Below are 144,179 nucleotides of genomic sequence, written 5' to 3'. Positions count from 1 at the left end.
TTCATGGCTGAATTATTTCATAGGCTTATATATCCTTTTTTTCAGGGGGGAGAGAGAGTATGTCTATGCTAAATTAGCTCTATATAGTCTTCTAGGGTAAAGTTATTCTGGTTGAAGAGAAGCAATCATACTGACTGATTCCAGATTTTGACTTCTTATAATGAGCTGATGAGATTTCAAATAATTACTTATTTAATGTATATAATAACACAAATATAACAACACAAAAAGGACTAGTTGGCTCTTGACTATTGCACACATATCCACATTTAGTCAGGCAAAAAGAACTTCCTTTGCCAACTAATAAGTCCAGCTACACAATCATCCTGTTTCTCTAAAGAGAATGAAACCCTTAGATATGTCTGAAAAACTACTATACACTCTCTAAATATTTTTTAGAGATGTATAAATATATGCAGTGATGCATCTAGTATTTGCAGGGACAAGGGAGGGCCAGCAGCTCCCCAGGGGCCACAGAGCCAGGAACCAAAGAGGGTACCAAGGTGGCAGGGCAAGCCCAGGGATGGCAGCTGCGGCCAGCTGGCAGTCCCATCACCAGACCAGCTCGTAATGGGGAGGCAGGTCTGAGGTGACGCCAGGAACTCAATTTGCAGATCAGGGTCAGGTCCAGCGGCAGTAAACAGAGCGAGATGCAGCCTGGTGATTGCCAGGGAAGGGAAGTCGCTGGTGGCAAGGCAGGGCTGAGATGAAGCCAGGAAGACCGGGCTCAGATCAAGGAGGTCCGTGGCCAGGCATAGCCGTGGCTGTACCACAGCTGAACGGGGAGCTGGAGACCAGCACCCCCACAGCATCACTCAGGTGCCCAGGGCTGAGATGGGCCCACGGGCAGAGCTGCGGGTGGAAGCACCAGGAAATGCTGGTCAAAGCAATTAAAGCCTATTAGTACACTCATGGCCCTGACATTATTAAATGCGCTTTGTGACTCTGCTGTGTCTTTAAGATTTAATGTATTTTTAAGTGAGTTACTCCATTGATTTTTCGCTGATGATACAGATGACTTCATTAGCCAGACAGGTTTTCTAAGTGTGCGATGAAGTTTATAAATTACGTGAAATCGGTTATTCAGAATGTTCTGTGGAATAAAAAGCTAGAGCTGCCATGGTATGAAGGAGGGCAGAAGTCTTTAGGACTCAATTAAGGCAAAGGGTTGAAGCAGCAGATTGGTGTCAGGTGAAAATGGGAGGATAACAACCTGCAGGAGGCTGTACACCATGAGGTCATATCTGACATAACCAATGGCCAGGGTACTGGACTGAGAGGTGGTAAGGAAATGTCTCAATAAAGTATTCTCTAAAGTATGTTCCTTGACATAAAAAAAACCACCCAAAACTATTTTTGCTGTTCTTATTTTTAGAACAACCTATGGAATAACCTGCTGGCTCCCAGCTGCTCAGTATACATTAGTATTTTGCGCTATATCCATCTTCAAGCTGTCATTTCCTTTTATCACACCGGTAATTGTGCCATTGAGCCAATTGTTACGCCTGCTTAGCTGACTGCAGTGTTAAAAATTACACTAATATTTGATGGTCTGTATGACACTTCAAAGAACTATATAGTGCACAATGGAGCGGTCCTCGCTGTAATACCACAGACACATAAAAAAAAGATTGAAGAATAACCTATATAACCTGAAGCGTAAAGTAGCTCAGGCACTATGCCATGATAATGACAGTAGATGTTTATGTGTACACAGTCTTGATGGAGTTCTGGTATCCCTCTAAAATGCGATATTCAACTAAAGGGTCAGATTTTGTAGTGCTGCCGATTCTATTTTTGCGCAGTGCCCTAAGGTTAAAGCCTGACAATGTAAAGCCAAGGTCAAGAGGTACCCTGGGTTGTACCAGGGAATGCACTGAAGCGCACTAAAGTATATTATCAGCTGTCTGATCCTCGGGCATCTGTTGCAGTCAATCTGTAGCCCTGGGTGCTTGCTTGCTTGTTTTCAAATGCTTTTCTCACTTCTCCCACTGATTTACACAAATGATTCCAAAATTTAAGTTTTGCTGACTAGGAACCTGTGATGGAAGATCTCTGTGTAGTGTTTTATTCTGAATACAACTAAAAATATTCATTATTAATTTAACATATATGAGCCTGAGTCTTCCGTGATGTATATAACGGTTGAATGCCCGTGGAATTCTGTTGACTTCAACAGGGTGCCTCCTCAGCTGTGGTTCCAGAGGAGTATCGGATCCAATAGCCGAAACTTTCCTTTGCTGGGCAGTCATACCGAGCTGTGTAGAATGGATTATGAAGTCTACATTTGAGGTCCATAATCAGCCCATCTTGTATCAGCGTATGGTTGCTGTCGAGCGACTGTAACTGGACACCAGAGATTTTACCTTGTCCAGAGGGCATCCCCGCAGGGATATTCCAGTTAATGCCGGGGAAGAAAGAGATTCTTAGGAAAAAAATAATATGTCAAGAGTGCAGCGGCAACCCAGAGATATCCAGATGCTAAACCAGCTTTTTAAAGTTTTCAAGAGGGAACTGTATGCAGAGAAAATAGACTGTTCTAACTTGACTTGACTGCAAGACAGCTAGAGCCCAGACGAGAAGTACAAAAGCAAAGCTGCTTTGTCCTTTCACACTCCCACCTCTCCCCAGTGTCAGGTTCCTGACCTAGTTTGGATGCAGCAATACTCAGCTCGGATCCAAAAATGAAACGAGCTCTTCATCTGTACTTGACTGGGCTCCAAGTGATTTCAGTAAGAAGAGGCTGAGTAAGGACTTGGCTGTAGGTGGATCAGAGACTTTGCAGTGTTTATTTATTGAATATATCCAATTTGGTGTCCTGTTTGCAGCCTGCCAAAGCAAAAGGGATTAAAACTTCTCCCCCCCCCATCTTATTACTGAAATAATGAGTATATTTTTTTTTCCTCTACATTATTACTGGAATAATCTGTCAAGCAAGCAATCGAGTTGTTTCACCTTATCACAATCTTTGCCAAGAAAGATTTATCAGCGTGATAAATTTAATGGAAAATATTATAGACACATTCCTTTCAGACATAAATTCTATGTAGAAAGATATACATCTAATGGGAAAAAAGTTTGTGTTAGTATTATGGAGATTTATCTGCTTTATTGTTTTTTTTTTTTCCAGTGTGGTGATTTACCTGAAATAGTGCAGAGCATATATGAGAGCGAACTAAGTGAAGTTATCCCACCTCGTATCGAAATGTGGATAGAAGAATGACAGCATCCTTTCAGCTTCAGTAAACATTAAGCAGAAGTACAAACATAGTTATCACAAATACTTTTTTGATCACCAGAAGACAATTAAAGAAGATGTTCAGTTAAAGCTGTGCAAAGCAAGCTTAGGGGACATGCCTGTCAGGAAGGAGCAGCGTGAATAACTCGCAGTCAAGGCAGAAATTATCTAAAAAATGTAAACATTATCAACAACAAAAAGATAACTGAATGCCATGGTAATTTCAACCAACTAACAAATGAAAACAATCAGGGTCTACCAGCAGAGATGACAAACAGTTCTGTAGTTCCTAGAATATTTTTAAGTGCTAAAAATAGGCATGTCTCACTTTAATTGCATGAGAAACTACAAGCTGAGGCTGAGTAAAAGGTCATGAAAAGGTACTTGGCTTGAAGGCAGAAAAAAGAATCAAAGCAGACACATCAGAATTAAAAGTTATGATAAAGATGTGTATGTTAGATATTCTGCAGGACTGAGTTAACAAAGCTGCTTTAACGATCTCATAGCTAGAAGTTAGAGCAATAATACATGTGAGGCAATGTTAAAGGTTAAAAAAAGCCCAGATATGGGGGGGATTCACCAGCAGTGCAAACGTATTGTGTTTGAAATTGTAAAGGCGAAGATTTACATGTAAAAACTCTTATAAATCATCCTGACTTCCACTCTTTTCATGTCAATTCCATATGAATTAGATAGAAATGAACAATATTCTCCTTATAATTGTCTAATAATATAATCTTCCAGCCGTTAGTAACAACGAAGCTAAATTCACAGATCTAATTGTTTGCTTCAACCAAACAGAAAAAATCATCAGCTTCAATGCAAGCTTTTAGTGACATCATCCTAAAAGCATGACGCATCTTTTTCTTCTTCTCAACGCATACGGCCAGGTTTCGCTCTTGCCCTGTTGGGATATTCTCAGGTTGTTTTAAGGATTTCAGTCCTGACAATGCAACTGGACGTTGCAAAACACTGGGAGGCCCTGGGTTTTGCTGGCTGTTGGAAGGCAGGCAAACGGCGCTGCGGCCCTCAGCTGGGAGCGCGATGCTGACTTTGAGCCGGGCCCGCTGGAAGGCTCAGCTCAGCACTGCTCCGGCACTGGGGCCAGGGCTGTCTTCGCTTCCTGCGAGCGCACTATACTGTTTTAAGCAAGACTGTTACTTCGGAAGGAACTATCTTCATTTCCTAGGCTGCTTCTCATTAATGTGTAGAATTTAACTTAGTAGATAGCTCCCTAATTCTGGAGTTTCAGAGAAGGATTTACTCGTGAGCACGTACGGTCTGCTATATAAATTCATAGTTCATAATTTACAGTAGGTGTGATCTGCTCTGTGTAAGTAAACAATTTTCTTCTGTTTTCCAGCTGTTTGAATTGATTATTCATAAAATCTTGTGGTGCAGTAGTCTTAGGGAACCTAGGAATAGCTCTCTCTGGAATACGCAGTTTACCTTAACACTTCTACGTAAACTCATCTCTGGTATGAATGCAGAGAGGGCTTCCATTTAACATCTGACCTCTCCAAATATGTTTGCCAGTGCACCTACAATGTAATATTTAAGACAGCTGTCAGCAAAGCTTCTTTTTCAGTGTCAGATACAGATGGGTGGAACAAAGTGTTTATTTATACCCAAAAGGGGGTTCCCAATCAACTACCTGAGTGATTTAAGCATCACTGGCCTATTTGGCAAATTATATCAAATTGTGCATATGGCTTTCAGAACTGCAGTTTTCAAGATGTCTCTAATTCCAAGTTGATGGTACAACATATACTATATATGACGACTCTTTTGTAATTTATATAAACGCTATAAAAGTAGAGTCACCCAAGAAAATGATGCAGAATTAGTATTTGTTTACAGCATTCGTTATTCAATAAAATGGAGTAAAAAGCCTCTCTGCTCAAAAGTACAGTTTGTTTTTCCTCACTGGTGTCCTACTTGATAATATCATATTATAGTAATTAAATATGCAAGAACTCAGCCTCAGATTATTTGTATTATCACCACCTTTAATAGGTCCACTTCCTATTAAAGTCTTCTTTAAAAAAAAATCGTCCTTTAAGATTCAGGCAACTGAAAGTCTAGGCATAATGGTATCATAAACATCCATCTCCAAGGTTGGCCATACTAACAAAACGAGTCCTCTAGAAGGATGTTTTATCCATGTGAGCCTGAAAATGGCACAATACTGGTATTTAGCAAAAGATAGGGAAAAGGAGGTTGTATGTGAAATTAAGAGAAAAATCAGATACCCCTGAAAACCGAAGAATAAATAGAGTTAGCTGATTTCTGCCTTTGAAGAAAGGAGACATTGTTTTTCAAAAGTTATCATGTTTTTCTCTATTGCGTGTACCGGGATGAAACAAATTATCTGCTTGGGTCACGATCATTTTCCTGGAAGCAGCTCTCAGTCAGCTTCAAAGTGGGAAAAGTGATAAAAGTGATAGCAAATGGAAAGTACATCAAGAATGTATTTTCATATTTTGAGTTGGGAATGACCTTGGGTGTTGCCTGATCCTTCTATTGTTACAAACATTCATACGGTGACTAACGTTGACACTGGAACATTCGGAAACACATACTTTAATTAGTCAACTTGATGAACAGGTTTGTGGTCATGAAACTCCTGCCAGCCTACATGAGTAATTAAAAGCTCCGTGCACTGGGTTTCAAATAAAGAGACCTGAAACGCAGGACCTCCATTGTATCACTGACTGTAACTTACTCTTTGTACATCTGCAAGTTGTGCTGTAGATGGTCCTGATGACTGAAATATCTTAGCAATACCACGACTGATAGCCAGACCGCTTCTGCATGGAATCTGTGAGAATCTGTGCTCCCTAAAGGCGATGGTTCCAGCAAGTCTGGGCAGGTTTTCAATTTGAAGGAAGAGCAGGGAGGCATATTAATCAAACAGCTCATCATTCCTCGTCTGGTGGACACAGAAATCTCTTCCCCTTGTACATATAAAAAGGGAACGTCCAAGTGGGCTCTTCTGTTAAATTTTCATTTAATAAAATGAAACCTCCCTCTACTAAGACAGGAAAGTGCCTTTGGCCAGCCCATCAGTATTGGTGAATATAATTGTTAATTCTTCAGGCCCACATATCTGAGCACTAAGACTGCTAGAAACAGTACTGCAGAAATGGTGCGTGTGAATTTCTAGACAAAATTCATCCAGCGAACAAACCCAGTTACTAGAATAAATGCAAAAGGTTGCAGACCAGGCACTCCAAAATTGGGACATGCTAGAGTTAAGTTCGCTTATACAACCTTAGTTTAGGAATCTTGTGGACAGAATTACAATAGCCTTTAGTGAAATAATTCAATGCCATTGTTTCCCAGCCTCCTTGGAGTGCATCAGGGTTGCATGCTAACAGAACGTTTACCTCGTTGGTAAAGGTGGGAGATGCACAATGAGATAGGAGACTACAGGAACAGGAAAGGACAACCTCATGGGTCAGAGAACTGAGCATTGATCTGGGTAACTGGATTCTATCCATGTTTGTGTCACAGATCACCTGTGTGATACCAGACAGATCACATAAACTAAACTTTTCACTGGTGGTGGCTAAGTGTATACGCTTCATGTTCAAATGTTCTGTATTTGAGACACTCAGAAGTGAGGAATGACTACAGTTGTAGGCAAGTCCTCACCCTGAGCATTGGAGTTCTCAGAAAAGAGGTCACAGGAACTTCTTCTAAGCCAAGGGTCATCCTTGGAAATTGTTGAATCAGTTTTATTAAGTTGTCCCAATGTAAACTGTGTGTCAAACCAGGTGGGGAAAGACAGTCGGTTTGAAAAATGTAGGAAAATGATTAAAATTTGGTACAGTCACAAGCAACCTGCCATAGAGTCTTCCAAAAGAAAACACTGGTAAATAATACATGGTACTCTGTCCCTCCTTGGACTACCTCTAGATAAGACAGGGGAGCCACTGGGAGAGATGACAAATTGAGGAAGACAGGGAAATTTCTGCCTCAACAATTTAAAAAAGTGTATCATTGACACAGCACAGGCTAAACACCAAGTTCCTCCAGATCCTCAAAAACATTTAGATGTATTGCCTGCATCTAAAGGCAACGTTAAGCTTTGTATCTGCTTCACATACTTCCCATCCTACCGTTATATCTAAGCGTACTGACTCTTTAATGCTGAAAACTCCTTTCTGAAATTTACCCCACCCCATAACTGAGAGAGGAGTTGTGCAAACCAATCAGCACATACTCAGCTCCAAGGTTATGACTTAATCCATCGGAGTCAGCCTTTCTGAGTCTTGGGTGTGATGCTGACCTCAGCAAGATCCCGGTGCCTTGTTATTGCCTGACGTACTTGTTGATATTATTCTTACTCCTCCCCACCTCCACCTCTCTAAAAAATTCTAGGACTTAGTACAGTGTTAGCTGACATCAGCAGCTACTTTCAGTTGCATTGGTAAGGCGATACAGGTGAGGAAACTCACCTGAAACTATATAATAGAGATCGGTGTTCACCGAGCCATGATTCCTCTATAATCTTGTAATTGTCCACTGTGCTGTGTAGATCTGATGCGGAGCTCACGGGTTTTGGTGACGGCTTGCAAGACTCCTCTAAGTTTTGCTTTGTTTCACTTCCTTTTTGGAGGATAACTTGGTAGAAAAATGACTCCCAGGTAATTATTCTAGAGTACTTGGAGACTGATTGAATGTAATGCAAGTCGATGATTTTCTGTCTGTTTATTGCAGTACAAGTGGAAACACAGACTCCTGGGCAAAACTAAACCGAAACTCCTTTTTTTTTTTCTATTTGATGCCTCTCTTTCTGGGCTTTATGCTGAAACTCAGGAAAATCATACTTGTGGAAAATGGGGGAGTGAAAAGTGCTAGAAGTGGCTGAGCAGAGCCAGGGGAATCCCTCTGCACGAACCAGCCTACCTCCCTTTATGTCTCTGAGAACAAGGTCACTGTTCATATGTCATGCCCTTACTTTTGTGCTGCCCCTGAAAATAAGCAATCTACTTCTGAAAAACTAGAAATGAGAATACTGAGAGAAAGCCTGTCTCTAGCTAGTCACTGGCTTCCCCATCTAGAGTAAGTTTAAACAAACAAACTAAAATCACATCCAGTTAAAGAAGTAACTTTAAAGTCTTCTAAAATACAATCCAACTTATTTTTATTACTCTATCCTAGAAAGCTACTAGTTTAACCAGGTCAACATTTCGCACTTGCACTTGGGAGTGTGACTGGATCGGGGAAGTAATTCTATATTTGCGTAACGACGAGGCAGAAGCCACCCAGTACGTGATGTGATGGTGGTCCGTGCGGGATGAAATTCAGAAAGCGCAAGGGCCTTTTCACCCTGTTCATACCACGCAGAACTGGATGTGTGAATTCCAACAGATCTCATTTCAAGTTAACTCCGTATTTATACTCCTGGCGCTCATCTGTTGCACCAAGAAAAGATCATCTGAAAAATGTGATCCCTGTTAATAGTAGCTAAAAACCTCATTCAGCTCATCAAGTAAAGCAAGCAAAATGCTTACTGGCAGGAACAACAGCTGTATGCTTGACCTTTACCCATTCTCTCTTTTCTCGCTTCATAGTCAGGACCAGGCTCAATGCATTCTTAGGAGGCATGTATTCGGAAAGAGAGGGCTATTTTTATTCACTGTGTGGTTTCTCAGCATAGTGGGTCTTTAGGAATATTTCCTTTCACGTCAATCCCTTTAAGCATTTTACAGAGCATAGTCTGTTCTGGAAAGTCGGTAAATTTGAATTCATGTTTTGAAGTTTTATCATGATTCAGAATATAATGTGCAGAAGGCAGAGAGCACAGTTGATGCATAAGGCAAATGCAGACTATGTAGTCCTGCTAAAGCTATTACCAGAATATTTTACATTTTCCATGCACTCAAATTAAACCCTTTATACAAGCAAAGTAATCCAAAACCATCTGGCACCAGAATTTGGGATTTCATAATGCTTTAATGCAAACCATGTGAGCAGGCTGTCCAAAATGTCTGTGTCAGTGAGTTGAATTAATACATGTAAAAAAGATGAACTTTGCAGTAGTTTTGTCTGGTTTTCATTATCTCCAGTCAATGAATACCTTATACCACTGCTGTTCAGCACAGATAACTTCTGCGCTGTCACCTTTCCTTGCCTGACACTTTTCACTTCAAGTTTCTGAACACAGAGGAATAGCCAAGATCAGAGAGGAGGAGCCTGAACATGAAGCCAGATGTACAACTCCAGCATGAAGCTAAAGAGCCACATGATTTTTTTCCATCTTGTTACTGAATGACAGTACTATTTGTTACCGTGGGTCATCAAAGACCTATTTGGCCTTCGGTATGGAAGAGATACTTCATTCTTTGCCTAGCTGTTCCCTTGAAGTCCTTTCCCACCCTACTTTCCATTTAATAAGCAATGGCAATAACTGTGACAAAGGGGACTCAGGATCACTTTGAATTCAGTGTGTCTCTCTCCTCCTCTCAGGGCTGAATCCTACAATGAGTCACCACTGGGTGACCAGGCAAATAGTGGTTCTGCCTAACAGAAGCCCAGTGTTTTCAGAAACCTGAGCAGATTGCAGCCAAACTGTCTCCTTAAATATTTAACAAGCATAAACTCTCTCCCTCCTGACCACGGCTCTCCAAAATGTGCTATGAAAAGTTTTGCCAATACACACTTTCTTTCCAGCCAGTTATCTCTGCCGTGTCGATGCTTTATTCTTCTCTACGCATTTTCTTTGAGGGTATTGCCAGAAGTCACCTACACTCTTCACACTGGGTCTTGGGGTCCTGAGGACATTAATAGGCTTTACTGGCTTTGACCAGCCTCGCCTGGTGCCTCCACCCGCACTCCTTGCACATGAGCCCAGGAGCTTTACTTAAGTACAGCCCTGGGCCTTCGGTCCCAGCCCAAGCTATGCTGCAGGAGTACTGCTCAGCCACAACGGTACCTGGCCGTGGACCCCATTGATCCTGACCTTTGGAATGACCTCCCAGCTTGACCTTGGATCTGTCTCTTAGCTGTGGACCTGCCCAGCTGTCCTGGTTTGAGAGACACAGGACTAATTTCGCTTTTGATACTTGGGAAAACTTCACTTTTAGAAGACTCCAGTGTCTGAATTTGTGAAAATATTTACTTTACAGCCAGCTATGGTGTGTGGGTCTCAAGGTCTCAGTGTTTTCGAGCTCGCCAGGTGCAGGGATGAGGAGGAGTGAGACCCAAGCACTTGACCCAAGCTGGCCAACAGGATTATTTCACACCATCAATGTCACACTCATTACAAATTAGAACGTTTGCTGCGAAGTTTGCTCTCTCCCTTGATGGCTGCCATCCTGAGAACTTCGTGCCCTGGTGCTGGAGCCCCAAGGCCTTCCCGTCCTCCTGAAGCCGTAGCGCTCGTAGTATCCCACATTTGCTGTCCACTGCTGGGAGTGCACAGCTTCCTACTGATAGAATTGGCTGAGTATAATCTTTGCATATTCTGTATTGGTGTTGGGATCAATATCAGTTCTTTAGTGCTGTTAATGTTAATTATCTAATCTTATTCTATTAAATCTTTTTATACTTCAGCTCACGGGTTTCCTTGTTTTTCCCAATTCCCCTTTCACAGGTGGGGAGGGGTCATCGGGTGATAGAATGATTGTCTAAATGACAACAAATTGTTATGGGTCTCTCAAACCATAACACCAGCAATCACTGGACTATGCTCCCAGGAAACCTGATCCTGGCCCTGACTTGTGGACACTGATCCTGTTGGCCCCGCCTCATCATTGTGAATTTGTGGGATGATCTGGACTCATGGTTGAACCTAGCTACTGCCTTTGGGTCTTGCCAGCTCACCATGGTTGGTTACCATGGGGCTGGACCTTGGGTGTGTTACTGTGCTCGGCTTCCGGCTCCCTGCCCCTTCAGGAGCCAAACTGGTGCTTCCTGCTCCCTGACAATGGGCACAGCCTTCTTAGACTGAAGTTATTTACAGAACCCCCAAAGTTCAGAAAATCCAAAATTTGGTGACAACATAACTGAAAATAGACTTGGAAAAAAATCTTGAGTAATAATGATTTCAGAATTCTGATTATCCCAGTAATCCTGCTGCAAAACAGAACCGCTTTCTTCCGTGTTGATTATTTTGCATTAACCCATGCAATGCTCAGCTTGATTGGTGCAGTGAATTCTGTTGACTGTTGGAAGATGATTCTGCTCTATTTCTGACCTCTGCGGTATACTGTTCAACCTGATCGGGTAATGTTTCTAAAAAGCATCAGTGACCTCCGAAGTCTTAATATTGGCCAGAGTTGGTCAGCGTTGTGAGAACCAAGCAATTCCCTTCTGCTCTGTTCTCCTGAGACCGCACCTGGAGTCCTGCATCTAATTCTGGGGCCCCCAACATAAGAAGGACCATGGACCTGTCGGAGCGGGTCCCGAGGAGGACCACGAAGATGATTAGAGGGCTGGAGCACCTCTGCTATGAGGACAGGCTGAGAGAGTTGGGGTTGCCCAGCCTGGAGAAGAGAAGGCTCCAGGGAGACCTCATAGCCCCTTCCAGTCCCTAAAGGGGCTCCAGGAAAGCTGGGGAGGGACTCTTGGTCACGGAGGGGAGCCATAGGAAGAGGGGTAACGGTTTTAAACTGAAAGAGGGGAGATTTAGATTAGCTATTAGGAAGTAATTCTTTTCTGTGAGGGTGGTGAGACACTGGCCCAGGCTGCCCAGAGAAGCAAGCTGTAGCTGCCCCATCCCTGGAGGTGTTCAAGGCCAGGTTGGACTGGGCTTGGAGCAACCTGGGCTGGTGGGAGGTGTCCCTGCCCAGCGCAGGGGGGTTGGAATTGGATGATCTTTAGGGTCCCTTCCAACCTAAACCATTTTATGATTCTAACTGTTGCATCTCTAACGAGAAGAAATTGAGAGATGCCAGCTTTCAGCTTGCCCTTTGAAATGCACACAATAAATATGCAATAGGCAAATGCTGTGCCTGAACGTAAGAGACAGCTTTACGCTGGCAGGGTGATGCAAGAGAATAGAGGACTCATCTGGCACCAAGCCTTTTTAGGCAAAATTTCAAATGAGAAAACCTTACAATAGTGTCAGTAAAGTAATCACAACAATTACAATAATCTGGGAATGCAGGACTGAGATCCTTATGGCAACTTCAAGCCTCCCCTAAGCATGTTTGCAATCACCTAATGGTTGCTCAGCTATGTCAGGTAATCAATCAGGCAAGGAACAAATAAAGGCAGGAATCTGTTTTGTATAATTTAGCTATGCTTCTATTGAAGGCCTAGGCAGCTATTTCTCATTTGTGAGACGCACAGCTCAGCCCACCCACCAGTCACACTGGTTTGTATTTCCACCTGTAGTACTCGAATGGGCAGAGCGGGTTAGGGAGGCCAGCGTGGCCCGCTGCTCCGAAGGGATGCCACACCACCGCAGTGGGGCGAAGACGCAGATGCTCAGTATCTCCTTTGCATCCAGCTTCTCAGCCACTTGTCTACCCCCAGAGGATGCAAAGGGGGTCTTAGTTTAGAATAGTAGTTTCTGGACCATCTCTCATACCTTCAAGCCTTATTCCTCTGGGCTGTCATCCAGAGCTCCTCGCCTTGTCCCCACCTCGAACAAGCCACCCCCAATTCCTGATTATTCCATCCCTGCCAACTTTCCTTTTCTAGTGCTCTCCCACAGCACAACCTATTCTAGCATTAGTAGTATACTAATAGTAATATACTATATTAGTATGCTGTACTACTAGTATAATATATTACTAATAGTAGAGCAATTTTAACAGAAATGTTTACTGATAATTAAGTAGTTACTTTATTCCAAAATAATTATAAATTCTGTTTTTCAAATTAACAACTTCAAGTATTTTGTTATGCTCTTTTTATGAAGCCGTGTTTCTATATCTTTGAATACCAAAATAACTGCCAGTTTACTGTCCCTGTTGCTAGTTCCTGGCTAAGGGCAGCCTAATCCATTTTAGGGTTTTAACGTGTGTTCCCCAACACTGCGAATCTTCATGTCAGCCACAAGAGGGAGGACGTGACATGCAGTACACTGAAGATTCCAGTTTACCAAAGTTTCCAGTTTACAGCAAAGTTACACTAGTTTACATTAAGATTCTATTTTAAATCAGTTTAGTCAAAATCGGTGCAAGAAGTTGGCTGACATTTGTAGTCAAGTTTAAGAATAGCTTATTTTGGGTTGCCATAAACAGATTCCAAATTGACATAAACTAAACTAAGAGTCTTTACAGAAGTGTTTATACCAGTTTAACTGCACTGGTTGAAACCTCCATGGAGGATTAACCAGTGGGACTTCTGTGTTTAGAAACACACTAATTTAGCTTAGAATAGGAATGAAAAAGTCTGGTTTAACTTCAAAAGTAAACTGTGTACTATATTCATCAGCTTCACAGAAAGTCCCTCTTGAAGAAGAGACTACTTATCTGTATTTGATTGTTTCTATTTGCATATTTTTATTCATTTTTGTTATTGATTCTGCTTCATACAAACAATCTCTTAACACTGGGGCATTCTGTGAATACAGCGACACAACTGAAGACAAGGGAGAAAAGATGTTCTAGCACTTGGATATTTGTAGCAGACTTTCTGGTGGCTCTCTAGAAAAAAATTACTCAGAATTTATTTTAATGATGGTGCTGAGGTGTTGCTAGTTTGTTTGTTTGCTAGGAGAGAGGGGAAAATCAATGTTCGGAGTGATTAAATTTTGAAAGCTCTGGATCTGTAGAATACCTTCTGGATATTTTTTCTATCACTTGCTTCTCTCTGTTAAGATTGCCTTGTTCCTCCCTTTCATACACTTCCTCCTAGGCTTTGTAATCTACATTGCCCCAAGGAAATGCAGCTGTCATGACAGTTCACAGATCAAAATTCACCCTTTAATGTAGCTAAGGCTTGATCCATTAACTACTTTGAAGATTATGACCAAAGCCTTAAACTGGCATCTGAAATATGAAACTTCAGCATGAGTTAATGAGGCCCAGGAAAGCTGCAGAGGCGGCAGCTATTGTATCCAATACGATGTGATTATAAAAGCGAGACAAAAGCAACCAGCGCTGCAGCAGAAGTAAGTAGCAGGGCAAAGTAAAGCTTGAGACAGTCTGAAGCAAGATGGATAATTTTAAAAGTAAGAAGGGAAGTTTCGACTACAACATTAAACAGACATAGAAGCTAGCAAAGTCTGAAGACAAGAGTGACATGACCTCGCTCGGATTCACAAGTCAGGCAGCAGTGTTCGTGTTTAGGAGTTACTCTGAGCAACGCAAAATACAGAGAGAGGTTGCCCTGGAAGCTAAAGGATGGATACTGGCATTCCTAGAATGCACAGGAGTCGCTGGACAGTGGGAAACTAGCGATATAAATCATGATAATCCAATTTATACACCGTGGTTCATGTCAGCTGACAATAAATGGAGGAAAATAATCTATACCGAGAAGGGATATAGCAGACAAACACATGTTCATATCTGTAAGTTTCTTTTGAGTACTCGAAACTGGTGTTAAAAAAAAGTTGTACCTACATGTTTACCAGCACAGCACTAGAGTGCCAAAGATGCACCTGCAGTTTTACTGGGTCTAAGCTGAAGGAGAAAATGAACAAGAAGGAGTCATCCACAGTATCAATTAAGCAGGATACATTTCAACATCAGCATAAAGAGAGATGCTAAGATTAAGGATCGACCAGAAATAGCCCAATAAGTTTCCACTGAATCGACATTTTCTGATGGAAAACTGTCCTGGCTGGAAAAGTTTCAGCAAGCTTAAATCGTTGCATTGAAAGTACTAGTTATCACTTCTCCATTCTATAAATACCAAGTGCTCATGATCTCTGGCTTTTCAAGTTTAATATAATTCTAAATATGATTATGCCGTGTGACTCATTGGAACAGACCAAATTACAGAAAATGTAAATGGAGAGAACCTAGAGATTTAGGTATTAGAATTATTCCGTTCAGCACATACATCATGGAGGATCTCAGTACAAAAATACATTAAAATTTTGTTTACAAATACTTACCACTACTTGTGTTATTCAAGGCAGTCACCACAACTTGGTTGTATTCTGCATATTCATTATCTTCTGTTTTACACATCATCAGCTGAATGAGCATATTTCCATCAGAATGTTAAAGGGGAGAGCCTAAAAAGCAAAAAACCGAATTAGTCAAATTTTGTATTTTCAACTGGGCTATATTCATGAACAAACAAATCTTTTATCCACTGACACAGAGAAAATGGTGATAGATTTGTTCATCTAACTAGTTCTAGGTTATGCTTCAGGCTTCCCCACCGAGTCAGGCAGCATTCAAAAGCAAATGAATTTGAGATGGCAGGTCATCCCCCAGTTGATAACGAGCAATGTTTTTGTGATAGGAGGAGGACTGGACCTGAGGTCGAAGGAATTTCTTTCTAGTTCTGTGCCCCAATTTGGACAACACTATAGATTAACTCAGTAACTCAGTTATTGTGAATTAAATAATCCCAGCAGAGTTAATTCACAGCAGGTTGTTAGTGCCAGAACAATTACATCATATACAGGCACACTGTAACCTTCTGTTGAGGGGACAGTTCACAGATGGCTTCCAAGAAATGAAGCTCTAATTTACAATCAGATGTTAACTGCTTACTGGTACTACTTTTGTTTTGACCAGGTATTTATTTTGCCCAGTTGTTTGGCAGCCAGCTGTTCCATCAGGCTTGACTCCCTGCAGTTGAGAGGCAAAATATGATATGCAGCTCAATTTTTCATAGGGACTTTCTTTTTTTCTACTTCTTTACACTGTCTGAGGAATAGGTATAAAGGCATAAATCTTTGTGCTTGTTTCCCAGTCCTCATCTCACAGTTCGTTACAAATATACATACTTTGGGTCATGGACTCTACAGCTCAATAAGCACAACTATGACTATGTCTTTGAACAGCATCTATGTCCCTCAAAACAGCTCAGCCGGTTGTACCATGGCAATGGCTCACGCATGATACAGTCACACAGACTCCAAAACCATCTTAAAATATAGAGTCCTCTATCTACACGTGCAGCTGTGCTCACTAATGAATTGCAGTGCTTCTCATCTGCACAAGCTCAGATACAGTTTGTGGTTTATGGATTGCAAGCACTTGGCTGCAGAAGATTCCACATGTTCTTTATATCCTTGTAGCTGGAATTTTTTAGTCTAGCGCCATAGCATGCCAGCTCCAGCACTTCCAGTGAACATAGCACTGAGACACTAGTATTAGTTTGCTTTTATTTCACATGTTCTGAGAAAGACTCAAGCGTTAATGAACCTTTGTGATCCAGGATTTGAATAAAATAATCTGAAAGAGTGGCTTCAGATATTCAACCCCTTAACCCCTTTCCTCCATCTGACACTGCCACAACCATTATTAACTTTACATACAGCTACCAGAAGAGATTACTTGTTACTGCTTGTCTGCTAGCTGCAGAAGGGGTTTTCAGATGCCCCCATGCTCCTATATCTCGGTAGGTATTTGTTTCTAGCTACCTGCAGATATTTTGCAGGAGAATTTGCTGTAGGGCAGCAGGGAAATTATTGTTAACCCTTTCCGGGCCAGTCTGTCATCTAAAAGTGAGCCAGAAATGTTGGATTAATACAAGAATGTCAGTGTTTTGTTTCGGAGCTCCCGACAACCAAAGTCACATTGTAGGCCTACAGCATCAAACAAGGTTCCTGGCATTCTGAATGTTCGATAGAAGAATACATGGGAATTTGCCACTTGCTTTGAGTCACGAGGAGAGAGAGCAGGATTTAGCCTTGCTGGTCCTCTTGTTGAGCTCAAGTCTGAAACTATGCCACTGAGAAAAAATCTAAGTCCATGCAGAATGCACGTTGTAAGTCAGACAATGAATACAATCTCCAAAATGATAAAGCACATGCTGAGGATAGCATGTAGTCCCTCTTTGTTTGATCATCAGCCTCTGCTGCATCCCAGATCTGATGCGCTGGGATGGGGTTCATCAGATCCCACTGCTCCTATAGCAGACTGCCTTAAGGGATCCAAGTCCAGTCAAACTCCTACAAGTCTGGACGTGCAGTGCAGCTTTCCCCATACACACTGTGGACACTTAAACTAGTATCTTTGGATTGGTACTGATGTGCATAAGAAAGGAAATACGGCAACAATGAGAATATGATGCAAGATCCCAGACCGACTTGTTCTGTCTTCGACAGAAATTAAAGCCCTGTTCAGATTTCCCAAGGGAGAAAAACTTTAAGAGTCTGTTCACTAGGGAGTCAGAGAAACACCTATAAAAATAATCTTGGAAGAAAAGTGAGTGTATTGGGTGGTACTGACATATCAGTACAGCATCTTATATCTTTTGTTAGACAAGAAAATAGGAACATTTGTATTTTAGCTATGCAATAGCTTTGCAATTAGCAGAAGGCAATCTATTATTAGCTGTACAGCCTCATTAAACTCATCTGTGCGGATGTATGTTTCTCTTTCTCGGCAATGACTCTAAAAAAATCTCAAGTTTATCCATATTGGATCCTTGTGATTGGAAGCTCTTTTTCAGTTACTATTTCTGATTTCTAATGCTTATTCTGAGTATTAAAAGTACCCACTCACTGCTAAGCGCTTTGCTTAGGCTTCAAACCTTTATTAAACAGCAAAGAATAACACAAAGCTGTTCCCCCCAATTCTATATAAATGCAAGTAGGCCAGTGTCCTCAAATGCATAATTTGTCTGTTAAAGACATCTGATTGTTTTATTATGGCCAACAGGCAAAGTAAGAAGGAAACTGAAGAGAATGTGTGTAGCTACCCATATTACTGTCATTGACTGTCTGCCCCACAACCTATTTCAGAGCGGCTCCTTCCATTTTCTTGGGATACCCCACAAGCCACATCTGGCTGTGCAGTATTCTCATGCCCCATATGCTGTCTTTGAAGGCTCACGTCGCTCATCCTGTTTCATTAGGGAAAGTACGTTCAACAGAACTGCCACCATATGCCCAGAGTCACTTGGTGGTGGTTAGGAAACGCACTGACTGTTGCCCAGCAGCGGGAGTTTTGCAAGGGGGTAAGGGGAGGTAAGCGTGATGGGCTCAGCAGGTTTGTTTCGTCAGTGCTCTGGCCTCGCCACAAGCAATCATCTCCTCCATGATCTTCCTTGCAAAACTTTGGAAGAGAAGTGTTTTCAATGTTTTTCATTTTACTGCTTTGTCACAGCGATATATACACAGAATGATTCTTTGACTTAAAACTTAAGAAGCTGCATATTTGGGGCTCTGAGTTTGGCCATAGGTAAGGCTTCACAAGTTCTTTCAAGACCAGACACAAAGTCCTTAGTCAAAAAATATTTCCACTGAAACTCTAAGGGTAAACTAGTACAGCCTGAAAAGTCAGACAGTTTAATTTTATCTCATTCTGTGCAGCAGTGTACTGCACTTGGTGACTGTTTATGACGTTCTACATAACTGTTAGGAATAAGGGGGACAGCAGACTCAATTTGGAGAATGGAGACACCAACTTCAGGGAGTCTGTTTTTTCAGGGAGTCTGTTACTGATTTTTCTGGCTCTCTGTACATTCAGGCAGCATGGGTGAAGGACATAAATCCCACTAGACCAGCCAATCAATAGAAAATGGACTCATACCAAGACACCAGTTTCACATGGGACTGTAAAACCGAGCAACACAAAACCTCTCTGAACCTGATTCCTGCCGAGTACAGTATGGTGTACTGCTGCTCCGCATTCTGGGCAGGACGACGGCAATGGCTGTGATGGTAGCATTGAAACTTTGACACGTTGTGCCAGACTGCTTCCAGCTGGTGGAGATACTGCCTTTATGTACCATACCAGGAAAAGAACCTGAGTTCCTTGGCCAGCTGGTGCAGACTGGCTCAAGTCTGCATTGCATAGCTCTGGGCCCTATGCGGTTGTCCCAAGATGACTGTGATTGTTGTTTCATTTTTTTCCTCAGCTGGAAATGCATGAAATAATAGTTGGCTGTGTTGCAGCCTACCGCAGTCGTGTCTTTATAGGATGACGCAAGAGGTATAGATCTCCTGCCTTTAGGCATCTGAAGATGTAAGAACTACTAAAGTAGTATTTGAACAAAGTTGGTACAGTTCATGTCCATCTCTCAAGGTTGAAAATGTCCCCTGGTTTCCTTTCAATTCTAAAAGGAAACCCAGAAGTAAACTAACCTGACTGGGGCCCTAGGATGAAACAGCAGTCGAGCCACATTGAATTTGTACATTCACATCACTGAATCTTCAGCGGACTTTAATGATGTAGGAATGATGATCTGTGCATTTGTATCTCAAACCGTTCCCTTGAAGCTTTTCAGCATCTCCTTCCCTGTCTTCTGGAAAAGAGTTCAAAGGCAACTAACGCAATGCAGGGGCCGGAAGCGTCCTCGGTTTCAGACCTTGGCTGCCTGTGTCCTAGGACACGTTTTCGCCAGCTACAGAACTCCCACTGGCAAGGGCAGCAACGGGGCTCAAAAGCTGTTAATAAATGAAAACATTTAGAATACCTAACTCTTGATTTTGGGAAGAACTGCACAGAAGAATAGCTCAAATAAATACAAAATTGTATACTTTATCTGTAAGTTGAAGCTTTATACACAACCTTAGCAAACTCAGGCAGTAGCCTTTAAAAATGCAGTGTTGGTAGTCAGTTTAACACCCTTGCTTCTATTGTTTTTAGCTTTAATAAATACATTCCTCTAGGGTCAAAGCTCTCCATGCTTAGTTCTAGATCAAAGGGCAACTTTCATGTTTGAAAGACCAAGTGAAATGAATTTTCAGCTGTGAATTATTCAAAAGTGGGAGTAGGAAGGAAAGAGACTTTAATGTCGTGATAAAAAATGCTGTCCTCTGGTTACTAAAAATTTCTAATCAACTTCAGCCATCTTTTCAAAAGTCTGTTTGGACTGAGGAGAATCAGCTCTCAGTGACTCTCGATTCACCCTGACTGGTTAAGGTTGCTTTTGGAGACATTCTCTTCAGAGATGCTCGTAGTTTTATTGGGGTCGGTGCAAATGTGCCACAAAGAACTGGGGATCAGATTTTGCACAGTCAGCACTCCTGCCCTAAGCTTATCTGCACAGAAGAGAATCTGTATATATAAACCAAATAGCTCTTTCCTCAAGATGGTGCAAACGCTCTCCCATCTGAATATCTCTACAGTTCTGTGAAGAAGGTATGGGAGAAATATGAATGCCCCCTAAACCAAAGAGACTGAGCATGCAAAAATTGGTGAATTTCTAAAGGTCACGTTGCTCTCATGCTAACTTGGCTCTGGCTATGCATTTCCCTCTGCAAGGTAAACATCAACTGTTACTGTTATTTGCTCTTTGCGTATACCATAAAGTATACAGGATATTAAACACAGAAGATTCAGAGATGGAGGAACACCTTTAAGTTAAAGAGTTTTCTGATTTAATACTGAACTAAAGTTAAAATTTCACTGCTGGTTTGGCAGTTGCCCTCAGTGCTTTGCAGTGCCTCTTTCACCAATGAATTGTGTCTCTTCTGGATACTTGGCTGAAGACCCAAAACTCCTACAAAGAGATGCTGGGCCTGAGTCAGCAGCATGCCTTTGGCCTTGTTACACCGACTGGCTGAAGCGCAGAAAAATATGCAAAGCAGATCAGCATGTTTTACCATATATATGCAAGAGCCCAGTTACCTTTATATAAAAAGCCTTAGGGGTAAGGTGTCATTTGGAATTTAGACCCAGTCTGAAATAGCCAAAACCATTTAGGCAATATAATGAGTCATGGATAATGACTTTGAAAAAGACCTCATGTAACCACATATGAAGGGCAGACTCAATCTTCAGTGCTCCAGGTACCTGTGCCTTTAAAGGAGCTGACATTCACTTAACCTCCCTGGTATGCAGTGTCAGATAACCACGGCTCTGCTGAACAATAGATAGAAAGCTGACAGACTTTCAGAGAAGCAAGCTAGGTTTACATTAGGCTTTTTCCATAAGGTCTTTTGAAAAGGTACACCCAGATCTGAGCAAGAGAGCAAGCAATAATAACTGCACTTAGTAATGTGTACAGTAAACAGACTTGAGAGCAGGTGACAGGCTCAGCTAGAGTGTGTTTCTAATCTTAAAAGTGACTCTGAAAGTGACATTGTGGAGGAGACTGCTTCAATCTCTCTGTCTTTTGTTCATTTTATAAACAAGTTTTTCCTTGAACTGCCAAGTCTGCCTGTTCCCCAGGGAGCCTAAAGTCAAGCTGGGTTCCTCCTGACTCATGCTTCATAGACAGCAATTGAAGATGTGTAAGTGAAATTCGTTTAACCCTACCCGTGACGGAAACTATTAGCTCAGTGGTACTTTTCTTACTAGCAAGTAGCTAGCATGGCCGAACACACGTGCAGCCGTTTCCCAGGTACCCTTCAGCTATCTGAAGAACTTCAGGAATGGTTTGAGGTGACTTAACTGAAATCCTGCAGAGACATTCAAAGCATCAAATATTAGACCAGAAGACATGTTTTGCATTTACAGCCACCGTTAGAAATAACGAGCTGTCACTAGCATGAAATAATCTAAACATTAAAAACGATCAGAGGCTTTTCATATCACAAGTTGGTTTTCTGCTCGGTTCTTCTTCGAGCTTAGAGAAAGCTCACTCTAATTAGTATTTCTTACACTATTTTCCAGCATCTTCTACTTTTTGTATGGCAAGGACCGACCAGAGGAAGTTCAGGCTGTTGTTCATCTGAACTTGAAAGCTGCAAAATGTTCCTTTTCTTGTCTGTATACTGCTCTCGCAGTGGCTGTACAACCTACCCTCCCCATGATTTTTCATCACTGATGGGCCTCACTTCCCACCTTCTGGTGTCTTTAAGGAAAGTACTGGGCAAGACACAGAACATCGTTAACGTCACAAAAGGTTCTGTGGCTTTGTATCAAATTCTCTGGCTATGAATCTGTGCATGTCAGTGGTGGCCCTGATTGTCTCATTTGATGATTCCAAAAAATAAGGTTCTTATTGTTACTAAGAAGTTAAATGATTAGAACTGAAATTTAACTGCTATTTTAATTTGGACTAGAGTTTCTATAATCTCACTTTCTTTCTATAGAGGGAAACTAGATTGATTAACAGAGCTCGCATCTACCGAGTTTCACTTACTAATACCTTTGCTCAGTTCGGTTTGGTTTGCAAATAATGTAGGAACTGTATATATATGTTTGGTTATATGCAGGTGTATGTATATATGTGTGTATATACATAAAAACAACTAAAAAGCTGTTTTAATTGACTTGATTTTTATTGTTGTTTTTCCTTCTTCCTAAAATTAGGGCACTGAATTAAAAGTACTTCACAAGGCAAACTTACTCAAGAAGCTGTTTCAGTTCTCTGTGCAAATTAGAGAGAGCCCCATCAGGAGTCAGTCTCCACTAGGAGAGAAACTCAAGCACTTGCTCCCAGCTGATAACAGGATAACATGGAACTCCTCCCACCCCACCACATAAAACAGGGCACTGAACATCAAGGAACCAGTTTCAACCACAAAGCAGTCGTTATCAGCACCAAGGAGTGTCTTTGTTCTCATCCTGGCTCTTGACCTGTCTCATGAAGGTAAATATGCTTTATGGTTGCTTTTCCTATGTGTGTCTACTGCATGGGATAAGCAAGAATGATCAGCCATCGAAGTTTAAAGCCCTTCTCCCAACAATTACAGTTTTAATCCTGGCCTGATCTAAGCATGTTTGCCACTCTTTATGCAACATTGTCTTTAATGAAACTTACGCTTACTTAAAAGGACCTATAATGGTAATATTTTACATCTATCGTACATACACAGCAAGTACACTTTTTCAAAATCCTAATTATCTGTGTACCTTCACTGCTGCTCCATACACTTTGGACGGTATGTTGACCCTGTTGATAGTATAACATCCAATATTGTTTGATTATGTTATTAATGGCATCACAGAGAATTCATCCACGGTTACGTGGTGGTGGAGTTCTAAGACTAAACCCCAGAATTCTCTCCCACAAGTCCTTATTGTAACTCATACGTAAGTACTGACTTGGAGGACTCTGGCATCCTCTCCCTGGTTTTGCCTCTGCTGAGATGCTGAATTGCTATTAGGGCAGTTTATGAAGCCAAATAATTTAGTACTTCCTTCTGCGCTCATGAATGAACTCATGACACCCTAGCTCACCCAGAATCATCAGAATCCTGGTCATCAGTTTTATGAGGTAAACAAAATAAGAGTTCTTTTTCTCCAAAATGGTATTACTTCTGCATTGTCTTAGGCTATCATTTTTTAGACTCAGCCCTGTCCCAGATGTACAAAAAATCTAGTTTGCTATTTAGTAATATGGTGTGACTGTTCTCTTCTAAGAAAGAAAGAGGTTGGTGATACTTCTGAATGATGTAATAGTCATATGGGAGTTCACTCCTCTGCTCAGATTTGGTTCCTGGTTTTCAGTGTCTCCATCTATAAAGCAATATGTATTACATGGAGATTTCAAAGGTGTTGAGAGCCTGTGTAAGAAAGGCAAACAAATGTTAACTATTATATCATCTTAGAATATGGAAGTGGCCAGGTACAGAAATTTCTCAAAGAAATCCAGGATTTTGTTAATGTTATTTTGGTTTTAATTTTTTGAGTATTAACCCACAAGAGTGAGGGCATAAGGCGTATTTTAGTCAATAGGGAGAATTCCTGTTAAGTTTGTCAGGAGTTAAAAGTGATGTAAAAAGAGACCAGATAGGGTAGCCTACTTTGATTCTGAAAAAGGAAAATAACCTTTAAGCACTGTAATAAATTATATCATCTAAAAATTAAGTTATTTGGAATAATGTATTTGCTGATTTTAGTAGATATGTATTTAACTGTAGCCAGGATTTTTATTTGCTACGGACATGCAGGCATCTGCTTGCCTGCCCTGCCCAAGTCTGTATACCTGCAATTTTGAAAGCACCTGCCTCCTGTGGGCTTGGTTTTCTGATATGGATAAGCAACCATAAATCATACCCAGAAATAGCGAGAAATAAACCAAGTAAAAATACTGTAACAACCCTCAAGAAGCAAGTCCAAGTCAAGAACAGAATGGTATTGTTAGGAAACTCAGCTCCTTGAAAATATTCCTTGCATATATAATGTTTCTGAACATCATTATAACACTGAATCTGTTACAGCTAATTCAAACAATTTCCCTGTGCGTGAACAATTAGGTCAAAGGAAGTACAAAGTGTATGTTATAAATGAATATTCAGTCTATTGATAAGTTCATATCATGATACGTAAGAAATGAGAGATATACTTATTTCCCTATATGAAGGAAATACTTACGAAAGTATTTATTTAAGCTTTTTGGCTGATGGCATAAACAATAGGCACAGCCAGCTATGATTTGGAATCACATTTAAAAAAATGTGTCAATGAAAACCACATATTGAGCAAAACAGCACTCTGGCTCAGAGACCTGAATCTGGTTAACATTTGACGCGTAATTTTTCACTCCCTGTGAAATGAGAGAGAGGAGATCACATCCTTCTCAGTCTATAGCAAAACCCTCACATTGAAGGTATGAATGTAAAATGGTTTGGGTCTGCTAATCCTGGCACACTCTGTACTCAGAGTAACTCAAATGAAAAATGAGAGTCCACTTCTTTCCACAGAGACCCCAGATTTCAATACTGCAAGTTAGACTGCATGGATACTCTCATCCTCTCTCAAAACCATAATTAAGGGTGCTCTCTTTAAAGTTACAGGACTGAATAAAAACCTTCGGATTTGAAGTTTAATTATCTATGCCTTCCACAATTATCTCTGTATCATTGGTTTTAAAATCTGCCTTCTCCACAATTCAGATTCCTAGATTAATGGTTTTTACCATGTCCAAAAAAAAGAAAGAATAAGTCAATGCGTTAAAAGAGAAACGTGCCTACAAGTAACATGTCAGGGTAGGTAGGAAGCAATCTTTCTTTAGAGATTAGTTGAAAAGAAACTGTTTATTAGTGGCAGCTCCAGAGCACACAGATTAGGGTTGCAATAAAATACACTCGCATTTGAGAATAAAACAGAAGAATTTATGTTTACCCTAATGCATAGGACTCACTGTCTGCTTTACAAATATTTACATGCTAAGAGCTTAAGGCTTCTTGTGTGTCCTGCTCTCATGGACTCGCTCCTCTATATCTCTTGGTGACAGAAACGCAAAAAGTTGATGAATCATGACCAGTAGTGATAACTCAGTCCCTACTGTTAAGTCATCTAAGCAGCACCCCATTTTCTTCTTATAAGTGCCTCAAGCTACCATGTAGGCTTCCTAGAATATCTGGCTACATTTCCTGCCCAGCAGAAACATTTCTGCACCATTCATCATGGAAAAAGCACTGCCATGCACATTCAAAGCTGTATACAAACACATACCACACTTAAAATCACTTTTAGTAAGGTAACTCGTTCAACAGGATGTAGTATATAGCCCAAAATTATACTTTGGGTCTGAACATTATAAGGGCTTGTATTGCGGCCATCCATGCTTTCTGATGGAGGTTTCTTCCCAAGCAGGGAAGAGCCCCACTGGCAGAGCCCACTGTGGTGTCACACATTTTCTGTCCTGGTGGTCACACCTGCTTTTCAATGCTAATTACATCTTGGGTTGTGCTAACCTCAAGAGGCTCCTTGGTGGTAGATAGTCCATAGCTGCTCCCAGTTTCCCGGAGACCAGCCCACTCTCAGCATTCACTGGACTTTCTGCCTTGAGCGCCTCCTCCAAGCCCTGTGGACGAAGCAGAGAGCTTTCTGAGACAGTCTTAATACTTCTGAGCTCCCTGACAACTGCTGTGTCAGCTCACACTGCCTGACATAATCTGTGTATGTCCTGAATATTAGAAAACAGAAAAAAATAAATAGCAGATCAGAAACTCCATTAAGAAATCGACATTACCGGTTTACCAATTAAAAAAAAAAAAAAGAGTAAGTCAATGGGCAAATTGCCAAGGGGCAAATTGCACGAATTTTCGTCTCATCATTAAGCCATGATCTGAAGCACTTTCAAGTAGGTGTATCAAACTGCCAGCCAGCAGCAGGAAGAGAAAGCTAAGGCTCTGGGTCATTTAAGGAAAAATCTTGACGAGAAGAACAACTCTACGGAAAAGCTGCATCAACACGGGAGACTAGCAAGTTTTCCACTTGGGCTATGCTTGACGTGACAAGATACTGAAGCATCACGGTGGCAACAGAAGTTCCTAAACTGTGATATTCAGTGTCGGGGGTAAATACTACCAGTTTTCTTGTGCTTCCTTTTAAGACTTTGCCAATTGGGACAATGAGAATGAAGGGTTAACCAGGAACCAGGAGGATCAAGGAGAACCAAGAGGAACTGTGATACAAAGAGTAACTGAAAAATCAGAGGATGAGAACACAGCAGCAGATTACACAGGGCAAGTTTTTACCATCTCTTCCCAGTTCATGCCACAGCAGACCAGTGCAGGCAGAACACTTCCTGCGCGTATGTAAAGTGGCATCGCTTACAGCTGGCAGAACTACTTCAGACCGGCTGTCCAAGTTTCGAATCAGTTGAGCAAATACAAATACTGAATACCATTGATGCCAAGGAAACACACTAATGCTACATAACTTCTCCCAAACCAGTTTTAAACATGCCAGGAAAAAAAAAAAAAAGAGAGAACCTTCTTTATGCAATGGAGAAAACTGACCGAGAACGATAGTTGCTTTGGTCAAGACCTCTGCTCTACAGTTCTTTTACTCTGCATTTGTTACTTGTGAAAAGACAGAGAAGCTGCCTTGTAAAACCTTCATTTTCAAGCCATTTCAGTGTTACATACAATCTATGTATTCCCCGTATTGGCAGCCCAGTGTTCTTGTTCTCTCCAAGTGGAGTTTTGCTGTTGCAGTGTCCTTTGTTCCCTGGTAAAACCAAGGCTTTCTCCGTTTCTCTTGATTTGCGCTCTTTCTTGGCAACAAACAATTAAGCCTGCCAAAACTTAGATAAATAACAAGGTGAAGTGCAAGGGCAGGAGTTGAGCATTTACCACCTAGCTAAATGAACTTTATTCCCTGGAGGCTGCAGGAGGAGCAGTGGTTTCGTGAGCTGCACATGGGATGGGCGGTCTGAACACTGTATTCTAATCTGGGCTCCGCTGCTGACTCATCACGTCACCTTTGGGAAATAACTGCCTCGATACACTTGTTTTTTCTTCCATGAAGCGGTCACACTCCATTGTAGACACCAGTTACCATAGTTACAGATCCTAGAATAGTTAGGATGAACAACTTCTCAATCAGATAAACTGGCAATCCTTCATTTTGTTCTCTGCTACGGGAAGAGAGGGCCAGAAGTGATAGAAAATGAAAAAGTAAGCTCAAGCAAGGTAATTCAGCTCCTTAGTAGCAGAGACCAGACTCAGACCAGTTGCATACCATGAAAGAGTAAGGTAAAAACCTGACGCCTATTCACCAAAGGCTGGGTGGAAGATGGTGGCCCATACTAACCCTAAACAGAACCGGGAGTTGCAGTTCTGTGTGTATTAAATGAGCCATCATAACTTGGAAAATCTGACCTGTGAGATTATTGTCAGCAGTGACCTGCTGCCAAGCAGGCTATTCTTATTTATTCCACTAAAGTCAACCTTGCTGACACAAGCCCTTTTTAAAGGCAATCTGCTTTGTGAATGCCTATCCTGTTACTAGGTTACTAGAGAATGATTTTTTTTTTTTTTTTTTAAATCCCTGTTCTTGCTTTTGGAAGTCTGGTCACACAAATCTGTTGTAGAACAGACCTATTTGCATCTTTGATTTCTATTTACTTAGCCCTAACCTTTCCCAGCTATTCTTTACATTTTGATGAACTCCTCTTGCCTCCTCTCCCCAGCCCTGCCGTAAGATAAATAGAGGATTCAGACTATTTGGTTTTGACCAGTGCCAAGGTTTGCGCTCTCGGCAGCGTGCTGATCATGGCTGCAATTCCTGGCTTGCAGGGACTTGGGATCCAGTTACATTTGCTGGCGTCAAGCAGGCTCTACAGACCACTGTGAAATACTGAATCTAAAAATAAAAGGGTGAAAACGTACGAAACCAAAGAGAGTGGGATATTAAAAGTCCAGGAAAACTGTAGAAAAGTTTGGAAGAGGCACATAAGCAGTCTCAGGGGACAACACGAACATATTGGGGGAGTTTAAATTAAGCCGATGGGTTTGCCATTTTTAGCCCTGTCACCCATGTGACAGTTCAGCCTGTGGGTCCAGGTATTTCTGCTAACACAAAGAATGCATTGGAGCCTTTTGGAAAGGCAAATCATTCGGACTGTCTCAGCTTCTTGCCTTTTCTCTCCCTGAGAACTGTTAACCCCAGGTGCGCTTGGTGTCTGTCTGCACACATCCTCCCCGCCGGGGTCCCGGCTCAGCCTTTGGATTTCGCCTTCGGATCAGAAACGCTGCTGTGGGGAGAAGCTTCAGGCTCTGGTGAGTCTCAGGAGGGACAACGGGGGCGGGGGGGGAATATTATTTTTACAGCTTTTGCAGCACTTTTAATTGTACGGTGGCATAGGGAAGATGAGTGAATCTGTGAATCCAGGCTAAAGGGTCAGGATTAAATACTTGCTGGACCTGCTTCCCAAGGTTAAATCAATTAGTCTCAGATCAGAGCGAAAAGCCCAAGTGCTATTTCTAAGGGGCGTTTTATGAATCTCATCTAAAGAATTGGGTGGCAATTTCCTAATTTTCTGAGGAAAAACCTAATAATCTTTGAAATTGTCTTTTCCTATTTAAATATGAAACCAGCACAAGAATTAAATTTTAGCAAGTACAAAGTTGCATTTTTAAGTGAAACATTTGTTGTGACTGTCCTTCCCTGCCCAGCGTGGTTCCATTTTAGGGTTGCAGACTGCTTGTGTTTGAATGGTTTGTAAAAATTCTTTCTAGATTTAATCGAGGTCTATTTGCAGGAGACTTTATTTCTGCCTTCTGTTTGATGCTTTGAAATTAAAACCACGATGACTGTGAAACTGAGGTTTAAAAGTAGATGTGTGTTTGCATAACAATGTATAATATATACACAATACCAGAGCTCCATGGCTACCCGTAATTGAAGTGATAGTGTATCTGCAGTGGTAGCTCCTTGGGAGTTTGCTTGTAGGTCAGAAGTTTCCAAATGATGATTGAGATTATACATATTATGGATTGCATTTTCCAAGTATGCCACGGTTTAGTCATGGGGCTCATTAGCATTCGTGAGAGCTGTGAAGTTGTACTCCTTCATACTAAACTGAAAGTTCAGCTCTGTGTACCTAAACGAGCCCTGTTTCATGTTGCTGAGATATTACGCTGTCTTGTCTTACCTCTTACTTCAGTTTCTTAATGCATTGCTGTAATGGAGTCTGTTGCAGTGGATGAAGCAATAGGACTCAACACCTTACTTCTTTGGCCTTGTGTGTTATGCAATTTTTAGGTTTGCTTTGGTTCTTGGTCTTAAGTACAGTAACTCACGCTGTGCTTTCTAAAGAAACCTAGAAGTCATCTCCTGCCAGCATTAAGTGGCTGTTTAAAACTGCATAGGTATTTTTGTTGGGGCAGATTCCTTTATAGTTTTGCAGCACATCAGGTTTGCAGCATAATAGCTAATTAAGTGCACCTTACAGTGAGAGATTCTGAGAGTACAAAGGAACTAAGCACATGGCTTTATTATTCTATGCAACTCACTGAGTCGGTGCATCTGATTTAGCGTAACTCAAGGCAGAGTTTGTGTGAGGACTCACAGCCGTTATGAAATAGCCAGGAGGCAAAAGCAGGATCCAACGCCCCTTGAGCCAGGCACTGCACCCGTATAGCAGAGGTTCACCTTCTTGCTGTTCAGCCCTCATGGGCTCCTGTGATACCTCATCTAACTATTATTTCAGCGATAGAACAAATCCTCTGAAGCCTCTGTTTAATAAAGATGAGTGAATAGGTTGAATTTCTCATTAGAACAGAAAACTGTCAAACTCACCTCCCGAAGATTTAGGTTTTACATTTTTTTCCTAGATAGTCTGAGGTTTAATACATGTCAGCTATTTATTTGGAATTCATTTTAAGGAAATAATGGTCATTCATATCCTCTGATAGAAAAAAAAATCCCAAGCTTTTTGATGGCTGTCCACAGTTGGACAATATCTGGCAGCAGGTCAGAAGTCGCAAGAAAAGCAGTAATATCCTCCTTTATCAGAGCCTGTGTCAGCCAGGACATTCAGCACACAGGAAGGTCTGGAGTTTCTGCCCGACTCTTAAATTCTTCAGCCGCCTCAGAATCGTAACTTCTCTTAACTCCCTCAGTCTTGTGTGTGTCCAGGTTCTCTCCCTCTGTGTGTCCGCGTTCTTGTGAAATCCCTCCTCTCACCGCTCAGTAAAAATAATTTATTACACGTTGTATGAAACCCTACCCTACCTTTTCTTATAACTGAAACAGAGATTAAGACAAAAGGTAGGGGAATTGAAATACCAATTCCTCTTTTCCACAATGGGGAAGTGAGGCAGAGGCGAAGTTGCTCAAGGACACACAGTTTCAAGAACTGGTGAGGGAACCTAAACAGACTCGCTGAAGTTCACAGGAAGCTATGAGTAGCATGGAGGAAGAGACAAGCAGGCTTCTGTACCAAGAAGATCCAGTGTAACTGTAGGACAGAATGATGTCAAAATAAACTGGTGTTTAGGAGCAGCAGAAAGATAAAGTTCTGAAGGAAGGTCAAGACCAGCAAAAATAATTGTAGAAACCTGAAAGACGCTTAGCACAGTCCCAGATCTGTTTCACTGTAGTAAGGAAACCATGTGATAGGAATGTCATTTATCTTCTTTCTTCATCTTATCTGCTTTCTGATGCACCTTCTAAGTAAAGAGTAAATGTGTTAGAAGTCTCATGCAAAGTCTGGGCGTTGTGTTCTGCCTTTACCGCATGCCTCTGAAAGCACGAACAGCAATGATGGGGGATGCTCTGGGGAACATGCAAAAGTTTCTTGAGAGGTTTTACACAGATGTTTTGAGTATCAGGGCTTCAACCTTTAAACTCTCCACCATGAGAAAGGATAACGGGCACAGTCTTGGCCCCCTGCAGCCCACATAGAAGCCCATGCTGTTAATTATTTCAGTTTGCTAGGGACTGTAAATGAACAAGTAATTCAGCCCGTAAATAAAACCAGTGGATGTCCAGCAAGGGGAACCTTGATTATCAGTCTACAAGATATCAATAGACACATCCTTAACCAAAGCAACTCATTCACCAAATTTGAAGCGCATGCTTGAAAGGCTGGGCACACTACGGCTTCAAAAAAATGGCTGGAAAATGCTCAACAGAGTAAAGTTTACTATTTTTTCTTCTTGAGCAATTGATTGTTGCTATTTTATCCATATGGACGGACACACACAGAGACACAAAATCACCTTAGGGCAGAGACCCAACATGAACATTTACAGTCCAAACAACCTGTTGGCAAACTAATAAGCAACAGAAATCAGGATTTTATGTTTGGAAATGTTAAGTGAGCATGGTTATCTATACCACTTGGATGTATAGCTTATGTGTTATGTTCTCAGACAGCTTTAAAATCTAGCTTACTGTCTTTATATGCTTTATGTAACTCCATCTATTATTCTGTACTTTTTCTTTTGGTTGTATGTAGCCATAAATGTTTCACAGAAGTCAGCTAGGTTTTTGCTTAACAGAGTTGTCTAATATAACCCAGGTGTCTCCCCATGCATTTCCACTCTTGTTGGCAGCAGGTGCTAGCCAGACTGGCATTGAGAACAATTTAAACGTGTGCACAGACTGCAGTATGTTACCAAAACTATTTAGTTATTGGATGGTCATAGAAACATTAGTTATGCAAGATCTGCAGTGTTCAGCAGTGTTTACTGACCTCCATACTAGCCCTGAGCAGTGTTCATTGACCTCTGTACTAACCCTGCCACCTTTACCTGTTGCTATGTTTTAGGCTCACATAACCAGTGTAGCAGAGTTCGAACTAGCCCTCCAAAGATCCAGGTCAGAACTCACTTTTACTGGTTTCTGAAGTCAGTAACTAAGGCAGCAGCAGAGTTGATTTTGTATGGTGTTCTTTATTTTTTGCTTTTATTTTAAAGAATGATTGCTGGAGCGAGTTGAATGTGTTGCGTCTTGAGTGTTATTGAGGCTGGAACGCAGCCAGAACAATGAAGTAGCAAAACTTCTAGGCACTGTTCCATATCTACAATAAAACTCAAGTCTCTAGCAAAGTTATCTAAGGAATCCAGGCTGAGAACAACAAATGAAAAAGGAATGACACAGATAGCGCCATGCTATAAGGAAAAAAAAGTTAAACATTTTATGATTTTGGACAAAGTTTCCTGCACAGTTATATCACTACATTGCTTTTATTCCTCAGAAAAATCTGAGTCAACACACTGCCACTTCAGCAGCTATGTCCAGATTCCCCTTCTCTGCCAACCTGGGTAAATCAAAATGATCTTAGAGACACAGATCAAAAGTTATTACCTGCCCTTACCCATTCACATGTGAAATAAACTACGGTCCTCTAGCCAAGGACCAAAATGTCGTGTATACTTCCACCCAGCATTTTAATTATTTGGTGCCTCAGCTATGATACAATTTGTTGAGTATTGTTTCACGCTTCTTTAAGGACAAGAAGACTACGCTTACTGTGTTTTGAATGTTAGAGTACATTCCAAGAAAAAACCCCACAATGTTCCTCTATGAGCAGCACAACTAAAGCAGCTCCACTACAGATTTATATGGTCTCATCCGTAAAGCACCTTTGCTCCCCACTATAATAAATAAGGGTATCTTAACTGTGTTTCTCATTTCAGCATCACCCCCACAGGGCAAAACCCTCACCTGCTGTGGCTAATTCAGCTTTAGGTACATGGTGACTGGCCTGCCTGCTGTAGTAAACAGCACGATGTACAACGGTTGGCTTCCGAGTTCTTTCTTTCCTTCAGCTGGGGAATGAATACAGTTCCTTTTTCTGTCTTCAGTTGCTGACTTCCAAGAAACTTGTAGAAATTTAATTATTTTTGAGACCTTAGCTCACGTGTCAAATATGTTTGAAATTAGGAGCAAGAGATGGACTGAACCATTACATAAGCTTCCTCTCCTTAGGAAAGCAAGCTAATCAAGATTGTTCCATGGAAAGCCCCACACCCGAATGACTGGAAGTGCATTTTTTTTTTTACAAACATAGACCTATGCCAAACGATAGCCATCAGAACCCCTTTGCCCGGTGTCCTTTTTCTTGGCAGTGACACATGCTCGTGTTTGACAATGAAGCACATATTGTTTGTCATCCGCTTTGAAGAAGCAGTTTACAAGTTATGTCTAGTTATATTCCCAACTTCAATTCAGCTGAATCCAAATCATTACTAGATTACCATTAATCAGGCTGTAGGAGAAAGAATAACAAAATGGAAATGTAGTCAGATTTTTTTTTCCAGAATGTCAGGTTACCGTACTTTTTCCCTCTAAGCTCCAAAGCTACACTGTATTTCATTTCATTGGCAGATATCCCATACTTCTTCAAAACCTGAAGCAAAAAGATTGGGATGAGCATTCTGGGCATTCAGAGTATGTTAGATGAGTATTGTTGGCTATCTATTCTGCACACCACAATTCAGTCAGCACTCCCTCAGCTGCTAGCTAGTCTGGATTCTGCTGTTGTAGTTGATGTGGTTGCTGCTTGCTTCCTTTTTGAAGCCCGAATACTAATTTTTTTCTGTTTTTTTGCGTGTTCCTACGGTATGGATTTTGCCCTGTGCTGGGGTGCACTGTGCACCTTCCAGTACCTCTCTCTAGGTGGGGGAACATGAGAATATTGACTGTACTTTTCCTCCTAATCACAAAGATACTCTATCACTCCTACTGGGAAAGCCAAATGAGGGTGGTGGTGCCAAACAACAGCAGTAGCTGCATGCAAAGCCAAAGGACGGACCAGCATTTGCAAGAAAATGAACTGTATTCCCTTCGCCACTGAACTGATCCTCGCACAAACCCCTATTATATTTATGCATTTCGGTTTTATTTCATTTTTAATCATACTACACTGGAAGTTTAATTGAATACTTGTTCATTTTGATACTCAGAATAATATTACCTTTTACAATCAACTGAATAAAGGTAGATTCAGTTTGATACTCAGATTTAATACTTGCTCATTTTGATTCCAGAATGTATACAGAAGTCCCTGCTTAAAGAACCTCGTGTCTGAGGCTCCTTAGCTTGTTCCCTCCTTTGAATATTTCCAACCAGGGATCACTCTTTTCCCTTGCCTCAAATTTGGGAAGAATGCGCTTTTGTTACCCTGGAATGTGTCAGGTAGCAGTAAGTGTCGGGGCGTTAAGACAGAAACCTTCTTACTTTGGAGGCAACAGAGAAAGATTCCAGAATTTTGTCACAAGGTTTTATTCTACTCTATCTTGTCGCCTTACTCATTTGCAGTAAGTAGTTCCATAAAGAATAAGGACTTTTATTGAAATGGACGAACATATCTCTCTGGTGCCCAAACACTTTGGTACGTGAAATGACTGGGCGGGGGGGTGGTGGGGGTGGTGGAGAAGAATCAGTTTTGGCAAGCCCTGGTTTTGCATGCTCCAAACACTGAGTAGACACCTGCACAAATATTGTTTGCATACAAATACAACTGTGTACACACAAGTCTGGAAAACAAATCTTAAAATTGAACCACACTATAGAAGCCAAGCCCCAACTCTCCATCTTTTACAGTATGTCATTACTGAAATATGGGTATCTTAAAGTAATTGGATTAAAGGGAATAAATATTTTTGCTAAATGCTGACAGATTCACACCCTCTGACACTGGGACTTGACTAGCATTTTTAACTAGTTGACTGAATTTTATGCAGAGGTATTTTTAGCTGCACCTGTAGGTTGGTTTTGCTTTTGTAAAATGTCTACACACAGACTTACAATCTTTTAAACTTTCTCACTGTATCCACATGCCGATCAAAGCAGCACCATACATGTAAAGAATCATCTCATTGCAATCCCTGCCAACAAGCTATCTGAAACAGATGATTCTTCTTTATAATATCCACAAGATTCACAATGTCCTTTTCTCTTTCTAAAAACGGGGAACCTGCAGGTGGACAGTGCAGGACTTAAGCTGTTCCTAAGCAGAGGTCCCAAACATGTCAACCAGCGTTGAAAGCTCTTCCGAGCCTGGCATGTTACGTCAGAAACTGTCACTGAACCACAGCCTGCTTCCCACTGTTCACGCCCGGTGTAGCATTTATAATCCAAGCGTGAACTGAAATGGAGAAAAACTAAACTTGAACTAAACCCAGGAATTTATGGATACCAGGGCAATATTTTCTTAAGCTCAACTGGAATTAAGTCTTCCCAACCACCAGCTTATTTTTTTCTCAGTTTTACTTGAGTTACTTTACTTCTTATCACATACATGGGAATAATTTTACTATTTTTATTAGGAAACTAGAATTTAATCTGTTTCTCTGCCAATTCACTGGTACCTAAAAAAGCTGGCTAAAGCTGAATATCTTTCCCCAGCTCTCATATGGAAAATTATTCAACCTTTTTTGTTAGGAAACCTGTAGTGGATTTGAAATGAACCCTGTAATTACGATAACTAAATAACATGAAACAGTTTTAGATACAGAAGCTTGAAACTTCAGGCAGAGAAAGCAGTGCTGCTATGGAGAATAAAGGCTATCCTAAACTTTCTATTATAAATCCTCTACTTTCTGTGCCTTCCAAAAGCCAAACTTCAAGTACGTGGGGCTGATTATTTTTCTAGTAAGTGCCTAGCTCAGAGTTTTTTTTAAAAAAACGTACTTAAAGATGTAAGTAACAGTCATCGATCTCTTGATGAGAACCATAGTTAGGAAGATGAATGTTTTATCAGAAATATAAAAGAAAAATTTCATTAAGTTTACCTGTGTGCTGAAATGGCTTTGTGCTTCAGAGAAAGACAATGACATTGGCAGAGATTGTCTTAGCATGTTTTGCAACATTCATTCTGCATTGTCTAGATTGTGTGAGTGATTTCTGAATATAGTTTCTTCACTACAAGTTTTTGCATCCGGCTTAGATGCAGTGTGTTATTTTAAATATGAATCTGCGTGGATATACACCTGCAGTGGTAAGTGGAGACTTGCTAAGAGTACAAAAAAAAAAAAGATTGTCCAGAAGCAGAACAATGCTATACTGTGGCATACCCAGGGCCTACCTAATATCTAACTACAAATAAAAGGAAATGGTTTACTGGGGGAAGGCTGTGTATTTCTAGTGCAATATTGTCTTGCCCAGTAGACCAGATGGGAAACATTTCATCTCCCCACAAGAGAATTGACTTTCTACTCAGTGCTCATGCATATTGAGTGCAAAGCCTGGTTTGTCTTTGTCCTATATTATTCTTAGGATTCTAGTCTACTTTCCTTCATGTGGAACAAGGCACAGGCCACAATGAAAGAAAGGGCATGATAATAAAAAAAAGAAAGACAGCAACCTCTCTGCCTCTCCTCTGTGCTCCTGCAGAAAGGAGAAGTCCATGAAGTTGCTGCACTGCAGAACATAGATCTTCATCAGAGGAAACAGCTGAAGAAAAAAGTACTACACTAGTGACAGCGGTTCCACTCTTCGAGAAGCTGTCTATCTACCCTCTAAGTGAGGACTTTTGTCCACGGACAGACAAGTAGGTCACCCAGCAACCACTGTCTTAATCTGGAGAAAAGAGACAGCTGGTAAGGACAGTAAGTCTCTTATCTGCTCCTTGGGATGCCAGCAGGAGGAAGAGGCTACAGGAACAGCTGAGGGAAGAGAAGGTAGGGCAAATTCAGTGTTTCTCAAAATGAGAAAAGGGAAGAAGAGGCAGTATTTTAGTGTAAGCCCCCCCCATTTTTTTTGCTGCTGTAGACCCATTATCACTGCATGCTAATTTGCATTTAATTCTGCAGCCTCCTCCCCACTTTTACATACGCACTGACTATTAACAGCTAGACTTATCAAGAGCAGAAACTTTTCAAATTGTGACAGTGGAAGGTCCTTTATTGCAATGCATTTGCCTAAGTGCAAAGTGCCAAATTCAAAATAACAAGAATAACCCTGATATTGCAAAATGGGGAAGAAAAAGTGGGTCAAGCTTAAGCGTACTCACTGCTGATTTGCTGAATTGCTAAGCACCTGAATCTAGTGGGTAGCAGCAGCAATTGCAATTGCTCGTTGAGGTTCTTCTTGTCTTATTAAATCAAGTCAATACTTGCTCAATGATCAGAATCTCTCTTCAGCTTCAACCTTGTGTTGGAGCTCAGGGGAGGAGACTTGCATGCAGGCTTCACTGTTCTTCTTATAAGAACTAATAAACAGTATAAAAATGGAAGCATGAACGATCTGTCTTGCCTGGGGATATTATTGAAACCTGGTTACATGTAGATTCATTCTTATTCGGTGATGGCAACTCCCCATCTGAAGTCACTTGTAGCAGATGAGGAATTCCTTGGGTGTATCAGATACTTCATTTAGCTTTGGGCAGATACCAAGAAAAATTACAGGTTAGTTAGCTAGTTCAAAAGGGAAAAACCTGCATTGCAATTAGAAAGCCTGTTATAAGCAGGAGACTAATACCTGCTAAGCTGCATTCTGGGATGTTGGGAGCTGTTCCCAATGCCATCAGATGATATGCAGAAGGAACTGCAGTAAGTATGAGGCTTTGATTTTGAAATTATATACATAAGTATATATACACATATATTATTTTTTTTTATCTGAGGGAAGATTGTAATCACTATTTAATCAAAGATAATGTTTTCAAGGTGCAGAAGCAGCTCTGGTCTTCTTCAGGTTATATATCAAAGTTGGCTATACATCTATAACTTGTTTTGTCGTGAGCAAGGGTTTCAAATTGTAGATATAGTCTTAATTTGAACAGTATATCACATACTGCTCTCTAAGTACAAAAAGACATGGTTACTATCCTGAGAGAGTTAAGCACTTAACATGATAAATTGGTACTATGTTAGTTGTGAAAAGCATTTAAATACCATAACTAATTTTACACATGGACTGGAAACAGCTCTAATTGTTTGTTTTCTTAGATGCAAGGTATGTAAGAGACCCTTGTGACAGTTTTGTGCCCTGTTCGAATGTACTCAGCTCATACACTAAATAAATACTGTTTAGAAATATTTTACAAGTATGGAGGTCTTGAAGCCTATGTGGCAACACTGACTCCAGCAACCAAAACTCGGGAATTTACACAATCCCTGCAGTTAGTTTACAAACTAGTGGATGTGCAGCCCAACTGGAAGTTTTATCTTCCTCTGCTCAGATGAACTTTTTCCCATCGAAGTTTCCACCCCTATGCTGTGAATGGTAGGTGATGCTTTGGGAGTGTATGGGCATGTAAAGGAGGGGATTCTTGTAGTTATCTTATTCCTGAGAAAATACTACTAGGTTTCATTACAGAAGTCAATGATCCTACATACTAAGATTAAAAAAAACAACCAAACAAAAAAAAATGCCAAACATTCGAAGGTTTGATAATCATTCCTTTCTCCTAATGTAACTGAAGGAACCTGTATCTGAAAGACTAGTAAGAATGCTCTAAGTAATGATATGCTGCTGCATTATTAAATTATTACTATTCAGCTCTTTAAGAGGTGTTCAAATCCACCTAGAATACCCAAATGTATGGTTTTGTGTATGTGAGTGAATGCAAGGGAAATCGCTTCCCTACCACTTCTCTAGTCGAGCAATAAAAAAAAAAATCTTTCTCTGAGCGCATTCTAATACGCAGACCTCTGAGATCACATTAGGATAGTTAAAAGCATCCTGCTCTTATGTCGTTTTTTATATTGCTGCTACTTTCTACAGTACAGAAGGAAATAGTAGCCAAGGGATGTAGGAGTAACTGAACCAGATGCGACTTGAGCATCTGCTGTAGAAAGTGACTGCAATGTAAAGGAACCGTTTCCTCTGGCTACAAAAGTGAGGAATGATAATAGCTACCTTTTTACAGATAGGCAGCCCTCAATTTCAAAATCAAGTTTATAGTATCCTGTCTTGCTGATTAATGACACATCCATTTGCCAGAATGAAGTGTAAGAACTAGCTTAGTGTAGCACTGTGAAAAACAACCCAAAACCTGACTTAATTCCACCTAACCCACCCGCCTCAGTCGCCCTGCCAGCTTCCTGGATTTAATTGCTCTCTGCAATCTTGCGAGTGAATGCCTCCCACAAAGTGTTTTCCAGCACCTTTCTGAATCTGGTTTCTTTCACAGGCTTTGCATTTGGATTCCTTCACATATTGCCAAAAGCTCGCAGTCCTTTCCTCAAAGTCTCAAAACTCAAAATAAATGCTCTGCCTGCCTTTTTCTGGTTCTTTCTCTGACCCAGTTCTCCTTACTGACACAAAGCTGAAAGAAAGCCATGACAGCCTAATTTCCTTCAGCGTATGCAAGCAATTAATATTGTTTGAAGAGCTGATGAATCTGTGAATTTCGAACTCGCATAAGCATATGCTACTTCTAGTCGAAGCTGAGTTGCTAACAAGGCCTTGTGGAAAACTTATTTCACCAAAGAATTACTCAAATCCTGAGTGTGGGCTAATGAAGAAGACCTGTTGCATAAAACACAGCCAAGTTTTACACATTTCAGTCTTAATCAGAAACTCGTGCAATATTATTTATATAATTGTGCAGATTTAAATTTGGTTGTTATACCACTTCTCTTAAGTCTAAATAGATGCCATGGTACATAATAAGGACTCATATTCTGATCAGGATCACTGTAAATGAAAGAGATTACTGACTAAAGTATTCATTTATGGACAAAGGTACTAGAGATGAACCATGGAGTCAGTAGAACCATCATTCTTTGAAACAGAGCTTGGTGAAATTAATGCTTTGTGCTTGAAGTACCTGGGTGGCTTCACACTAATACTTCTTATCCAGCATTTGTCTCTTCTCCTATTTTCCCCACCCATGACACCTATATATTATTCACTATCAATTTATATGAAAAATGTCACTTATACTATTGCACCCTGTTCCTTTGATTATGACAAACTGCACCACGTCTCACCTTTCTGTATCCTCTATCTCCAAATGTGAGCCGAAGCATACTCAATAGAGACATTTTTGTCTTCAAAAGACATGGGTTTTTTATTCTCCTGGTTTCAATTACACACTAAATTCTGAGATTATAAAAAGATATATGATCTCATTGCTCAAGTGTCTCCAACCACCAGTGGATTAAAATTATTTTTCTTATTTACCAAGCAAAATGCAGTATTTCACAGATCTTTTCAACACAGTTGTGGAAATCTTAATGCAGTATCAGTAGCTTTTACATCCATGTTGTGCTGTTTTTAAAAAAGGCCAGATGGGAAACAAAAACATACTGGCCGTGTTCACAGAGCTTTGGTGGTCCTTCTTCTACACTGTAGTAACAAGAGAGAGAATATTCAAGTCAATCTTCCCACTAGGAGAAGGAAAAATTGAGAAACTGGGTATTTACAGTGACACTTGTCTTGTTTACGGTAACTCTTGTGCACATGGTGACTAGAGACTGAGGAGTATGTATTTCAGAAGTCTTAGTGCCAGTAACTGCCCAGAGGCTGAAATATCCAGTGAATTCTGTTAGCAGTAACCTCTTGAACAGTTCCTATATCATAAACCTCAAACCTCTTCAAAAGTTGCACTTGAGTTACCTCCAGAGGGTGCATCAACACTCCTGTGAAGGTTGTGTTAGAGGACTGGTAGGTGTATCTTTCTTTAATGTTGTTACGTGCCTAAAGGTCAGTAAAACTGACTGGAGTCACCTTAAGCATAAATCCTTATAGCAGCCCCAGGGAATATGTATGTATTAAAGTTGCTTTCTAGGTTGACATCCATAATAACTTATCTTCACTGTTATTTTCACTTGTTCTACCGATACTAAAACTGGCATGGATATATTGTGATCACATCTTCTCTTGCAACGTAGCATATATTCTAAGTACTTGAATGAAAAAAGACTTACGTAGCTGGTTTGAAGTAAGTACGAAGATAATTCGAAACATTCAGATTCTCTTGTGTTCATATAATTTAACTGCTTAGAGTCCCATAAATTATCACTTGATGGGCCTTAAGATTCTGTTTCAGTGGAATTTGTTGAGTACTATCAAAAGCAACTGCACAAGTTAAGAAAGAAATACAGCTTCCAATCTAACTGACAAATGCAATATTTCTTTCAAGAAAAAAAAAGACAATTGTCCACATAAATTATAATTGCTTTCTAACAGGAAGCAAAAGATGTTTAATCTGTTTCAGAAGAAGTAGAAATTAGTCATACACAGATCAAAATCTATTCATATGCAAAGATTACTCATCTATAAATTGCAGCTGCTTTCAGATGCAGTGTTAGATTACTTGCTATACCCTGAAAATAACTGCAAGCCAGTATAGATGCTTATGTATATTTCTTTCAATTACTTATGCAAAAATGCATTTGTTGGATGGCACTGATGAAGCTCATGATTTTCAAATATTTCCTTGTCCTCCACAGTGATTACTCAAAGCGTATCTGTTCAGAAAGAGAACTCATCAAGAATCTTTCAACAAAATGCTTTTTTTACTGGAAAATGAGATTCAAAGCCAAAAGCTTCACATGGAAATGAATTTATTTTGCTGAAGCTTTTGTCAGGAAAGGTTTCAGTGTTCCAAGACAAAGTTTCTGGTTTAGATGAGAGACATCCCTTCATTCCAAATTATCAAATAATGTAGGCCAACTCCTTGGAACAAAATAAGTTCCAGGATTTTGCTCCTATTCATGTGTATTTATACAAAGTAAACCAGTTCCATCAGGAGAGAATGAAAGACCTATTGAAAACCAGCCGCCAGAGCTGGGTTTGGGTATCCAATTTGGTTATGGCAGAACCTGGGGGTCTAGGATGTAGGTAGGAGACTTTACCCCTAATGTTTGTTCTGCTTTATTGAAAAGCTTCAAAAATGGTCTTGGCTTTACCCTCTAAAACTTCCTAGGGGGCTCTTCACAAAACAATTCCACCCTGTGATTAAGTAACCCCTAATCCAGAAAGAATTGTTTTGCAGTTTCCAAATACAGTTGCACTGTTGCAGGACTCAAGCTAGGAAATACGAGATGTGCAATCATTACGGCTTAAATAAGCTTGGATTCCTCCCTTCAGATGAAAGTAGTGAAAAAAGTAAAACCTGAAGAAAGCTAATATACATATATGTAGAACTTGCAGCTCGCTCTGTAAATAGGTTTATGCAGTTGAATTATTCAGTAAGCTTAAGTAGCAGAGAACTAACTTCCTTTAAAGCAGAAGCATCCTGCTTGAGCCTTTTGTATACAGCACCACAGCAATCCTCGTTCTCAAGGGTCTGCAACTAACTCTTTCTCCCCTAGCACCATCCCCTTTCAAACTAAGTAGAATCTAAAAGCCCTGCCTCCTCTCTCTCCAGTATGCTTTGTGATGGGAAAACGACCGAATCGTAACTCATTTTCATTTCCCCTCGTGGTCCAGTCTTGGAGACATCACTAAAAGGGAGAGATCAAACCTGACTTTTTCTTGGGGAGCGAGGGAAAGAAGAAGAACCAAACCAAACATGTATATTACGTTTCCTGAATTGTTTTCCTATAAATGACTGAGTTCTATGTCTCTGGCTCCATGCCTCCTCCTGTATTTCAGGGACTTAACCTTCGGCTAGCACTCTTTATACTACCTATGCATAGGCTCTCAGTGCTGAATGGCTGGAGAATATCTTCAACTATAAATTTGGTGCTGGTACTGCAGAATTAACCTCAGAAAGCACAGGCTGGATCCCAAAGTATCCCAAGGAAGAAAACTTCCACAACAGCAACAACAAAACCAAGAAAACCATATGAAGAGAGTGTGTGTGTATACTTATTTATTTGATTATGCCAAGAACTCTGAACTTGGGTCTGTAATGTTGCCAGTTCTCCTAAACATAGAGAATGCAGTTTGCCTTTGGGGTTCTGGAACTTTTGAAACTGCCTGATAATAAAGGCTTCCAGTAACACCTCACGCTCTGTTCTACCGTCCTATCTGCTTACATCAGTTAGTGATCCACTTGAGGACAACCTCCCTCATCAATACTTCAATACTTCTTGTAGCCAGCTTTCATTTAATCATGGGTTTGATGCCCTTATTTATGTTTCTGTTCCTTGTGGGTCGCAGTGTGCACCTGCTTTTACCACAGGCTTGAGATGGCTTCTAGACTGGAGTCCTCCAGCCAAATACAGGAAAGTCCAAGTGTTCTTCAGTCCCCCTCCACGCTGAGAGGGAGAGCAAAGCTCAACTGACCCACCGTTTGCAGGAACAGTAGGGAGAAGGGATGAGGGCTGGCCTGGACTTCTGCACACTTTCTGCTTTTCTTCCTATGAGTGCTGCAGTAATGATTCTGCTTCCTGTTTAACCTCAGCTGAAAAGAATCACGTTAGGTGCTGAAGGAGAGAAAGAAAGGTCCATCTGCCTTGTGAAGTGATGACCAAGATGCTTTACCCCAGGATTTGGGAGCAGCCGATAGCCAATTTCCACAGACAGGGCTGAAAATGATGTGAGAGCAGGAGCTGCTGCATTTCCAAGACTGGCTGAATTACAGGGCAGAATAATTTTACTCTTGGTGGCATCGTGAGAAGTAACAACACTGTACTGTCAAAATTCAAAGGACTCGGGGACTATAGTCTGTTCCTCAAGCCAGACCAAGATTATATCATGGGTGAGCAATAGTACTAACGATATGGGGAAGAATTTCCCTTTGCAGGGTTAAACACTGAGTTGTTGTTATATGACTAGATTTGGGAGATCAGAGCTTAATGCAAACAAAAACTTGTATGTGGCCAGAGAATTCAAGATAAGTTGTTGCCACATAACTTTTTATTTTAAACTACCCACTGGAAGTCTGCATACATTTTCAAAAAAGATTTGTAAGCAATACTACTTGCTGTTCTCCAGAACTGCTGGAATGTTTTATCTCAACAGTGTTTAATTGTCTTCCCCATTAAAGATTAGATGAGTCAAAGTAAGAGAAAACTGCGTGTCGCAGGACAGCTTGGAAACAAAGTGGTAATCAGCTTTATTCTTTAGGGAACTTGCTGGTTTGTGACAGCCTTTGCATTTCATACTTCTCAGACACTTAGAATTTTGGACCAAATAGCCTCTATAAAATAATGTCAGAGGGTCAACTGAGGACCTCTGCAACTACTGCAACATGAGCTGAGTGTTAATATTCTTCCTTCTTTTACAGGCCACAGGGAAAACAGGGTTGCTAGCCAGAAAAGTGTAATGTTCATAATATTATAATGTCACCTCAGTATGCTGAGAAGTGAGCAACTCTTCATTTTGATTCTGTTTATATTTTGGACAGCAAAAGCAGATTGTTTATACTGCAAGTGTGCTAGCAAAACTCTCCCTAGGTAGACAAATATCTATCTATCTATCTATCTATCTGAGATTTTACAGTTGTCTAGAACAAATGTACAAATGATATGAGTGGTAAGAATGCAAAAAAACCCCAAAACAACAACCAACTTAAATCAGAACCAGTTCTTCCCAGTGGAAAAGGTTATGCATGTATATGCTTTTGGAGACTGTGCCCTTCTATGATGAGTTTCTCTACTGGTTACTGAGAGTCTTTTTCCCCTCTTCGTTCCCTATGCCCCATAGCAAAGAAGGGAGGCAGATGCCTCAGATAAAGGAGCAGTATGTTATTTGCAGGTGGGACTTTCTCTTACATGTGTGAAGTTTACTGTGCATGGACACCTACATGTGCTTGGCCCAGGAACATCAGTGAGGCTTACCCCTGCCTGACTCCCACAGTACACTTTGCCTCTCATCCACCAGAAGTGGAATAACACTTATATAGCTGATTCATGGCTGAAGCGGGAATTTTATGCAGTTAATAGTTCTGTCTTCTATTCTAATATGTTCTTTACTCCTTCTTCCTGTTCAAAGAGTTAAATGGTTTTTTGTTGTCGTTTTCCAATGCCTCGCTCTTCATTAATACAATTTGTTGGTTTGGGCTGGGATTTTGTAGCTTTCCAGTGTTACAGGCATTAGAGATATTTTTTTCTTGTTGATACTCCAGTTATGTCCAATGCTAGCAGGAATTCCGGCTTATGAATAAGTATGTCCCTCATATAACCAATGTTGATGCCTCATAAACAGTTGAAAGAACAAGGGAAGCATGCCTGTTTCAATTTCAAGGACAGAAAATTGAGGCATCAGGAGGCCACAGACCCTTACTGAACAAAACGTTTTCCAAATATGTTCCAAATATTAGAAATGAGTCCTCATTACAGCAATACCCAGGAGTCTTGTGATGTTTAGCTTATCTGTGCTTCATCCTTCCTCATGGAGGTATGAAAGTGTAATGTAAGAACAAAGAGCAAGACTGCAAATTGGAAACTGAAACTGTCTCTCATGTCTCATAGAGACAACCTCTGAAATCTGCTTTGCAGCGTGACCTACCTTCCAGAGGCTCTGAACCTCTTGGTACTGCTTTGGGCATAGCTGGAGCGTGTTCTGGTAAACACGCAGTGGGTTAGCAGCCTGCAGAAGGGCAGTAGGTATGGATGCTGAGGTGGAGCCTGCTTAAAGCAGCTCTGGAGATGGCTCTTTCAGAGCCCTTTAGACATAGCCCAAGTACAGGAACACGGGCAAAACTCGCAGTGGAGCTGACGATTTCACCTTAGTTTTTCTAGTTCAGTGTCACCAAGTCCTGTGATTTCCTGGAATCACGTGAAACTGGTGAGGACTGGTATCAGTGATATTGTGAGGATATGAGAAGTTCCAGCTCCACTGTGGATTTCAGCCCTCCACAGGACAGAACTCTTCTGAAAAGCTGCTTTCCTTCTTTCTGTACCACTACAAGCCGCAGCAACAGTAAGGCTAGGGTGAGAAGCAGAACTAACCCCTGTTAGAGCGAAGAGTGACATGTGAGGGTGTGAAAGAGCTCTTGAATTCGAGGTCAAGTAAACTTGAGAACGGTGGTAATAATATGACATATGCTATTGCCTTATCTTTTGAGGATAGCTGAGGGAGTAGAAACAAAGAACCCTTCCCAAGGGACAGATATAATCCTTCAACGGGATATTTTTTTTTCTTTTGGTGTAATCTCACAGTTTTTATTCAATGATTTTGAAGCTACCCAGGTGCGGGTAACAATGGATATTCCCTGTTATTGCCTTGCTACTTCACAATTTTTCCCAACTGATGCATTTTTACTAACAAAGTAGTTTTGGCATTCTTGAAAATCTCTCTCTTGTCTTTAACTTAGTCTCGGAGCCAGTAAAGCATTTAACATCTGCTTAAGCATATTTCAATTACTCACCTAAGTGACTTGACCAAGTCGTTTCTGGTAGAGCCACAATTTGAGCCTTTCACTTCTTTAAATCCAATGCCTTTGTAGTTGTTGCTCATTATAATCTACAACTTGCTATAATATTGTATATATTTTTATTGTGCATTTTATCTTAAAACCACATTATTTCCTTACTAACACCTAGCTCTATGAAGAGAATTAAATGGCATAAAGCATCACACTTGAATATTCAAGTACTCTAGAAGAAAAGAAAACCAGAACTAATGGAGCTGGATAATAAGAGTAACTTCAAGAACCAGGTGCTGTGACAAGCTCCAAAGCCACACAAGTCTGTTGCTGAACTCATCAATGGTGTTATGATGTGGTAGAAAGAGAAGATAACACAGAATCTGTTTATGGGCTACTTTAAATTCAAGACCAGGTCTAAAAGATGGACCTGGCAAGTCATGTGCAGCTCATAATAGAGCCACTTCTTTGTTTTGTTTTTTCTTAAAGGAGATTCTAAAATTTTTTTTCTTCTCTGGCCATATTCCATGCTCCTCTCATGTGGTTTGAAATATCCAGCCGCTTGGCCAATGATCTCATCCATCAGGGCATATGGAATGACGCTCTTTGCTTGCGTTAGTGTATTAGCACACTGCACACAGCTATTAATTTTCTCTAATCATTCACAGCTCAGCACTGTAGTGTGTGTTTTCCAATATACTCTCATGGAAATCTTGAAAGTTGTTTTATTTTCTCTTTCTGGCTTCCTTAGAAATGTTTTAGGATTACATTTTTAATAAGATCTCTTCAAAATACTTCAGACTTAGGAAAACCTTTTCCTGGAGCATATTACTACAGGAGTGGGAGGGCAGGCTGCAAAACCGAAATGCAATCCACTGCCCTCTGCTGCATCTCAGATTTCCTGGGTACCTCTATAAGCATATATGGCAGAAAAGCAACAGACCAAAAATCCTTCATATTTGAGAAGTTATGAACCTACTTCATGAGGACAGAATTTCATAATGGGGTTGCTTAACACTCCCATACCTAGTTCTGTCCTTGAACAGAAGACATTAGGTGGCTATATGACGATGCATTTAATGCAGAGTAACTTTTCCAGAAATGAAGCTCTTATCCATTACTTCTGTGCAGTGCTTTGCACTGTTATACCAAAGTTAGTATAAGATTTTTCTACCATGGGATACTGATGTAAGCGTCAAATGCATCCAGATGAATGCTGCCCTTGACCCGATTCAGTGCACTAGGGCTAACCTTTTTGTTGGTTTGTGTTTTTCCTAGAGTTTCACTGAATATAAGCTTTTCAGTTTAAAAAAAGCAAGGATTTACTCCATGTTCACATTACATCACTTCATGTGACTACTTCTGTGGCTATTTTTGTAGCCTGTGGTCATATCGCTTAGTTCCTAGAATCAGGATGATAAATTTTAACACTGAACATTTATTTAGTTAGTAAGCTTCTGTATTTTTTTGACTGCAGAGTTCCTCATTTTACTTCTCTTTTGAGCCTGGCTTTTCTGTAAACTGTCTGTTTACTATGCTGGGTGGAGTCTGCTATACTTTCCAAAATACCTGCATGGGAAAATATTATTTCTTTTTCTTCTCTCCACCCCTTTTTTTTGGTGTTTTTGTTGGGGATTTTTTTTTTGTGGGCAGTCTGGGATGCTAATCCTGTGTGCTTTAAACTTGCTTTCTAAAAACATGCTGCACACTTTAATGCTGTTTTGTGGTGCCAAGAAAAGTGCTATGTATAAACAAAAACTCTGAGACCACCATCTTTTTATATACTCTATGTATCTTTATTCCAGAAGTTAACACCCTAGATGTTTCTTTAGGTAGACCTGTCAAAGATTTTCAGGTTATTTGCAAAATTTTTGTCAATACAGAACAGCTTTTTAACCCTTCAAATTAAACCTGGTGATATTTCTGCTTCACTGTAAATACTTTTTCTAAGTATTTTTATGTCACATTGCTATTTTTTTTTTCCTTCCAGTTTCTGTGTGTCAGAGAAATGACTGTTTATCCTACTTAATTAAACAAAGGTCAAGCAAGGGAAAACATGCACTCTCCAGAGTTTTGTGAGGATTTTGTGAAGGAACAAGAGCATCACTAAATCTGAGCCATAATTTTTCTAAAAAGCCTAGGCAGTCCTGGATAAGCAGAGCAAGATTCTGACAACTATGGAGCATTCAAAGAAAAGATCTGGAACTAAATCTTGTGCCCTGAATCCTTTTCAAATGAGATGTGCATGATTTAAACTATAAGTAATGTGTATCAATAGATTACTTATTCTTCTTGGTCAAACTGGGATTAGTCAGAACCCTATACTTTAGGCACATTTTGGACACAGAAAATCTGCCCATTTGGTACTTCAGTAATTGGACTAAGAGGAAAGTAATCGACTGGCCATTGAGGACGGAAAGCGAGCAAAATCAGATCAGCACAGACCAGAAATAGGAAAGGGATGAAAATGTCTTGAAATTACTTAACTGAGATGCTGTCACTTAAAACTGACAAACTCTGATACTATTTTTGTAATACTGGCTGCATTTTGTAAAAATAGAAATTAACTTCAAAACAACTGTATGTACCCCTTTGGTGAGGATTTGCTGTGTAATTCTGTCATACTTCATGTACTTGCTACATACAGTAAAACATTAGGATCTGTATTTTAATATTTCAGAGATGCATATAAGTTGAAATCTGTTAATTCAGTTTACAGATGTCATCTCTAAATGTGGTAGTCACATTGTGAGAAGTCCCATTACACAAATGGAAGGCACTGGCTTTGTTAAATTAGTTCTGGAACTGTCCAGTTGTACTCCGTCAATAGGGCATGTGTTCTGCTTTCACTGTGGTCTGTACCGAGATAATACAAAACCAAAATCTGACCTGTAAGAATACTTCAATATTGTTCAACTCTAGCATATCTCATGTAGCCATAAGTGTTTGGCAATATAGTGAAACTGCAGGACAATTGTTGCCAAGAAATGAAGATGATTTTTGTTATACAATAAGAATTATTGGGGGAAGTTGTATAGTTGGATACAGAAACAACTGGTTGCCACTGCCTCTCTATTTTGTTCCCAATCTCCCTTGTTAATTCACTGTTTGCCCTTACACAAAACAATCTCTCTCTTTTAATTTTGAAGTAACAGCTAAAAGCATAAAATACTTGCAGGTGGTTTAGAGTTTAAAGATGCCATTCTAGAGACTCTACATAATCTACTGATGTTAATTAAAAAAAAAAGAAAAGAGAGCTGAAAGGATCATTCCCTCCAAACCTAAGAAGGATAAACTGCAGTTCTTGTTTCTAAATGAGTATTTAAAAGCATTTGGCTCTGGTATTTTAAATACAAAATCCTAGTAAGGCGAACACAAAACCCAAAAGGCAAATTACAGAAAGCATAAAACTATAGAGGACTTTTGAATGCACAGATATACATTGATTGCTATGACATGGGAGGTCACAGTAGGGGAAAAGCGCTTTTTTGTTTGTTCCAGTACTATCACTGGATTCATTGTGGACTGTGAAGTGCTGTGAGAACCTAAGGTAGGAAATGCCTACAAATACATACCAGAGTACCTACCTCCTGAGTTTGCTTAATTCTTATTCAAATCTATCTTTTTAGTCCCTACAAGATTACTATATCCAGCATGTGAGAGGTACTTGTCTCATAAAAATAACGTTATTTTTCTCTGTCATCTTTTTTTTTTTTTTTCCCCAGCTGAAGAGTCCTAATCTAGTTAGTTGCTTATCATGTAGAAGCTGGTTTATAGCTCTCAAAAATCTCTGTGCCCTTTTCGGTTCCTCATTTAATTTTATTAAACATATATTCTGGCACAGGAACAGATCTGCATGCTGTATTCAGAATGTGGGTACATCCTTGATTTATACAATGCAATAAGCACTCTCTTCTCTTTTGTTCTCAGCTCTCATCCTGAATTCCTAACATTGTTTCTCGTCTTAACCATTGCTGAGCACTGAGCTGGCGTTTTTAGGGAGCTATTCACAGTAAATCCCACATCTCTCTATCTGGTTGACAAGAGCTAAACCAGAACCCCTTACTGTTTACATATGACGTAGGCTGTCTTCTCCTAGACTGTTGCTTTGCATTCTCTTGCATAAGATTTAATCTACTATTTCATAGTCTAATATTGTGCTTTTTCAATGTATAGTCTCTAGTCTCAACTATCTTGAACAACTGTGTTTATCAGCAAACTTTCTTGCCTTCTTACTCCTATTGTTCTTTTTTTATAATATTTTGAAGAAGTCAAAGAAGTTTTTTCAAACCAGACAATACTTCTTACACTACAAGTAAATTAATTATAACATATGTGGAATTTATGAACAATACACAAACCAATTTAGCAACTTCAGCTCTGATTGTATATAATAATATTGCAGCTTATGTCAGTGTGATAAACAAATGAGTGAGAAGGTTATAGCCTTTGAGATATACTTTGCATATGCAAAAAGATACTCTTTCTGGGATTACAGAGTTTCGAACTACTCAGGATGCAGTTTCACAAAACAAGTAATTGGATCTGTAGGCTTCTGCCAAATGGGGAGATTCCAGTCTCCGCACACCTCATCCACTCGCTGAGCCTTCCTGCATAGATCGAGAAGTGCTGGGACTGTGAGATTAGTCATGAAAACATAAAAATCTGATTCACCACGCAGTGCTGTGACTGCTAGATCCCGTGTGAGAGAAGGGGCAGAAACGTGCAGCTGAGGCTGGAAGGGGGAAAAGGGACTGTCCTTTTGGCAGCAGTGTATAATTCGACTGTGTTACATGTATTGTTAAATTGCACCTAAGCCCTAAAGCATAGCAGTGCTCCTACTCTTTCTTTATAGAGGAGAAACATGAGGTGCAGAGAACTTAACCAAATCCACACTTTTTCCTCCATCTGACAGTCAGGAATGTAGCCCAAATGGTCTGATGCAGTGTGAAGCTCTAACCCCAGACAAAAAAAATCACGAAAAGCTTGGCTGCATTGTCAGACCTGTGACTGGCTTTGAGCACGCCATTTGTGATTGTTATACAGGTTAGTATTCATGCTATTTATGCTGAAAGTGAAAGCTTGTGTTAGAAAATTAAGCCAAAGAATGAAAAGTTCTCCAATGAACTACAAAGACTGATTCAGTTAAATCTGTCTGGTAGTGTCTAATTTTAGTAAGAATAACTTGTAAAACTTCTGTTAGCCTAATTCTATAACGTCTATGAATTGCAAAGTCCTCTGCAACCTCTTAATTATAAATAGATAAATGCACTTGGCATTCTCAGTGGGAAAGCCTACTGGGTGGCATACATCTAATGCAGCACAGATGATGCAACAAGTTTGGAACTGATGGCAGCAGTGAAGTGGGGGAAGAGGGAAAGGTATGAAGGCAGATAGTGATTAAGGCTGCCTGATAACAGTGGCCTTTTTGCTGTTTGTTTACTTTTGTAATATCAATGGGAAATCAGAATAACAAGTTCAGGTTAAGCTTAAAAATAAAGCAGTTCAGACTGTTTGAAGGTAGATGCTAATGTAACTGAAAGCAGCCGTATAGCATATCAACAGCTGCTTCAGTATGACATACTGACATTCATAATGACATTCATTTATTCTGAAATGATAATGAAGATCAAGGGTGTTATGCCTTGTAGTAGATAGTTGTGGTAAGAATAGCATCTATATGGCTTATTGCTTTGAAACTTTTCTACTGCATTGTTATTGTGAAAGAATAATTCTATATTCTCTCCTTCTATGAAAAATGTTTCCTTGAAACTGTTATTCTTTCTTTTCCTTGAATGAGGAATGCACTATTCAATGTGAAAACTACCTATTCCATAAAAAATAGTTATTTTTCATAACCTACATAAATGATTATTTAAAATACTCTCAACTATGGCTACCTAGCATTTTATATCCTTGTCAAGTCTTTTTTTATAAAACACTATTTTCAGTATGTTCTTATTTTTTTGGAAAGACCGCTTAGGTTGCTGGCTCAGCAGAATAATTGAATTTACTCAGGATTATCAAATTCTACAGTACTAACTGCTTCCAAGTAGCACTTTCTTACCAGGAACTTGAACTGCAAAGCAAAGGTAATTAGAACATATTGGCTTTTTGCCAAATGCCAAGGTAGGCTTCCTTGGCAAACATCAACTCAAATGTTTCATATAAGTTGTTCTACAGCAGTTCCACTCTCCTCTAGGAAAAGCTATTTTATAGAAACGGAGTCCTAGCAATCCTTACTTCTTTGCTATTTTATTATCTATGGTTCCATATCACTATGCAGCGGTAGCATATTTGTTGTAAATTCTTTCCATTGCTCACGAAGCCACACAAGCATCTTTAAGAATTCTCTGAGGAAAGCTTCACTTCCTAGAAAAACAACCAACAAAAAGCTACCAGGAAAAGTAACCAGAAGATTTTTAATCACTTGACTCTATTTCCTACCCCTAAGAGCAACTAGTATTTTCCACATGTTTAAGTGAAATACTCAAGTGAATTACATGGCCTGTATTAAACTAAATAAGTCTGTGATCTGTTATTTTAGATTAACTATATTGTGTCAAATATGAGAACAGATCCTATTTCTTATCCATACTCAAAGACTTCCTAGGATTGCTACAGAAATGAAAATTCTTCTCAAATAGGCCTGTTGTATCTTCTGGTCACTTAGCTGTGAGATTTCATTGTGTTTTTCAAATGTATGAACTAGCTGCCATCTCTCACTCCTCCTGATAAATAAGTTTCTTAAATCCCATGTTTTAAATATAAAATAATAGCTAACACGTGCACAATAACTCAATGCCTTTAACTTGGTGTTTACTGTAGTAACACTCACTACTCTCCTCCAGAGACCAGAAAAATTGGGATATATTGAAACATCAGATTTCACCACTGCAAGGTCAAATTGTTACAGTTATGGTAGTGCGTGATGCTAAAGCTTTGCATTGATAATGTTTAAATACTCTAGACTGCTCTAAGGTGTGTTCAAATGAAAATATAATTGCACTAAGGCTTGGCACATATGGTTACATATTTGTGCATTTAAAAGTAATGGACCACCTTGGAGAGAATCCGGAAGCAAAGCAGAATGCCAGATGCATCTGGAGGAGATGAGTTTTCTTTCTTATAGTCAATTTACTAATAGAGAGTTTACTAAATTTAGTAAGTTCTGTCCTCTGTGTCCTCTGATACTGGTAGGTAATGTGTTTGGGTTTGGTTGTTTGGTTTGGTGTTTTGTTTTTTTTTTAATCCTTATGTGTTCTAAGGTTGTGTTTGGTTTGGTTTGGTTTTGTTGTGTGGTTTGGGTTTTTTTTTTTATCCCCTATCTCAAAATTCTATGCTAAATCTTGCCTTCCTACATCTCTCTGAGCTACATGAAGATGGGTAGGAAAGCACAACTGTAGATGTTAAAGGGTGAAGCGTAGTAATTATGCATAAAGTTATAAAACTAAACAAACTCAGTAATATGCTTTAGTATGATAGGTCTAAAAATCTGAGGTTAGACCTTTGTATCAATGGAAATATTCTGAACTCTCCCAGATATAAATAAACCAGGTATGAAATATATATATTATTATAAATTAACAAGGTAACCTATATTTCAAATATTCTAGAAACTTCCTTATAAAAATATGCAATATTTAAGAATAAGCGTAGTTGACTGTATGTTATCAAATGCTAAAGAAGCCTAGGAATAAAAAAGCCAGATCATTTTGCTTGTATTCTTGTCAGCTAAGAGCATGACTCTACTTGAAAACTTGATAAATCAAAATCCATTACTTGGGGAAATAACTTTATTGCTTTGTACTGAATGTTTCACCCAAATATTTAGTTAAAATAACTAATCTTGAAGTCTGTGATTCTGAAAGCTACAAAAAGTCAGATAATGTACCCAGAATGCCGGGTGAAAGCTTTTGAAGACTGCATGCACCAACACAAGGTATCTTTGGCCATACTGTTTCTTAGTCACTGTATGGCCCTCACAACAGGAGGAAAAAATCCACTCTGGTTTATTTTCAAAAGACAGTCTTAAAAGAGGTATATCTGTTAAGTATGTCCTGGGGAGATGTCTCAGCAATTGATCCTCTTCAGATAGCAATAATGCTTTTGAGTTCCACCCCACTTGCCTCGGGAAAGATTTAACTTTACTTCAATTACAGAACCATCATAAAGCACCACTGACCCTATAATACTGCAAGTAATATTCCGTTTAGAATTAAGGTAATAGCATGGCTCGTATATAAAAGAATTAAAATGGTGGTATGTTGAAGTCATCAACCCACAAGTTGAAATTGCAAGTAAATATATCTTATATACTGGCAACAAGAATTTGCTATTCCTTTCCCTCTGTCAAATCTATGTGTATCAGGGAAAAAAAATACCCTTTTTTTTTTTTTATTTCTTGTCTGAAAGTTAGTGTGTGAACATAGAATCAGGATACTCCAACTCACAAAAATGTCAGCAACACTTACTTTATGAAGAACAGGACTTGAGTCCCCCCAAAAGACTTTGCCTTTTTTTTTTTTTTTTATTTGGCCTTACTGCCAATTAACCTGTTGTCTCAGCAATGTTTTAGCAGCTACTTAAGTTGTTATGTCACTGTTCTGTTTAGATGAAATGCAGAAGAAAGGCTTACATAATTTGTTGCTAATAGCAAGCTTCTGTCTCCACCAGAAATAAGTTTGAACTTAAGGAATGTTTGAATAAATTAATCTGAATACATCTGAGTATTAGATATACATCTAGAAAGTATTAAAAATACTCAGGTACAACCAGACATGTTGATACTCATTTCTCTGCAATTGCTGAAAGATTTAACAAATCTACTAACACAGCATACTAGAGTTTTGCAGTGAGGCATAGCAATAGACTTGTATGTTTGCATTCCTTTGACCTGATGTCTTTGCTAATTACTGTTCAAGTAACCTAGTTGTTTTGCTCATAGCATTGTTTTGGGTTTTTATTCTCTTGCAAAAAGAAATTTTTTGAAAAAAGTTCTTACAAAAATCAGACTAAAATGAAGAGCATCTTGTATTAGAAGCTTTAAACATAATTAAATTGCCTTTTCCACTGGAGGAAAAGAATATCCTGATGCGTATAATCAATTCAATTACCACTGTGCAGTCTGAGAAACGAATTTGTAACAATAAAAAAACCTTAACATATTAAAAACATCTGACAAAAACATCCCCCACGTTTATAATCAGAGACTAAATTAGCCATATACATATGCAATTTTTTTAAATGGCATACCTACACTGGTGTACCATCCTACAGAGCTTCACATGGTGAAATCTACTGATGCGTTTTGCTGCTGACAAGAATAATGCTGATACCTGTAATAGAGACATGGTCCATTAGTACATACTGAAATTTTCACCAATGCACCTTAGTCTAGCTCTGAAATACTACGTACCAACATATTTTATACAGATCTGTTATGAACTTGTACGGCTACCAAGCTTAATCAGCTTAATAATAAAAATCTTTCACTGCTGTCATATTTTCATCAGCGTACTGTTTCTGAAGTTATGTGCTTACCACATAATTTTTAATTGTCATACCCTTCTAAGCACAATTTGCTATATACGACACTGAGGTACAAAGTATCAAAGGCTATCTAAAGCATGGGTATACTGCCAAACGTAATGAATGCCTTTGATCACCCATCTTTGTTTATCTGAATGTTTGAGATGAACTTGAAAGACAATGAATAAATAGGCTTGTGCTGAAAGCCAAATACTTTTTTTTGTTGTTGTTACTTTGCATAGCTTTTTATAACAGAATCCAGTAAATGAGAGCTCCATTTCTCTTAGTACATGAATGTATGCACATGGATAAAACGGACTTTTAATTTGTCTTCTTGCCAGATACATTGAACCTTTGAATGATGCCAGGTATTTATAACCTTATACCTATATTCTAATTAGTCCGGCTTTATCTGGGAATAGCAGTGCTGGAGAGCAGCTTGGATAGATACGCTGGCTAGACTGCTTTTGATTCCTTTGTCTCTTAGAATCTACCTTTGATAAAAGCAGAGTGTGATGTCAAAAAGAACGTGTTTCTGCACACAATACAAACATATGACAACAAGAATATGTGATTCTTTTTTATGAAGAATTCCAATAAGTTTTATGAAAAGATAAAGGGAAGTCTATTTTTTCTTTTGTTGCCTATCATCCCTCCATGTTTTGAAGATACATACACAGACTCAGGTATAGTCAGATACATATGTGTATGTACACACGTCTTCCTATTTTACCTTATTGCTACTGATTCAATACTCATGATTCTTCATAGAAAACTGAAATTTTGCTGTCTATTACAATTAATAACTTCTAGAGAAACTAAGTATTGAATGCAGTTCAGTTACCACAAACTAGAAACTGTCCATGCACAGGAAAAATAACACACAGCTTGAGGTTGTGCCAAATCAGATGATCAGTCTCTTCATGCAGTTCTCTATCAGGTGTAATTAAAAAAATCGTCTGCAGCTGAGCAATTATGTATTCAGGCTAGGTTCTAAAAATGTTTGTCAGGAAAAAGCTATTTATGCTTTGTTATTTTTAAACTGCAGTACCTAGCTCTGAATAGATTTTATTGTGGTTAGACTTTTTCAGAAAGTCAAAATAAACCAAATAAACCAGTTTGGTTAGGTTTCAAAAATAGAATACATGTATAAATCAAAGTGCTGTATTTATTGTCTATGAGGGAGGAATGACTGTTCAAATAGCAACAAATTAAAGCCTAGACTTTTTTTTTTCTCCCCTGTTGGAGCTCCAATAACGCTTATTCAGATTGAGTATTTATTCACTGGGCAGGTGGCACCCATCAGTTCAGCACCTCCACATTAGATTTTATAAAACATTATTCTACAATGATTTTCATGCTTTGATATTCTCAGTATACAGTGGTATACCAATTGACTTAGTACTATGCTCCTCTTTGAAGCTTCCTAAGTTCCGTCTGCAATGAAAGAAATGTTACCCAGATTCTTGATCTTTCTATTGGGAATCTAACTGCTATCCCTCCAACGCATTTCCAACTACAGGGGAAAAAAACACAGCTACAGTTACCTAATCAAATACAAGTATACCTGTCAGACACAGTTTAACAGGCACCACTTTGAAACCACGTGGCTTTAGGGATTTTTTTTTTTTTTTTAAGTCTGCTTGTACTGCATTTGCAAACAAACAGGTAGCCGAGGTCCGTAACAGCAAATGAGTCAATGGACGTGGGCTGAGTCATGCAGCGGGCTCAACTGTCTGTAAGCAGGACCTGCACTTTATGTCTCAGGTTTAAAAGTTATGACCAGCATTCTTATGTGTCACCATTTCTTTTCACACTAGAAGAAAGTGAAATCTTGGCAATAAGTACTGCAAATGAGTACCTAAAATTCAGGAAAGCAACTTAACTCCTCCTGTCTGGAGAAGAGTCTGAAAGAACTGGATGGGGTAGTGCAGTGCCTCTGAATTTTCCTAGAAGCAAATTGCATCGCACTGAAATTGGAGAAGCAGAAATTCTCTGCTGCACTGCATATAACGAGCCCAGAGACACTGGATATCTATAATACCATAAATTATAGTAGGAGCATATGGAGGACTGAAAACTGGTAGAGGGTTTTTTTGAAAATTTTAAGAATGTTTCATGTAAGATTATCAGTGAAGAAAGGCTAATACAACTTGGGTTTTTTTCAGTAAGAGATTATTGCTTACTGCTTATAGAAGTGGTCTCTCAGAATAACTTATTTATTATTGTAAGGCTTAATGAAAATGTTTCAAGTCACTCTAAAGTATTCCCACACAAACTTGTATTAAATATCTATTGTAATGGATGTTTTCATCAAATATTTTTTATTGTTAAGTTTATGTAAAGACAACCCAAGAACCATGTAAGTATGAATACCTAATAGATGTATTACAGTATTAGAGACGGAACTGATTCTGGGAGAATATGCAAATCTGTAGAGGATTATAGTCCTTTACATTACAAGGAATTGCATACGGTTTTTAGATAAACATGTTTCTTAAATGAAAGTGTTAAAGCAGTAAAAAAGAAGAAAGGAAAAAATAAAGAGAATAACTTAAAATTATATACAGAATGAAGTGGTCAACAGATAAAGCAAAACTTGTTTGCAGTACTGTGGAGGCAACCATGGCACAATTTATTTACCTCAGGCAGTGTGTCTCATGGGGTGTGCACGCCTGTGTGTATGTGTGTGTAAAACATAACAAAAGAAACTTTGCATGACAGCTCTTGGTAACTGTCTTTAAAGCACTTTACTTGCAGGGTCAAGCCAATTTAATAAATTAAAATGAATTTTAAAATAAATGCTGAAGCATGAAATAACAGCATATATGAGGTTTGTATGAGACAGTCTATTCCGTATCAAAAAGTACGTGACGACTTTACACTGAGACAAAGATTTACTGAAGAAAATCCTTGGGGGTTAGAACCTCCAGATACACAAGCCAACGCAACCCCATCTCATAGCCTGACAGCCTTCCCCTCAGTTCTCTGAGCGCAGGACTCGGTTAGATGGATCTGGTTCCAGAATCCAGCCTTTCCAGGGAAGTAATGAAGATACTACGTGCTTAATCTAAGACTGATTATAAAGACTGACGCTTTTGGAAGGAGGTGTGTTTTGAGTTGTGCCTATGAGTCAGGTGTTATTTTCACAAGGAAAAGAAAAACTCCCAAAATTTAGGTTTCATGATTTGGCTGAAGAGATGCGGAACAGAGTGGAGAAAGGTAGGCACTGTAGCCAGCTCAATATCCACCACATTTAGTTGGATATGGATAAAATAAAAAGAGTCTGTTCAGGATAAAACAACAAAAATAACTAATGTGAACAGACTGTGCTATGGTTTCCATTCCAGCAAAACAAGTTTACTGCTTTAACAGCTTCATATATGATGTCCTATTGTTCTAAAGGAATGTATGCAATTCAAATTCTACAATGCATGGAAAAATCCAAACAAACTATAAATTATGTTCCCACCCCTCTTCTTTGATAACTTCAGTGACATGGGGAAATAATAAAGTCTTTCAGCTGAAATATGAAATATAAATAGTTTATGCACCGTCATACAAATAAGATACTCCTTATTTGGAGTACTTTTCTTTTAGGTTGCTATTACTTGATTTGCTCAAGGCCACACTTTATGGCCTCTGTACATTTGACTTCCTTTGTATCTGACTTGATTTAAATTTTTCCTAAGCAATGTTCTTTCATTAAAAAAAAAAAAGTCTTGGGGGGAATAAGAGAATAATTTATAGCATATATAAAAATAACATGCAGAAGCACCATGCTTTGAATGTAGCTCAGGTTGAATAACTCTTGATAAAATGGCAAAGTTTGTCTGTAGTAATCCTTGGCTTGAGGAGTAAGGGAATAATATTAGATACCAAAAATTTCATAATAAAGTGTGTATATACATTTCTTTTTTTCCAAACAGCATTACACTCCTAATTCTTGCTGCTCATTCTTCTGAGGCTTATAGGTATTTAATGTACTAAAGATACAATTAAGGTTATGTGGTGCCACTTAAAACATTTTATACTTTTTGAGACTCCCCAAGTAATCACAGCTAAGTAGACTGGGAACACATGAATACTGCACATAGTAAACTGAACTACAGCAAGTAAAGAACAGGTTTAACTTTTGCATACTACTTTTCAGCAATCAATGTTAAAACTCTTCTCAAAGATGGTCACTCGGTATCATTCATCCCATTTTTAACTATGAGGAAACTGAATTCTGTGAAGCAGAGAGAACTTTGCCTGGGTGACATACCCACTGGATGAAAGGGAGTTCCCAAGTCTGTAACCACTAGACAGATTTGCCTAATATCTCGAGATAATAGTTACTGTCACAAACTCGGCCCGCTGTAAACCCTAGTGGCACCGGTTCTCATTCTCCTTCTAATCACTCCTCGGGCTGCTTTTTATAGAGGTAGAAAACACTTCAGATGGTCAAAATGTAAGACTTGATTATATGCCAGGACAAACGCAAGTCTAATACTGGGACATTCACCTGTTAAAGCCAACCACTAAACATAAACATAAACCAGATCAACCTCGGGAATAATGCAAATAACTTTCAGTTTATTTTGGAAAGTTTGTTCAATTTTTTTTCCCCTTCAACTTTAGAGCTGCAATGTTTGAGTTTCTTTGCTTCATTTCCTTGTTTGCTTTTCTTTTTCTTTCTTGTAATAATTGTATTTCTTTGCATGTGCTACATTGTTTAACTATCTGAAATTTGGCTTCCTTTCCTCTATATCTGTGTTCATTTGTTCCATGACTACAATCCTTGACCCTCCTACTCTTTTAAAAGAAGTTTAAAAGGTTACGAATGGTCTTCTGTCAAAACCACCTCTTCTGGAGGTGGTTATCCCTCTTTTCTTTCCCTTTTTCTCTTTAAGCTTCTCATAGCATGTTCTTATTCATATTTTACATTACAATATTTTAAGCCCCTTTTGCATATTTTGCCAAAATCTGTTCTACTGTTTACCATGCTACATGGATATGCTTAGTCTTAGGCGACCTGAATATCTGTTGTACACACTGCTTTGCGTTTGTTTCTCCTGAGCCAAGTCTCACAGTCAGATACATGGATATGATTCCTGTTAAAGTCACATAAACCGTGTATGTGCATCAGAAGACTCCTTCAGTTTAAATGTGACACTTAAAACTACGCTGTAAGAATCAGAAAAGAATGATTCACATTCATAATTTTTGTCCTTGGTAGAGACTGTCTTGGTCTGGATTTGTTTTTCTGGGTTTTTTTTTGGTAGGTCTGAGCCCACGGCAATGGGGAAGAGAAAAAGAGAATAAGTGCTTTTCCTAACAGACGGTTTGAAATCTCTGTGTGGTTTGTCTTGTAAGAATGCTACAGAAGTTTAGTTAAATCTTTCTTTTAGCAATAGCCTCTAAATTGAAGGCATTATTACACTGGAATAAGTGGATAACTTCTAGAACATATAGGAATAAAGTATTGACTCTCACAGTGTTCTAGAGACACGAAATTTCTGTTTCAGCCTTCTAGAACTGCTGGTTGCCATCCCCATTTCAATCTCCTATTACTTGGCAACCACACCTCTTCCTGGAGGGCACCAGTAGCTAAAGACTTCGTATGTTTTTTTCTTATTCGGTGCTTAGGAGAGGCAAGCCCAACAGTGCTGCTTTTTTTTTCCTTGCCCTCACTATGCCTCTATGAGGTTAATGCGACTTTAGCTGAACTCAAGCCTTGGTTTATATCAGAATAAACCTTCTTCTGTAGAGAAATCCCAAATAAGGCTGAGCGAATTTTGCTGGAGGCTCTTTTTAGAGAAGTGCTTATTTAATTAACAATTAATGTAACTTATATGACTGTGAATGCAAACGTCTATGCTCTTTAAAAACAGTTCTAGGAGAAATGTTTTACTTTGCAATGGCTATCCTCAGAAGTTTGTTTTGGAATGCTAAATTAACTCTTTACCATTTAAGGTGCAGTGCTGTACATTTTCAAAGCCTGACCTAAAATAGGTTAGTTTGTGGTGCACTGGCAGTACCTCTGCACAGACAGCAGAGTCCTTCAGTATCTTTACTCTTCTTACATGGAGGCTGTGCCGAGTTATACACGGGGGATCGCTGCCTGACAGCTGTTCCTTGTCTCCTCCAGGAAAAGAGGTTGCACGCTATTTTTTTTTTTTTCCCCCTTTCTCCCCAGATACCTTTCCCAGCAGCTCACACCCCACCCCTCTCAGCACGTACCGCCCCTTGGGAATTTCTGCCTCTTCCCTTCAGAAACAGGGTTTGCTTTCCAACAGGTAAGACTGACGGGCTCTGTTCTGCGGCTGAGGCGGGGGAGCGACCCGGAGAAGGGGAGGCCCGGTGCGCCCACAGCCCTCGGCCCACTCACTGCCGATGCGCCCCGCTTAATTAATTGTCAAACAACCAGAAAGATTTAGCCTAGGCAGCGCTGCAGGGAGGCGACTGTAACGCCAGGCTGGCGGCAGCGCTGTGGGCGCCTCGAGAGGCCTGAGGGGAGGCGGCTCGGCGGGCCCGCTACGGCTCCCCCGGCGCAGCGGCAGAGCTCATCTCCCCCCCCAACCCCCGCATCGGTTCACCGAGAAGGGGTGTGGGGGTGCGCCGAGAGGCGGTCGGGAGCGCCTCGCTTCGCCTCACCTCCCTCAGCGGCCGGGCGGGGGCAGCCCGGGGCGTCTCAGCCGCTGCTGCCGCTCCCAAATGGCGGCCGGCGGAGGGGAGGAGCGGGCTCTATCGATAGCTCGGCGGTCAGGCCGAGGGGCGGGGAGGAGGAGGAAGACGGGAAAAGAAGGAGAGACAGGCGAAAGGGAAGGAGCCGAGTGCCGACGGGTCGATGGGCGGAGGATAAATGTCTCGCTGAGTGTGAGGCCGCCATTTTAGATGAGGAACGAAACGAACGGCGCCGAGCGGGGTAAGAGCCCGGAGGGAGCCGCCGCCGGCGGGGAGTGACATAGGTAGGAGCGGCGTCGGGCTGGGGAGCGGCCGGGGACGAGGCAGGGAACAGGGGAGAGAAGGGCTCCCCCTCCTCCCCTTTCTCCTCGGCTCTCTCTGCCTCGGTGCTGGCGCCTGGAGCGGCGCCGGCTGCTCCCAGCGGCGGCTCAGCCCCGGGCGCGCTGACCCGGCCGCCGCCTCGGCCGTGAGGGAAACTAGCGCGGGGGAGGGCGGCCTGACAGGGCCCGGGGGGAGGAAAGAATGATGATGGTGGTGGTGGGGAATCGGCCGTCTCCCTACCTGCGGGTCGCGGCTCATCGCGGAGCCCTTCGCCTCCCCTCAGCCGCCGGGGCCGGCCGCCCTCCCGCCTCAGGAGGGGAGGTTACGCGGCGGCTCGACGCGGGCCGAAGAGCCAAAAAAGCCCGGGACGGGGTGGCGGTGGGGTGAGGGGTGTCTGCGCCTCGCCGGGGCTGCGGCGGGTGAGGTGGAAGCGGGCGGGAAGTGCGCGGCGGCTGCCGCCGCCTGTCACTGCCAGCGCGGAGCCCCGGGGCCGCCCCCCCGGCGGCGGCGGTGGGGGACCGAGGCGGGCGTACCCCGGGGCTGGAGTCCCGCACCGCCCGGCCCGGCGCTGTGGCGGCCAGCGGGCGGGATGAGCAACGGGCATCCAGGAGCAGAGTAGCTGGAATGGTGCCCGGGGCGGGGGGTGGTGGTGGTGCCCAGCGGTGGCTCCGCTGGCCCGGTGCGTCCGTCCCCCCCCCGGGTGTGAGCTCCGTGGCTGGCAGCCCTGCGCCTCCCGCGGGGACTCCCCTGCCTTTCTGCTGCTTTCATCTACCCTCTTCCCAACCCAGAACGGAAAATGCGTTGTATTAGCATAACTGAATGCATTCCGCTCAGGCATTCTTCAGTTTGAGCCGCTTGCTTGATTTTTATTTTATTTTATTTTATTTTATTTCATTTTATTTTCGACTTGGATGCAGCTTAAAAAAAGGCATTTGAATACTAGAGTAAGATTCTTCAGTTTTCTAATTTCTTCTAAGCTGTTACAACTTTGCCATGTGTAAATAGCGTTACTCTAGAGCCAGGGCTCAAAGATTGCACTGTTTCTGGACTCTCTTTACCTACAGTCTGAATGTACAAGCAAATAACCTGCCCATCCTAACAGCAGCGCTTCTCTTGTCCATTGTTCATCTTGCCTACGTCAGGCTAAGTAATTTGTGTAGATTGTTTTTTTCCTTCTTAGCCTTTAAGTGACATCCATAAATACAGAGACCTTACCTGCGAGAATGAGACCTCAAAACCAGTTGTAGTGGAATTGCTCCAGCACAGTGTGCATTCCAGATGCAATTGTAGGTTGTTGTAGGTGTGCAAAACAAGAAGGGTCTGTAATGGAGTGAAACTAAGATTCTTCAAAAACTGAAGCCAACTTAAAATATCTGAAAATCGTTTTGTATGAAAGACTTTTAAAATGTCTTTTTTTTTTAATAGTTCTGAAAAACGCAGCTCCAGATATTGCCTAAAGAATCGCTGCATTGGGTAAAACGAGGATATGATTTGAATGGACATGCTTATCCATTAGGACATGTCTACAGTGTTGGTGCAGGAGAAAAGATTGGGTTGGTGAATGAAAGAGTTAATTTCAGGCAGTTCAGTTAAATCTGTTCTGTGGACACCCATTCAGAATGGAAGTGGCTTTAATTTAGTTTGTCTTAATATTTTCTGGAGGTAAACCCTAAGGCTACAATTAATCATAAAAAAGGCATGGATTTCTATATATCTTCATGAAATGGATGACTGATTAATACGGCAAACAATTTAATCTTAGATCATTAAATCAGATGTGAACTAGCTTACTTGGGTTGGAGCAGTGGTGCTTTCAGAAATCTGGAATGTGTTTTTCATATGGTTTGTTGCCATACTTAATATCTTCAGGACTGGACAACTTTTTGTGCAACACTGCTGACTAACCTGCTGTGAAAGAAAATCTGGAAGTAGCAAAGAAAATACCTATTTTTTTCCAAAGAAGATATAAAACTTTTTTTTCAGTTGAATGCCTTTGGTGTGTACATAAAATTTTCCATTTTTTTATTCTTTAACAACAGCAAAGGCTATTCAAATTACATGTGAAGTTACTGCTGTCTCAGGGCCTGAACTTACTACAGCTTATTAAAATAACTCATATTTCATAAACCACAAACATGACCCACGGAAATCATTGGTCAGCACTTCTTGGTATGCTAAATCAGCACTAGTTTCTTCTGGGACATATACTCCCCTCCTCCCCCCAGTTTATTTATTTGGCTCCTTCATTGTTGGGAAACCAGGAGTTGAGGAAAAAACAAGTTTTCCTTGTTTTCTGTCTTTGAAAACAAATTAAATTGAGATGATGAGAGCTGTTGTTTCTAAATCATCTGTAGGAAATGAGAACCAAAAGCTGTTAGTTCAAATTACTATGTATAAATGCAGGAGTTGTGCTGATAAGTTCACTTTTGTGTTACAGATACAGAATGTTTAAATTATTTTTAGATTATGAGAGCAAATGAACTAACAAAGTCTAGTTTGATACCGATATATATTTGGGTCTCTGATCATCTCTGCTGCAAACATACTGTCTTTCCCTTCCATGACACCTTCAGTCATTCCCTTTGCCACACTTGCAATTCCTCTAGCACCCCTTGCTCCCCCATTTTTGCTGTTCCCTCCAGATTTTTTCCTCTCCTCCTCCTCTCCCTCTGGTCTTACATTGCTTGTCTACCTTCTTGGCCTGCCAGCTGGGCAGGAGGGAGGTTTTTTCTTGGTGGTGATGTGCTGCTGCAGCTGGAGCACCAAAGGTTCGTGTTGTGGTACCCTGGCTGATGCAGAGGCCGGCACAGCGAAGGATTCTGCCATACTTTGGCTTCCTATTTCCATAGCCTCTGGGAATTTTGTATTCTTGATGCCTCTACCTAACTGTTTAATTGAAATAAGCTAATGCGTCCAAGAGCTGCTGGAGGAGAGGCAGGACAGCTGGGTGGCATGATCACCTTAAGACCAGTTGCCTAGGAAACAAGGGTAACGTTTTTTTCCGAAACTTCCATGCAAATTCAGCTTGAAACAAATAAATAATTGAAAAGGATGCTTGTTTTGTAAGAAATAAGTTCCTGGACCATCTTCAAACTTAAAAATGCAGAAATGTAAGGACTGTGTAAACTGCGTGAAGAGAAATAGAAGTGTGTGTTCTGTTTCTCATAAACCCATCAAATTGCGTAAGTCGAAATTACCTTTTCTTGGGAAGTAACAAACATAGTCAAAGCAAGATTAAAACTTGTGGTTTAACTAAAATTTCAAGCATGGTGGATTAAGTACAATTTCAGTAAGTTTCACATAAGTTCAATTTGTAAATGAGCAGATATGTTTACATCTGCATTGTGCTGGTTTTGATTGGTTTTGTGTAATTGCATGTGCAAAAGTCTTCAGTATTTTCTTGGATGAAATGTATCCATTGTGTATTGAATAAGTTGTGGAAACATTTTGTCAGCTCTAGAAATTAATTGAAAGAAGTGCTGTTATAACACTAGGAAATCAGATAAAAATCCTAGCTTTATGATAAATTAACAAGGTATTTTAGCTATGAGCATGCATTAACTCGTGAGGTTTGAGACAGCATGAAGTAGATACGACTTACTCTGTATGGCATTCTGTAAGGGTAATCCAGATATGTATTTAGTGATATTCCTAGTTTTTCTGAAAAGAAAGTGTTTTGGACAAACTTCTGTGAATAATTCTCAGTGCTCTGTTGGCTCTTGCTGCGTACACTATTTTTTATAAACAACAATTTTGCTTTGAAAAGCAGCTGGCGCACGTTTATTCCTTTAGTGACTTGAATATTGTGTTTGTACTATAAATGTCATCTGTTTCACACAAAGTTGATTTTATTGCAGCAGTGTGTACTGACCTTTTACAGTTTAATAGAATATGGTCATCTTGTGTACTGAAATGCTGCAATGCATACAGTAGATGAGGATAAACAAGGCGCTGTTCTGGAGTCATTTGTAAACGAGTAAAGCATTTTCTTGGTAGACTTCAAAGCTAAGAATTATAACTGATAATTAATACACAGAATGTTTACATAAGTAAGCGGTTATCCTTTTTTCAGGGTTTTAAGTGACATAGTCAGTATGATTTAATTATATATTTTCCAGAGGTTTTGGCTTGCTTATGGGGAATGGCAAGCATTTTAGAGCTAAGATTTTAATGCAGAAAAACTCTGGATTCGTATAGGACAATATGATGGCAAAGGCAGGTCACTGGATTTGTTTGCAGTTGCAGGTGTGTCTGTGTTCTGCCGTTTCTCCTGTGCATGTTCCAAAGGTATCCTGCACGCTGGCATAAGTGAAGTGGAGCAGTAGCACAGGTAAATCAAAGCTGGTTGGTTTTAACGTCAGGCACAAGAGTTTTAGAATTGCCTTGCAAATAAAATAATCTGTGCGTGTGGTGAGAGTGTAAGTGACTCTGCCTTGTATTCTTTGCACTCATCTGAAAATCTGCAAACGGGACCTGTATCTCCAGCTCTTCTGATATAAGCCCCTTTTTATGATGATGATGTTGTTGTTGTTCTTGGTTTCGTTGCTCTGTGGAAGCATTCCACTTGCTGTGTTGTGGCTCTCTGCAGATGCTGAGTTGATTACGGTACTGCTGCCTCTTTTCTCTTATGACTGCCTTGCATTGCTTCATTTCAGTTTATGCTGCATACTTGCTGTTGGTTTGACCCTAAAATACTTCATTTCTGACAAACAGCTGACAAAAGGCTGTTAATTAATATGGCATTCCAATTGAAATACGTAGTATCGGTTAAGAGCAGTTGAGACATCTTGTATATTTTTAGTTCAGGAGCTAGAGGGAGGTTGCTTCACTAACTTGCAGCTGGGTGTGGCGTGGGGTTAACCATATTAATTAAAGCTGGCTCAGAGGTTCAGACTTTAAAAAATGGCTCAGAGCCCCCATCACAGTCTTCTGTTACATAAATTTTTTTCACTAGAGAACAAGCTAGAGTTTTGAAAATGAGTGTTTTGGGAACACATAGCTGGACAGACTAGCAAGAGGGACATGCAAGGTAGTGCACAACTAGCAGAAATATGTCTTTATTGCCTTTGTACCTTTGTAGGGCCAACATTTAGGTATATATTGAGAAACTTTATTATATGACTAATCTTCCTTTATATTTTTCTGTAATGTCTTTTATTTTGTTAGTTATTTCCTTCCAGTATATGTCCCTGTCAACTCTATCAGTGATTTCTGCTAGGTTTTACATATTCCGCTTTCTTGTTCCGTTCTCAAACATTTAACAGTGTTTGCTCAAAGTCTGGTCGTGCTTTCAATGTCTTTTAGAGTGGTCTTTTCAGTCTGTTAGCGTACCACAAAGGGCACTGCTCTCTCCTTACTCTCTTCATACCTGTGGAAGAGATGAAGGATGTCTCCCCCACTGTGACTGCTTGTTGGACAGACAAGTAAATTATCGTGCTTTTTGCTTTATTCTATAATTTTCCCTGTGTAGAATAAATTACGTGTGAGATTTTATGTAAAAGTTTCTTGGTGAAACTGAAGGAAGCATAGTGAAACAGGTGAAGATATGTGTACTCCCTTGTGTTTGCCATTGGATTGTTATGGAAATGTAGGAACACAGAGGAATAGTCCTGCAAAGTACAAGAGCAAATGTGGGGAGGACCATTAGACTGGAACCTTCAATGGTGGCAATGTTGCTGGGAAGAAAAAAATACTGCTTAATAATATTTTAACCATTTTTTTAAATTCCTAACTTATTGCTACCCAAAAAAATGTTAGTTACGTTATTCCCAGATTATTATTGTAGAAAATACAATATTTTTATAATTTTATTGTAAAAGAAAAAGCAACGTGGATTTTAATTCCACTTAATTGGGAGATGAAAGAGCCTGTAATTGCCTCTCTAGCTTCCAGATGAAAAGGTGTATTTTGATATACAGTGACACTTGGGTTTTGTTGTTTGTTTTTTTTTTTTTTTTTTTAACTTTGTTTTAGAAACTGTGATGTAAGTTTCACTGAAAATTGATCGTATTTATGACATAGGCTGGGACTCCAACTTAAGGTCTATAAAACCTTTTCTTTATAATTCCAGAAGCTCAGAATTTACCTAGCAATTGTTAATTCCAAGATTACAGTCGGGTAAATATTTTCCTTATTTTGATAATTTCTGATAGAATTTGCATTCCTCCAGGTCTAATCTATTTCATAAGCCCATTAAAATATTTTTTTAATCAGTTCTTTATTTGTGCACCTCTTGTTGAAATTTTGTAAAACTTGTGCATTAAATATAGCAAATGTGTCTAAACTCACTCTGCTTTTGAATTTGTGTGAGACCTATGTATATTGTTCATATAGACACATGGTGCCAGGGCCACTGTGTGCAAAAAAGAAATACATTTTTGATTGTGGCAGCACTTTCAAACTTAACGAGAGTTGAAGATGTTGGCGATCATTCAGTTTTTCTTAGAATGAGGGGAAAAAATGCAATAGTAACTGTGCAAGCTAAGTGACATCCTGCCTTTTTATAGCTTTCTTTTCCCTCCCTATCTCCCTCTCCAATAACTTTTGAAAGCCATGTCCAATCAATACCAATCTGTAGGCATGAGCAGGCAGAAACCTGTTTGTGGTGTTGAAGATGGGAGGATACTGGTTTCCCTTGTACCTAATTAGAAAGCTAAGCAATTTCAGCCCTCTGTAAGTCAAGCTGCTGGCTAAGGAGCACGCATTTCTTCTAGCAAAACAAGATTTCTGTCTCAGTTTGAGCACAGTTTTAAATGTTCATATTGTGACGGTTGTTATCTTTATGTGGAAACATGGGAAAAAAGCCATCTAGAGTTCAGATGCTAGGGGGTGGTTGTTCCAGGGTGGTTGGAGTCGAGGGAGTGCGTTTCCAGAAATGGGCCAAAACGGGCTCATTGGAGGATGGCACATGCCCAGCTGCGAGAGAATGTAGTAAAGTAGCTTCCAGAGTGTGTTGCAGCCAAAAGAAACAATAAAGTGTGCAAGCCTCTAATTTTATGCTGACATTTAACAAAAAATAAACCGTATTCTGAATTACATCACTCATCTGTGTTAAATGCTTTAGAAGCAAGTATAAAGCTTACGCAGGCAATAATAGCATGCTGAAACAAAGTGTTCGTGTCAGACTGATACTGTGGATTGATTTCAGCTGAAAGTGAGTTCCAGAGCTTACTCTTAGATTTCTCAAACCTTTTAAGTTGACTGTGTAACTTGTTCATTGGCAATCGAGAGGTTATAAAAAGAGAGCCAGCTGATGTTGCAATCTAAGCACTGGCCATATAGTGGAAAGACTCTCCTTTGGCATGTTCACTAGTGCTATTTTTACCCATTCCAGTAAGATCTGCCCTTGTGATGTTAAATTACAGCACAGCACCTGGAATTATTTTGTTTTACAAAAGTGCTGTATGCTCTGAAGAAAATTTTCAATAAAATTGTCAGGAAAATATTTTTTTTTTCTGTCACCACAAATAACGCTGCCACTGTAACTGTAAGAGATTCTTTCACTTGTTTGCATATTTTATGTCTGGCAGGGTGTGTTTTTTTTTAATTTTGGTTCACTTTGTATATTGATTGTTTTGTCTTGCTCAGTTTCTCATGTAGAGACTTTAAATAGGCGATGTGATCTTTAAAGGTGGGGAACTAGTGGTGTAGCCCAACAATAACTGTAGTAGGAGGGTTTTGGCATAACTTCTAAAAAGCCTAGCTGATTTTGATTGAATTTTAAGTTGATGATTCCTTCACACAATAGAAAATGGATTTAGTATTTTTTTTCTGGGAATAGATTTTCAAAAAGCATTGCCAATGACAGAGTGCTGCGTCTGCCAAACTGACTGTAGTGAAAACTGAAGGAAACAGCAAGAATGCCATAATGCTATAATACTGGGGTTCAGTTGTAGAAGTATCCCGTATAGGATATCACATATGCAGATGTGTGACTGTCTGAATCACAGCGCTGAAATGTCTAATGTCCAGTATTGTCCAGGTGTATTTTCTAAAACCATCAACATCTAGTTCAAAAATGACTTGACAATACTGCAACACAAACCTGTTGTTTTAAAATTCTGTTTCAAAGTCTTCTTCTGGCTATTTGTGCAATTAGGTGTATATTTTTAGCAGAACTTCTAGTTTTTCAAAAGCAGTGGTTTGACACTGAAGTATGATCAGCGCGAGTTCAGCGTTGCCCTTTCACAACACCTGCTTCCCTTGCTCCTTCTCTTGCGCTGTGGAGTATCTCAGGTGGAAATCCTGCGAGTAGACGAGCTTCCTCCAGCACAGGGTCATTTTCTTCTCCCTTGGCTTTGCCATTGTCTTAGGTGAACAATTCTACTCAGGTTTAATTGAGTCTCACATCTGCAATAACAGCTGGTATTTTTGTCGCTTTTTTTGCTTCTTAAACCCTCCTTGTCCTTGTTGCCAGTTCTGTTAGCAAATGTTCTTACTGATTTTTGTTTTTCATGTATCTCATATCTGTCAATAAAAATACGTGATTTTTACTCCCTTGCATCTATTACTTTGGTTGCTGGTAGAAGCATTGTACCTACTTCTTCTTTAACTTGTCTCAGTTGTTTTATGCTGTGCCTTCTCTTCTTGTATTGAATATGAGATTCCTTTTTCTTTGTGCTGATTTTGCAATAAAAACGCTTTGAGTTTTCAGTCTGTAAAACCCCTCCCCATCGTTTTTTTTTCTCCTCTTCATCTAACACTATCTGTCACACTGACTGGATCAATTTTCTCAAAGTTTGTCCCAGGCTCTTTTCAGCTCAGTTTTTAGCTCTTGTTTTCCTTAGGAAAAGGAAAAAAATAAAGGAAAAATTCCTTTACAAATCTCTTAACCTCTTACCTAAATGTAAAGATCATAACTGTATCCTTGTTTTTATCAGTTTGTTAATTGTCAACCAAGCTACTTTTAAAAAACAAAACACCGACACTTCCCCCTCAGCCCCTATGCCTGTATTGGTTGCTATGAGGATGTCTTTCTTGGGTCCTCTGCTTGTTCTTATGGTGTTTTTCATCTTCCCTGTTTTTCTCTGCTTCTGGCCGCTACATAGTTTCTGGTCACATCTCTTTCCACACCTTAGTCCTCAGTGATCTGTTAAAAATAAACAAACAAACAAAACCTCCTCCTCCTTGATTCGGTATGGATTATTTCCTAAGTATGTCATTATTGCTGACAGGTTGTCTTCTGTTAGAACTAAAGTTCTCAGCTTTTCCTCTGATGTGCGAAAGACTGAATTCCTTCCTCCCTTCTCCCTTGTCTCCCTACTTATCTTTTTCCATGATGGAAACCGTATTCACAATATTGTCACATTCCTAAATGCTTGCTGTAGAGAGGTATGCAAGTTAGTAAGCAGGGTAAATGTACAGTGCAGACTCTAAGAAGGTTTCAGTTTTAAAATTGTTAACTGGCTCAAGCTAGAGATCCCAAAGCATTCTTCTGGTTTCTTGTTAGTCTTTGGGAGTTTACTGTCTTGGGTAAAATCATTGCAGCTTTTTTTTTTTTTCCTTTTTTTCCTACCCACCCTATCCAGGAGAGAGGATACATCTAACCAAAAGTGAGCTAGCAATAGATGACCTCTTCTTGAATTTTTTTATAGGTACTTTCTTGTATTTCATGTGAAGAAAGATGTGAGGAAGCTGGGACTGTTCAGCCTAGAGAAGAAAAAACTACACGGGGGATCCTTTCAATGTGTATAAACACACTGATGGGAGGGAATGAAGAGTACACCAGACTCTTCTGTAGTGCCCAGTGACAGCACAAGAGGCAATGAACACAAATTAAAACACATGAATCTCCATCTGAGCATGAGAAAACAATTTTTTTTTTTTTTTTTTTTACTGTGAGGGTGGTCAAACACTGGAGCTGGTTGCACAGAGAGGCTGTGGAGTGTGTGTTTGTGCAGATGCTCAAAACCCAACTGATGTTGGTCCTGGGCAGCCTGCTGTAGCTGACCCCGCCTGAGCACGGGGGTTGAACTAAATCGTCTCAAGAGTTCCCTTCCAGCCTCAGTGATTCTGTGATTGTGTTGCATCTTTGCCTTCTCTAACCATCTCTGCATGGGAATGTTTTAGGAATTGCTAATTAAGATGGGAACTTTGGGTAAGAAAACATTTTGCCATTCACTATCTAGTGAATATTTTTGTATGTTTGACTTAGGCTTCTTTCTTTAACTGATCTGAGCTTCCAGTCTTTTAATCAAGACTTTTCAGCTTCCCTAGGAATTCTTTCTCTTACAGTTAATGCTTGTATGGAAGATACAGAGAGCCTTCAGAGGCTTAGCTTCTTATTACTTTTGTTTGTTTGTTTTGGATCCAAGATTTGTCATAACATTTGTGAGTCGGCAGGGTGTTTCTGTGTGTAAGTGAGGAACTGATGTCTGAGAAGAAAGTATCCAACTCGTACTTAATTTTTACTTTAGTGAGTTTTTAGTGGTAAAAGAATTTTATGATGTTCTTGACTAAGAATGAGATGATGTTGAGGTGGGGTAGCATTTGGTTGTCATGCAGTCTGGCCTTACATGGTACATCTCATTACACTGAAATGTTACATAAAATAATGAAAGGCTAGAAAGCCCTGAAGACTCTTAACAGTAGAAGGGTGATAAGTTAACTCTACCGTTGATGTAATTCACAAAATAATGTTTTGGTTTATTAATTTGGTATGTTGTGCATGTGTATAAGTTTGTCTATTAAAATAGTAAATATCTTCTTTTTTTTCCACAGATGATGTACGTCATCCTTTTGTCATAGGACTTCATTTGCTTTAAGGAAAACTAAAGGTATAAATAACTTTCTCTGGTTATCTTTCCCTTCCTCCTTACCCTGCCCAGTTCTTTTTTCTGAGGTCTGTGGGTCCTTCCTGGGGAAAGGGGAGCTCACCACAGCCGAGCTGTGTGCTTGTATTCCTTCACTAATACTGAAACTTGCTTTTTGTTTTTTGAAAAATTCCACAAAATTGATATGATACCTACAGTTGTTTCAGTGTTTGCTTTATCAGAAGCATGTGTTTAACTTCAGCTCTTACTTTAGTCAGTCTCCATGAATATTTACTTCGGAGGGGGAAAGCTTTCCTCAGTTTAGAACGGTAGATCTTGATATTTGCCTGTCTTCTCCAAATAGCATTTGCCTTTCCACATAACTACGTGTCTGTTGTGAATAATCTAATGTAAATCATGTCTGTGATATTATCTTACAATTGGTAGACTTTTTTTTTTTTTTCTTTTCTGAGATTGTGCCTCTGAAACAAAAAGTCTGTTATGGCACTTTGTTAAATAATTAAAAAAACACCCAAAGCAGCACTGTATTTAGTGGATGTATTTAGTAAGATATGGATGTATTTAGTGAGAGATGGATGTATTCAGTAAGATAATGTAAGATAGAGTTAAAATGGAGCATAATTTCTTTTTGGAGGCCCTCAGGACAGTAAATGTTTGACAAATTCTGAGTAATTTTGCTTGTATACAATCTGTAATTTCTAATTACGTTCAGTTTTTATTTACCATTTTATGCAGGCTTCTTTGCAAATACCAGTGCATAGGAAACAATAAAATGAAGTTAGTTGAGCTGTCCAGGCAGTTTGTAACTAGAGTGCTGAAGTAGTACTGTGTTAGATGTAGTTCATATTGCAGAAACACATGTTCAGCTATTCCCAGGTGCACTTTATTATAAAATATAAGGGAGAATAATTGGGTTTATCTTCTCACAGAAAAATACCTCAAGGCCCCTTCCAAACCTTTCTTGGTGCTACTGCCCCTATTCCCTGCCCTCCCCTGGTCTGTACATTGTTTCCATGCTCATGCTCTGAGAACTGCAGTATTGACCTACCGGTGCCACTGCTGGTTCTGGCACAGAGCCCACATTTCATAAACCGAATTTATTAGTTTAAAGCTGCCCTGCGTGAATGCAAAGAACATCTAACTCTTGAATTAGCTGGATCACTGCATCCTATTCTGTTTAACTGTACAGATAATCTAGCGTTGTCTGGTATTTTGCAATGGTATTTTAACACTAAGTGCAGTATGTCTGCACTGTAGAATTAGCCTGCGTGACTAGCAGCTCCCAGCAGTTACTTGACTAACCTAATCTCAGGCTGTGTTCCTTTTCAGCAAAACCGAGTTTGGTTTAAAGACTGGTATGTTCTAAGTGATAACGTGTTACTTCAGTTACTACGTGCAGCAGAGGGAGGACAGAGCCTGTAATTCTTTGTGCTGAGATTCTTGGTCACTTTTGTTTAGTGCTTGAGAACTTGTGTGGGAAGGGCATTCGGTGGATTGCTGACATTTGAGTAACTTTTTCATCCTTGCTGTAAAGTGGATGAGTTCCAGGCAACTGTAAACACAGTTTGGGGCTTTCATCCCTACTTGAAACAATTCAAGTGTGAGCAAGTTCAGAATGCAAATAGGCACGTGTCTGAGAATGTATGTACAGTTGATTGAAAGACTTAGGGGGGGGAAAAATGCTTGTCTAAAGTGCCTTGTCTGTGTAATGTCACCACACGTGTGGACTCATAGCCCTGCTTCAGCAATGCAAGGTCTGCTTTAAAGATGTATCTTTCTAAATCTTTCTCTGGAGGATTATGCTGTGAAGAATTTAATGTTATGATGAAGAAACAAGAAGTTGAAGCATGACAAGAGTGTCATATAGTGTAATTCTGTTACAATCAGGTATAAGAAAGTAGGGTTCAGTATGCTTTTTATTTCCAGTAATGCAGTTGAATTTACCAATTTAAAAAATGAGAATGTCTTAAATATCACTTAATCTTTAATTCTCTTCATAATGTTAAGAGAACACATTTAAAACATTGAGTGACCACCTCTCAATATTTATTAATTCTGGTTGTAAGAGAAAAATTATAAATGTGATCAGCGGCACAGAGTCTAGTTGGAGGCCTGTAACCAGTGGTGTCCCCCAGGGATCAATACTCGGTCCAATTTTGTTTAATATATTCATTAATGACCTGGATGAGGGGACAGAGTGTATCCTCAGCAAGTTTGCTGATGATACCAAACTGGGTGGGGTGGCTGACACCCCAGAGGGCCGTGCTGCCATCCAGCGTGACCTGGACAGGCTGGAGAGCTGGGCAGAGAAGAACCTAATGAGGTTCAACAAAAGCAAGTGCAAGGTCCTGCACCTGGGGAGGAAGAATGCTAGGCACCAGTACAGGTTATGGGCGGACCTGCTGGGAAGTAGCTTGGAGGAGAAGGATCTGGGGGTCGTGGTAGACAGTAAATTATCCATGGCCCAGCAATGTGCCCTTGTCGCCAAAAAGGCCAATGGAATCCTGGGCTGCATAGGGAAGAGTGTGGCCAGTAGGTCGAGGGAGGTCATTCTCCCCCTCTACTCTTCACTGGTGAGGCCACAACTGGAATACTGTGTCCAGTTTTGGGCTCCCCAGTTCAAGAGGGACAGGGAACCGCTGGAGCGAGTCCAGCGAAGGGCAACTAAGATGATTAAGGGCTTGGAGCATCTGCCTTATGAGGAAAGGCTGAGAGAGCTGGGACTCTTTAGCCTGGAGAAGAGAAGGCTGAGGGGAGACCTTATTATGGCATACAAGTATCTAAAGGGTGGGTTGAAGGAGGATGGGGCCAGGCTCTTTTCGATGGTTCCAAGTAACAGGACGAGGGGCAATGGGCACAAGTTAGAACACAGGAAGTTCCGTTCAAATACACGGAAACACTTCTTTACGGTGAGGGTGACAGAGCATTGGAACAGGCTGCCCAGGGAGGTTGTGGAGTCCCCTTCCCTGGAGATTTTCAAGACCCGCCTGGATGCAGTCCTGAGTAATGTGCTCTGGGCAATCCTGCTTTGGCAGGGGAGTTGGACTAGATGATCTCTAGAGGTCCCTTCCAACTCTGATAATTCTGTGATTCTGTGAAATTATTATACTTAAAAAAAGTGGAGGTTTTACTCCATGATGTAGAGTTCTGGTGCTTTGTTAGCAAACTTGTACAAAGTGCACGTGCAAAATTTGTGTCCTTTCCTTGCTTGCCTTTTCATAGCTGTTTTAATAGCAATTTCATAAACTTTTTTGTGAATCTGTATAAACTCAGCAGTAGTACTTAACTGAAATTTTAAAAAGTTTTGATTGAGTGGCTGGAAACACCTACTGTATTTTTCGTTTTACCTGGGACTGCTTTTTTGCTTTGGAAAAGGGAAGAATTTGGATTCTGTATCCCTTTGTGCTCTTTTAGATACAAGCATAGTGTTCAGTGCTCCTGTTTCTCTAATGAAGGAATTCAGGTTTTGTAGGGAAACTTACAGAGCTCCGCATTTGAACTTGATATAAATTTAATGTGGAAAGAAATGGGTGACTGACATGGGAATGATCTGTGTGGAAAGGACAAACCAAACGGATCGTCCTAGAAATTGATTAGGAAAAGTAGCCTGGAGCCATTCTAATCGACAGAGGAGAGCAGGCACGGAGGGGCCAAAGGTGCAGACAGTTTTGGTGACAAATCCCTACTAACCAGAGCCCAAAGTACAGCCTACTACAGCCAACTAGTACGACTTGGTTTATGCTTACTAACCAAAGCTTTACTCTTGAAAATTGCTCTTAAATTCAAAAAGGTGTTAATCTTGCGAAGGATTAATCAATCTGAAGGTGTGTCAGACTGAGAGTTGTGTTGCTTGTGCCCTCTTTACTGTAGAGCCCAATTAGTGGAAAACCAATGTTGTTTTTTTCCTTGACTACTTCAAAGTTGCATTAGCAGCTTAATGGCTGAAGTAGTGACTAAGAAAGGAATGGTTCAGAGAAGTAGAGAAAAAGATGAGAAGAGATACTTCCAAGATCAGAACAACTGAGGCACAAATTGTATGTGTGATCTTTCAGTATTGGTTGGAGTTTTGGGGGGATTGGTTTTTTTTGTGTGTGTGTGTGGTTTTGGGTTTTTTTCCTCCTATTAATTTTTAAATTTTTTTTTTCAGTTCTGCTAGGGGAGAGCTTGCTTTTTGGCGTTGATCTCTTAAGGTGAAGGACATTTGAAGGAAAAACACCAACCTTGTAGATGTCTGAGAGATCTGCTTGGGTTGTTAGGCTCATCCTGACTCATGCCCTGCATTTAGGTTTACAAGGTTCACAGCTTTATTTATTAATATAGGAACGGGTCCATATTTATCTTCTACTGCTATAAAAAGTTACTTTAAAAAATACTGCTATATATCACAATAGATGCTTGTTTGGTGTGTTGGTTTTTTTTTTTTTCCCCAGACAACTGGTAACCTGTGCAATAAATCAACTGAGAATTACTGTGTGGGAGGGGAACTGAGAAAAAAACACAGTTAAATGTATTGTTGATATTTTTGTGTCAGAGATGAATGTTTTTCTTATAAGCAACTCTTAAAGCTTATATTTTCTAACAAAAGTAGTCATTTTTAAATGGATTCTAGGTTTTGTTCTGTGGTGTTTTGCCTTTGCATATGTATTTCATTAAACGTTACTGTGACTATTAATTGTTTGCATGCATAAAAATGGCAGCATATGTGTGTGTTGGGAGGGGGAACTGTATTTACATTTTCTTTAAAAGCTTTTGGTGTTTGTTTCAGAAATAAAGGAAACGACAAGGCATCTAAGCACTATACTGAGAGGAGTTTAGCTTTGTATCCTGAGAACTTTCAGGCTTCTTCATTACCAGTTCCAGCATTCCTTAGGGAGACAGACTGAAATTTTTAACAGTTCAGACTAAACGCTTTTTGCTAGTCATGGAAAAAGTTAAAGTGATTTAAAGTATCTTTTGGATATGGTTGAATGATATTAGCGTGTGATCTGAGTGGATATGAGTGAATGATCTCTAGGAATTTGTTACTGCCAGATGTACACATTGCATAGCTGTTTTGTGTATTTGGTTTTAATGCTTGTTCAAATGACTAACTATCAAAATCTGTAATCTATGCAGAGTGCTAATGAAAAGTGCAGTCTTGATCACAGTGTGCAGTATACCTGTGAGAGGTGGAGGAATAGTATGAGATTTTATTTTTTTCTGCTTGTGTTGAGTGTTTAATATGAAATGAATCAGTATCAGTTTCCCAGCAGTACTGGATCTACAAGGGGACTGATATACTGTAATATCTTAAAATATTAATTGAATGCTGCTGTTGCAGTTTTTCAGTTGCAGACAGGCTTTTTGAAGTAATTTTCATGAAAGTGAAGAGTTGCAGTAAGAAAAATTTTAAAAATTTTAGAAAGATGCATGAAACATTCAGCTGGCAATGGATTATTTGAGCATGGCATAAATATAAATCTAATATCTGGTAATGATTATGTTTCAGAAACATGCTTGTAACTTATTTAGAGGGAGAAAAGCTAGTTTATCTGGAATAGACAAACTAAGAATTATGTATTTATGAAGGCATTGTAAAATCTCTATTTTAAATTAAATTTCTCTTGAGAACATATCAGTCATCTTTTCACTGGGTGAATTGGTGTGGATCTTGGGAGAGTTGGGGAAAATTAATTTAGTTTCAGTAAAAATGGCTTTTATCAATTACTGGTTGGAGCAAAAGACTCAAAATGAATGAACAAATCAGTGCTAGGGCACAGGTTACAGGACACTGAAATTAAGCTATGCTGTGCGCATGTCTTATCTGTTGAGCTGGCCAGAAGGTGGATGCACTGACCTGTGTCTTGTGAAATAGTATGTTGGTTGTCTTCTGCTGTTGTGCTTGGTTCTGTGTTCACTGTACCAACTAAAAATGAGGTGTGTATGTGCAATATTATGTTGTGTGATTATATATATTATTTTTTTTATCAGTTCAGAGCTGGTCAAGTAGTTGCCATGCTAATTCTCTTGCCTCATACCTACGTATGCATTGAGCTGTTTGAGTTCAAAGTGGATGTTTTTGTATATATTCATACAATTTTTTAAGTTAGCTTTCTTTACACTAGAGGCCAGGGAAAAAGTGTAATTAATTTATAAATTGCTTCTTAAGAAGCAGCTTTTATGACTGTCTCTATTTTTCCATGATCAGAATTTGGAATAAGAGCAGTGAGTAGGTTTGAGAAGTGCACGCATCCAGTGGCTGCCCGTGCGGTATCAGAATTGATGTATTCTTGACTACACTCTTCTTGGCCTGAGTGAGGAGCTATTGCTGAGGACCTGGAGCCTCCTGGCAATGCACATGAGGGCTGCAAAAAGTCAGCAGCAGGACAATTGACTACTGCTCTTTCTTCAACAAGCTCCACCTTACCAACTGCATGCCCTCATACCATGAATGCCAAGAGCAGGTTTAGCGACTTTTCATCATGGATTCCCTGTCTCTCCCTAGAATGCTGCGAATACCTTTTAAACTTCCCTTTTTTCTCCCCTACCCCTCCACCCTCAGGCCACTTGCAGATTTTTGTCCACTCTGGACAAGGCCTGAGCTGAGTTCTCATCTTCTCCCTTCAATGGTGGCTCCTTCTTGAAGTGTGTGAGTGGAACCCATAGTCTTCACTTTAGGCAGAAAGAAGAGCCAAGGATGGCATGTATTAAATTTGCCTGCTGAGGTGAGGAAGCAGGTACTTTCAGTTTCTAGAAAAAGAGCTCTAGTAATCTGTGAGCAAACCCAAGCAGCCAGGGACACTGTCATCAGCTGCTGGCAAAAAGATGGCAAAAATGCACTGGTGAAGCATGGTGGTAGGGCATCTCTAGAAGAGATGATTATGCCAAACTTGCACAGTCCTGAGAATATTCAGCACTTGCTTGAGGCAAAGGTTCTAGGAAAGAGAAGGATCCAAATGCATAATCAAAGATACAACTGACATTTGTGTTGTACAGAAGGCTGATAGCAGCTGCTGTCTTTATGTTCTTCTGACTGTGTGTACAACCACCTCAAATGTGTTTCTATGTTCTTCTCTAGTAGGCTCTTCTCCAGTATGCAGTAGACCTTTCCTATCTGGTCAAGAGAGCACCGTTAAAGCAGGGAACTACCTTTTTGGTATGATACTTCACTTCTGTCAAGGTGCAAGTTTGAATTTTTCAGGAAATGTTGGCAGCATGTTGAAATATTAAATACAAAGGCTGTCACGTTAGGGTGTTGTCAACTAACATCAGCAGTGGCAATGATGACGTTTTGATGGTGGCCCTGCTATTCCTTACCTCAACTAACTCAGTAGAGAAATGCAGTTGAGCTCTTCTTCTTGTTTTGTCTCATGTGTTACCTAGAAGGGTTCAATAAAGTAGGGTTCCCCATGGTGGGTAAGTTAAGAGGAGGAAAGAGAACAAGCTCTCGGGCTTTCATCTTACCCCTCTTATCTAACAGTGTATCTCCACTCTGTTTTTATTGTTACCATCTAACTAGTTACTCTTTTAGCTGTCCACATGCATAATACAGTTGTTGCAACTGTACATAACTTCTTTTTCGCCTTTCTGAGTCCTGACAGTAGGGCAATGCATATGAATTGCAAGATTTTTGTAGTTGCTGGTGCATGCTGAACTCGGTTGTATTCCTCAATTTTATCTTCCCTCCTGCCTCCTCCTTTCAGAATGTCTCTGTGTCTTTTCATTCCTTGTTCCCTTTTTACATCAAATGTAAGACTGTTGTAATTTATGCGTGTAATTTATAGATTTAAAAATAAAATAATTCCAACTATTTAAGTCTCACTAGGTTTCAATTGGTTATTGAGTTTTAAACCTTATTGGCATTTAAATATTTTGAACCTTTGAACTACTGGGCCTGCACAAGCGGTGGCGTTGGTGCAGGTATGACAACAAATGGCAGGAGGGAAGATGTGTACATTGTCATTGTATATGTTGTCAGTGAAAGAAATGTTCACGGACTGACTGAAAAGATCCTTTTGTAGCCGAGAGTGTAAGAGGCCTAGAGCTCTTCTGCTGTAGAGTTTGCATGCGATGGTAGGTGCTTCGTATAAACCAAACCTTTTCCTTAAGTTTGTTGTTACACGTTTCCTTTCTAGGTACTAGTTGGATCTGGGTTTAGGGCTGTAGCAGTGTTGAGGACTCCTGAATGTAGCTAGGGCTTTTTGGAGTTGTGCTGTGAGTGAAACACTCTGAAGTTCAAAGTTTATCCTTCTGGGCATCCCAAAATGGACACTGAACACTAGTGGAGATATTTTTTCCATTAATTCTATTACTTTAGCTCTTCAACTGTAACAAACACCGTCGTCTTTTCTGTGACATAAGCGTGCGAATGTTTGGGGTAAGGGGTGTTTGTGCTCTCTCTTTTTTTTTAATGGGTGCTACACAGAAGAGCATGAAGAAATTAATTGGAGGGTTCAAATAATCTTCAGCACAGGAGGCACAGGACCACACACAAAATGAGACTTTAATAGAGACTGATAGCTGTTCACTAAAGGAGTGTTTGGTATTATATACTGAATTAAATTTTAAGTGGTTTCAAGGGAACACTGTAGGTCTTCCAGTGTAAGTCTTTCCTGTGCCACAAGGGGACGGAATTAGGATTGTTTGGAAGACCTTTATTTTGGCATTTCCCGACTGACTTGCTTTCTGACTTTGCAGCTTTAGCATGACTTTCTTTCCCTTTTGTAGAGGGGGTCAGGAATACATGTGGTGTGCACAACCACTGAAGATTAGTTTGGAAATAATCTACTAGCATGGCAAAAGAATTGTGCTATGGAGTTCTGAACATCAATTTAGGGGGGAAATAAAGTACTGTGCTTATTTTCATTGTTTCTTTTTTATTATTTTTTTTTCTTTTTAAAAGCTTGGTAATGAATCTGGCTACTTGGAAATTCAGCAAAGAGTACATTTCACTGTTCAAAACTGTTTCAGACTTTGTTTTTGCTTAGTTTTGAAAAAGATGCATTTGGAATATAACTCAGACTTCAAACTACACAGCAGTTGTGATAGCTGGGAAAAAAACCCACACTTGACACATCTTTGTCCCTGAATGTGCAAAAATAGTACTGTGTGCTGATTTGGAAGTATGCAGGGGGTTGTTTGTGTCCCTGCACTGCGAGAAGTTTATGATGAAATGTAACTGAGCACAGTGTGTGTGGGTTTTTAGAATTATTTTTTTTTCTGTTTCATACTACGTAAATTGTGATACTATTTAAATGTTATGTATTTTGTTGTATACTAACAGCATTAAACTTGCTACACATCAAAAAACCAAAAACAAACCCACAAACAAACCAACAACCAAAATGCCCCCCCAAAAAAACAAAGTCCAAAATCACTGTTAAAAATAGAATTTTTTCAGTTAAAGCTTTTTATTATGATTCCTCTTTTTCTTAATAGTACAGTCTGTGCTAATGCTTGCAGGACTGTTCTTCTGGCCTGCAGCTAGCATGTAGCCACCTTTCTGAAGGCCCCTCGGGGCGCTGATTGACTAAATTAACATGATGGTGTACTGCTCCTGTGACACTGGAGACACAGTGAGAGGAATTACATATATATTACTGATGATCTTTCTATGTGCAGAAAGTCAAATGCTTTCAAGACTCAGGCTAATTTTGCAGATGTGGGTGAACTGTACCATGTATGTGGAGGTTGATCGTGTCACAAGAGAAGGCAGTGCAGTTTTCAGATGCTTTCAAAAGAGGCTGTGCGGTCTGTTGTATAAGGAAGAGAGAGTACTGCTTTACAGTGAAGTATATTGTAATTTTCCCTGACTCCCTCAATTTTTGTTTCTTAGATCGCATCAATGGAGCACATTCAGGGAGCTTGGAAGACTATCAGTAACGGTTTTGGACTCAAGGATTCTGTCTTTGATGGCCCAAACTGTATTTCACCTACTATCGTCCAGCAGTTTGGTTATCAACGCCGAGCATCCGATGACGGCAAAATATCAGATACTTCCAAAACTAGTAATACTATTCGTGTTTTCTTGCCCAACAAGCAGCGCACGGTGGTAAGTCTAGATTACCTTTATGTAAGAAATGTCGTACTGTTCCCATTGCTGACACTATGACGTGTATCTGGCAAGAGAAATGCCAAGCTTCACAAAAGGTCTTATTGTCATTAAGTGTGTTGTCATCACTTTTTTAATTCTAGAGAACGTATTTTGAAAGCAGTGTATCTGTATTTTGAGAACCCGTATTTCTCTACCTCAGTGCTGTATTTTTCCAGTATACATGAGCAAGACACTTTGCTTACATATTTTACATTAAAAGACAGTAGTTGGCTGACCTAAACAATGATGCCTGTATGAAGTAAAACATGTAGTTGTTTTCTGTCACCATTTTCTTCATGTGGATGCCCACAGCGAAGTATGGTAGTTAAAGCTGAAGTGAAACTTCTTGAGGGAACACTTCTGTTAGATTTCTTGAAGCTGAGTTTACTAATAATAGTCTTACACAAAGTTCCCTGAAATTGAAATGAAGCCTTTTTCTACACTTAAGGTGACTCCATTTGCCTGCATTTCTATGACTTTTACAAGCTACCTGTATAAAATCCTGTTTCACAGAAACTTAGTAACTGTAAGAAATTGAAAAGTTATAAAATGGCTTCAAAACTTCCTTTGCCTAAGTACACAATAGTTACGTATATGGCAGAAAATGTGCCTGCCTGACAGGTTGGTTGAATATGCGATGACTTAAATCGGGAGGCGTCGCAGTCTGTTACATCATACAAATAATTTTTATGTACCTATTTATTACGTTCAAAAGTGAACAGCTGTGCAGTTTTACTGGAACTTCTAAAGAAAAGGAGAAAAAAAAAAAAAAAAGACTCCCCCCCAATAAAAACCCCAAACTTAAACATTCTGCAATTGCTGACTAAAATTGTTTTTCCTTTGGTCACAGGTAAATGTGCGCAATGGGATGACCTTACATGACTGTCTTATGAAGGCGCTTAAAGTAAGAGGTCTGCAGCCAGAATGCTGTGCAGTTTTTCGACTTCTTACTGAACCAAAAGGGTAAGAGTCTGGAATGTTGTATGTGAAACTTTCAACTAGAGAATGTAAATATCTTGTTTTTAGAATAGCAGCAATAAGGCTTTCTTTCCCTCTCTTGCTAGTTTCTCTTGAAAGTGTGACATGGTTGTGAACACTTCCATGTTGCTTTCTTTACCCCTCTCCCCTAAGTCAACTCCTTCAGCTTCCTGGGTATTAAAAATTTTAGTTTTGTTTTAAAGCTGGGCATTAAAAATGCTCTAAATCAAGGCATACGCTCAAGTGCTTGTAGCATCTTACAGAAGCTTTTGTCATACTGTAGATGAAATGATGTGATATGCCATCGTATTTGAGGTGCGTTTCTCCTCTGCATTTCTAGTTGGTAAACTTCAGTGCTAGTGATTCTTAGCCAACTTAAATGAACATCTCCTCTGTGTGCTCAGTTTTAAGGCTCTACATTCCTCTACAACTTTTCAATGTTTGGATTTCAATCTCACTTCAGATATTCCTTATTTTTTGTAGGACCGGGGATGCTGCTATTAAATACCAAATGATTCTTTTACAAGCTGAGGGAGTGAAGGTATCTCATGGAGTTAATACATTTAACTTCACACCTCGTAAGGCTTGGGCTTAATGCTCTTTTAAGCCTCAATCATGAGGCAGTCATTTGTGGGTTTACATCTCTATGTAACTGAGTCCATTCTGGGGTCACCAGTAACTTTAGTGCTGAAGCACGTAATACGGCTTTCATGTCACTAAGTCTGTCATTCATAATTTCTTATGTTTTGTTTATAAGGGTATTTCTGTGACTCCATTACAGCTTCTAGGTGTCTTATTTCAAATAATCTGTATATCTAAATGACTTACACGTTAAAAAATAAACAGAAAAAGAGGTGAATCGTTATGGTTTCAAAGTTGCTTCTAATTTTTTAAGTGAAAGACACTGAAATATAGCTCGCTATAAGAGGTTAGCCATGCTTTTTTGTATTTGTTTTCAGTTTACTCAAGAAAACTCACAAAACATAGAACGCTGATTAGGCCAGACTTCTTATCTCATAAGTAATTTTGTCGTCCCCATTTTCTCTTTCTTTCAGAAAAAAAGTGCGTTTGGATTGGAATACAGATGCTGCCTCCTTGATTGGAGAGGAACTGCAAGTGGACTTTCTTGATCATGTTCCACTAACTACACACAATTTTGTAAGCTTTTCCTCGTCTATATTTTGATGTAAATTTATCAGTTGAACCACATGTTCAATCAAAGAATGTTTTAGGCATTAGGTACCTTTTGGCTTTCTAAACAGAGAGGGTATTTCAGAAGTGATTATTTGATTCCTTCACCCCTGCTCCCCACAAATTAGATTGGCTAAATACCAATTTGCAACGAAATGCCAGAATTCTATTTCTGTTTAGTGATTCCTAGGTGTCAGAGACTTTAAAAGCTCCCATTATGCCTATTCTTCAAAATTCTTATGATTGCCATTTCAATTTTATATAAATATATATTTCTGTAACTGTCATATTAAGATACTATGTCTTTAAAGTCCAGAACTGGGAGGAAACTTGCATTTGCAGTCTGTGCCTCATCAGTTAAGAAAGGCTGGATAAGTTCGGCAGCTTTGTTGGACTGTTGGTAATTGTACTGAACGTACAGGGGTGCTGTCAATTTTGCAAGGTCAAGCTAATGCTGCCTTCTAATTTGACAGTGGTTTTGGGGGAGATGAAAGACTTTAGATTTGTAGTTCCTTCTCAAAAATGGGTTGTTTGCTCCATATAGAGCAAATAAATAAGTTTTTTTGTGTTTGGTTGTTTGCTTTTGTGGGGTTTTGTTTGTTTGTTTTTACAAAGAGATAATGCCTAGCTCTAATAGTTTTACCTTGCATTATTTCGTTCTCCCTGTGAAGGAACTCTATGCCTATATTCAGGCCTTTTTGTTGTTTTATCCCAGAAGCACATTGTGCCAAGTGGCAAAACTAAAGGATTGTCATTTACATCCATGAGAAAGGTTAGGATTGATATACAAAAGCTAAAAGCAGCTTTGGTTCTACTTTACGTTTTTAGAAACCCATAAATAAAATTTTCTGCAGTTGGTCACCAGAAAATTAATATTTTTGTCCAGATCTGGAAGAAGCTCAAACTTCGAGCCTTCCTCCACAGTATGTTCCGCAGGAAGAAACCCTTTGGTTCATTTTAATCTTTTTTTCGTATTTCAGAAACTTTAAAAAAATGTTAGATGCCATTTAGAAAAGTAGAATTTCCTTAAACTATTTTATTTACTAAAGAATTTATTTCTTATGCAGGGGGTATTGGTTAGTTGTAAATGCACAAGAAGCATTTTGACTAATAAAATAAATAATGAGGTGGTTTTTTGCAATCTGATCTTCCTTCAGTTTTGATGATACTAAAACAAACCCTCCAATTCTCGGCCCACCCAACTCTGTCGCCTTCCTGAGCACAAAATAATGCTTTTGAGTTTGACAGAATGCTTTTCTTCTTTTTTCTTTCTCTCTCTCTCTCTTCCCCCTCACCCCCTCACCCCCAAATAATCAGGTAAACAAAATCCTAAATGTTTGTAAGCTTTCCAGGTTTCCAATCAAACTGGAAATATATGCAGGAATACTCAAGTGTGGCTTTAAGTTAAGTAGCAGTTTGGGGGCACTGATAACATTTTAACATGGTATTTATTTATATCAAGCCCTGAAGATGTTCATCTCAGCTAATTAAGAGAAGTTAGTAGCTTGGATTAATCATTTAATGTGTTTTCTAGGCTCGGAAGACATTTCTGAAGCTTGCTTTCTGTGACATCTGCCAGAAGTTCCTGCTAAATGGGTTTCGGTGTCAGACATGTGGTTATAAATTCCACGAACACTGCAGCACTAAAGTTCCAACCATGTGTGTCGACTGGAGCAATATCAGGCAGCTCTTGTAAGGACTCTTCCTTTTTAATAGCAACAGTAATTCTCTGTGACAGACAAGCATCGTTTTTTTTTTTTTTTTAATCTCTTATCATGGAGATAAATTTGGATTGCTGGGAAGTGTAGTCACTTTCATCAATATACAGATCTTGTGTATTGATTTCCTAAAGCAACCAGCAATGGTTGTCTATTCCCAGGTGAAGAAGGCCGTTTACATTAAATGCATTTTGTTCTTGCTGTAAATATTAATATTCTGTGACAAGCACACAAAGACATTGAATGACCAGACAGTTGCTCTAATGCCCTCTGTTTCAACAGAGTAATGGTATTTTTTTGTCACATAACACTTTTGTTAGAAGAAAAAAGGTCATGATTCTGTTGGTTTTTAGCTGTCGGAGGCATGAGTGTTCAGAACTACCACAAATTTTCACACCCTGTTGAAAATGCATGGAATGGTGACAAAACTGATGAAGGATAATATTTTCCTAATATTGATTAGAAAAAGTTGAAAGTCATTGTTAGAATAAGTCCTTTAATGCAAAAGTGTTAAAACCTATAATTGATTTTGTGTGTGTCTTACTTAGTGATTGTTTTTTTTTTTTATAACTAAACTCAGTCATACAGTTGTGTATTTTCTTATACGGACTAGTCATTAAGAGTGTAGGATGTAGCCACTTGGTGCTACCTGGGTTTGATAGAACTTAAAAATTTGGTCTTGAATACCCTTTCAGGAAAATCTGAAGTCTGATCTAAAAATATTTGTTTTTTAAGTTTACGAAGAACTCGTGGAAATTTTCTTTGGGAGTCTGAAGACATAGTTTTTAGTCATGCCATACTTGGAGGAAAAATATTATGTAAAGCTAGGAATGTGTTCATGAAGTTAATTATGCTGGAAAGAAACAGCCCTTTAAATTTTCAGCTTTAAAGAGCATTGTACAGGAGGTAGTGTAGCAGTTGAAATTGTAATTGTTTTTGTTGATATTTCAGATTGTTCCCAAATTCAAATATCAGTGACAGTGGTGTCCCTGCACTACCTCCCTTGACAATGAGACGGATGCGGGAGTCTGTCTCCCGGATACCTGTTAGGTAAGCTAGTATTTCCTGTCATTTCTGTTTTGGGAAATACAGTTGTTTAAAAACAAAACAAAACACCCCCAACTCCTCAAAAATAGAACAATCTTGCAGAAGGTTGGGATAAATGTGCAAGAAGGCAACACCACTTCATCATACATAATATGTAGCGTCCCTTCTTGTTCTTAGATTCAAGCAAAACATTGATTTGGGATTTTATATTTTTAATTTTTAGTCTTAAGATTTCAAGGGAGAGTATTAAAGGTTTTCTGGAGACCTTAGTTTTCCTGCCTAAGAAAATTCAAGGCTCCCTTTGGTATTTTTGTGACTTAATTTTATTTTATCTGATCAGGTAGTATACATGTAAGGGTTTGTGACTCGTCTTTCATGACTCGCATACGTAAACTAAAATAACATTCTAATGTTATGATGACAGATAAGAGTTTAAAGAGAGAACAATGGAAATACACTCCTCATAAAGAAAATTCTGAGACCTAAAGAGAACGTTCCTGTAGTTTTAAATGCTAGAATAAAAATTGCTTTCATTTCAAAGGGGCCTGTCTTCTGATCCTAATTTGTGCCTGTATTCTTTTCCTTGAAATTCTAGAGGCTGAAGAGAGCAGGCCATCTTTTGGCTTTGCTACATCCCTTTGAAAAATCTTGGCCTGTTCAGGAATGAGGCACAGAGCACATAGCTGACTTGCAAATGGTTCTATGCATTTATTTGTTTATTTTAGTGGGAACTGCGTCAGGAATTGATCTTATGTTCTCTTTGCCATCTTATTCTGTTTCCAGTGTTGTTGAACAATGACTCATTAATTTGACAGTTTTTTAATCTTTTTGCGAAGGCTGGCTGATTTCAGTTAAGATACTTGTGTGATTTGGGATAAATAGGGTTTGAGTGACCTTAGCTGTGATTTATAACTACTTGTTGAACTGGGTTTTAGTGTTGGCCTCCTTTTAACTGGTATTACATTTCATGACTTCCTTGCTGGCTGTTCTGTGTGAACCATTGAACAATCTTGCAAACCTTTACGGATTCAGGACTTGGCAGTAAAAGTAGCTCTTAAGCTATACATCTAACATTCTTGCAGCAGTGGTGTTTTTTTTTTTTTTTAATTTCACAGACCTTAATTAATCCAGCAGAGCCAATAATTTCTCAATATATTAAATGTGATTTGATGGGGATTGAGGTGAACCGTGGCAAATATTATAACAGCAGAAACAGACTTACGTTAAACACAGTAGATGAGTGTGTGAACTGACAAGATCTTACTTCAAGTTTTTTAATTTATTGCCAAAGTTAAACGGGGAATGATTCAGCTGACCAAATAGTTTGGTTAGTGTGTAAGTCCCGGCTTTTTCTGTTTAAGATTCTGTCTGTATTGCTTTTGAACAGGTTACATTTAACAGTATTTTTCAATTCCTAGAGGGGGAGAAAATAACCTCAACTTTCCCTTTCTCTCTTTTTCCTTCTCAGTTCCCAGCACAGGTATTCTACACCTCATGCCTTCACATTCAACACATCAAATCCTTCCTCTGAGGGCTCTCTTTCCCAGAGACAGCGATCTACATCCACACCAAATGTCCATATGGTCAGCACTACAATGCCTGTAGACAGCCGGATAATTGAGGTAATATCTAATGTCTAATAGTCACCTGTTGTTTTCTTCTTTGGTTTCTGTCATTTACTTACATGCCTTAGCTGGCTGAGTGATGAAGAATATAGGTGATGCATTTGCGTAGAAAGTTAGTAGTTCATTCTTGCAGCATTTATCAACTTTGCTGAAGTTCTACATAGATTTTTTTAGTGTCTGTAAAGATGAGGGGGAGCTTAATCAAGTTTCTCAGATCTGAAAGGAAAATAAACTCAGTTTTGCAGAAGAAATACTTATTAGGCATGTCTGAAAATGCTCTTTCAAACTTAAAAATCTGTGTTTGTTGAGGGGGCTGGTGTTTTTTTTTAAATTACACGTATGTGTAGTCTGGAGGTAGTTCTCGGAGTTGGAATACTCAAGTCAAAGCTTACTGGCAATATGTTGTGTGTTACACCGGTACAGAATTGACAGCAATTCTGGGCTCATGTGCTAAAGCCATCTGTACCTGAGAATATTTCCCCTGTTACTTGCTTTCAAGCACCTTTTTTCTTTTTTTTTTTTTTTTTCCTCCCTACCTTCGACTGGCAGTAGTGAAAGACAACTATTTGAAGTCAGGCCTGAAGTGTTTTTTTGGGGTTTTGTTTTGTGATAACCTTAACAAAATAAGGGAGTGGTGTGCAGGAAACGCTTGCAGAAAGAAAGTGCTGAACTGCAGGACTTAAGAGAGCGCTGTTTGTTGTTTTTCTGCTCTGGAACAGTTTAAAAACTCTTTAGGCCAAACAGAAGCCTTTTGAGTGCTGAGTTTACTTGCATCTTCAGCTGGTAGCTTCTGTGAAATCTGACGACCCTCTGAAATGGGCCAGAGATGTCCTCTTGGCCTTTGGTGGAACTGAAGAACAGTGCACTGCAGCCCCATGAGGCTTTTTGGGTTAAAAGCTTTGGGTTAGCTGGGTTTTATGGGAAAAGATGCCCTCCCTTTCTCTTTGGTTTTCTTAGTCTTACAGCCTTTCATACTGCCTCTGAAGCCTGGCTGACCATCTTTTATGGCACAAAAAATACTGAAGCACTCAAGAAGGAGAATAGGAATTTTCGAACTTTGTAGCATGATGAGCATTTAAGGAGACATTGCTTTCTCTATCCTTTATGCGTAGCGGCAAAGACAGAAATGCTTTCTATTCTGGCTCTTCATAATATCATAGGAACTGAATACAAATAGCTGTCATGTCTTAAAGGCAATAGCTGCTTCTCCAAAAGGCTTTAAAAAAGCCCACACCACAAAGAAGGTAGTAGAGACCACCTAGTATGACATGAAACACCACCTTAATAAAGTGGTTTACCAAAGGATGGATACTAGTGAACTTTTGGGTTTGAACAGGAATGCTTACTTCCAAGTTTTACTGCACTTAATTATCATGTATCAAACAAATTAGGTTACTTTTTCTTTCATTTATCCTAAGATTTAATTTTTTAATTTTTTTTTATACTTCCTCTGTTCTTTTCTTTTATCTCTTACCTTGTTGGCCTAGAATAACAGCCTGAATGCTTCTCCCAGTTCCTGGTGCAGACGATTTTGTTTGAGGGGAAGAGTAGGTATTTTCTTGGTGCCTTTTGTTTTCTTGTGATTAACAGGATTGCTGTAACTTGTAAGCCATGGCAGTGTCCACATGAAATGTTTAATCTGGACTTGATTTGATGAAAATCTCTATAGCATGTTTATACGTAAATATTGAGGATGCTAATGGGAAGAGGCAATTTGGTAGAAGAGCTTCATTTTTAGATTAGCTGGATGAATGAAATTTGGTGTGAATTTGAATAGGCTTGGATTAGAGATGCATTTGATCACACAGTTTTTAAAGTAAAACCTTCTCAAACACATCTATTGTGTGGCTTTTTTCCTCTGGAAACTATTTTGTTGAATATAACTATATAAGATTAAGAACATGACATACTATTTTTAGTTCACATCAAAGCAAAGGTGACAGACTACAGCACTGTGTATAGTATTATTTGTGTTGTAAGAACGCTGGGTTTGGTTCATTTGCTGTGGGATTAATAAGCAAAAAGAAAAATTCACATCAGGGTTGAAGTTCAAAAATACTTTTTTCTTTAATAAGAATTACGTATACATAAGTATGAGAACAATTTTAAATTATGTAATTATCATTTACCAGCTTACTTGAAAGCAGTTACATTCTCAGGCTGATGGACAAAACGCATCACTTGTTACTAATTCAGATTTTTATTGTCCTCAAAATGGACGAAAGTAGTAACTTGCAAGAGTTCTTCATTGGTAGTTTATGCAGATTTTGATCAACTCGGATGCAGAGTTGAAGTACTCTGCAAGAATACTGTATATAGAGTCAAGCCTGGGAGAATGCAACTAACTAGCTAAAATGATGTATTTCATAAAAGAATCTTTACTAAGGATAATCTGAGTTAATTTGAAAACTGTATGGTGGAATGTAGGCTTGTTCTGTCTCCTATGAAATCTGACATTTATTATTCTACTAATTAGTTAGAAAGTTTGAATTGACTTCTATTAACTTTGACAGTATTTAACATTTCTGTAGTGCATGTTCTTGCTTTGTACTTATACAGTACCTGGATATTTTACCTTTCCTGTATGTACTTTGGGATAATACATAGCAGGTGAGAAAAGTTGTAAAGTTATGTTTGTCAGAGCTTAGTTTATCTTGTGCATGGCTGTAGAATTGTGTTGTAAAGTGCCTGTGGCATGAGGTGAGAGTTGTTGCACTGTACCGACTAGTGAACTGTGTAAGAACATGCTTTTCAAATATCAGCAAACTTCAATCTGTGGAAAAATGTTTTGCAAATTAGATGGTTTTGTATTAGGGCACAAGACGTAGCCTTTTTTGAGTTGAAATACTATGGTAGAGATATTTCAAAATGTGTATTTTTGACTTGGAATATTTTAGGGGCTTTTAAAGTTTTCCTACTTGCAAGCCAAAACCTTTTTGAGAACTTGTCCCCTAGAGATACAGGACTATCACAGGACCTATGTTCAGATCTGGAATACAAGCATGTACAAAAATCCAGTGGTGGGAATGCAGACAGTATTTCTGGTGTTTCTTCTCGTTCTGTGTCTCTTTTTTAATTTTTATTTTATTTTATTTTCTCCTTTTTGGTAGTAATATCTTTTAATATGCTGTGAATATTTTTAATGTTTTGTAAGAATTCACAAATTGCATGGTTTTTAGCACATAGGATTCCTGTAACTAGAAAGTAACCAAGCTGTCATCTTTTGGAGGGTGTTGCACACTTGACCAAAACTGTTAGGAATTATTTCAACACTATTCCTGCTTGTTCCTTTACGTGTTCTCATACATTTATTAACTTTATTATCTATCCTCCTCTGTTTTAGGATGCAATTCGAAGCCATAGTGAATCAGGTATGGTTTCCAAAAATAAAATAATATTATATATTAGTTTGTGTTTATTTTCTGGTTCATAAATTTTTTTACATTTCTCTTTACGTTTAAGCTTCACCCTCTGCTCTGTCTGGAAGTCCTAACAATATGAGCCCCACTGGCTGGTCTCAGCCCAAAACCCCTGTCCCAGCCCAAAGAGAGAGAGCCCCTGGATCCAATACACAAGAAAAAAACAAAATTGTAAGTATGGTAATATTTGATGGTTTTACATTTTTTTAAAATATATTAAACCAGACTGGGAGTAGTGGTGCGTTGGGATAAGTTTCTGTACATACAAGGCAATACAAGCTGATGGTAACCTTGCATTGCTTTGCACTGTGTGTATATAATAGGAGTATAATTTTGAGTAACTTGGGAAAGATAGCACTATTGCCTTGCGTTATATATACCCAGAACGAGGTGTTTTGGATTGAAGATTAATTTTGGAAAATAATAATGAATAATATCTCAAATTTTTTGAAGGCTTGTAAGATTTTAAAGATGAAAGTGCAGTTGCTTAGTGGGAGACTTAGACATTTGAGACTTCTGCTCTCAACTTTTTGTTTTATTCCTTTTAAATATGTAAATGAGTTCCTGAATTTTAGTATTGTAATTTTGAAAAAGTCAGTAAATTTCTTAAGTATTTCAGATGTCTTTAAATAGTTGATTATAAAATATTTGTTCCTTTTAAGATCTAAGATTAGGGTTTAAGTTTATAGTGCAGAACTTAATGGTAGCTTTTTCAGCAGTTAAAGCCATCCAAAAAAAATGTTTTGTTCTTCTTTTTCTTGTTAAAAAAGCCAAACAACAACCCAGCACCCCTTATAAATTGAGGAGAAAAACAAAAGTCCAAACTGTATGACAAAACCCTCAAGGTTTCAGTGCATCTTAAACTTGGATGAGGGAAGTTATTTCATTCTTGGTGTGTATATACATAATATATTTGATTAAGTACTTAGAGTAAAGCCATGTCAATTTTTGTTCCAGAGGCCTCGTGGACAGAGAGATTCCAGTTATTACTGGGAAATAGAAGCGAGTGAAGTCATGCTTTCCACCAGAATAGGGTCAGGTTCTTTTGGAACAGTTTACAAAGGCAAATGGCATGGTAAGTTCTTGATAAGTGTTACTGTCTTCTCAAAATGTTGATGCTGTAGGACAGCAATCCAGAAAAAGGTAAAATCAAAGCACAATGGTGCTTTGTGCTTATCTGTCACCAAAGGTACTAGGTGAGAAATATTAATTTCCTAATATTAGCAGTGGGCAAACTAAGGCAAAGAACAGACATCAAAAATCCAAACCTTGCGACTGCCATCTGTGTGTTCATTATATTGGAGCCAACATTGTTTTCTGTGTTACCATGTTCTAGAACAGCTTGTTTTCTGAAAACATTTCCCTTTTCAGTAGCAGGATTGAATTAGCAGAATTAACAGGGAAATTTCACATCCTGATGTTAAATTATATTTACCTTTGTTTGTAATACCTCTGGGGTTTAATTAGCATACTTATATTCAAGGTGGCAGGGAAAGGAAATAAGCATAAATTGCTTTTACTGTGGAGTTTTTCTAAGGAAAAAATGGTTGATGTGAGAGTTTATGATAAACTTTGGAACACTTTGAAAAGAGGTACACTGCAGAACTACAGAATTAGTTTCCAAATTCAGGGCTTGTGATTTAAAAAGAAACACACACAAACCGCTCCAGGCCCTAATTTAAATAGTGTTATTGTCATAAAATAAGCTGACAAAAAAAAAAATCTGGAAACTTATTTTCTACCCTTTATTTGTGAATAGTAAATACTTGCGTGTCTTAAAGCCCAAATATTGTCAACATCGATGGAAGGACTATTCTCATGCTAAAAGTAATAGTCATGAACAGTTAAACTGATTTGCATTATGTAAGTGAAATGGAACACAGAAATGAAGAGGAAAAACAGATTAAGTAAGATTTCACTAAAGAAGGTAATAAATGTGAATTTCTTGTTAATATGCTTGAATTTCATGTTAATAAATACTCCTCGTATATCAAGAATTCTGGTTCTTCCTATGTTGGACAGGAATTGCACTGAGCTACATAGTTACAAAGAACCTTCACTTGTGTGCACAAGACAGCAGTATAGCTGTCACCTAACTCGATACCAATAAGATTCAGGATCTTATTTGTGGTACTGACATATAGTTCTCCGGGTTGCTCAGGAAGGTCAAAGTTAAATTACTAAAAATTGCAAACGTAAGCAGAAATTCCAGATGAAGTTAGAGGTGTTGGGTTTCCTAGCGTGCCCAACTATGACAGGCTGTTTGCAATGAACCTTTGGAGAGCATCTGTGGAAGATTGTGCACAACTGTGTGCAAACCGTAGTAATTTCCAATAAGTTTCCCTGATTTAGTCTTCCTAAATAAATATGAAGTGTCAAGGACAGTCTTGCTCTGAGGAGTGCGTATCTCATTGAACAGGTATCGTGCACTTCCATATTTTTCCAGATTGTTCTGATGGTTAAGTACTAATTTTCGTATTTGCACCACTTCTGTTACAGACCCCATTTGGATCCTGTAGTGTCCTGTAGCATGCTTCTAAATTTAAAAGGCGGAAAGAGAACCAAGGCAGTTTAAATTGGTTGGAAGACTACCTATCATAAACACTCACATTTCCCCTTTGACCCTGGTAATCAGTTCTAGGGTTTTGGTGGTTGGGGGGTGGCGGAAGCTGATTTGTCTTCAGTTTGCTGCTAAACAAAACAAGTGCTATTGTGTATTTGTTTCTGTAGAGAAAACTGCTCGGGAAATGCCATCAAGCCTAAAAAAAGCGTGGCACCTGATTCAGTAAGAACAGTGTAAGGTTAAAAACATCTTTTCGTCTGTGACGCAAGGATCGTAATGAAGAATATATTGAAAAAAGTCTGTAATGGGTGGATGCTGCATCCTTGCCTTGTCTTGGCATAGCTCATAGGGATATATGTCAAGTACTGGTAGACCATCTGTTGGTCCTTGCACTGTAGGTCAACAGGAGTTGCAGTAGGAACTGGCTACTTTAAAGCCTGTGGTTTTGGTAGTCATAGTCTTTGTACCAGTTATGTTCTCCTGTTCTGGTCTGTAAGCAGAGATGTCTCTAAGTTATAGAACATTATGTATACTGGAAATGCGAGATGGTTCTCTTTATGAAGATGCTAGAAGATGAAATAGGAAGTATATTGCATTTACTGAAGTTAAAGGAAGAAGATATAAATGTATAAGAATGTATTCAATATTTTTGCATCTTTGTGACTTCAAATTATACAGCAAATTAAGCAATGGGTAACTACAGCGGGAGATGCTGCAGTTCACTCGGGGTACTCTGATGCTTTCAAGTACCAGTTGCATATCCTTCTCATAGTTTGTTGGCAACATTTTTTGTTAATTAAGCAGTTAGTATTCTTAATGTATTCAATTAATCATTATATTCTAGAGACATGCTAATGTACATTTCGCATATATCTTGGAAAAGAGACCATATTAAGAAGAAAATAATCAGTGATTGCGGTAGCAGAGAAATCTGTCACTTGAGATTTTTTTTTACTGTAGGCAGTGATTCTCTAATGCTAAGTGGCAGCAGCCTTTAGGCTACGGGATAAGCCTGTGTTGGAGTATAGCACCTCAAATATTTTTACTGCATGTGGACTAAGATTGAAGTTTCAGTTTTCCTAAGCTGCTTTTAACTTCCTGTGACAGTGTCAAGGCAAGTTTATCCCTCTCTTGAATTCTGAAATGCTGTCCATCTCTAGTTAAAACGACCGTGATGCTTAACTTCTTTCACTGAGGAATCGGCGGGTCTTGCTGTGTAATGCTTATAGTTTTGTTAGAACAGTCGGCTTCATTCCACTGTTGCACCTTTTTTCAATCAGTTCAATTCTGCTGTTTTCTGGATGTACACAGTAAAGGCTTTTACAACTTCATTCTCTGGAAACAGTCTCTAAACAGATAGCACTGGATCATCACATATTCCTCTCTGTACCACCCTTTAACAGATACTGAAATTTAAAGCAAGCATGGACGCTGAAAGCAATTCAAATGAAGCTTTTAAGTAAAGTTTTGTAATGTATCAGCTTAAAGAATAGAATCTGCTGTTCCTGGACAGATTTATCCCTCCCGTTCCTGAAATTTAGCAGTATTTAAACCTAGAAAATTTGTTTTTTTAATAAAGTTTATATTAAAAAAGGATGTGTGTATATACATATATATATATAAAATTTCTATATATATAAAAAAATTTAATACATGAAGTTAATTATATAAAATACAAAGGTGTATATACGTGTGTGCTAAAGCTGGATAGAAAAGGGAAAGCGTTGAAACTTTGGATACTGTTTGGAAGCCGAGAGACTCTGATGTGACTGTGCTTGAAATAATATGCTGAGAATGCAGCTTCACTAGAAGACCTTCCCTTTCAATGACGATTTGAGATTTTTAGTAGCTTCATATCCTGCAAAAGGCATACGTGTGGTTCTAGCCAGCTATAGCTGTTACAAAATAGAAGGGAAGTGGAAAGCATGTGAACAAATTACTTTTTTCATTAGACTGAAATTCTGGTAAATTAATTGCTTGATACTACGGAATTTTATACGTCTGCAGGAAAATCTTTGCCTAAAGTAAAGGTGTACTGTGCACAAATTAGGAATTTTAAGTATACTGTATATTAAAAGTTATTTTGAAAGAAAAAGAAAGCTGCATTTTTAGTAACATTTATGGTAAATATATTTTCAGGGGATGTAGCAGTGAAGATACTAAAGGTTGTAGATCCAACCCCAGAACAGTTCCAGGCTTTTAGAAATGAAGTGGCTGTATTAAGGTGAGTTGGTAGTTTTGTTGCTAAATTCTGTTATTCCGAGGCACTGTAGGTGACTACAACCCCTCTTTTAAGCCGTCTTGCCCAATATTCTATGTTTGATAGACACAAAAGCAGATCTCCAGGGAAGAAGAATAAAAAGGGAGTGTATAGTGATATTTCTGAATATTGTTGTGGAGCTGTGAGACAGCAGTCATAATTCAGGGTATTTCAATGGTTCTTCACTATTTCTGAAAGTTGTCTTTTCAAATAAATACCAACATCCGTAATTGTTCAGGTCACATTTGGCATGCAGTAAAAGGTGAGGATTAATAAATTCTGCCATAATTCTCATCACTGTACAGAATACTTGAATCGTACCTTTCAAAATTGCAGCATATTTCCTTTTTTTTTAAAAAAAAAAAGTATGCTCTGATCTGCATATCTGTTTTCTGCATTCAAATAATGTTTTGTAGTGTCCAATTAACTACCTGTAATGTTAATCCTGAAACTGAAATAGTTAGAGTACTTCAGAACTGTCTTCTTGTCTCTTAATTGCTTCACTAAACTGTGAACTGAGGACCCTTTAGTTTCCTATTGGGATTCAGCCTTCTCTCTAATGTTAGCTTTTCGCAGCTTTCAGGGTGTTTTCTGTTATTCCATTTTTCTAATACTACTTGAGAGCGTGAATATTGGTTACCAATTTCAAAACCCTTGAATTTTCATGACATCTTTTCTTAAAGGGTGATTTTTAAATAACTTCATTGGAACTAAAACTAAGTATTTCGACTAAAAAGCCAAAAATCAGCTGATTTTATTTAAAAATTGGCAACTTTGGCATATTTTTATTATTTTTAAAACCAAACCTCGCACACACATCCACTTGGCAAAAATTTTGCAGGAAACTCATGCTTTTGGACTCAAAAGCTGAAATACTTTCCTTCAGCCAGGAATGAGCTTTTTAAAAGAACTTGAAAACGTTTTTCATAAAGATACTAATTTCTTTTTCTGCTACTTTCTGTTAGGAAGACTCGGCACGTTAATATTTTGCTCTTTATGGGCTACATGACTAAAGATAATCTGGCCATTGTTACACAGTGGTGTGAAGGCAGCAGTCTGTATAAACACCTGCATGTTCAAGAGACCAAGTTCCAAATGTTCCAGCTCATTGATATCGCTCGGCAGACGGCACAGGGAATGGAGTGAGTAGGATAAACAATACTGACTATTTTCCTTCTTGGAATGGTGTTTTCCTTCTTGGAATGGTGTTTCCCTTCCCTGCCCCAAACCCTGATATGTGGAGTTACTGTGCTAAAATAGAAAGGAGTCCAAATGGTATACCAAGGGAAGATTTTGTGCAGCCTTAATTCAGCACTGTTGTATGCATTCTTACTTTCATTTAGTATTTCTTTTCCCATGGATTCTTGCCTCAGTTCACGCTAGACCACTAGTCAATGGTCAGCTTTTCTGTATTTTATCTTATTTTGTAGCTTGAGGTCTTACTGTAACGCACTAGATGAGATCCTATTCTAAACATAGAATTAACTCTCTTTTTTTCCTTCCCTGTGTTACTTGCTATAACACTGCAGTGTACTAATTTCTATCATGGGACTTCTGTGACACGAGGGGGTGGCTGTTCCTATTCTACAGCTACAGGACTCACACACGCAGATAGTTTTTGGAAGCATTCTCCAAATGTCTGAGCTGATACAGTACCACCTCGCTTCTATTTCAGAACATGTTATAATGTTCATAACGTAGAAGATGCTGACATTGGCTGACGTTGTCACTGCTGATCCATTCTGTAGATCAGGACCTGGGTTTCCAGTCAGACACTCAGAAAACTGGGAACACACATTGTGACTGCAAAGTAAAGGAGTTAGTAAAAAGTAAACCTTAGCACAGCATACAGATTTCATGTATATGAGGATGGCACCCAGTTTTCTAGGGCATTATACAGTTACATCATAATGATGCCAGAGATGATTTTAGTGATGCCTGAGATTTATTTACTGCATTGCTTCCACTTTCTGTAGTACATAAGGCAGTAGTCTCAGCTAGTGCTTGCTATGTTTTTCTTTTCCTAAAGTAGATGCATCCTGTAAATTGACTAAAGCAAGAGCTCTGTGAAATGGTTGTGTGTGTAACACGGTGTCTATCAGTAAATGGAGAGGCTGAGTTTATGTGAACAGCCTTCATAACGCCATTTTCCTGCTTTTTCTTTCACAGCTATTTACATGCAAAGAATATCATCCACAGAGACATGAAATCCAATAGTATCCTTTCCTAACTGAATCGTATTTCCTTTAATGTGAGAGTGATTTGTTGTTAGTATGGACCTTTGTGGGGGGTTGAAATAGCTGTTTCAAATGTGTATAACTACTAGTGAGTAATTCCTATTGAGTAAGAAGTTACTTTTTAGCAAGGACTTCCACGGAAGGTTGCGTGCTTGCTTACCAAACTCTTGTGATAAAAGATGAAAAAAGATGTGCAACAACTGTGCTCCAAAAACATCTTCTCTTACTTAAATGGTGTTTATGCAATTCTCTGTTATTCAAATGCTGTACTGGAGAGAAGCTGTACTCTTTCTTTGACGGGAGATATGTGTGCGTGCTGATGTGTGTGTGCACATGTGGGCACTGTTACTGTTTCCCATATATTTTTTTAATAAATTTAAACTGCCTTCATGTGACTGGCAGAAACGAAGGCAAAAATCTTACTTTAAACTCGAGAAGGCAACCTTTTACCACTATATTTCTTGCAAAAATATAAATTTAGTAATAATTATGGAGTAAAAATGTCATGAATTGATGTCTTTCACCTTTGAAAATGCCTGCGTCCCAAATTGCCAAGAAGAACATCCATTGAGCTAGCAGCATAGATTGTAACTTGCTTTCATAAAATGTGAACAGTGTTTTGCAAATGTCACTGTAAAAAATACGCCAAATTCAGTAGTTCCATAATGTAAGGGGATTCCCATTTTCAGTTAAGCTAGTAAAGTTGTTATTTTTACTACACGGGAGGTCAGGAGTTTGAGATTCCTGCTAATGATAACCACTTTTGTGAAAAAAAAATAAACTCTTCTCCTGACATGGAAATGAGAACTAGGAGTCTGTCATGTTTCTATTTCTGAATCATATTTTTGAACTTAAAACATTCTTAAGTGAAATGGTAAAATGATATCTTTGTAAAATAAAGCCAACAAAGAAAGTGCTAGTTATCAATCTTAACAGACAAACATATTAAGTAGACTACAAATAATACAGATGTGTGTATTTCCAGTTAAAATAATTAAATCATAGTTAAATCTCAGGAGATCTGCCAGAGTGCTTTATGTAAATAGATTTTATTTTGATATTTGTTTATACTTGTAATTGTTTTTTCTTTGTTTTCTTTTTTGAGTTGTGATGACTTCTATGTTGTGTCAAGAGACGCATAGGGAAACCAGTTATTTAAGTACCTGTAGTCATTGATGTTAATTAACACAGTTGATTTCTATCCTAACTCACCCTAAGGATAAATGTACAAATAAGACTGAAACACCTGGTCTTGTTTAGTCTTAAATGTTAACTCCATAAATATGGATGCTGTAAAATTACTCTTCCTCTGTTTAAGGTACAACTCTTAACAGGTTTTAAAAAAAATAATCAGCAATATTCTTGGATAGGTGGCTTGCATTTGTTATGATCTAACCAGATACTTCGCAATCGTGTCAGAAAGTTCACGCTTGTTTCCTGAAATTTTCTATAGAATTTCTTTAACAAATGTTTAGATATATTTCTTCATGAAGGCCTCACCGTGAAAATAGGAGACTTTGGTCTGGCAACTGTAAAATCCAGGTGGAGTGGATCTCAACAGGTGGAACAGCCCACTGGCTCAATCTTGTGGATGGTGAGCAAAACATTGTGCTGCTTTTAAATAGCTGCCTTTCGTTCTGGCCATGGATGTTCCGTCAGTCGAACACTCTTAAAGCTTTAAACCTGAATGAATCAACATCTGCTGTTAGTACTGTGTAGACTTTTATTCCAGTTGTAGGACAAGTTAAAATTGAAGAACGAAGTGCTGGAGCGCTTAATTGTCCAAAGTAGACACTGTTCACCTAAGGATTCCCATTTTGATTTTTGAAGTTATTTTAAATATTTAGGACAGAGACAGGGCTGTCAGTGGAATTGCAAGGAGCTGTTCCGAGGGAAGAGGAGAGCCTTTCCCCTAATAGGCTTGTCTCACTGGAGAGCAGGCTCTAATCTGCCTAACGGTGGCTTTGCGGGATTGGTAAGACCCTGTCTTTTCCTTACGTTCTTCATTACGGCCTCTTCTTCCCCTGCTCGGCACTTGGCAACATCCCTTCTCGCACACACCTGCTGATGGCACATTCGGCAGGTGACTGGGGAGATGACAGGGAGTGCTGCTTCGAGTGTGGGAAGGAGCGCGATTCATCTTTGGTGCTGCAGTAAGACGTTTGCTAAACAGCAAGGCACCGCTGTTGGGTGCGCTGCTGCTCCTTGTCCTGTGCTAGGGCGTTGCTGTAGGTTTGGAGGCACCCCAGAACCGTAGCAGGGGAATGTCAGTTTATGTACTGAAGTTCTGGGATGTTTACAGAGTTTCTTTTGGAAGTGTTACTGAAAGTCGTTGTCTGAGAGGACAATCCTAACAACTGCCCTTATGTTTTAACTTCTGGCAGAACTTAAAAGGCACTTCCACAGTTTTCATTCAAAAATCACTGGGAGAAAATCTATTTAGTAACTTTTCAAATGTGTAAATTCAATAGAATAACTAGAAAAAGTGGAACGGTGCCTGTTACCAGGTTAAAAAGCATCATTAAAATTATGCAAGAATGTCTTATTTAGCACTCAAATAGAATATTTTGCTGAAGTTTCACTTGAGCCATTTTTGTTAATGTTATGCAGTTTACCTAAATTCAGCATGTAGACTGATCAGTGTTTTCTAGCTCCCAGGGTAGGGCACATAGCAACACTTGTGGGGTGTACTTCAGCGAAGTGTAACCAAATAAAAATTACTTGCTGAATGCTATATATTAGTACATTTTAAATCTTTTGATATTTAGCCCTGAATGAGCTGCAGGTGTTGCTTGAAACAGGTTTTCCTTTTAAAAATTTATTCTTTATTGCTGGGCTTGCCGCCTTCGTTCTTATTTAAGTATTTGTATTTTGAGACAATTTAGGAAGTGTTCCTTCAGAGTATCGGGATGCTTGGCCAACAGTTGTTTGTGACATATAAAATACACACATCACCTGAAACACAGTTACAAAACCTGAAACAGTTTTTTCTTAAAAAAAAAATAAAAATAAAATAGAAAAAGCCAAAGCTTTTTACAGCTTTCCATAAAGGGTTTTAAAACTAACTTACCTAATAGTATGCTTATATATGGGAAACGGATCTTTAGAAAAAAAACCTGCATTTTTGCTCTTTGCAGTTTTTTCCATTTCAATAATTTATAGACCATCTTTGCTGAGTTGTCATTACGTAGAAGGGGAGGCTGATTCTGTTTCCTTGAAAGTTGATGTAATCTTTTACTGAGTTTTTGTTGTACTTTAACTAGTACTTTGCTCAGTAATTCTGAGGGACGACTTCTAGAGGAAAAAAAATCTTGGTCAACAGGAAAGATATTTTGATGGTTTATACCTTGTTTTGTTAAATCGTTCAACATGTTTACGTTCTTCAACTTCATAATTTTCCTTTGTTTTGCAAAGATTCAAGAACACTCTTGCACTTCTTCCCCCACCTTCCAATACATGCTATTTTGTATTTGGCTTTTGCATTTCATGTAGATGTTTTGGTATCAGTTTTACAAGAGATTGAGTCTATATTAAATTTTGTATTTTTCCCCTTCCTGTTTAAGAACTGATGGTGAGAAACTCAGACTCAGTTGTAAGTAAGATGTGACAAAAGTCAATATATATTTCAAATTGGAATATTAATAATTTTTTCTAATGGTAAAATGCTTGTTGAGTTAAAGAATTGCTTTTTTGTTTACTTGCAATTGTATTGATTTTTTTTAATAAGGTGTAGAGTAGCACTGCCTGAGCTTCTTCCAGAGCCTTAGGGAAAAATGAGCAAAGGTTTTGAAGTGTCCTTTGTTCACTAATTTTTGGTTGAACTCACACTCTCTGCTTTCTAAACATTTTTCCCTTTTCTTGTCCTTTCTGTTTCAAAGTTCTGTTAATATTGCTCATCATTTGTTTCTTTTTTCCTCCTCCTACAGGCACCAGAAGTGATACGGATGCAGGACAGTAACCCGTTTAGTTTTCAGTCAGATGTCTACTCCTATGGAATAGTACTATATGAACTAATGACAGGAGAGTTACCATACTCCCACATAAACAACCGAGATCAGGTACGGAACATTCTTTAGAACGCTGCATTTTATTTCTGGGCGTAGTACATTTTGTTGTCCTCAAGAAAAGTAATATAAAGACAAATGCAAAACAGGAATTGAAATGTCGTTTGCAACATGATTTGTTTCAGCAGTGAACCTGTGTAATTGAAGGTTTACTTAAATAGTGACAGTTACTCAAACAAAAAAAAATTTCTTTTTTATAAACATTTTAAGTGCCCTGTTAATTTATTAATGAGTTAAAGCTTTTGTTACATCAGTAAAATCTTCGGTTGTATCTTTGCGGTTTGGTTACGTGAAATTTCATTTTTGATGTCAAATGTGCTGTTCTTACATCAGCAAGACTGGATTTTGTGCTTTTTACTACAGGGAAAAAAAAAAAAAAGCAGCTACTGTCAAACCTTTTAGTATTGAATGTTAGTTTGTGTGGTTTAGTCTTTACTAAGGTGTAATCTTACCTGGTCAGTTAACCAATAGTTATAAAGCACATGAAGGCCAGAAACCTCAACTGTTGTCTTTACACAAATGCTTTTTCTGGCTTAGCAGGTGTAGAGCTAACTTGTTCTCGTTCTGTAGAGCATGAACTTAAGACTGTTAGATCTCTTTGATCTCTGGTCTGCTGATCCTCAGTTGTGGGTTGTGTTTTTTGTTGTTGTTTTTTTGTTGTTGTTTTAATTAAGATCTAATGATGAGGAGAGTACGTGTATGTATACATACTCGATTTTAGCCCGTTATGTTATGTTGTCTGTATTCCAAGTAGAAGAGGCCAGTTCTATTTAGGAAGGCTTTCTTATTTTAAGGTTGTCTACAAATTTGGATATTGGAATGTGTTTTAATTCATGATACTGAAATTATATGCGAGCTTTAATAACCATTACTGTCACAAAACATTGCGACACTTGCCCCCCAAGTAAATTTTCCGGGAAGGGATAGAATATTTCTGGGTGAACAACACTGAGACCTTATTTTAGCAATATTATATTGACCTTTTTTTTTTTCCTGAGACAACATTAGTGTAAAAAGAAAATAGTGCAGTTAGTTCTGTATACCCCTCCTTCCCTGCCTCCCCAGTAAAACCCTCAAACAAAATCCCCTCAAGCAACCAAGCCTACCACCATTTTACCCGGTAAGAGTCTTCCCAGTATTAAATAGTCAACTATTAAGGTTACTGGAAGTCTGATGAAAATCCTAAACAATGACCATACTAACTTGGACTAAATCAGAAAATGTATTTTCCAACACTAATTACGTCTTTTATTGTTTCAAAACAAAACAAACCCCATTTCCTTTTTTGCTGCAGTAGTTACAATCTCTTCCAACTCGCTAGCTGTACAGCTCCTTTTGCAGCATTTCACAGAGATACGTGAAAATCCAGTTCTCCTAACAGATTAAGCTATTGTGCCAAATTGGCCAGCTGCTTATAACTGCTCTAACTGAGGAGCGTTTCTCATTGTAGCCTTCAGTTGAAGGAAATTGCCATGTAGTGTCTGTGTCAGGTAGTTATCTCCTGTTCCATTCCAAATGCAGTAGTGCCTTCACTTGTGGAGCATTACAAACCACAGTGTCGCTCTGATTCAGTCAGGTCTACATTGACCATTGTTTCGGTTAACTAACTGGGACAAATCTACAAGTATCTGCTGGTGTGTGTGCCTTTGGTACTCATGTTTAAGCACTGTGGGACACTAAAGCTATCGACCACTGAACTAACTTTTACAACTGTGGTTTTATGCTACTCGCTGCTTCTTTTTCAGATTATTTTCATGGTTGGCCGAGGGTATGCTTCTCCAGACCTCAGTAAATTGTACAAGAACTGCCCCAAAGCGATGAAGAGGCTTGTAGCAGATTGTTTGAAGAAAGTTAGGGAAGAACGACCTCTGTTTCCACAAGTAAGTATGTTTTTCCGCATCTAACAGTTTCAGAGTATTTTTTAAATTGCCATTATCACAATTAGCTTTGGTTGAGAAACTGAAGGTAGATGTAGGAAGAAAGTGCAGCCTGCTTCCTAATTTTTGTCTTTATTCATATGTGCATCTTTCATAACCCATCTCCATTAGGCAGTTCGTAATTCTGATTGTACGTAATTCCTGTAAAGGTCATTAAAAAATACTATGCATGCAGACTAAAGCAGCGTTAGACTAACACTACAGCAATTTGCTTTTCAACAGCTGACCCATTTTAGAGACAAGCAAAAAAAACCCAAGCCCTAACCCAATAAAAATCAAATCTATCTTTGTATTTACATTTTAGTGTAGGTTTGAGGGAAATGAGAGACCACTCCTCCTTTTCTTCCCCACAACCGTGAACAAGCAAACAACACCCACTGGGATTTAAATTCACGTAGCAATTTTTGGTATTTTTACAAAAGATATTTTCCCTTTTCCTGTCACTATGAGGATGATGAAGGTACTTTCTTATTAAATAGCTGAAACTAAATATCAGCAGATTTCAGAAAAATACCTTCTTGCTGTAACAATCAACTTTAAAAAGTTCTTTCTAAATGTTGTTTTCTAAACAGAATGTTAGGCAGAAGATGCAATTCTTTCCTTGTTACTCTGGTGGAGAATTGCATAGATGCTTGTTAATTGATGGTAGGTAGCGTCTGTGAACTGGTGAAGAGTGTCCTCCCATCCTCTGAAACTCAGACTCCTCATAGCTATGAAATTGTATGGTGTTATTCCAAGAGTGTGGTTTTCAGTGTCTTCACGTAGTATATTGTTGCTCTTAAGGATATGCTTAAAGCCATAAAATAAATGAGGGTTTAAGACTTCAAAAGACAAGCAGCTCTTCCTAACAAGCCGCCTTTTCATTTTATCTGTGTTTCTCTCAGATACTGTCGTCCATTGAATTGTTGCAACATTCTTTACCCAAAATCAACCGGAGTGCTTCTGAACCATCTCTGCATCGTGCCGCCCACACAGAGGACATAAATTCATGCACATTAACATCCACGAGACTACCCATGTTTTAGGATCGTGCTCCCCCTCCCTGGCTCTCTCCGGAGAAGGGAAAGGAACAGAAGTAACAGCAGTTGTGCTTTTAATGCCTCAGTGTACAGGATCAGTGCCAGCAGGATTACCTGCGTCCCAGTTTTAAGAACAAGCTGCTAAGGATTTCTGCAGTTCTTATCTGCAGGGACACAGCTCCACATTGCCTTTTTCTACAGTTTCTTTTACTGGGATAGTTAACAGACGATAAATCAAGAGATCTATTACTATTTTTTTAATAGATGCACTTGAGCCTTATTTTTCCCATACACAGAAGCGATGGATGTTTCTTTGGCAGCGTTTCTGGATTGATTTGAATCTGTTGATAAATTGCTATTTTTTACAGCAAGGATGGCTTGCCTCGGCCTTTCAAGAAAGATGATGTGTTACGGTGCTCTGTGATTGCCCCACGCCCTATGCCACTTCAGGTTGGGGGCAGTTTTGCCTGAAATGGGAATCTGCAAACAAGACTGAGGGAAGAGGAAAAAACTTTGTGGAAATCAGCTCCTGCCTAAGAGCTTTCATCAAGCCAATGAAATAAGTTAAAATGCTAATTCAACACAAAATAGTTTTGCAATAGTTTTGCACATAGAAGAAAAACTCTTGCAAAAGAATGGAATATATTCTGAACTGTACTGCTCAGAGAAGGAAGCCAGCCAGTCTTGCTACGGTCATCTTCAGTAACTTCAGCAGCTTACTTTGGTACTATTGACTTGTTTCTTGCAGCCCAATGAGGTGGTAAGTGCGGAAAGACAGGCTTTTGTGGCTGAGAAGAGGCTAATTAACATTATCCGTATACTTCTGCAAAATGAGCGTAGTCTTCATCCCATCTGAAGCTGTCGTCCAAGAGATGCACTATCAAGAGGAAACTGAGCATAAACAGTTTTTCTTGCTGATTTGGGTTTTAATTTTGTTTTTATTGCTCCTGAGAAAATGCATTTATTGTAAGCCAAGGTTCCTCTGATTATCTTATTTTAATAAAATAAATTAAATTTTAGGTTTAAGATTCAATGTCATCATTTAATGTAGTAATCCATAGTTCTGACATGTACATCTAGATTTGAGAAACCTCAGAAAACGACACTCCGAATAACTTTAAAGTTAGTGGGATAGATAACAGCAGTTCAAGTAGAAACACACTTGATATGATGACCTATAGGTTTCCAATCACATTCTTTACAATATGGTTTTTATTCTACTGTAATATTTCAGCAGCATCTACCTATTAAGATACCTACACTGATGTACTATCAAGCTATTTAACTGCACTGTTTTTGCTCTGCCTTTCATCTTCTATGAACCTGTTGTTTACTTGGGTAGAAGTGAGTGGTTTGTCTTGGCTGAACTCCGCAGATGACAAAAAATAGCTGGTTTAATCTAAGACCTTTTTTTTTTTTTTAAATAGCTCTCTGTTTAAATATGTTCATTAGGCAAAGAAGGGAAGCCAGCTTTCCATTCTGGGACTGGAAGCTGGGGATTTTGTGTCTCTGTGTATACAGGTAAGTGTGGGGCTCCCGTCTGAATCCATGGCTGAGGTCCAGCCAGCGACCAGAGGAGATGTCTGTAACCACAATTATCTCAGGCTCAACTGCTGCCTAAAGTTTGTTAGGCAAAATACTTTTGCTGTGTATTTTGACAGCTTACGTGTGCAACTCCTAACTGCCTGTAATGTCCAAGTAGCCATTTCGGCTTCTTGGTTGCAGCAAGCAAAAAACCCACAAAGCGCTTATGAAAGGGAAGAGAGGAACTTGAAGTACGTAAGTCAGACACATACTTAAAAAATAATACCTATAGTATCTATAAAATAATTGTATAACATTATAAGAAGGGTGGATTATTAATCCTTAAGTGATAACTGAGCATGACCATAAAATTTCCTTCCTAAAAAGTAAATTGAGGCTTCAAGGAAACTGTTCCATACAGTTCTGCATGATTTTTAATAATATTCTTGGTATTTTAACTATTTTATCTTTCATCTTGCCTTCCTTATAATAAGAAAGAGTTTAAGAAAAGGATAATAAAAAAAAAAAAGGAGAAATGGTGAACTGCTTTTACTTTAGCTCTAATTTCCAAAAAGAAACCATTAACTCCTGATTTTAAAAACAGGTTATGTCTCTTGAAATTTTTTTTTTTTTTAATAAATAAATAGACTTATTTTGACCAGCATTTGATGTCAAAGTAGATGAAAGCTGCTAAGTGAAGAATTTAAAAAGTCTGAGTTTCTAAGTCTTACTGCTCTTACATTAAAACTTCTCTTGATGTTGTCCCTAGGTAGCTTTGAAAAACAAGTTCTCTTTTCAATGTCAGACTGTCGTTACCTGGTTTGTGTCTTCTTGGGGCAAAGTAAATCGGGAGTGTCTTGTTTGAGGTAAACACCCTCTCCACTGGGTTTTTGGGGGACTATTTTATTACTGAAAATATTTCTCTCTGTGAAAAAAAAAAAAAAGTGCAAGACCAGCTAGAAACAAGCTCCAGCAGGGAAGCTAAGGGGTATTTTGGGGTAGGAAGTATGTCTGGGCATGAGCTCTTGAACGTTCATCTTGCAGTACTACTTCTCTTAGTGATACTCTGTGTTCCTTCACCTTTGTAATTAGTGATGAACAGTTGCACTAATACGACTTCACTAGAGTAAGACCTTCACTGCTGCCTTCATATGCCAGTTTTAAAAAGGTGACAAGTAAGTGGGGTTACAGATCGTGACAAGTAAAGGCCTGACTTTGCGGGAAGCATTGTTAAAAATTAACTTTAGAGTGGAAATAATTGTGGAAAAGTTACATTTCCGAGGTCAGAACAGAGAGCAAAATTTGCATGTTCAATTTAGCCAGCAGAGATGGGGGAGTTCTCCCTCCTCTGTTGGAACCCTTATAGAAATGCAGTATTTCCATCCAGAACTTTTCTCAGCTTCAGTTTTGACCCAGAAATGCCAACCAACTGATGAAGCGGATCATGTTGGAGTCACTAATTTGCTGCCATTTAAAAATGTTTGACTCCTCGAGTAAGGTTCCTGCTGTTTGCTTTATGACGGTGACCCCCATCCGAGTTTCTAACCATCAAAGCAGTGCCCTGTTTGCTGTGCTGACATAAGGGGTTTTTGCACAAGTGTATTTAAATATACTTTGCTTCACAATACAAATAATTTCTCAACAATCAAGCTTTCTGAAATGCTCCCATCTTTAAGCAGACAAGCAACTTTTCAAGGGTATGTAGTCTTATCCTCAAGCCATCGCTGAAATTGGCCCTCTGCTTATTTTAAGACCACGTGCTTGAGAAAACTCTGCTTGTACTCAAGTGTGTTAATGCTCTGTTACTCAGTAGCCTTTTCAGTTGTGTCCACACTGAATTTTTAGTTTAACTGCAACGTTAATACAAATGACTTAACAGAATTCACTTCTTTATCAAATTTCACAATCAAATTGCTTTTGCTCAAAGCTTTTGCAACACAAGCATGAATTAAATTTTTAAGAAAAATAAAATTCGGTTATCTCAGAAGAGCTGTGCCTTAATACTTCACACCTCCTGGGCCTTCAGCATTGCTGTCCTTAACCTGAAGGCTGGAACCAGTGCCCTCCTGAAGAGCTGCTACGGGGCTGGCTGGCAGTATGGGACACTGGGCAGGAGTGGCAGGAATGCGCGGGAGCGCTCGGCAGCACGGCCACCGTACGTGTCACTTACCAGGCAGTGTCTGAACTTCCGCCTGTGCCATTAGTAACGCTACCTGCCCGCTGCAGCCGGGGATGGGAGCTGCGTGGGAATGGGGCCCTTCTACAGCTGTACTATCGCTTCAGAGAGGGACCTCTCGCTACGCTAGAGGTATGTGCAGATAGAAAAGCCTAAGCATCAGCCACACGGTTAAAAAAAGCAGCAGTTAAATAACTTGTTACAAAAGAAACAATTAACGTTGTAGAATTGCAAACTAAAAGATCACTAACATAAGGAGATCAGAAAATTATTTAGTTATTTCATTTAATTTTGGCTACTTCATTTAACCAAATCAAGGCTTCCCTTCCCATTAAATACATTCAAACTAGTTAAATTGAAGAAAAATTCAACTATTACTGTTGCAATGGCTATTGAAAGTAACTACTTGCTCTCATTATACAGTTTCCAAAATCCAATTTGTGCTGTAATTTAGTATTGCTCTGCCTGTATTATTGTATTTGCTGACAAGGGGTGCTCTAGGGGACACTTCCTGCCAATTTGCGCTTTAATTGTTTTAAAACAAGGGTAGGAACTTGACTCGCACAGTCTTTGAGAGCCAGGCAGTGTCCCGGCCCTGCTACTGCAACGCTCGCTGTAAGACTACAGTAAACTTGATTCTGAACTCTACTTTGAGGTATAGTGTTTTAATTCTTAAATCTCCTTTTTAAGGAAAAAAAAGCTACACTGACCATTATTCCCAGTGGGTTTTTGTGGACATACATTTAGTTGATTTAGTGAAGAAAAAAAAAAAAACACCCAAAATAGATTTAGCAACAGTTTTTAACAGCTTAAGCTTTAAATGGTAAGAGAGGAGCTGTATTTACACTACCACTCGGCTCACAAGACAGCATATGTTAGGGCAAAGAGGGAGAAAACCCTCTTAGGATTCAGGGATGTTTTCCATGCAATCAGTTTAACATTTTAAATATATTTTAGGATTTTTGGTGCCATACAAAAACTATCCGAAAACTTTACCAGAACTGCACAAGTAAACCACAGGGCACATTCATTCTAACTGTGCTGTAGAAAGTAAAAGCATCGCTAGCAAATAGCTAGCTTGCTACAGGAGACAGCACCTTTGGTTCTCTTTATTGAGAAGTAGCAGAATCCTCATCAGCCCCAGAAAGGTGCATGAAAAGTTCTCCAAGTTCCGTTACGTCGTCATCTGTGCTGGTCACAGTCCGATTTTCTCTGTCTTCAATGAAGTCCCACAGACGAACGGAGTTGAAGAACTGGAAGAGAAGAAAGTCTGCCTGAGCGCAAACCAGTACTTGTCACAGTTCCAAAAAAGTATTTTCCCTTATCAGTCCTCTTCGTTCATTTAAAAAAGTCAGAAGTTGAGACTCAAGAGCTGCATTTGTGCTCGGATTTACTACCTCAGCAACATTTGCTGTTAAATTCAAAGTGACCCACTCTCCTTAGTGTTACAGTATGAATACAGTGAGGTCAAACCTACCCAGTACTAACGAGCTGTAGTGACATTAAAGCAGTAGGGCTGTGGCGACCGCTCAGGGTGGTGGCCAAGCTGTAACGAGTTTTTCAGAAGGCTTTACCCTTTTTAGCTGGTCTTACAGCCAGCTATATGCAGGTAAGTGAGATGAGTTGTTAATACTTTAACAGCCGAATTCCTTTGAAGAAAGGTTTGCTATGAGAAGAACTGGTTGAAAAGAAAAGATAACCGAAAATAAATTTTTGCTATTAAATGAAAAGTACCTTCTCCTTTCCCTAATAACAAACCTGGGGCTCAAGGAAAGGTGAGGGATGCTTTCTTCAATTCTCCAAGGCCATGCACGGTATGAAACATATTTTAGTAGTACACTTTACATTCAAAATGTGTTTCTTAATTACACTTGACTGGAGTAATCCCTTACCCGCACGGTCCCCTCAGAGCTGAGCTGCTTTCGTGGTTTTTCAGGTTCAGCTCGTGTCCCATCTGGATAAGCATGAAGGTAAAGACACTTCCCTCCAAATGGGCAAGTTCCTTTCCCTTGTTCAAAGTACTTGCAGGGTTTTTTCCTGATTGAATTAGAAGAGAGAGAGAGTTATTGCCCTCAGCTAGTAAGGAAGCAGATAGAGTTCATGCTCCCATCCTCAGCGATGGGGAGCACTGCTCCTGTTAGCACACTGGGAGTTTTGGTCTCCCGTTCCCCCTAACTGATAGCAGTCAAAACAGATGGGAACGATTATTAAAAGCCAACAAAGAAACACATAAAAGAACAGCATTCCAAGTCAAAAGAATTAAACTGAAGACATGGAAAGTGAAGGATGTACAAGGAACGTCATTGATCCCGCACACGCATTTCCAGCACAATGAACAAATCCATTGCTATTTTTCAAGCAACGTTCCTCCCTGTTTTTCTACCACTACGTGTTTATGAACCAGTTCCTCTCATCATCTCCTTTGGAAGTTAATTTAACTTTCCATGAGCTTTGTTGTTCAACCAAGCCATTCTAGCTGTGTAGCAAATTTTTATGAAGATGTTCCTTACAACAGGTGCACAACCATACTCCAGGCAGGGGGGGTTGGTGGAATGTTCTACAATGAAAAACATCTAAAGAGGAAACTACAGAGAAAATGCAACTGCCCTTGTAAACTTGATATGCAGTGATTCCTAAGACATCTATCAAATCTACATTCTACCAAATAGCAACTAAATGGAGGCAAAAGCTCAACAGTAACAAAAAAAAAAATAATTAACAACCAAACCCCCAGCCAGGTAGTGCATTAAAAGCAGAATGGATTTGTCTTGATTTGGAACTCAGGTGGTCTCCGACTTCCACGTTTCCAGGTCAGACTTTTTTTGCCCTGTGCCAGTGGAGAATCAGAATAGATTTGTGCTGGCATGACCCCTTTATTAGCGCTTTTTTTTTCTATTATTTCCCCTTTATTAGCATTTTTTCATTCCATGCAATACGAAACCCTCAAGTTAAACTGACTGCCAAGATCCATAAAAACCTCTTTGGTACAGACATTCTATCTACAACACAATATATACATCTTAGCTGAGCACTTAAGCAAACCCCCCTTTTTGTATTCTCTTCTATACAACAGGTTGGCAAGAGCCAAACCCAACTGCTGACACAACCCAATGCCTCTATCCCAGTCACGTGGAAGCTGACCTTACTGAGAACATGGCCCTTTAAAAACTGCACTAAACCGAGGCTTTTGAGCACAATTTATTACCCTCAATTCAAAGTCCTTAAGAATTAAAATGAATAAAACCACACCAGCAATGGGGTATTGAAAATAAACCGTAGCTGAAGAACCTCAGTTTAAAGTGATCACTTTTATTCAAATATTTTGCCTATTAGATGAAACAAGACAAGATGCCGGATTAAACATTTAATGGAGCAGTAGTGCATTCAACAATTCTTCTGCTGTGTCATAACAAGACTTCAGAGACTAAAAGCTTCCCAAGCAGCGGAAAAGCTGCAGTAGCACCAGCTGTGCACAGATGTAAGGCAGGCCTATTTTTTTCTGTAAGCCAAAGGGTGTGTTTAAAGGTTGCTGCACATCACAGAATGAAGCTGCACAACCTTCAGCAAAATAGTCATCGCTCACTGGGACAAGCACAGCTTGTTTACTTTAAAAAGAGTGAGCAAGGAGATCAGTAACGGGATCTTACCATTCTGCGAACTATATACCCCTTACACATTCCAGGCAAGCACAGCTTCGCAAAGCTGCTGTAAAACTACCCCTCAGCAGACCTCTCCCAGTGCTCCACGCACCGGGCAAGTTGTTATTAGACGATTAAAGGAATGCAGTCATGTATTTTCCATTTCCAGCAGACATTGCAAAAACCCCATGAATTTTTATCCCATATTTCAAGAGACTATTACATTTTCCTTCCCTATTTGTTTTCCTCAGTAACTGACAATCTTCGAGGCAATTATGTCTAAAGGATCAACAGAAAACGCACGAAGCCGATTTTGGCATGTGAACTGAAATAGTTTCAGAGCACTGCAAGTTTCAATAAGTTCAAATCTATAATTACACATCAGACCCTTTCGTGGCAGTCACAAAGTTAAATAAAAGTGTTAACAGAGATTAAAAGTTCTCTGTAGAACGGTTTGTAATTACGTAGTTTAAAAATACCGTCACTTTGATTGACTTAAGTTTTAGTGTATCTAGCTTAAGGACAACGCAAACAGTGTCGGTGGTTACGGAACTTACCCCACTCCCTGCTTAAATGCTTCAATCAGCTCATTTTTCTTCTCCTGGTCTTCTACCCAATATGCACTGGGAATGACAAACTCGGATATTACTCGGCACTCCGGGCAAGACCTGAATGGATCAAGACAAAACAGCAACGCTCCATTAATTTCTGAGAGCGATACACCTCAATAAATTTGCCAGAAATGGGTCCCCTGAGGGAAAGGGAGATGGTTTGTCACACCGAAGCAGCAGACACCTCCTCACACATTACTATAGCACACGTGTGCATTTGTTATTCATTTTGATGGAAATAACCCAATTCAGGGCAGGCAGGGCTTGCACTACCTTGCGTTTGCTTCTAGATTTGAACAAAAGTAACAGGTGTTTCCTCAACATGCAGAAGTAAACTGTGTCTGCTGATCCCAATACGCAGAAATACACCATAACTGGTATGCAGCAGAAAGCCTTGAAAAAAGACAAAAGGAAGGTCTCTAAGCCTTTTGAAATGGGATCTGACTTGTACCAGCAGCGATGAGTTGTTCACCGCGTGGTTTTACGAGATGAATTTCTACACGAGGAACTAAGATCAAGAATCAAATATGCAACTCCAGGTACCTCAACAAGCCTCGGAAAGGCTTTATTACCCCCTCCCCGCAAGTCCCATCGAACACCTTGTCTCCCAACAGGCAGGGCTTTTAAAACTAAGACAATTTTATAACTTTGCAACGACCAGCATGTTCACCATTATAGATAAATGTAAAAAACATGCTTGAAGAATTTGTATTAGTATTTAATCCATACTCAAACCAGATTCCAGGGCATTGTTTCTGAAAAAAACCCCAACCCCTCACAGTCCCTACTGTAGGCAGAATATCTCAGCACATGGCCAACAGGAGCTCGACTCCCAGACAGGTTATGTCCTAATGAGCTCACATTCACCTCAATTAAATTTATAACGAAAGTTGTGCAGAAAAGTCTATTTTGGCAACAGACAGAAAATATTTCCCACCTTTTCCCGAGCATGCTTGTAACTTGAGCGAGCTTTCAAAGAGATGCTCGAAAAAAGAAATTGCCCTAATTGGATGTTTTAAATTCTCATTTCATCTGAGGACGAGTGTGTTTGGAATACATTTTTTTCATAGAGCTAGAAGATGAAGGCATTTACTCAGCTACAGATAAATGTGTGATTAGTGGGAGATTCAGCTTGGGTAAGCTATAATTTAGAGAAAAATCCAGTAATTAAGCACATACACAGAAAAAAGGAGTTACTGTTTCTGGCCCCAGGTTACTGTGAAGGGCAGAGGTTAACAAGGTCTCAGCTGTCCCAGAGTCCACGTGTGTGCACTTTGCCCCGCCGTCAACGCAATGAGAGAGGGCAAAGTTACAAAGGGCCAAGCTCTTCCCATACAGGACTGCAGTATGTAAATAAACTGTTACCAAAGGATACCCGATGTGTCCTACTCATCTTGAAGGTAGTTCTTCTCACACCACACTCCAACGTCCTGGAATTTGCCAGCACTTGGACCAGGATTTTCTAAGTTCAGATCTTATTAATGGCTATGTTAGTATTTACAGCTACGGAATCCCTTATTACCAGTTTTATTTCTGTATTAAGTCACAGCGCACCGGAGAGCCCATCTCACTGACACAGGCCACAGAGAAGAGACTCAGGTTAACGGGAACTTACTTTATGATTGGATTCTCAAACTGCTTGGCACATCTCCACTGCCGGATGCAAGACAAGCAGTACGTGTGATTGCAGTTGGAAAGGATCCCAAACCTCCTCTCGGAAGCTGACGGTTTCTCGTACACCACCTCCATGCAGATACTGCACACTTTGTCCTGACTTGCCTGAAAGGCAAAGGCCTTCTCCATGTCATGCTCAAATGTCGCCATGCACATCTGTCACAGGAGAGATGTCATTGGTTATTGCAGCCCACGTAACAGCCTGTTCCTTGTGAAACAAAACTGTCTATGAAAAGCATCTGTTACAAGAAAAACAAGGTACGCTTATTAAAAGCATCATTCCTACCCTTCATCATCATAATTTAGTTTTAAGAACATTAAATTCAATCACGTATTTCAGCCCTTCAATGTTCTCTGCAGCTTCAGGAGCATCAGAAGTGAGGCTGCCTGAAGCACTCCTCGCTTAACCCTTTCTGTCTGTGTCACAGAACACGTATTGCACAAGGAGATGCTTCAAATACCCCTAAAACCATCTAATTCAGGGTCCAGAACGGGTGCCACACTCAAGACGTTACTCTGCTTAGCACGAAGGCCACGATCATTCACCAGACACCAAGCTTTACCCTAGCTAAGGAATTAGTCTCTTATTAGAGGCTTTCCTACAGCACTTCTCATCGTACTATCCCAGTAGCGACAATAACCAATTTACACTTTCATAGCACTACACGGTGAGCTGGTGGTTATACCTGCATCATTTTACCTCTTGCTTTTCAAAGTTCTCGGGACTTGACAAATAAAATAAATTTAAAGACTTTGAATTATAGTAATAAAAAAAAATATACAAAATAATTCCACATTAGTAGCAGCATTTTGACTACTGCACCTTCTCATCCAACCCACACCTCTGCTTCCTGACACCCGACAGCAGCAGTGACGGGACACCATGCCAAATATCAACAAGCTCCCGAGAGAAGCGAGAACTCCCACAGCAGCGTGTTTTGCAAGTGCACAAAACCTGAGGTTTTTAACCCCTTGGATTCTACTCCAGAGTCTGGAGAGACTTATGATTCAGTAACCACTAATGCTGCTGGTCTTTTTCTTCCTCAGCCTTGAGAATCCTGTACTTGACCAGCCCTGACCTAAATCTGGTAGCTAGGCAGAGAAAAGAGCAGCCACTTAAGCCCATCTTTACACAGCCAATTCCTCATCCAGTCCCTCCAGCCATCCTATTTCAAGTTCGGCTCCAAAATCTCTGTACTCCCTTCCCTACTTGACCCTGCCCTGAAATCAGCCATGACCAAGAGGAGGCATCTGAAGAGGTTCCCCAGCAGACCGGCAGGATGATCTCTCAGAACACACCAGCAGCCCACAGTTCCTCTCCCCCACTGCACATAACGTACCAATGTTGCATAAGCTACAAAAGATACCTTCCTGGTAGAGTTTTAGGGTGTTCTGGGAGAAGGCTGCAGGCAAGTTTCCCATAAGGATGAAATGGGAAACAAGGAAGTTGGTCTAAAAGACTATCTGCATCATCACTACCAATTAAGTCCTAGATGCTGGAACAGACCTCTCTTAGGATCATTTTATAGCTAGATAAACAAAACAATAGCTCTTTGGAACAACAGGCTCTCTACAAAACACATCTTTGGGTTTTAGAGCAAACAAACCAAATCTTGCACTGAGCAAAGCAAATCTCACACTGATTTCACGTTACTATTACCATCTCATGAGCCTTCCTCTGTTCCTGGTCGAAAGGGTGAAGTACTTGCAATCCACATATCTCACACACGTCCCCGTGGAGGTACAGGCAGCGATCTCCGAAGTGGCAGGCTCCCGCTGCAGCGTAAGGACACAGCTGCTCTCCATCAGCACAGGAGCTTCCAGCTACTGGATCTTCCAGTCCACTGCAAATAGCTTCCAAATACGAATGGGGCTTCATTTCCAGATTATCGTTTTGGTCACTGCAACAGACCACGTCGCTTGTGGCACTGGCTTTCTGCTTTTCTTCATTCAAGCCACACAGATCTTAGGAAACAGAAATATAATATGAAGCACACAAGACACCGCCCAAAACGCACACAAGAAGGTCCATATATTTTGTTTCCAATGATTACCAGGTGTTCTTTTTAAAAAAAAAGTTTTCTTCTCAATGAAATATCATCTCTAAGCCCCTTTTGCTCACAAATCACAAGAATTTTCACAAACTACCTACTGAAAAGTTCGATTTCAAGATTTCTCCAGCTGTTTTACAAACAGGCTAAAAAATCCTCTCATTTCACATTAGGGCAATTGGCCCATCAGGTGCGGCAGCGAGACCAGGTGAGAACAGCATGCAGGCAGCAGGGGGGCTCAGCTCCCCTACCCCCAGCTGCCAGGCATGGACTGATGGCTCTGTGCTTGTGTTCCTAAGGTCTGGCATGATCTTCCACAGAGCATATGGCACAAAGCAGCCAGGTTTCTCACCGTTGCAAATGCCCTCACATTGAGAGCAAAATGCACAAAAAGATGTGAGGGGCAGAGATATTTTAACCAAAAAACCCAAATCAAACCAAAAAAAGCACCCCAAAAAATCCCCCAAAACAAAAGCTTCAGGGAACACCAGGCTAAAAAGCCAGACAGCTGGACACGGTGATTAAAAGGTACTGATGGGCACAAGTGTTTCCAGGAAAGAGGCCGCATCGGAAGTCTGACTGCACCTCTCCAGCTCTCCGTGAAACTCAAGTAATAAAAGGAGAAAAAATACCTAACCCCCATCAAGCATCAAGGAGGAGGAGTACAGCACCACTCCCACTTACTTCTGTCCCTGAGCACGAGCGTTTTCTTCTCCCGTTTGCCCGTCTCGTGCAGTTTGCTCCTGATGATGGGTGCACTGTGCTCGGGAGGATGGCGAGGGTTGTGCAGTGCTGCCGAGGAGCGGGGAGGCGGCGCAGGGGCCGCTGCACCCCCTGGCGCAGGAAGTCTGGTGTGATCGTACCTGCGAAAGGAAAAAAACCAGAACAAGCATTACAAAGGCTAAACTTGGCACAGTGGTGGGACACTGTCCTGATGAATATTTAAACAAAATAAAACTGAATAGCTACTTCTTTTTTTTTTTTTTTAAAGGATTGTTCTGACAAAGTTGACTGAATTGCTCAGTCTCTTTCAAAGCAAAACTAAAAAGGTTCCTCAGTCTCAAAAAACAGATGCCTCTGAAAGCACACCTATGTTTTGTCCTCCAGAGACACGCAGGGTAGCTGAAAGAACATCATTCATGTGCATATTAAATTAGATTTTTGTCATCCCTTCACACAAACAGGTTTGCTGGCATTTCTCAGAGACAACATCAAAACACTGTGCAGGAAGGAGCAACACTCTGTGATCTCATTTTCCCCCTGCAAGCAGCGACACTCAGGCTTTATGCTCCCGCACCCCAGGAAAAGATGCAGTGTTTGCACACAGATAGGAAAGGACTCAAAACATCCGGTAAAGCTATGGAAATATAGTCCAGCAGCAGAGCAGAAGCAATCAGTGCAGTAAAGAGGCTGGTCCAGTACAGCCATGGGCATACCCGAATACTAGAATATTTTTGATGGGAACAAAAATATCCTCCGTATCTATTTCTGGCCCTGTACGTGCCCACAGACATGCCATACGTACAAACTGGTTACGTGCACTGAGTGCCCCAAACTCTGGCAAAACAGCTGGAGTAAAACAGCAATGCGCTTTGCAGCCATCATTACAGTCCAGTCAGCATGAGACGTGGTCCCCGTGAACAACATGGCCCCCAGCAGCGTTAGACATTACTGATTCAACGTCAGCAGCTAATGGAAGCTGCAGAAATCACTGACGTTCAATCTCTTGATCCAAGTTTGGTACCATGAACTAAGCAAAGGAAAGGAAATATAACTAAGCTGTTGCAATCACAACAATGTCTTGAGATCCCCTGTTCTTGTCAGGTGACTGTACAAACACAGGCTGCTCATCCGTGACCAGAATTTTTCCATGAAGGAGCCACGGGCTGCCCCGTGGCACATCCCTGATGGGATGTAACAACATCAACTAACACAGAGTATTTACTAGAGCATTTCTCAAGGAGTTTTAACCAGAAGACTTCAGGAAAAGGTGTGGTACCATTCAGCTTTCCTACCAAACCTAGTGGAGCACAAGAAAACCACTTTGCTCTGAGACAGAACTGAAAGTCCTCAAAATTGTGTGTTAGAATCTGCATGAAGGAGGCTAGGAGCTACATCAGGAGATCTGAGCAAAGCACTGCCGAAACACTGCCCGCTTCCATCCACTTTGGTCACATGGAAAGCAAACCATGCCACCAAGTGCTATTTTGTGTGAAGCTGCAGGCTCTGTTTTTGTATTTAATAGGTTTTAATACAATAAGAACTAGATGAAAACATATGTGAAACCTGAAGCTTAATTTCTATAGAGTAAAATAATTGCTGAAGCCAAGGCAGAGTAAAACTACAATACTGCATCCATAAGCCGGTTTTGGTCAGGGGAGAAAAAGCTCATATTCAATACATTATTTCATTCCCTTTGTCATGCAAAAAGTCTTTATCTTTTCTAAAGTCTTCTAAAGTCTTATCTTTAAACTCTGGGTTTAAAGCTGACAGCATGTGATTATTATGCTCAGTTCTTCTGAACGCACTGCTCCAAAAGGAATTGGTCTTTACCTGCACCGAGTTCCATAGGCACACTGTCCCTTCTGGTAGTACTTGCAGATGGTAGAGGATTTGCTTGTAGATAAGTCATGCGAGAACAGACACTTACTTCCCTCCCGACACACTCCTTGCATGTAGTACCTGGGGGAAATGAAGGTTGGAATGGTTTGAGAAACCCACAACAACTTATTGTTGTTTAGACAATTATTCTCTCGCCCAGTGACCCCTCCTGACCCGGGAAGGGGAATCAGGAAAAACAAGGAAACACAAGGGTTGACATATAAACAGATTTAATAGAATAAGACTAGATAATTAACATTAATAACACTAAAGAACCGGTATTGATCCTGATACCAAGATAAAATATACAAAGATTATACTTGGCCTATTCTATCGGTAGAAGCTGTGCACTCACAGCAGGGAACAGCCAATGTGGTACCCTGCGAGCACTGTGGCTTAGAGAAGGGACAGAAAGGGCTCAGGGCTCCGGCACCAGGGTAAGGAGCTCTCAGGATGGCAGCCATCACAGGAGAGAGAGAACTCCCCAGCAAACTTTCTAATTTCTATGGAGTGTACCGTTCGTGGTATGCAATACCCCTTGTTGGCAGCTTGGGTCAAGTGCCCGGCTCTCACTCCTCCTCATCCCTACATGCTGAGCTCCAAAACACCGAGACCCTGAAACCCGCACACCATAGCTGGCTACAGAGTAAATATTTTCACAAATTCAGCCACCAGAGTCTTCTAAAAGTGCAGTTTTCCCAGGCATTAGAGAAGAAACCAGTCCCGTGTCTCTCAGCCCAAGCCAGAGGTCTGGTCAGGGGACTCTGTTTACTGAGGATGAGGACGGGGGCGGTTGCCGTGCCGGAGGAGACCCCGCAGAGCGTTTCCCGCCCGAGCCCGACCGCGCTCGGCTCTCACAGGGAGACGGCCCGTCCGAGGGTGGCACAGCCGCCCTCCCTCTAACAGCCCCGCCGGCCCACCGCTTCCCCGCGCGGGGCAGCGCCGGGCACCGCACCGCCGCCGCCTCCTGGCCCGAGCCCCGGCCTCCCCGGGTGACGGGGAGCGCGCTCCCGCCGGGGCGGCCCGGAGGCCCGGGCGGGGGAAGCCTCCGCCGCCTTGCCCGGGCCGTGAGGGGTCCCTCAGGGCGGCGGGGCCGGGCGGGCGGCGCTCACCTGCAGGTCACCTGCTTCGTGCTCATCCTGGCCCCGCTCCGCCCCGTCGCCGGCCCGGCCCGGCCGGCCCCCGCGCCGCGCCCCGGGGTTCCGCTCCGCCGCCGGCGGAAGGGCGGTGCCGCACGGACACTATTCACCGTCGCGCCGCGCCACTGAGAGGCGGCAGGGGCGGGCTAGAGCGCCGCTCGGCCGCATCATAGAGAGGCGGGGCGGCGAAGCGGAGCGCCGCCATGGCGGAGGCTACCGCCATCCTGCGGGTGAGGCACTGCCGGGCCGACATCTTCTGCCGCCGGCCGCCCCCGCGCTGCCCCGCCTGCGGCCGCCCCCTCAAGGGAGCCGGGCTGTCCGCCGCCCCCGTCCGCCTCCCCAGCCCCTTCCGACAGGGCCACCGGCAACCCCGCGCCTTCCTCCTGCGGCCCACCACCGGCACCTTCCTCGGGTAGGGGCCCGCGGCTCACGGGGGACCGCCGCCGGGCGAGGGGGGAGGCCCGGGGAGAGGCGGCGGTGCCCGCCCTGCGCCCGCCTTGAGGCCCAGCAGCGGCCCTCCGCCAAGGGCCTCCACCCGGCCCTGCGCCGGGGAGGCGGTGACTGACTGACCGACCCCCTTCCTGGAAATAAAAATGCCTTTTTCAGTAGTTTTGCCTCCCGCTGCACACTTTTGGTTCAAGGGGCATCACGGTGCCACCTGCTCTGGGAGAGAGACAGTGTTCTAACGGGGATGAGCGATGTTCGTGCCCACCACCAACACCACTGCTTTTCTTTCAGAGGATACGACGGGGAATCTGACCTTCACGTTGGAGTAACCAACAGTCACGGTAAACAGTACTTTGTAGTTGCCTTACAAACCACTGCCCGTCTCCCATACTCCGTATTTAGACTGTATGCCCAGTTTAGGTCTGCCCTGTCCACCATCCAAATTGTGCGGCAGTTATTTCGGAGCCACCTCTGCTGCTGCAGCAGCATCTGGTACCTGTTAAAAATGCAGCCTGCGACATCCAAATAGCTGATGCTTTGCTGTTGAAGAACACGTACATCCTCAGCATGCTGTAGGTACCAGAACCGGGAGCTTTGCTGTTCACCGCAAAAGAGTATCACGTAAAGATCAAGAAGTCTTGAGTACAAGACTTTATCTCACCTTGCAGCGGTGAGCACACAAATCAAAGCCAAACACCTCTCCTCTCTTGCTGAGGAGCTGCACAGAATGGAATTGAAAGGTGACTTCTATTCCTGACGCAGGGAAATAAAAAAGCTAGGCAGCCTACTTTTAAAAAGTTGTTTCGGGAAATGTTGACTTAAACATAGTTCTTGCTAATTCTACAAATACCCCTAATTAAAATAAAAATAAATCCCCACATTAAAAATCATATCAGGTTCTCCTAGCATAGGCCCACCCTGCAAAAATCTCACTTGAGATGTTTTTTAACATAAAAGTGGTCTAATTTATAGGTTTAAAAAAGAATCCTGGTTGTCCTTAAGTTGCTTTCCTTACCAAAAAACATCTGAAATTACATTGTAGAAATGAGAACAATTTTCTTCATAAACACAAGCGCTGCATTTTCTACTCCGTGGCCACAGGCAGCCACTGATGGAAACCTGGGGGATAGCTACTCTAAGAAAGAACAGCAGTATGGAAAACTAGTAGTAGCTTTCATCACTTAAAAAAAAAAAAAAAAAAACAGTAAAGAAAGGATATGGATGTGATTCTCCAGTGCCACCTGATAATGACAAGTTGCTCTTTATTTTCAGGCGTGGTGTATAATTACAATGAAGAGGGCATTCACAGAGCTGAAACTGGATGGGAACAGTGCATTAGTATCCCACTAGTACAGCCAGACATGTTTGGGCTTCTTCAGGAGTGGGATAAGCTCCTAGAGGAATTTTCTGTGGGAGAGGCCTGGCTTCCTCACAGGTATGTAGTTTAAAACCTGGATGCAATAGGAATTTTTCATCTGGGATGATAAATCGGGCTGTTCTGGTTTGGATCCTGTGAGGCTGGTGGTTCGTTCAGGGCCTTGCTTCTTTAGAGCACACATTTCTAACAAACCAGTCTAAACAACGCTGTTGGGCCGTCTTGAAGCTTAGTGGCCTTCCTAAACAGAAAAAGAATATTTTTAAGTTGGAAGTAACAAACTCATCTACTGGAATGTAAAAGCTCTAAAATAAAGAGGTCATTTTAGGGAAGTTTTCTTCAGCAACAGAAGAATTTTGCATGAAAAAATTTTGCATGAAAATGCATGCATCGTTTTGCTGATGACAAAGCAGCCTGCTCTCCAAGAAAACGCCAGGCCTTGAACTGTTCATCAGTAACAGCACATGTAACAAACAGCCTGTCTGAGCACAGTTCTGTGAAGTGTTTAAGTTAATAAACGCAGACATCATCTTATTTAAAAGAAAAAAACCACTACAAATCAAAAGCAGGTTTTAGCAGTTCTGTGTGTGCTTGACTAAAATTTCAGAGATAACGTATTACCTCCCTAGTACCAGGAGATGAAATAATTTGTCCCAGAGTAGAATTTTTAAGTGTCTATGGAACTTGTAAAGCCAACAGGATTTGCGTCTGATACTTTTACAGTTCCCCGTGCCTTAATCTTATTACTGAAATTAACTTGACGTCAAAAAAGCATTGGTAGAAGGTGGAGAGATGTGCACATCTTTTCTACAAGCTTTTCTTTACTTTTCCTCAGTTTGCCACGTCCTGACAAAGTGACCTATTTTTTCCAAAATTAGATCAGTGACCACTGAACTGCTGAAAGCTGAACTTTTTCTTTTTTTTTTTTTTTGAAAGATCTTAAGTCCTCTGTTTATTTTTTTCAATGGACAGGAACTGCACTAAACTAATCCTGTAACTCCTTTGGGTTCAGGCCAAGCCCAATTCTAATTTTCTTGATGGCTTTTAATTTACTGGAAGGATTGTACATAACAGCAGCAAAGAACAGCGGCCACAGCCATGACCAACAGTATCTTAAATTACTGATATTTTGCTTGTCGAGATATAAAGACATGCTTCCCAAAAAGGAGAAGCTAACTGGAAGATACAGATGGTAATGAGAAGTGTATTACAGTCTTTTGCATTATAAATACAAAGATAGTCTGCAAACAAAAATGAAAAGTTACATGCTTTGCTTAATTGTGGAACTGATTCAGTAAAGCACTTGTCTACAGAGAAGTTATCCAGACATGCTGCAGTCCACTGCAGGCTCACCCCTCAGCTGGTGAGCCCAACATTTTTTTCAGTGTAATTTCCAGATGTTTTGCACCGCACAGTGATGATGGCCACTCTTGAAGTTCTTCATAATTGCATACTTACTAAACGGGAGCTCATAGGGCACTTCAGATACCTTTAAAAAGCAGAAGAGCTTTGAAGAAAACAGTGAGCTGTCTGGAACTGGGCTCAGGGTTGCAGGGTTGCTTTTGATAGCCACAGTCCTCATATCTAGCAAAAACACCACGTAAATTCCCAGGGCCGACAGGCAAGCTTCACAGAAGACTCCCTGTGGCAACACAGACAGTGGAGCCACTGACAGTACAAGGCAAGGAATGAGTCACGGGGCTCAGAAGAACAAGGGAAAAACGACACAGGAGGAGGCAATTGTGGAAGAAGCTTGAGGATTAGGCAGATGGCAAACAGGAGTCTGAGCAGGTCTGCATCAAATGCAGTTACACTGGGCCAGTGGAAAAAGCAGCACTACGTGGTGAGGGAATGGAATAAATTACTGAAGTTGTTAGTGGCCAACATGAAACATTTGGGAGAATCTGAGAAACATTCTGAGAGTGAAAAAAACCAGGTAATTGCCATATGCTCCTAGGTTAGAGCAGTGGGGGTGGAGGAGAGGGAGAAAAAAGGCAAGAACATTTTAAATGGCTACTCCTATTCAGTTAGGATTTCTGTCCTTGCCCATTTGGCACAAATTATTGCCAGTGGGAGTTTGACTGGCACATCGTATAGCAACTGTATTGACATATTAGCAATAGAATTTACTTTATTTTTAAATAAGCTTCCAAGTTAATGCTACACTGACAGAAGTGCACATGGTGGCACACAACACTACTGTTGCAGGAAGAAGTTTTCAAGATAACAAGAGTAACAATACATGGAAGAGCAAAGGTTAACAAGGTAAAAGCCAAATAAGTATAAAAAATAAGAACTCATTATTGTAAAGTATGTGGCCCTCTTTTTTTTTTTTTTTTTTTTTTTATGTTCACAGTTTCTAGTATCCCTATCTGGAAAGTACAACTTGCAACGAACTGTTAAAGGAAAGTGGCAGCAGTTCTTGGAGAGCACGCACTTCCTTATTTCACTCAGTAAAAAATATTCCTCCATGCACAGTAATTAATGGATTAGCACTAACTCTTACTAACAAGATGTTTTTCCTAGGTACGAAGAATGTGACCACAACTGCTACACGTATGCACTGGCATTCATTAACAGTGTACTGACTGCACAAGGGAAACAGCAAATGAGTAAAAGTGAATTTACAGAGAAATTTGTGATCCCACAGACAAAGAAAGCTTCCAAATACCTTACTCTGCATCAGGAGCTAACAGCTAACGATTTCTACATTGTACCCCTGCCTGATCAAGAAAAACAGTGATGAAAATGACAAGTTGCTATATTAAAACATCTACAACATGCAATAGGAAAAGGAAGTCTTAAGACGCCAAATCTCAGGGTTTAAGATACGTGATCTACTTAATGTATTTAAAAACACAATTAACTTTACACGTTAAACCTGCACATCATGGAAAGATCAGCAATCTCAACTTGTGCATTTGAATAAAATAACATATATACAATGTATACACTACAGAAAGTTTTTATGGGAACTATTTACATGGAAAAATATTTTCCTATTTACATGGAAAAATATTTTCCTATTTACATTCACTGTATGCTCATTCTGCTAAGACACTTAATACCAGAAATCATAACTGCTGTGTAATTAAGGGTTTTAACAAATGAACTGTGGTAAGTTAAGCTGTGGCAAACCAAATTTTTTTCCTGTCACATTTGTTTGCTGATGAGTGAAAAAAATGGAATTTGTGCTTGTATGCTGCTGAAATCCAAAGTCCGTGACTTAATGCAGATACACTACAAAGTTATTTTCCTTTACTTTACTAATAAATATAACAACAAATCAGTCCAGCCTCCTTGCCAGATATATTTCTTTTCCAATTCTTTACATTTTGCACATTTATTCCTCAAACCAAGACAGATGCTTAGTATTAAAAGATAATAATTTAGTGTCTGCATCTGCTAGTATCTGTAATAAGCAACAGACTCCTCAGGATTTATCTGAGAGTTAAAACCTTTCAACAGAAAGAAATTTAAGTTAAAAAAAATTAGAAGACCCTCCAATAGCACTTTTACCTATTGCGTATTACACAGAAGTGTATGCTGAGGTCAAAATTCTGCAGTCTGTAATTTTGTGCAATTTCACTTTATTTAGTTACATTCTAGTTTAAGAAAATAATTTCAGCTTTTTTTCCAGCAAAGTAAGCTGGTTTTAATCTAGGTGCAAGTCCTATTTTCTTAAAGATGGAGAAGTAATCATAAACAATTGGGGTTTTGTCCACATCCAGTTTATACATTTGTGTACACAAACTGCATTAACCCTGTCCCCCCAATACTCTCTAGCTGCATACTTCCCACACTTGCCCCCCCCCCCCCCCATGTTCTTCCACTTCTCACTGAGTTCTAAGTTATAGCACCTTTAAAAGCATATTAAAAACCCACAACACAAAGACAACCAGCTTGAAATGCGCAATTCGGCTGCTGTTAGAGACCTCTGATCCACCCACTCCTAGTGCAAGTCGGAATTCTGCAGCTAGGATTTGGCTTACAAAAAGAAGTTATGGTATGCTATTTCTGAGTGAATCAGAATCCATATTTCATTTAAGCACTGTATTTTAATTAGTAAAATATAAATACAATGGCAACTATCAGTGCTATGGTACAACTATCTAACGTGTTATTTGATATAACACTAATGAAACATGAAGTACAGTTATCTGCAGCTCGAAATAAACCACCTTGCCATGTACAGTCAACACATACATACCTGTTCAACTTGAAAATGCTGTTATGCAATTAACATTTTAATTTTACATCTTTCCAGTAGAAATTGTATTAAATAAAAACAAAGACTAGAAGATCTTCCATTTTGAATTGTATGTAGTCTCCTGCATTCATGACATGGCTTTACAATCTAAACTGCCTAAGTAAACAAGAATGTGGGTTTGTGTTTAGTGGGAACAGTCCAAGTTGACAGAATTTTTACGAGCCCTGGAAAATTCCCTGTGACCAGAAGGCAAATGCCCTTTTATGGTGAATGAAAGCAGCAGAAAGAAAATCCAAACAGCATCACTGTCAACAGCTAAAATGTATCCTTACTCTTGCAGCAAATGTGTTCTCTCACAACAAAGGGGAAAAAAAAAAAAAAACTAAAAAAAAAAATCTAAACAGTGTGGTGAAGCAAGGAAGGCTATTGTTCAAAGACTAAGATGGAATTCAAATGCCTGAATCTAAAGCAGCAATACTTAAAATGCAGTGTAGCTCATACTTAAAACTTCCTGGCTCGACTTGAAAGACAGCTGAATACCTGCTGGGTTCGTTTGTATGTTTTCCAAATGTGGCTTTGCAATAGCAAACATCGTATTTAGGAACCTGCCATCTACATGATTAAATCTTACAAAGTAGTTAGAAAATAGCAGGCACCTAGCATAGCAAGGCAGAACTGCTCGGCACTGTCTTATGCCTCACTCTATACAAAATGCAGCTGTGTCTCTCAGTATGTTGTACAACATAAGATAGGCCAGGGCAAAGAGAGCTACCAGTGCACTATGAAAAAAAGTATAGACTGTTGTAGTTGCAGAATAAAAGAGAAAAACACAGTGATGAAACTGAGACTTAGACTTGCCAAACTACAGACTGACTTCCTTTCACTAGCTCAGCAAATCTTCATTATTTTCTACACAGTATAACCCATCTTCAGCAAAAGCGAAGTGTTTCAACTTGTGGTGAGGGCATCTTGCTGTGAAAATCCTAAGTGAAGTACATCTTACTGAAATGGAGAAAGGTGCCCCAGCATTCCCTACTGCTGAACACCTAACATTGCGGTTAGGTGCTTTGATCCTAGCATTATTTAAAATCCTTGCACATTCTGGGAAGAGTTCCTCAATTCTGAGCAGTGCTTGTGAAGATAAGTCCTTATAGTTCGGACCACTAAATCCCAGGGTCTAGGCACCTAACAGCAACCTGTTACAATGCTCAATATTGCAACAACCAGATCCCTCCCCAAATCTAAGTTTGTGCAACTTCATCAAGGCTATGAAGTCAGGTTTCAGTTGAAGAAGAAATGGTACCATAGGTATCCCAACAGGTTATTTGACTCACTGTAATTACTGCTGGTTTTTAACGAGCTTTAACTAGATAAAAACCAGCATTAAACTTGAAGACTACCTTCATTTCTGAAGAAACGTAGGACCCTGCACTGAGCTACAAAATGAAGTTAGCCTTACAATTCCCAAGTTCAACTCTGAAGAATTTGTGAGGTATTCCCAGAAAACTGTTTGATCTCCCATTGCTTCGGCTTTCAAGCACACATTCCGGTTTTGGACTTCAGCGGCTCTGCAGGCCGTAGTGCCTATTCAGCATTAATACCTGGATCTGTCAGAATATTAAAAATACCATTACTCATCAATGCAGTCCAGCCACCATTCAAAGATACATGTTTGTAAGTTTTAAGGAAACAAACAAGTGTTTTGGGTTGGGACACAGCTTTAATTTTTCCCCCTTCATATGCATTACTGTAGTTCAGTTGTGTTTTTCAATACAAAATTCTCTCCAGTAAACAGGATATACCTCATTTTAAATAGCATTTATACATACCAACTGAATACATTGATAGAAACTGTTGAAGTGTTGAATGTTGAAATAGCAATGGTTCATCATGAGAAGATCAGGTAAAAAACAACAAGACACGATTTAAAAAAAAAAAAAAAAGTTTTTCCTATACAGTCAGTCAGAGTTCATCTTGCTCACTGCGCTCACGGGAAGAAACCCAACGACTTACAATCAGTTCCTGAAATAAAAACCAGCAGTTATTATGGGGGGAGGCAGGGGAGAGGTACAGATCATCAGCGAGGGACGGGGATTAAGCCTTTAGCAAATTGACATATATTATATGACCAATGAGAAATTTTAGTAGATGACTACATTTGTTTGTGAAGTGAGCTGGTCTCTCACACATTTTTTTCCCTTCATTTTTAAACATACATTAACCTTACAGTCTCCATAGGTAGCCCTGTTTCCCCATGCAAATGCTTATATTCACAGTAGCAGCAACATTAAAATTTAGATTAGAAGATCTTAAGTTTTTAAAGAGCTTGCAATACACTTCTTATGCCTTGGGGCACAAAGGAATCAAGTTATTTTATTGTAGCTATGTGTATGAAACCCAAAGCATGCTAAACAGCAAGCAGCAGTTCAAGGTGGCTCTTACAGTTAGCTGTCCAGCTGCCCCAAGGCAAAGCTACAAGAGAAGTAATTACTCACCTGAACCTTAATTTTTTTCATACATTCTGGTGTCGACATTTCTTTTTCAGTCATGTCAGACGGTCTAATCAAATAGCATAACATAAGTTCCTGTTGGTAAACAGAAAACAAATACATGACGTGGAACTGAGTTCTTTCTATACCAAGTTTTAGATTAATTAGAAATGCAGATACAAAGTTTCCTACAAGATGTCTTCTGCATAACAAGTTGGGGAGGGCTGTATAATATGCATATCTTATTTTCTTTATCAAAGCATAATACTGCTGTAAGATAAACTAGAACTGTAACACAACAGCTGAGCAGCATGGCTGTGAGTATGGAAGCACTGTGTATGAGGCTCTATCACAGAGAAAATCTTTTGGAAGCTTTCAGTTTCACTGTTCAAAAGAAAATCCTGGTAGATGGAGAGGGCTTTAAAAACAGAAGTGGCAAACAGGAAAGAAGAGTCCCTCGTGTCTTTCTTCTGTTCCTCACACAACTTTCAACGCTACTATATAGTAAACAGAACTTTAACAAGCTTCTTCCAGAATTCATCTGGATATCGACAAAGCAAACTCATTTGCCTACTGGCTACTCAACGTGTTCTTCAGCAGACTAAAACAGAAGGATTCTCTTTCCACCCTCACTCCAACTTCCTGTTCTTTGGAACTAAACTGTACATTTATCATTTTAAAGCTATTTTGAAACTAGCATCTTACACTTACCTTAGAAGCATTAACAGTTGTTCTGTTCAACCCAGACAACGACTTCCAGCTGAGTGGTCTGCGAAGAGAACCTTCAAAATTATCATCAACTAATTCAGCAATGACAGAGTAACTGGAAAACAAACCAGATAGGACAATTCAGAGAATGAAAATTACCATTTTAGGAAGATTGTGAAACTTAAGAATTAGAGCCTAAAAATTGGTGTTAAACAATATGCCAGCATGCAGTAAGCAAGTTGTAAAACTTAAGTATCTTTCTACTAGGAAAAGAGGAGAAAAGATAAAGTGAATATGCTTACTGGCACTCCTCACCCTTCTGCTGATGTTTGTAGCATTCTCTTATGAATGCCATATCTGATATTTATAATCTATTTATTACCCAGGAGTTCAACCTAAATAGCTAACAAATAAAGACAATTATCATCCCTTAAAAGATTTTTCTCCCTAATTACATAAATTATCCATACAATATATTTTTAAAAGTCACTATTACTAAATAAAATTACTTTCCTGAGTGTATTCATCATAGGAGTCCTAAATATGCTCATTGCAGCTTTTAATTTTTAAAATGTTACTACCGTTATATGAATTCAATGAAATTGTGTTATTTAGTACCTCCGCTAACAAGACTTTTGCATTCCCAGCATGAAGGCATCTGGCAAAATGTTTTGAGTGAAGAATATGTGCTTAACCAGGGAAAATACTAAATTTTTGTGAGAGAAATTTACTAATTTGAAAAGAAGAAATTAGACAGAAATATAAGCTTCAAACCTTGCATGATAGAAGGGGGGGCCTTTTCGATACAGTACTGAAATGAAAGAGAAACACCTTAGTTAGATAATCACAGTTTCCATCTGAGTTTAATACCGGGGTTCATAAATATTTTCAAATGTTTTGTAAGGTTTAATTACACAAGACAAAACTTTAACACTTTTGAATTCTGCTCAAAATTACGTTGTCCCAGCAAGTGGAGAGAGAGGGAAAACACAAAAAACCCATCGCAGCAGCAGGGTGACTGAGGGCAAGGGAATGGCAGGTAAAAGATAAAGTAGAAGAGCCAAAGGACAGGTAATAATTGCCATGGGAAAAAGTTTAGGATGGAATTTCTATGCAATAGACTCATACTTTTAACACTGTATTTGCAACAGAAGTTGAGCCACGAGTACAAGTAAAAGATCACAATAAGCCATTGAATTTCTGTTCCAAGCAAGCAAGCATTTTCCACAAGTTGTAGGAGAGGCACAGGGCACAAGTTCTTCCATACTGCTCACCAGACCCACTAAAAGTTCCTGTGCACAAGAATACACAAGAATCATTGCAGCTGGCCTGTTCTAACTGAGCTAAAGAGTTACATTTTCTCTCTCCCCTTTGTCATGAGCTTATAAAAGGGGACTGTCTTTAACTAGCGCAGGTTTTCTTATACAGCTGGCTAGCATAGGCCCCGTCAGGAAAAGGATGAGCAATACTTCATTCCAGTGACAACCATGATTTGCAAATATCGATTCTAAGAAGGTACTGCCAAAGAACAAGAAGCTAGAGGAGCTCAGGAGCAAGAAGCCTGCTAGCCTAAATTAGTCCACTTCCTTTCTCTGGCACAAATCCAAAGGTAAACAATAAACAATAAATTCAGGCCAGAACACAGATGAATGATTAACAAACTAGTATCAATTTCACACACACATCAGGTGATAAATCGCAAAACCTCATCTACAACCCAGAGTACTAAGAACAGTGATGCTGAATTCAGCCAAACCTACACACTGACCTAAAGGACTAGCTCAGCACAACCTTGGCATACGCAAATACACAAACCCCAAAATTTTAAAACTGCTTCAGCAGTATTAAAACACCTGCTGGTTTGCATACCCACATTAAAAAAAAATATCTCCCTTTGCGCACATTTTCCTGTAACAACAGGCATTACTGTACTGCTTATGTTGACATGAGCTGAATGTAGTTCTTGAATTACTTAGCAAGGGATTATGGACACTATTAATTACTTCTGTAGGATTAAAAACCCTACCATTAACAAACAAGCAAGTCCCTTCCCCCCTCCTCCCCTCCCCCAAAAAAACCATACAGAGAAACAGTCTTAGCAGTAAGTTCAGTAGGAGTCCAGCTTCCATTAAATGGGATGAATGCATAGACCTTGATGTGAATAGGGATCGAGATGCAAACCTATTCCAGAGACTCTCATGTGAATACTGCAGAAGAGGTGTTTAGAGGGGGGAGAGAAACTTGGAAGAGAATTTCAGTGCCATCCTGCATTAATTATTAACCCCATGAAGCAAAACAACAGGCCTTTCAAGCTCTCTCTTCAGCTACTGGATATGTGATGTTATACTCCACTCACTCTAACTTTATCGCTAATCTGTAGTCTAGCTAAAGATGTCTTTTGTCAACTGCAAGTAGCAAAGCCTGCTCCAGTCATTCAGCTCCTCATTATTGAATTCATCTTTGGCACTGGAGTCTTGCACTGCCTGGAAAGAAGTCAGTTGCAAATTATTCCATTTTTTTTTTTTTAAAGGAAGCTACTCACAGAGATCAGTTCCATACTTCAGTCCAACTTTGGGGACCCAACCCTTACTGCGAAAGTAGTGATAGGCCATGTAAGTAGTTTTAAAATTAGGCTTCACTTCGCTGAAAATTTCCCATAGCTTCAAAATAGTTAGGGGCTCCTAAAAATCACAACCAAAGGCATTAACGTGACTATATTGATATTACAGCAGATATATCAGATATCACAGCCTACTGCGAAGAGCATGGACTTTGGGCAATAAAACATGGAATCCCTAAATACACGACAGAAGCCTGTTACTCCATTTAGTGGTTTGGTTTTTTTAGCATTTCACGATCAGTCCTATAATGTCATTGTTTAAAGGAAAATTTCAATTAGGTTTCAAATTTCAAAAAGGTTTCAATTATTTTGTCATTATATTAACAGTAGCTTGATATAATTATAGATTAATGCTTAAAACGCCAAGGATTTTTTCTGTTTCAGGAAAGGGAGAGTATTCACCAGATTGTCTCACATACTTGCTTTCCCCTTTCTGCCTTAGTTACAACAAAAATCTTTCCCTACAGAAAGATCGCGCATAGCTTTATTTGCCTTGGTAAACAAAACTTTCAGACTAGTATTTCATAAACAGAAACGTCATTACTTTTAAGAAATACTTCCTAATTACTCTGTTTGGTGTTTCCTTCTTCAGAATTAACATCATAAAATACTGCCATAGTAGGTAAAAATTTCAGACCAAAACATGTCCGAACTAATCGTATTCCCAGTCATCTAAAATCAACCCAATCTCTTACCTCACCATAATAAATACTTAAACATCCCAGAGCATACACCAAGAAAAAAGCCTGAAAAAAGTAAACAGAATAAGTTTAACTGATAGCTAGACTCTTCCTGTAGTTTACAATCCAGGCAAGAACAAAGGCTCAAATTAATTTTATACAAGAATCCTAATGTCATAAAGATAAACAAGTTGCCGAAAGTTTCCTTTTGAGATTTGTCTTCATGACCTTTACATTTCAACAGACACAGCACTACACAAAAATGTATGCATGTGCTATAGACTCCTGAAGGCACTGTTAAAACTAACACATTAATATATTTAGAAGCAGCACAATCAAAGCAGGATTTATATAAATGTTATATACCTCATATTTCTATACTTAAGTCCTATCACCAGTCTCTTTGTTCATGGGATTCATGGGATAACTTATCTAAAGAGAATGGGATTGGACCCTACTTTTTTTTTTAACCATATAATGTAATTATTGCAGGTTATTAAAAATAAGTTTAATGACTAAGATAATCCAACTATTTAGGAGACACAGGAAAACCCTGTACTTCAGAAACAGGTATTAAATTACGTTGTAAGATAGATTAATGTTTACTTTTCAGATTAAAACAACTTGTACTGTGCTTGAAACATACCTCTTCCAAGCTGAGTTGTAAATATTCAAAAATCCTAAATGGATTCCTTCTGCATACTAGTTTTTCCTTCTTGACAAGCTACAAGAAAAATTTACTATGTTACTAAAACTTTAAACTGGAAAAAATACTGAATCAGAAAATAGCACTGATGATACAATTTCTCTAAAAGATTAGGATAATCTTTATCCTTACATTTTCTTGCAGATGAGCAGAATCATCTTCAGGACATAAGTTACCTTCTTCTTCCTCTTGCACCAATACATATTCTGAAGCCCATTCTTTTGACTTGATCATCTCACAAGATCTTTGCTCAGCACTCTCTTTTGCCTTGCAGCCGCAATGTACGAGAAAACCATGCTTCTGACTACACACTTCAGCTCTCTCTTTCAAGTCACCTTGTTCCTGTTCTTTAGAGCCACACGTAACCACAGGATCAAATGCTGGATCTGCTTCCAAACAGGCTTTCTTGTACCCTTCATTCTGATTCTCAGGACTTAGGGCTACTGCATTTCCAGTATCCATAGAAGATTGTCTGGAATGTTCTGCATTTTCTGTATTTGGACCCATTCTTTTGCAACTATTACTGGTTTGTTCAGCTCCATCCTCTTCCAAAAATGGCAGCTCAAGAGGTTTAGTATAATTTTCAAGAATTTTGGTAACAGAGCTGTCATCAAATCCTTGCTCTTGCAAAATACTTTTAGCCCACTGCATATGACACTGGTACCTAGTAAACAAGTAAAATAAATGAGAAGTTCTAGGGCATTACATCCTTTAATTAACATCTTTAAAAAAAAGAAAAGAAGATTCATCACAGTTCACAAATCTGAACAGTGTCCGTCCCGTCCCCCCCGCCCCCAACTGCTATGCAACATACAACATGCACAATGTAATAGGCCTCCAATCATCAGGAAGCTGCAGATGACGTTACTAAACATAAAGATTCTGCCACCTTCTTTGGCTTTGTTTTGCCTTTTATATTTCTGTGGCAACAAATACCATTATCAAATGTTGCACAAGAACCATGCATTGAGGACTACTGCCATACAGTTTCAAGAAGCAAGAACTTCACCAGGCAAAAAATTGCTTCCCCCACTGAAGCCTTAAGGCTGAATTCCCTGCAAAAACATCTTGGTATCAGAGCTTGTATGATTAAAATATGCAATGAGACTTTGCATACGGAGATCTCACACACTTCACCTATTATACAGCTAAGTACTGAGAACAGTATCTTCAAAACTCAGTTTTAACTATCTTTGAAACAACAAAGGCATAGCAAAAACACCAGCATGAAAATCTTGAGCAGAAACTACCTTCAGTTTTAACCAAAACCCTCACATCCCTGAGAAATAACAATAAGCCTATCAGCAAGATACTAGCTGAAAGCTGTAAATATTTCTAATATTTTTCAATTATGGAATTTTTAGTGCCCCTTCAATTATTTCTCCTCGGAAGGTAACATTAATATCCAGTTGAAGACATTAATCTGCATCCTGTGAAAATTACAGATAGCTGAGTGGAGCTTTCCTTATTGAAACCTGGACAACTCTAGAATAATATTCTTTATTTCCCCAAACAAAATCCTAACACAGCAATTACAGACCAGGTAATGAAGAACTACAAAGACAATTAATGCAAATTTCATGTATCAACACAAAATATAAGTCTCTCTGAAGTCTCATAATAAAGCTATACGATTCACTGTTGTCCTTTTTGTTATAAAAAAATACTCCTCTTTGTTCTGTGATTTAATTACCGTAAAATTCACACTTACAGAGCTCTACTGAGACAGATCATGATGCATTTTCGGTGCCAATGTAATTACACTTTCATTGATGCTCAGCTGTATTTGCTGGCACATAAAGCAGTCACAAAGTAGACAAATAAGAATGACAAGTGTTTCTGCTAGTAGTAACTGTAGTAGCAGCAGTCATAATATTGCGACTGTTTGTCTTACCTATAGTTGAGGACTGATGGAACGTAAATTTAAATAAAGTACATTTTTTAGCCTTATCATAAGATTAAAGCAAACAGAGAAACTTGCACACTCTTACAGTTAGTTCATATACTATTTCAGTGGAACAAAATAACACACTGTTTTGCTAAATGTACAAACTAGTAATGTTACTAGAGACTACAAAAAAAAAGTAAAACATTTATATATTATACCAGTTGAAGAGCTGATTCAGCCCACTTTATAATAATTCAATAAGGAAATGGGAGAGTTATTTTAAATAGCCTGCCCCAGAAACTTCTCTTTCTCCTCCTCAGCTGAGAAACAAGTTTATTATGCTTAATGTTATGATGAATTAATTACTCACACTACTATGCATGCACTCAATCTTGGCTTTTATTCAGCAATTAATACCCGCAAGCTTACATGAAAAACCATGCTGAACATCACCTACTCTATTTCTAGTTTTTCTAATGTGATTTATAAATTAAATACAAAGAAAAGAAATAGAAGCAAGTCATCAGCATTTATACAGCCAACAATGTAAAAAACAGTAAGATAAAATATAAAATAATCTGTTTCATAAAAAAACCAAGAATAAATTAATTAACTTACTTTTTGGATGCAATTATAGGCATGTTTATGTTAGCACCTGTATAAAGAAAAATCGTGCATTGTTGCATCAATTTAAAAATGTTTTCATGTGATTTTGATCACTGAGGTAATCTGCAGCCCAGTAATTACCCCCATCTTCAATACTCTATGCCATTTTGGTCCCCCTTGTATTTAAGACCCAGCAGAACAGAAAAGGTACAGAAGTAACAGCCTGGACAAGAGGAACAACTGAATACACTATTTTTCCCAGCCCATAAAAAGACAATTATGAAGGGATATGATAAAATCCAGCGATGTCTGTTGAGGCTTAAATGTCATGGAAAAGATGAATAAAGAATGAGTCTTTCTATAAACAACCAAGAGCAGATCAGATGTAACTAGCTATAAACAGATTAAAAATTTCACACGCCCTGGCCTCACGATTTCTTGGACACTAAGATCTACAGCTTAATACCAAGAAAAACGGAACAGTTATATGAAGAGAAGTCCAAGGATGACACCTTTATTTACAAAATTCCTAAGCAAGAAATTGGTCAAGGCTAGGAGAATGCACTATGGAGCTATCGACATGTTTCCTGTTTTTGTACGCTTCCCAGGCATCTTACACTGGCCATCATCAGGTATGGGGGGGGCAGAGATCCTTCATCTGACCCAGTACAGAGATTATTTTTCTGTGTGTAATTTATAAACATGTATCTTCAATGAGTGAAGAAAGGTGAAAAGTACTATTAGAATAGTGATGGAAGTACAAACGGGCACAATTTACCTTGCCACTTAGTAACCAGTAAAGGATCCGAAATGCTGTACACTGGTCGACTTCTTGAAAGGATACCTTTTCCAAAATAGCCCTTCAAAGAAAAGGAAAAGTCTTTACTATATCATCGCACAAAAATGAACTACTTTCCAACTATAAAATGTTTACTGCCAAGATCAGGTGAAAAAAATAACTGAAATTCTGCAGCATTTAAGCTTTGCCTAAAGCTTGTTGCTTAGCTTCTGATAACTAGTTCAATATTAAACACCAGCACTCAAAGATTTAACCAGTGGAGCATGTTGGGTCTTCTTCCCCAATTCTAAATACTTGTCAGTCAACATCTCCAAGCAGACTTTTGAAAGCAGACACAGAAGAAAACACCTGTGTATTAATGCTGTGACAATGCATAATAGAAAACAAAGAGAAAGTTAAAGCTACTGCATAAGAATGGTGGTGAAATGGCACTCAGACATAAGAGACTTAATGTATCTTATTTTACTCAGGAAGAAATCACTCTGAAGTTAAAAGAATTCTACAAGCATTTATAAAACATTAATATTCCAACCTCCTGAGCTTTAAAAACAAGAAAATGCTTTTGCAGGGTTGCATAAAATATTGAAAGGAGAAATAAACATAACAAACATGAAATCTTTGCAGCTGTTTTTTTAGCTCACAAGGTCACTTCATTCTAAAGTTTATTTGCTGGGATAAGAATTAAATACTTTTCACATCTGATACAGAATATATGTTTTGTACTAATTTCAGAGGAGGAGGGAGATACGGAGGATTACTGGAGGCTACAAGAGAAGGAAAACAAGTACTATGCTTTACCTATGTTTAAAACACTAAAAATAGTGCGTAAGCAGGGTACAGCACCTTGTTATAAAGCTGTTCAATATCTTCAGGGTTCCTCACAATAACATTGTTGTTAATGATTTCAGCCTGGCACATTCTGAAATCTTTTCCACCTACATCCACAGGAAAGGGAGCCTCATAGGACTCAAAAACTCTTCTTTTCCTTCTTGGGGGATGAAAAACTGCTTCTGCCATTTCCTAATATTAATGTTTCCTCCTAAAAAGTGGAAACAAAACATTTAATATTCAGGACTTAAAGTTCACCCATTTTTACATGTTTCAGCAATATTGCCTTCCCAATAGCAAAATACCAGTAAATCCTACAGCACAACACAAGTTTAATTCTGCAACTATAATGCCAGACAAACATAAGCAGTGACTTGCTAGTGTTATCTGTTAATTTTTTTTCTCTTGGGCATTGCAGTATCCCCTGAAGACCAAGTAGGGATAGTTCTTAGCCAAAAGTTTATTAAGTAAACTTCAAGATGACAGGCGAGCAGAAAAACTGCTGAAAACATTTCAAGAATAAAACAGACAAATTAGCAGAACAGCACAAACCACAGCACACAAGTGCCTAAATATAAACTGTTTTGAATAATCACGGAAAGAAATTTTGAAGAAAGAGCGGTGGCTTGGCAGGTTTGTCGTCTTTAAACAGGGTACCACTTTCACAAGGAGATCGGACAGATCCCTGAGGCTCTCTGGAAGCTTAGGGGACAGGTAACCTTCACCCGCAGACAGAACCACCACAGCGGCGGGGGGAGCAGGGAGATTTCGTGGCCGCAGCTATGAGCGCCACGGCCACAAGGCTGCCGCGCACCGGCGACCAGCAGACAGGCACCGGGCCTGTCCCCGGTGGGATAAGGGATAACCGATACCCACAGTTCCGCCCGCCCGCCCGCGAAAGGAGGCCCGCCGCCCGACCAGGCCCAGGCCCGGGACCAGGCCCAGGCATAGGCCCAGGCCCGGCAACGCGGCTCCTCACGCCCGGCCGCCCACTCACGCAGCACCCAACCCCCCCGCGGCAACCCCGCCCACGGCGAGGCGCCGGTGAAACCGGGCGAGGAGCGAAACACCCCGGCCCGACACCGCGGCTACCGGGCTGCCTCCGGCCTGGCGGCGCCGCTAACCCGTCGCCATAGCGACAGCACGCACCCATCACCGCCGCCGCGCCACCCTGCCGTGCGCATGCGCGGCCGCCCGCGCATGCGCGCGGCGGCTGCTGACCGCGCCACCCTGGCGGCGGGCGCGCGGGGCGTCTCCTCAGGGCTGTGAGGGAATCGTCCCGCGGCTTATCTCGCTTCCCGGTGTGGCGGGTGGCGGCGTCCCCAGCCCCGAGATGTGAGCGGAGGCAGGCGGGCAGTGTGTAGGGAGGCGGGCCGTCCCTAGGCTGCGGGCCAGCGTGTCAGGTGAGGGCGGGGAGATGGCTGCCGTGCCAGGAAGACTGTATTCCCTGGGGACCTCTGCACCACAGCTTTGCGTTTCTAGTTGCTGCCAGCCTTGGTGCTGTAGCGACGTCCCCAAGCTGCAAACAAACCGGTGCTGGCGATTTAAAAGTAATAAAGTGAGAGGGAAAAAAAAGACATCTTGTGTGGAACACCCATCCTGAAATGAATCATGAGCTTCATAATGAGGGGCATTTGAGATACATGGGTGGATGAAATTTTATAGCTGTGGGAGGTGTGGCAGAGATACAATTTTCAGCTTGAAGCAATAGTTTTTGGCTCTGTAACAAACCCTTGGCATGGCTGTGACTCATATAACTGCCTGGGATAATGCAATGCTACTTACACAACTTGTTAACAGAGGTAATTGTGATCATGCAGCTTATTGCCAAAGCTGAATTCAGGAGGACGTGGTGCTGCAATTTTAAAAAAAAAAAAAAAGTACCTGAATAAAATGTGAAGCATTTTCACTAGTTAGTGAGGAGCAAACATCCCTTTTTCTATTTTGATAAGCAGTGAACTCATTACCAGTTTGAGCCTTGCTCATCAAATTCATAATCATACGTGCCACTACAATGCAACTACTCTTTCTTATTTTGAGGTTAATATTGTGAGGTTCCACTATCAAAGGAAGAGGATGAAGACGTTTTGGCTCCAGGGAGACAGACTCTCAGTAGAGAAGTCTGATTTTCAACAGAGACATCAGTGAATTCAGTGATGAAAAGCTGTAAAAAGTACATCATTCTTATGAGGTATTTCATCTTTTATTCCCATTTTCCAGACAGACTCGTGAGGCATGGGGAGGGCAGTAATGGTTATAAGGCCACATAGGAAATGTAGCACAAAACATGAGAATGCTAAGCTGGTGTTCTTACAGTTATTTCCTGCAGAGGTCCACTTTATATACCAGCTCATGAGTGTTAATTTATTTTGAATGTCGATTCACATACAAAGTGTTGAAGCTAAACCACAGAGGACCCTGTTGTATTCCTGTCACCAAAGTACACAGAAATGCACTGATAACTTCAGGTGCATTCTTACAGCTCTACTATTAAAACACTGGTGAGTTAAAGTAATCTTAGGTAACAACATGAAAGTAAGTATCAAAGATGTCACTCTTTCAAAATTCCATGTAAATTTGTCAAATGAAGTTGCTTTTAAATAGATGTAGAATTTATCTATACTAGATATATCTATATTTTCTCATTGTGCAGACACATTATTATGAGACGTACATTGAAGTGAGAAGTAGACAAAACATAAAAAAGCTATAGGTCAGTTGCTTTCCTTCATATCTCATTATCTTCATACAGCCTTGAAAGGGAAACCACAGCATACGCCATTCAGTCTATTAACTGAATCACACTCATACTTCTTCAACCAAATATCTGCTTCCATTTCTGATTACAAGCTCAGATTGTGCTTCAACCAGAAATTTTACTATCTGAAGGACAGATTCTCTTTAGGATGAGTCATGCCCATTTTTTTTCCAGAATATCAATAATTGTACACTTTCACAAATATCTGAGTCTCCCTTTTTATGATGAGACAGCAAATGACAAGGTGGCAGCTAAATGACTAGGCTGTAGCTCTGAAAAGCAAACGCTCGAGATGACAGTGAATCACAAACTGGGAATGAGTCAGAAATGTCATACTGCTGGCAAGAGCCAAGAAGAGAGTGACAAGAGTGATCTATGAGGAAAGACTGAAATAAGTCAGTCTAGAAAAGGTAAAATGGGCAAAATAGACCATTGCAAAGAGGGAGACGTACATTATTCTGCATGACCACTGGAAAATAATGGAAGGAGCAAGGAGATTATATTGCAAAATAATATTGTACCTATGAGCTGAGGACAACACTGTCATTACCTAGGAGGATTGTATTATGTCCATCAGGGGAAATTTTAAGAGCAGGTTAGACAAACTTCTTTCAGGAACAGTTCAAGTAAAGTTGATCCTGCCTTGAGACAAGGGACTGCA

The 144,179-nt window shown here is 39.7% G+C and overlaps 4 protein-coding genes and 1 long non-coding RNA gene across 14 annotated transcripts; 2 read left to right on the top strand and 3 right to left on the bottom strand.

Annotated features, from left to right (window-relative positions):
- Positions 1–25,828: 25,828 nt before the first annotated feature.
- LOC309675633 lies at positions 25,829–62,802 on the bottom strand. Its single transcript, XR_014269515.1, has 3 exons — positions 62,738–62,802; positions 55,823–55,905; positions 25,829–25,978 (listed from the first exon to the last, which is right to left on the bottom strand). It is a non-coding gene; the product is annotated as an uncharacterized lncRNA (long non-coding RNA).
- A 92-nt stretch (positions 62,803–62,894) lies between these two features.
- On the top strand, positions 62,895–109,016 carry RAF1 (Raf-1 proto-oncogene, serine/threonine kinase). Of its 5 annotated transcripts, none has more exons than XM_082487514.1 (19): positions 62,895–63,008; positions 73,808–73,863; positions 83,675–83,890; positions 84,783–84,895; positions 85,966–86,068; positions 87,636–87,793; positions 88,771–88,869; positions 90,335–90,488; positions 91,979–92,038; positions 93,835–93,862; positions 93,954–94,081; positions 94,868–94,985; positions 98,613–98,697; positions 99,699–99,875; positions 100,903–100,949; positions 102,446–102,564; positions 104,897–105,028; positions 106,780–106,914; positions 107,856–109,016. In XM_082487514.1, the coding sequence occupies exons 3-19, from the start codon at positions 83,684–83,686 to the stop codon at positions 107,994–107,996; spliced, it is 2,004 nt and encodes a 667-aa protein (XP_082343640.1). In that variant the 5' UTR covers positions 62,895–63,008; positions 73,808–73,863; positions 83,675–83,683; the 3' UTR covers positions 107,997–109,016. The 5 variants fall into 5 exon arrangements, with proteins under 5 accessions (XP_082343640.1, XP_082343643.1, XP_082343642.1 ...); XM_082487515.1 differs by lacking the exon at positions 62,895–63,008 and adding an exon at positions 67,357–67,418; XM_082487517.1 differs by lacking the exon at positions 88,771–88,869.
- Positions 109,017–109,733: 717 nt separating this feature from the next.
- MKRN2 (makorin ring finger protein 2) lies at positions 109,734–123,427 on the bottom strand. 2 transcript variants are annotated; one of them, XM_082487512.1, is made up of 9 exons: positions 123,378–123,427; positions 122,218–122,346; positions 120,349–120,527; positions 119,274–119,578; positions 117,555–117,769; positions 115,886–115,996; positions 113,583–113,727; positions 112,788–112,943; positions 109,734–110,439 (listed from the first exon to the last, which is right to left on the bottom strand). In XM_082487512.1, exons 1-8 carry the CDS (start codon positions 123,401–123,403, stop codon positions 112,800–112,802), a joined length of 1,254 nt encoding a protein of 417 aa, XP_082343638.1. In that variant the 5' UTR covers positions 123,404–123,427; the 3' UTR covers positions 109,734–110,439; positions 112,788–112,799. The 2 variants fall into 2 exon arrangements, with proteins under 2 accessions (XP_082343638.1, XP_082343637.1); XM_082487511.1 differs by lacking the exon at positions 109,734–110,439 and having other exon boundaries at positions 112,174–112,943.
- A 180-nt stretch (positions 123,428–123,607) lies between these two features.
- MKRN2OS (MKRN2 opposite strand) lies at positions 123,608–128,513 on the top strand (the record flags this gene model as incomplete). Its single annotated transcript, XM_082487685.1, has 4 exons — positions 123,608–123,816; positions 124,143–124,192; positions 125,124–125,286; positions 127,753–128,513. 4 exons carry the CDS (start codon positions 123,608–123,610, stop codon positions 127,967–127,969), a joined length of 639 nt encoding a protein of 212 aa, XP_082343811.1. The 3' UTR covers positions 127,970–128,513.
- TSEN2 (tRNA splicing endonuclease subunit 2) lies at positions 125,453–141,921 on the bottom strand. Of its 5 annotated transcripts, XR_014269485.1 has the most exons (13): positions 140,776–140,985; positions 139,912–139,993; positions 139,146–139,182; positions 136,772–137,303; positions 136,580–136,657; positions 135,949–135,999; positions 135,176–135,314; positions 133,408–133,444; positions 132,637–132,748; positions 131,932–132,021; positions 131,266–131,458; positions 127,898–127,949; positions 125,453–125,467 (listed from the first exon to the last, which is right to left on the bottom strand). XR_014269485.1 is itself a non-coding variant. In XM_082487683.1 (12 exons), the coding sequence occupies exons 2-12, from the start codon at positions 140,947–140,949 to the stop codon at positions 131,399–131,401; spliced, it is 1,392 nt and encodes a 463-aa protein (XP_082343809.1). In that variant the 5' UTR covers positions 140,950–140,971; positions 141,910–141,921; the 3' UTR covers positions 131,147–131,398. The 5 variants fall into 5 exon arrangements, 3 of the variants coding, with proteins under 3 accessions (XP_082343809.1, XP_082343808.1, XP_082343810.1); XR_014269486.1 differs by lacking the exons at positions 125,453–125,467; positions 127,898–127,949 and adding an exon at positions 130,938–131,043; XM_082487683.1 differs by lacking the exons at positions 125,453–125,467; positions 127,898–127,949 and adding an exon at positions 141,910–141,921 and having other exon boundaries at positions 131,147–131,458; positions 140,776–140,971.
- Positions 141,922–144,179: the final 2,258 nt, after the last annotated feature.

This window comes from Vanellus vanellus, assembly GCF_965231255.1.
Source record: "Vanellus vanellus genome assembly, chromosome: 9".
NCBI lineage: Eukaryota > Metazoa > Chordata > Aves > Charadriiformes > Charadriidae > Vanellus > Vanellus vanellus.
This window is presented reverse-complemented; position numbering and strand designations above follow the sequence as displayed.

Bases quoted from the DNA above. Each gene is read 5' to 3' on its own strand.
- MKRN2 (XM_082487512.1), bottom strand. From the start codon at position 123,403: ATGAGCACGAAGCAGGTGACCTGCAG. The intron at 122,347-123,377 runs GTGAGCGCCGCC...CATTTCCCCCAG, and splicing joins ACGAAGCAGGTGACCTGCAG to GTACTACATGCAAGGAGTGT. The intron at 120,528-122,217 runs GTAAAGACCAAT...TTCCTTTCGCAG, and splicing joins GCCTATGGAACTCGGTGCAG to GTACGATCACACCAGACTTC.
- TSEN2 (XM_082487683.1), bottom strand. From the start codon at position 140,949: ATGGCAGAAGCAGTTTTTCATCCCCCAAGAAGGAAAAGAAGAGTTTTT. The intron at 132,749-133,407 runs GTTTGAAGCTTA...TTTGTTTTCCAG, and splicing joins CCCCCCTTCTATCATGCAAG to TTACTCTGTCATTGCTGAAT. The intron at 132,022-132,636 runs GTAAGTGTAAGA...GTTTACCAACAG, and splicing joins CAACTGTTAATGCTTCTAAG to GAACTTATGTTATGCTATTT.
- RAF1 (XM_082487514.1), top strand. From the start codon at position 83,684: ATGGAGCACATTCAGGGAGCTTGGAAGACTATCAGTAACGGTTTTGGA. The intron at 90,489-91,978 runs GTAATATCTAAT...TTGTTGGCCTAG, and splicing joins TAGACAGCCGGATAATTGAG to AATAACAGCCTGAATGCTTC. The intron at 106,915-107,855 runs GTAAGTATGTTT...TGTTTCTCTCAG, and splicing joins AACGACCTCTGTTTCCACAA to ATACTGTCGTCCATTGAATT.